Source organism: Motacilla alba, chromosome 19, assembly GCF_015832195.1.
Source record: "Motacilla alba alba isolate MOTALB_02 chromosome 19, Motacilla_alba_V1.0_pri, whole genome shotgun sequence".
Taxonomy (NCBI): domain Eukaryota; kingdom Metazoa; phylum Chordata; class Aves; order Passeriformes; family Motacillidae; genus Motacilla; species Motacilla alba.
Window position 1 is genome coordinate 5,561,895 of NC_052034.1, and position 143,233 is coordinate 5,705,127.

The 143,233-nt window shown below is 49.0% G+C and overlaps 1 long non-coding RNA gene across 1 annotated transcript; it reads right to left on the reverse strand.

The window, feature by feature from the left end:
- Window positions 1-1,857: 1,857 nt before the first annotated feature.
- LOC119709905 lies at window positions 1,858-4,762 on the reverse strand. Its single transcript, XR_005259442.1, has 3 exons — window positions 4,693-4,762; window positions 4,407-4,545; window positions 1,858-2,834 (listed from the first exon to the last, which is right to left on the reverse strand). It is a non-coding gene; the product is annotated as an uncharacterized LOC119709905 (long non-coding RNA).
- Between the last annotated feature and the right edge of the window lie 138,471 nt (window positions 4,763-143,233).

A 143,233-nucleotide genomic window follows, 5' to 3' on the forward strand; every position in this document is an offset into this window, starting at 1 on the left:
GCGCCTCACCCAGAGATCCCCCTCAAAATAAATGTAAAGGGAAGGGAATGAGGAAAGAAAGGCTGAAAAATTATTGAGCTGCCAGGAGTATGGAAAAGGGGATCAAAAATCAGGAATGTCTCAGGGGAGAGCAGATTCACTGGGAGAGGGGCTGCTGACTTGAACAGGAAAGAGATGAAAGCAGAAAGCAACAGCAGAGAAAAATAAATAGTGATTTCCAGAAAAACAATGAAATTCTGGGCCAGGAGGAAAAAAAGGAGCCCACCAAGAGTTTAGAGTTCTGGTTGTTGAAGCTGCTTAAGTGAAGCAAACAGAAAAGGGAAGTACAAAGGCCAGAAATGAGGAGCTGAGGGATGCAGGGAGCTCTTCTTTCAGCAAGAGTTTCTTCTCTGGGCTGTTCCCCACCAGGCTGGTGTGGGATGGGGGCATCAAACCACAGCTCTGCATCTCTGAACAAGAATCACTCCAAGTCCAGCAAATTGCCTCCAGGCCACAGATCCACTTGGCCAGAAACACTGGAGAGTGTTTCAGTCCTAGCTAAACTCAAAACCACTCTGCTGCTGCAAAATAAACCTGAATTTGAAAACACTTGTGTGGAATTCTGTCAGCCTGGGGAAGGAGGAAGTCTCTGAAGAGAAGGAGCAAAAGGTTTTCTCTGTCCTGCATCACTCTGCTGGTTTTTCCTCTTGCACTTTTATCCTCCCCACTGTCCTGGCAGGCAGCAAGGCAGGGACACCCAGGGGTGTGAGCTGCCAGCAGGATTTGCCAGGCTCCAAGCAATTCCAGGTTCTCCTGGAGAAGGAGCACCAGGAACACGCCCTGCTCACGTCCAGATGAGGCAGGAGAGGGGCAGGAAGGGGTGAAACCACCCATGGGAGTCACCAGGCTGGGAGCTGCCTGACCCTGCAGCCTCCAGCACCTCAAGGTATTCACTGGAGCCATGTCCATCCTCAATCCATCCCAAATCCATCCTAAATCCAGCCCTGCAGCTGCAAAAGCCACATCCCCCAGGTGGGATGCCAGCTCTCCTTGCTGACAGCTGCAGCAGACAGGCATCAGTGGAGGCTGAGTGAGGTGCTATTGTGTGAGGTAAAGGTTAGTAGAGGAAATGGTCTTTTAATTTGTCCTGTCTCAGGGTTTCTGATCAAAACTGGAGGACTTTCTTTCCATTTTGCTCATGTGTCATTTGAAAAGCGCCTAAAAATTGGAGGATTAGGGTCTGTAAATGAGCTATTCAAAAAATTAAAGACATACAAAGCTCCTCATCTGGGCAGGAAAGCCTCCTTTGGTGCCTGGTGTTGAACAGGGTGGGAGCTCTGCTCCTGGGCTGCTCAGCCTGGCACTGAGCCTTGGTGTTGTCCCAGCTAAGCTGGGCTTTGCAGGGCACAGATCCACCAGCCCAGGCTTTGCTGCCACCAGTGGTGTCCCCTCACAAAACACTTGGTGTGGACATCTCTGGAAATTTCTGCCCTGCCTCCACCCACTGTGGGACACAGGGTGAGAAATCCAGCTCAGGCTGAGCTGAGCAGGGCTGTGGGGTGGTGGGGGTGGCACAGACCGTGCAGGAACAGCTTCAGAGCTCAGCCTGACAGCTGACTTGCAGAAAATCTTTTTTTTTTTTTTTTTTTTTTTTTTTTTTTTCTGGCAGCACTTGTGAGAAGGAGCCACCTTGGCCAAAGCAGGCAGGACAAGCACTCAATCCCTGACAAGGATTTGAGGCTCCACAGGGTATCCCACTGCTGCTGGCCCGGAGCCATCCCTCCCTGGAGCTCAGGGGTGGGAAAACTCTGCTCTGCAGCGGCAGAGGAGCAGCTGAGGGTCAGCTCTTCCTCCTCTGCCTCCCAGCTTCTCACCGAGCTCCTTTCCCCCCAGTGTGGGGAGGCACAGAGAGCTCTGCTGTGGTGAGGAGGATTTGGCTGCAGGAGAAGAGCCGCAGCAGCTGCAAACAGGGCTTTTAGCCCTTCCCTTCCCCTCAGCCCGGAGTTAACCCCACAGCCTGGAATCAAGGGCTTGTCCCGCTCCCAGCAGAGCTCCCATTACACCATTAACTCCGAGCTGAGTGCCCGGCAGCCGGGCAGTAATGGCCTGGAAAGCGCATTCCCAGCAATTACTGGGCAGCACTGGCTGCAGGACCGGGCATCTCCATCCCAGGAGCTCTGGGAAAAGCGGGGACCTGCTGACAGCAGCACGAGATGGGGGTTCCTCACTCTCTGCCGCTGGATTTAAACTCCACTTCCCCTCCTGACTTGGGGTGAGTGGCAGCTCCGATGAAGGGAATGCATCCAGGGAGGGAGTGCTCAGGGAAATCCCACCAGCCACGGGCAGATGAGTCAGGAGCGGCACACCCTGCACGATCTGCACCAAGGAACTCGGCCAGGAGCAGGGACCAGCATTATTCTGGAGACCTCACACACTTCCCCTTCTGCTTTAAGGACTTCAAGGGTTTGGGGGGAGAGATCCTTCGTCCCCGGACAGCCTGGTGGGTGCAGGGGGCCATGAGAGCCACAGGGAGAGGGAGCAAGCAGATCTGGTCTTGGTGATGAGAGGCAGAGCTGCAGGCTCGGAGACAGCCTCACTTCAAGGTGAATTGACAGCCGATAGAACATCTTCACCAGGAGGAACTGAAGGACTCTACCTGCAGCAGGGGCAGCTCTTCAGCCAGGTTTTCACCCAGCAGGAGGCAGGGGGTCAGATCTGGGCTGGGAGCGAGGGTGGGCAGCTACAGCCAGCTCTCCACGGTGCTGGGGCTCTGGATTCACTGGCTGCCCTGGGGCACAGGACTTTGCATTCCTTCTGGTCTGAGCCAGAAATGTCACCCCACATGGGATATGTGCCTGCAAAAAAAAAAAAACCAAAAAACAAAAAAACAAAAAAAAAAAACAACAACAACAAAAAACCAAAAAAAACCAAAAAAACTTAATTTTAGTAACTTTTAAAGGCTGGGGGAAAATAAAATAAAGACATGATCAGAAAATCACCAGCCAGCAGTGCCTCAGGGTGCTCACCTTCAGGCTGAGCAGGGCTGTGGGGTGGTAGGGGTGGCACAGACCGTGCAGGGACAGCTTCAGAGCTCAGCCTGACAGCTGACTTGCAGAAAATCTTTTTTTTTTTCTGGCAGCACTTGTGAGAAGGAGCCACCTTGGCCAAAGCAGGCAGGACAAGCACTCAATCCCTGACAAGGATTTGAGGCTCCACAGGGTATCCCACTGCTGCTGGCCTGGAGCCATCCCTCCCTGGAGCTCAGGGGTGGGAAAACCCAGCCAGCAACCAGCAGCACCAGGGATGGGGCCGGGGCCATCCTGCCCTGGCTGCAGGAGTTGCCTCTGAGGGTGGGAGCTGATCCCAGGGGGATGGAGCTGATCCTGGAGGGATGGAGCTGCTCCTGGAGGGATGGAGCTGCTCCTGGAGGGATGGAGCTGATCCTGGAGGGATGGAGCTGCTCCCCAGAGGGATGGAGCTGCTCCCCAGAGGGATGGAGCTGATCCCGGGGGGATGGAACTGCTCCTGGAGGGATGGAGCCGATCCCTGGGGGGATGGAACTGCTCCTGGAGGGATGGAGCGGCACCGCAGGGGGATAGAGCTGCACCCCAGGGGGATGGAGCTGCTGTCCATGGAGGAAAACTCATCCTCCCGACTCCACGGCAGGGAAGTGGGATGCTACTGACACCCAGTGGCTCCCAGCATCCTGCAGACGGGGACTGCGCCCTGGGCTGGGGCAGGGGACATGGTGTCCCTCCTTTGGGGACTCCTCTGTGCCCCGTGGGCACCCGGTGCTGGTGGCACGGCCAGCAGTGACACCCCTGGCAGCACCAGGGTGGGAAATGGGGCACGGGGGAGAAGCAGGGACATTCCAGAGGGTGCTGGGTCCATGGTCAGGTCAACAGGGCCTGCCTTGTGTGGGGAGACACGGTGGGAGGTGTTGTCACCCCCAGCACAGCCCAGTCTCCTCTGCAAACAGCATTTTTCTGTTCTAGCTAATCAATAAACGCCACAGCAGTGCAGGAGGAGGATGGAGGCTGGGCTCACTGTCCTCTCAGATGTTCTGGTGGATGCTCCCCAGATGCCCCCGGTCAGCTCTGGCCACAAGCACTGCAGGGATGGAGGCTGGAATTTTGGGATGGAGCTGCCCTGTGGTACCTCCCCTCCCAAACATTCTGACCCCAGGCCAGGCAGCAGGCCCGAGCTGGAAGTGGATTTAGCTAAATCTGGAAAGCCATTCACATTCCAGAAGAAGCCCATCTACACAGGGAATTATTTAAGAGAAGCAGCAGAGCTTTCCCATCCCCTCCACATGTCATTTCAGCTCCAAAATCAAGCAAAGCAAGCAAACAGCATGGAAAAACAACAACAAATTGTCTGCATTTGGCATCTCACAGTGCAGAGCCAGAGAAGATGCAGCCTCTGACCTGAGGAACAGCAGCAGATAAGATGGACACATAAAAAAAGATTCAGGAGCAACACTTCACAGATGAGAAAAACACATTTTCCTGTGGGCCTCCACACTGATGAGCTCTTGTTTTTGCTTCAGAGAGCACCCAGAGGCTGCTGAAACAGAAATGCATTTTTAATTATTTGTTGTTATCAATTGCTTTGCAGATAGAAGCTGCTGATAGCAGAAGCCCATTGCAGGGAGCTCAGAGGAGCTCTTTGTGCCACGCGTGAGCACCAGGACTGCAGGAAGGCAGAACTTACCTGAGAAAGGTCATCCTGGAGTCTCAGAGTGGAGCAGCCATCCCTGCAGGATCAGAGGGAGAAGAGCTGCTTCCCCAGCAAGTGTCTAAATCAAATTGTGGGTGGGGACAGAGAAGGAGAAGCACAGAATGGAAATCTGAGTGGCCAGAGCACAGATTTTGTTTGCATTCCTCCAGACAGGGCTGGGGGCTCTCTGCTTGCAGGATCAGGAAACACTGCTTGGAGATCAGGCTCCAAATCTGGGCTGCAAAGAAGGCACAGTCTGGGAGTTCACCCCTCCATCCCTTTTCCAGACCTTCACTGTCTCCTCTGACCAAGGGGCTTGGGGACAGGCGAGGCTCTGGGGCACCCAAAGAGTGCAAGGGAATGCAGAGGCTGAATTAAAACTCCATTTCTCAGCCCAAATGAGCCTCCTTGGCACCCCCCACACGCCCAGGCATCCAGCTCTGGATGCAAATGGGCTAATTAGCATCGACCCATGATCATTACCGTGGGCAGGGCCAGCTGATCCGTGGCTACTCAACAAGGACAGCCAGGTGCCACTGCGGGGGAGCCTCCTGTCCCCTCCCCAGGGACCCCTGTGTGCAGTGCCTCGCTCCTGGACCACAATGGAGAGCAAAAGGAAGGTTCTGGTTTTATCCCCCAAAATGTGGTGACTGCTGCTGTCACATTTATCCCCCAAAATGTGATGACTGCTGGTGTGGTAGCAGCAGGGACCTGACCAGAGCAGTTTCCTCCAGGGCAGGAGAGGAAACCGTCCCTTTTGCTGTCCCTTTTGGTGTCCCTTGGCAGCCAAGGAGGTGCCTGTGCCGCCCTCAGCAATGCCCTGTGAGAGGAGAAACCCTCTCTGCTCCCAGCTGCCATCCCATACACACTTCCCTCTCCTTCTCAAGGAACATCTTTCACCCACAGGGTTAAACCCAGCTCCTGAACCGACCTCCCAGCTGGGCCTGTCTCCCTTCTCCAGCTCTGTGCGTGAGCAGCTCTTCCCACTCTTCCCAACCTGACACTTCCTTTTTTTCCCCTGTGTGCTTTGTTCCCTGCCAGATCCTTGCTCCTGTTTCTTCTGCACAAATTGTTTCTCCCTTGCACATTGTCTGGAGAGCACCGAGGGAGGAGCAGGAGGCTCACAGCCCCCTTCTCATCCCACATCACACATTTTCTGCCTCTCTCCAGGCACACATTCAGAGCTGGCAACAGAACAGCCAGAGGTGGCTGCTCCCCAGCGTGCCTGAGGATCCTCTGGAGGCTGGACTGTGCAGGTGTGGCTGAGTTCGAGGGGACCCAGGACAAGGGAAGAGGTGAGAATCTTGACTCCATGTTTCAGAAGGCTGATTTATTATTTTAATATATATATATTCTATTAAAAATGCTATACTAAAAGAGTAGGAGAAATGATACAGACAGAAGGCTAGCAAATGGAATGAATAACAAAAACCCGTGACTCTCAGAGAGTCGAGGTTGGACCATGGTTGGTCATTAAGTAGAAACAATTTACATGGACCAATCAAAGATGTGTATATATATATATATATATATATATATATATATATATATATATAAAAGGAATTATAATACCAGGACTATGCTAAAAGTTATCAGAATAAGGACTATATATATATATATATATAAAATTATATACATAGGATTATATAAGGAATATATAAAACATATTAAGGAATTACAAGTATGCATGCTAAGGGCACTGAGAATACATAAAATGTATATAAAAGAAAAGGCAAAAATCATCATGGCATCACCTGCAGTGGCTCCAAAACAGAGGAAGAAGGCTTTGTTCATCCTCACGTGGGTCCTGAACTCTCCTGATGGGAAAACACAAGATCAGCGTCACAACCAAAACCTCCACACTGCTCTCAGGGATTCCAAACCCTTGATTTCCATCCTTTGGCCCCGCTGCCGTGCAGCACAGGGCTGTCCCCTGGCGGCACCCGCAGAGGTGGAGCTGGGCTGTGCTGGTGGCTGGGGACAGCTGAAGGCAGCTGGCACAGCACAGGCAGGGCTGCGGGCTGGCCAAGGGCTGATGAAGTCATCCATAACTCCAGCCAGGTCCTTGTCTGCCAGGATGAGGCAGAATCTCCTCGCCAGTCAGGGCTGACAGAAGACATCATTCAGGCCCTTCCCGTGTGAGAGGAATCAGAAGCACAGCACAAACCAGGCTGGCTTTTGGAGATGTGAACTTCTGACCCAGAGCAGGCTTGTCTGGGGGAAGCTGGAACTCTCCAAAATGCCCTTTTCCCTGCATTGTGCAGCTCCAGCTCCTCTGCTCCCTGCTTGGCTCCCTGGAGCTGTCCCCCTCCCAGGAGTGGGTGTTCCTGAGCACCCCATAACCTCGAGGCTGTGCTGCTGGAATGCTGGGCCTGGGGGCTCCAGGGAGCTGTGGGGGTGGCCTTGGGGACATTTGTGTCCCCTCAGAGAGCTGGCCCTGCCCAGTGTGTTGTCCTGGCCTCGCTCCCAGCAGAGGCACCACCACCCTGCCCACTCCAGGAGGATACAGGGAGTGCCTGTGGCCTCCGGACAGAGGGAAAGCATCTGTCCGTGGCACTCAGCTTCACTCATGCTGCCAAGAGGGCTGGGAGATTGGCTCCAGTCAGGTGAGGCTGTAGCTGGCCTTTGAATGACATTTGAGACCCTGGTTTCCAGGCCTCTGCACAATCCATGACCTCCCAAATAAACACAAGATGCATCACAGCCCAGCCCAAGCTGTTGCCTTGGTTTGGAAAGACAGGTGTCTGCTAAGGAAGGCAGGAACTTGCCTTGAAATGGAAAATGTAAACCTTTTTCCAAATTATTATAATTTTGAAATTTAGGGGCTCTCAGGCAAAGATCTGGGAGCAGGAATAACAGTTCTTACTAGGAAAAATAAAAATACAAACGCAATAGTACAAACAACAACAAAAAAACCCAGCCCACTGACAGAGTCAGAATCCAACCTGACCCCCTGTGTGTCAGGGTGGTGGCAGCAGTGCCATTCCATGGTGGCTCAGTCCTCCTGCAGTGCCAGCTGTGCTTCTGCTGGAGCAGGGATCCTGCACAAGGGGGGAGTTTTCCTCTGCAGCTCCAGGGCTGCTGGAGATGGGCCTGCTCTTCCTCTGGGAATGCAGTGAGAAGAAAGCTGTTCCTCTGGGAATGCAGGGGGCAAAGGCTGCTGTGCTGTTCCAGGCTCAGATTGTATCCAGGTAGGAATGCTTGGCTCCTCCCCTGGGCAGAGCATCTCCCCGTGGGATGATGGAATTTTATCAGCCATGCAGGGACACTCACTGGCCATGAACACAGGAGATAATTATTAATTAATAATTAATGGCCCATTAACAGAAAATATCTCCTGGAGGGGGGATTAGATGTGGAAGAGATAAAGAAAACTGCCCCATGGACAGAGGATAACTGCCCCAGCTCTGACAGGTGGGGATAGAACACCCACCCACATTTCCAACCTAGCACAGATGTGCGCCAGCAAATCCCCGTCACTGCCTCCAGAAAGCTGGAAAAGCCAGGAGGGTGTGAGGATGCACTCCTCAGCTGGGATTGCCATGATCTCAACTCAGGCACATGGGTGATGGGGATCTGCCTGTTCTGGGGCTGCAGGAGGGATGTGGAAGCCACCAGGGATTTCTAAGGGCAGAGGGGCTGTGCAGGGCACGGTGCCTGGTGCTCTCCTGGTGGGATGTGGCCTGTTCTGAGCTGACAGAACTCCTCACACAGGACAGTTTGCACCTCTGCTATCCCCAAAGCCCTGGGAAAGTTCTCTGCTGTTCGGGCACAAGGGGAAGAGCTCCCTTGAAGAGGGAATAACCCCCAGGAGCCGCCAGGCAGCACAGGGCACCGCCTCCCTCTGAGACTGAAAACAGGAGAGGAAAAGTGGGAGCCTCTACAGACATCCCAGGAGCCAAATATCTGAGGTACCACAAGCAGCCGTGCAGCAGAGGCAGAAAAAAACCTCTTGTGTAAACTTGATTGAGACAAAATTCCCCCTTGGGGCTCCTTGGCTGGGAGCATCTCCTGGCTGAGCTTCCAGCCACGCCAGGCTGTCCCAGCAGCAGAGCCTGCTCTGCTCCCTGTTGTGCCATCCGTGCCCTCAGCCTCCCCTGGTGAGGCAGCCCCACCCCCAGTCTGGCTCTGCCACTTCATCTGCCACGGCGAGTGCCTTTAATGAACGAATTAATTTGCTTCTCAACTGGCTGCGACATGCATTCAGAAGGCAGAAAATAAACGTTTCCCTTTCCTAATTTCTCGCGTCCCTTTTGATTTGTCGTACACACGGACAGGCTCTCCATAATTCCCCCACCAGCTGGGCCCTGGATATTCCAGCATCCCTGAGATGAACACGCTCCCAGCAGCAGCTCAGATTGTGCCCCGTGGTTGCTTCCGCCCGCACCCGCCGCCGCTGGCACCGCGTGGTGCCACACGCTGCTCGGGAGCCCAGGACAGATATTGCATCTCTCTCATGGGTCATCACGACCCCAGACAGCCCCCTCCCTTCCTCTGCCAGCAGAAGCTTTGCTAAATTGCCATCTGAAATGGATTCCTGCCTGTTTTCCCCATGCCGGTTTTCCTGTTGAAGCGTCTGCGTCCTTCTCTCCCCACGGAGCCGTGCGCTGCGATGGACGCAGGGGGAGTGATCCTGTGCCCACTCAACTTCTGTTTTGCTGAGCTTAATGAGCCAAGAGTCTCCACTGCAAAACAAGCTCCTCGCTCCTCAGACCAGCCCTTTTTTTTTTTTTTCCTCCCTGCTCTTTTGGTTTTGGGATGGATGCCACAAAAATAGCGATGGTGCTGTGAAAACCTTTAATGGACGGCTCTGAAGTGACCACAGCAGCACCAAAGCTCTTCTCCAGGAGTGAAGAGGAGCTCTAACTATACCCAAAATTTGGATAGAATTGGGGTGGGAGGTGTTTTCCTGAGATTTGGGGATCACTAGGATCAAATCTGAGATCTCAGCCATGTCACCACTGTTTCAAAAATCATGTGTAGCTGCAGGTATTTTCTTCAGAAAGCAGAGCAGCAGCCAAGTGGTTTAGTGTGAGAATTCATTTCCTCACACTGTATACAACTCTGGGAGGACTGAGCAGACTTTCAGCCCCAGAATTAGCATTTTCAATCCCCCTCATAATGAGGGGCCACAGGCAGCCAGGAACAATCTCTCACCAAACTGTCCCGAGCAAAAGCTGCTCTGGGAAGCCAGAAGCTCTTTAAGAAGGACTAATTGTTAAGATTTGCAAAATCCATTTTTTCCCATCATCCTTGAAAATCCATTTTAGAATTGGTAAATTTGTTCTAGGATTAGATTAATAGGTTTCATGATTTATAAACCTTTTCTTCTCTCTTGCCCTCCCCTTGACTTTTAAAAAGCAGTCGCAGACTTTGGCTCAGCCCAATTTTTAGCAGCAATTTCTCAACCACTGCTGTCAAGATATCCTGACAGGGTTTAGTGAATTAGAAGGAGGAATTTCCCACCTGGAATGCCATGATATCCCAGTGCCAAACCCTCCTTCCAAACAGGATACTTGAGGGCGGGATGTGTCAGCACCTGGGAAGCATTCTTGGAACCAAAAGCAAACAAAACCCAGCAAAATAATTTAAGGCCTTGCTTAGAATCACCTGAAAACACCACAACAGCACCACCTGCCCAGAGCAGCTGTGTTCAAATGTGGAAAACACAGCAGAAAAGCAGAAAATTGTGCTGCTATCCAGAATATCTCACAAACTCCAACAGTTTGCTGGGGAGAGTTTGCTCAGGGACTTTCCCTGTCAGTGATGGTGAGTTTATATTCATTGGCCCTTGAGGGATTTGTTCTCTGTGCCCTCCTTTCCTCTCACACACAGCCCAGGCTGCCCAAGCATCCCTCAGACATCCCAGTGGGATCAAACAAGCCACTGACACATGAGAGCCACAGCAAATGCCAGCTCCCCATGGGACCTGTACAGAGCAGTCTTGTGGAAGCAAATCATTTATCAGACTCAACAAAAGGTCCCACTGAGCAGCCCCAAAGCCACTGTCACAGCTCCACTTTGCTCCGTGGCCACATCATTCCCAGCTTGGGCTGATGGATTCTTAATTAGCATCTTAATGTGAGGAGCATATGCAATGAAGCATGAAAAGAAAATCCCCATCATTTAAATTCATTAACAGTCATCGAAAGTCTTCAGTGCAGAGGTGGAATTAGCTCTGAACTCCTTGGGAGAGCCCAGCTGTGCTCACTAAACTGTGCTGGATGTTGCTTATTTATTGAGCTCCAGGAGGGTTTGGCTCCCTGGATTTGCCCCCCTGGATTATCAGGGATTGCAATTCCCCCCAGTCCCCTGTGGATTCTTAGGGATGGCATCTGCTGGGTGGCTGTCACCATCGTATTTTCTGAAAAATCCTCTTTGCCCAGGATCCTTCTCCTGGGAAGCTGAGAAGCCTCAGAGGAAAAGGAAAACAATATTATCTCATTTGCTTCTCCTGTGTTTTGCTGCTTCACAACGTGGTTGGAGATTGTTTATCCAACATGTGAGTTGTTTTAACTTAATCACCAATCACAGTCAGGCTGTGTTTGGACTCTGGAAGAGAGTCATGAGTTATTTATTATTATCTTTTTAGCCTTCTGTCTGGATCCTTTCTCTATTCTTTAGTATAGTTCAGTACAGCATAATATCATATCATATCATATCATATCATATCATATCATATCATATCATATCATATCATATCATATCATATCATATCATGTCATAATAAATTAGCCTTCTAAGAACCTGGAGTCAGATTCATCATTTCCTCCCTTCGTCAGGGGACCCCAAAAATACCACAGGTGTCTGTGCAGGGGCACAAAGAGGGGGAACCACAGCCACCACCCCAAATGTGGGTGCAGAGCCCCAGGGACAGGTTGGTGATGGAAGTGCCAGTGCTCCCCTGCTGGTGTTTGGGGGTGTTTAGCCCGTGGATTTCTGTGTCTCCTCCTGATCCCTGCCGCAGGGAATTCCTGCAGCTCTCCGGGCTCTGTCCCCAGTGGCTGTGAGAAGGCACATCCCCTGTCCTGGCAGAGCTCTGCCTTTGGGAGGGGCTGGCAGCAGGGTGGGGCTGTGGCTGCCCAGATGTGCCCGTGCCCAGATGTGCCCAGGTGTTTTTGGGGGCACAGAGCCCCATTCACACCCTGTGCTCAGCACACAGAACAAGAATGTGCCTGAGAGATCCCGCAGGGCTGCTGGGGTGAGCTGTGAGAGCCCAGCCCCTGTAAATAAATACAAGGTGAATTTTAATAAGGCAGGACTTGCTAGAATTAAAAAAAAAAATCTCATTTTCCAACCCTGTTTTCCCAGCCTTCCCTCCCTCACCCATCTCCCATCATTCCACCACGGATGGTGCTCCTGGCACTGAAGTCACCAGGCTCCCTCAGAGTGTCCCCAAGAGCCAGCCCCTGCACTGGGGACTTGGGAAATGCTGGGCTGGGCTCAGAATTCCCACAGAATTCACCCTCCTGCCACGGGTGAGGAGCTGGGCAGATGGGAGGAGGGGAGGAACAGCCTGTGCCAGCAAGGCTGGTCCTCCTGAGCATCCCCTGCCTTCCCCTGGGCTTTGTCTGTCCTCAGTGTTTTGCTGAAGACAAATTACCAAAGCCAAAGAGGCGAAGAAATCAGAATAAGCTGCTCCAGAGCAATTACAGTGAAGGCCTCATTTACAGAGAAAACCTGATTTAATGCAAAACAGGCTTAGAGGCTGCTGCAAACTAGTCTGGTTTAGGGTGTTTGTAGCTTCTTGAATTTCTTACACTCAATTAGGGATTGGTTTTATATGCCAAGCCCAAATTTACCATTAAAAAAGAATAAGACGCCCTCCCAGAAGTTGGAGCAAGTGCAAATCAACAGGATCCAGCTCCTATTTGCATTCAGTGCTGCTTTCCAGGCTCCTGAGGTGGAAATATCTCTGGAAGGGGACAGCAACCAACCTGATAAATGCAGAAATCCCCTGGAAATGTCAAATTTGCCACAGGTGTAATATCCTTGGAGGTCTGTCTCCATCTTTGGGTCACAATCTCTGCTAGGTTTGAGTGGCAGGGTTTGACAGAGGGGGGACACAGGAGTGGCTGCCAGAAGCTTCCAGCTCATCCTTATCTCCATCCACAAGCTTTTCCTGATGTTTTCTCTGCTCTCCAGCTGAGGAAAGCAGGGATAGAGCAGCTTTGGGCCCAGCCAGGGTCAGCCCACCTCTCAATCCTATCATCTTCCCAGAGCCAGAGCTGCAGGGGGAGTGACTGCGGTGTTTGAAGAATGCAGTGATCTGAGATTCTTTCAGACATCTTTAATAAATGATAGAAAAGGAGCTTTTTTTTTCCCCCCCTCTATGCCAGGAGATTTTCACATTGAGTTTCAAAGAGATCTTTTATTCCCAGAATGGGGAAATAAAACCATTTCCATTCAAAACACTGCTCGAAGATTACATTTGCCTCAACCTAATTTTTAAAATACTTTCAAAAGAGAGGAAAATGAGTGTAAAGCAAACAGGAATCTGGTTTATTTTGGATTATATTGACTCCTCCATTTCATCTCAAAGGCTTTGAGAAGGTGGAGAGGGCTCACACACACAAATTCCTTTACAGCACGAAAAACGCTGGAAAACTTTCTATTTTGGGCTGCTCCGTGAAAGAAATCTCATTCTGGGGTGGCTTTATATATTTTCTCCTTTTTTTTCCTGGTTAGGCAGGAAAATGAAAAAGCAATTATTCATGCAGTTCTCATTAACCATGCATTTACAAGTTGTTTGGAGGTGATTAGTCAGTCTGAGACGCTGGCCCAGACAGCAGCAGCGTGTGTTTATTAACGCGGCGGGGGAAGGGGCTGGAGGTGCTGCGGAGCATCAGCCAAAGCCTCTCGCTATTGATTAGCGATTTAGGCAGCCCGCATTCATTACAATCGCTCTTCCCGCCGTGCTAATGAGCACTTTAAAACCAGACCTGGAATCTGAAGCTGGGTTTTGAACGGCAGGCTCAGGACCAGCCCGATGGGTTTTGGCTGGACCCTCCAGGGGATCTCTGGAGAGCAGGGAACTGGTCTCCAGGTGTCCTTGCAGAAAGCTGGGGAGTGGCTTTCATCCCAGACCTTGTCTTGAGGTCTCTTTGGAGAAAGCTGGGGGGTGGTTTTCATCCTGGACCTTGTCACCAGGTCTCCTTGGAGAAAGCTGGGGGGCATTTTTCATCCCAGACCTTGTCGCCAGGTCTCCTTGGAGAAAGGTGGGGGGCATTTTTCATCCCAGATCTTGTCTCGAGGTCTCCTTGGAGAAAGTTGAGAGGACACCTACTCCTGGGGAGTGGTTTTCATCCTGGACCTTGTCGCCAGGTCTCCTTGGAGAAAGCTGGGGGGTATTTTTAATCCCAAACCTTGTCTCCAGGTCTCCTTGCAGAAAGGAGGGAGGACACCCACTCCTGGGGAGTGGTTTTCATCCTGGACCTTGTCTCCAGGTCTCCTTGCAGAAAGGAGGGAGGACACCCACTCCTGGGGGGTGTTTTTCATCCCAGACCGTATCCAATTGCCATCCCAGGGCTGGAGCCATCAGCTATTTGCCATCGAGGTGACTTGGGGAAAATCACCTGGCAGCCTGATTGTGTGGCCTGACCTGGGAGTGAGTGTGGGAAAGGTCCAAATTCAGGGGCTGCTCGTAAAGCCAGGAGGATTTACTCTGGTAAACAATTCAGCCCAGCAATTGTGTTCTTCTTCCTCTGACTCTCCTGCTCTCCTTCTTTCCCTTTCCTAATAAAATGACAAGGACTGAATTCTGCAGTAGGCATTTTTTCAGCCTAGGCCTCCTCCCAGGATAATCTATTACCTTCACAAATTACTGCAGACAGTTCTTTATTGTTTAAAACCTTTTATCCAAATAAATGCATAAACCTTTGGGAAGGGAAAGAGAAGGGGGGGAGATGAAGGGAACAGGCATTTGAGATGAAACTCTCCTTCCCTCATTGACTATTGTATGCTAAAAAAAAAAAAAAAAAGGAAAATAAGACTGAAAAAAAGAAAAATGACTGAAAGAAGAGGAAAGGAATGAACCCAGGGGAACAGAAATTGGTGATGTGCAATGGATTTCATTAAAGTCTTCCCCCTTTAAATATTACAAGTGTTTGTTCTCTGCAGCCTGATAAATATCTGGCTGTGTTGAGATTGAGAATTGATAAGCCATGCAACATCAATCTCTTTCAGACCTGCAGCCTCCCTGCAGACTCATCACTTTGGGATATTCCCACTTTAATTAGCTGCTGGGGCAATGCCACCTTGGGCAGCCTGGAAGTATTTCCAGGGTTCTGCTCCATTAGACCCCTTTGGGAAGACATTTCCCACATACCCAAACACAAATGGGAATGGAGAGGCCAAATGAAGGAAGGAAGGAAGGGAGGAAGGATGAGGCTGGGAGACAGCAGGGATGCTCTGGGAGGGATTTGGGAAGGGGAAGGGCCAGGAAATGCATCTCAGTCTGGTTTGTGGCCACACAAACAGGATTGTGCTGTGGTTTTTGCTACACCCACAAACTTTCTGGCTCAGAGGGCACAGTGAGGAGCTGCCATCCCACCTGGCTGCCCTGCTCCTCCCTCAGAGGAGCATTTATGCCTTGACCAAGACTCAAACGTGAGCTTCAAGGTTCTCCTCTCCCACCAGGGAGCCTTAATGCCCCCATGTCCCCCCTGTGCCCAGCCCAGGCTGAGGGCTTGTGAGTGCAGGGAGATGTCTCAGCTCAGCACAGACCCAGCTGCTCCTTTTTGGGGAAGCTCTTTGAAGCCATCCAGCAGGAGCTGAACTTCCTGTGCCCCCATGGAGACTGTCCTGGAGACAATCATTGAGCAGTAACCTGAGGGCTGTTCACAAACCAGTGCTGGGTCCTTCACTGGACTGGTGGAGCCTCTGGGATCACCTTGGAGCACCAACTCTGCCAGTTTGGCCATCCCAGCTTTCACTGGGGCAGCTCAGGGCACCAAATTTCTCCTCTGCTTCTTCCTCCACCTCCTCCTCCTCTTCTCACAACCCTGTGACCTGTCCCAGAGTGTGGGTCAGCTCTTCCCCTGCCACAGCTGGGTGGCAATGGGGCCATCCCGGATTCACCCAGACTTAGGGAAGCTCTGGAGGGGCAGGAAATGGCTCGGAGCCGAACACAGTGAAGATGTTGCCCGGGAGAGCAACTCCTCTTGTCGGCCCTGGCGACTCTTTATCAGGAAAGCCTCGTTCACTCTAACAAAGCTCAACTAATGTGCTGTTTATTACCCTGGCTGCGGCATTTGGACTGTCAGGAGATGAAGAAATATCCCCGGAATTAACAGCGACATAACGGAGGAAGAAGAGCCAGGGGAGAGGTAAAGGCAAGTGCTGTTATCTAAGAAACAGGCTCGTAAAGCCTCTTCACTGAGAAGGGTTTGAGCTTTGTGCCTGAGAGGGGAACGGGGCAGCAGAGCCCGAGCACAGGGACAGGCTGGGCACGAGGCACCAGGGACAGCCAGACTTGTCCCCCAGTCCCCTGTGCCTTCGTGGGTGTCAGGGAAATGAACCCTCAAACACCAGAGGTTTATGTCCAAAGAGGAGACAGAGGAGGCCTGGAACTTGATTTGAATAAAGGGAGAGGCCATGGGGCATTCCCCTGGGGTGTCTCAAATTTTTGGAGGACGCAGCCTCCTTTTTATCCCAATTTCCCAGCCACATTTCCATTGGCTGAGGTACTTGAGAGGCACAGACTTGCCAGATTACCTTCTACAGACCCCCTTCTAATGCCTGCCTTCCTTCCCTCCATCCCTCAGTGGAATTCCTCTGGAATTTATGGTTCCCCCCATAGCCTCTTTCACCTCTCAGTATCTGGCTTTACCTACCAGCAGCCCCATAGTTTGTAAGGACACCTCCTCCTTTTCCTTCCTTCCGTGGAGGCTGCTGCTCAGCCCGTGGGAAGATGTCCAGTGCCAGGAAGAGCATTCCCAGAGGGAGTTACACCACTCCTCCAAGGCTCAGCAGTTCTTGTGTCTCTACAGTGCTCCAGGTGAATGCTGCCAGGTGGGCTGGGCACAGGGAGAACAGGGAATTCAGGAGAACCCCGAGCCAGGCTGGAAACTCAGCAGGAGAGGTTAGAGGCTGGGCAGGAAGGAGGGAGGGATGCTCCAGGCTGGATGTGTGAGCTGGAGGAGGTGTCACCCAGCCCAGAGGGCACTGAAATGCAGGGACACGCCGAGGGAAAGCAGGAGGGGCCCAAATAGAGACAGATTTTGGTGGCTGTTCCTTTGGGTCACCAGCAGTGGGATGCTGCCCACATCTCCTGACACAGCACATCCCTGTGGGCTGGATCCACGAGCAGGGATTCATCCTGGTGTTGGGATGAAACACCCTGGGAATGCCACCCTGCAGGGAGGGTGGGCTGCCCCGGCAGAACAATGCAATTAGCCACTTAATTCCTAATGTTAATTAACCTGTGCTTGCTCTGGCACCTTTGCCAGGCATCGCCCTGCTCTCCGGGGTGCTCTTGGGAAAGCAATTATATGCTACTTACTTGGTAATTAATTACAGCTTTAAGAAGGCCGGGGGAGGGCATCTCTTCTTGTTTGATCTTGTAAATGCTTCATTAAAGGCCCAAAGTATCCAACACAGGATATCCTATCCTAACAAAAATAGGATGTTTTGGTCGTTTTACTCACCAGGGCAGCCGTGGTGGGAATTCTGCCTTGTTTTAGGGAAGAAGAAAGACCAGACATGATGGAGTTAATTTGGCACAGACACCACTCAGCACCTCTGCTGCCGCTCCCAAATGAAGGCTCAGGGTCTCCTGCATTAACAGGGAAGGACAGGTGACACTTCCCTAATGAAACAGCTTTTCAGGAGGAAGGCTGCAAATGAAACCGAGCTTGGCACGGTGTCTGCAAACCTGGAGAATGCACATTTGTGGTCCAGAGCCTGGTGAGAATTTCGAGGGAGGTGTTTGAGGTCAAACACTGACCACATTCAGTCCCCATGATAAAAGCTCTACAGCCAAGAAATGGAAATTTTGGGGTTTACCACTGGTAAGAATTCAATGAAAGATGCCGAGGTTTGGGTTTGTTTTTTTTTCCTAATTAAGCCACCGGGAAAAATCATGCTGTTGGAATTTTCTCAGGGCAAGTGCCATTTTCAGAGCCTGTTCTGCTGAAGACACGCAGTTCAATTAGACAATAACTCCTTTGTTTTGTGCATTCTCACCCAGTTTCACAGTGAATTCAACAACATTGCTGAAAAATGTGTTAAATGAGTAATTGGGTGCAGCAAGGAGCAGAATCCAAGCTCTTCCACAGGGGATAACCCCGAGCAAGGCCACAAGATGGAACACAGCAGGTTGTTGCCTACAGACAAAAGGAAGAAATTTTGCAACAGTGTCAAAATGGGAAGATAAAAGCAGCTCTTTAATGAAAGCTTTCATGTGCATAAACATGGCTCTGTGCACATGAGAAAGGATTGCTGTACATTCTATAAAGTTAATTAATAATATCCAGCAGGTACATCCAATAGGAAATCAGTTACCCCAGGAACCCACACTTGGGTCAGCCCCTTGGGGTTGATCCAGGGGCTTCTTTGCCCTATTTCCTTAAGTTCTGGTGGAAAACAAGGTGTTCTCATTGAAAATTCACTTCTTAAGAATAAGACTGAACAGAATTCCGAGAATGTGTTAAAAGGAGTTGGGTTATTATGGGAAAGGGCAAGAAAAGTACTAGAAAGGACACAACTACATATTTAAAACCTACAAGGCTACAAATACATGAAAAATGCATAAAAAGCTGAAAGGGTGTTGAGGTGAAGAGGAGCTGCTGTGTGCAGGAATCAGCTTGGAGGTACCAGATTGTCACCATTGTATTTTCTGAAAAATCCCTTCGCCAGGATTTCTTCTCCTGGGAAGCTGAGAAGCCTCAGAGAAAAATGAAAACAATAATTATCTGATTCGCTTCTCCTGTGTTGTGCTGCATTGGAATGTGGTTTGGACATTGTTTACCAACAGGTGAGTCTTTCATTGGTTTCATGTGAATTGTTTTAACTTAACTTTCAATCACTGCCAGGCTGTGTCGAGGCTCTGGTGAGGGTCACGAGTTTTTCATTAGCATCTTGTTAAGCCTTCTGTCTGGATCCTTTCTCTATTCTTTAGTACAGTTCCAATTCTTTTATATAATATAAAATCATAAAATAATAAATTAGCCTTCTAAGAACATGGAGTCAGATTCATCATTCCTCCCTTTGTTGGGGGACTCCAAAAATACCACACCAGATACAGTCTGGAGCATCTCCATGGGGTGGTGACCCTTGCCTAAAACGCCGTGCTGGCAGCGTGTCCTGGTGCCACCACATCCTTGAGTGCCACCTCAAAGGCTGGGCCAGTTTGGCTAAATATTCAGTGTTGTCAACTATGTTACTTTGCTCTGGAATTAAGAAAGTTATAAGATGGCAGTAAGATGTAAACAAAAGTTGCCATCTATATAAATATATTCATAATCAGTGAATGAAGCCTCTAAAGGACTGTGAAAACTATCTGGGTGAAAAGAACCACTGGCACCAGTGCAGCTTTTGCCATGATGACATTAGTTTTAAAATAATACAAAATAATAAGGATGTGACTTAGTAAAGAATATGAAAGTGTGTATTATTTGTTCTGAAACTGTGACTCGCCAATGTTCCCCTCATCACCTGTACCAGTAGGACTTTGAGTGCCACCTCAAAGGCTGGGCCAGTTTGGCCAGCCCCCACGCCCAGGTGTCACCACCAGTGGCACACAAATACCGGAGTTTTGTGTCTGTGTCCCCTCCTGGCTGTCCCTGCTCGCTTTGGGACAGGGAGGGTCGCTGGCACCGCGGCTCCCAGCAGCTCTGCCTTTCCCCGAGCATCCTCCCAGGGGACCGGGAGCTCCATCGGCTGGGATTGTTCTGGATGCAGCTGGAGCGTGTCAGAGGTGCTGGGCAGCCCGGCCATGAGGCGAGGGGAAGAATGGATGAGGAGGGGAAGAAAAGACTCTGTTTACTGTGTTGATGCATCTCTTAGCTTATCTACCGGATGCTGCAAAATTCAGCCTTTGTTATGCTAATCCCGCAGCGCTATTCCCAGCCTGCCCGGGCGCCTTCTCGCTCCAGTGGAAGCACCAAGTCAGCAGAACACCGGGGCCACCGCCGGGCCTTTTGTCTGCTGCTTTCTTCTCCTGCCTTTGAGCCGCTGCGAGGAGAAATGAAAGGAGCGGAGGGGAAGGCTGGGAAGGAGCTCGGGAGCCGCGGGGATGCTCAGTCCCACCGGCAGCATGTGGCAGCAGCTCTCTAGCCGCAGAGAGAAGCTGACAGCTTTCCCTGGCGTCGTTCCGGGGAAAGGCTGTGAGAAGATCAGAGAAAAGAATGAGAAGCAATTCTTGTCTTAACTTGCTGCATCTGGTGCTGCGAACATGTGGAATGTGTTGTGGAGATTTGTTGATACCAAAGGGTGGTTTCTTAATTGGTGATGGTGTTTTTAGTAAAGGACCAATTAGGTCCATCTGTATCGAACTAGGGTACAAAAAGCATGGGTTTCTTAATGTTAGGAAAATTAATCCACAAACAGCAGAGGTTTCTGTCCAAAATGGAGACAGAGGAGTCCTTTTACTTCATTCCAATAAAGGGAGAGGCCGTGGGGCATTCCCCTGGGGTCTCTCAAATTTTTGGAGGATGCAACCTCCCTTTTTAATCCCAATTTCCCAGCCCCATTTCCCTCTCTCTTTCCCCATTGGCTGAGGTACTTGAGAGGCACAGAATTCCCAGAACACCTTATACCAAAGATTTCCCTCTAATGGATAACCCTCCCTTTTCATTTTTAATTCTTATGGAATTTCAGCGTTTTTCTTCCCCATTGTTTCTTTCATCTTTCAATGTCTAATTTCATTTATCAGCAAACCTAAAGTTTATTTGTAAAAACAAATATCTTTTTCCATTCATCAATCACTGTAATCCTTCCCATTGTTTCTTTTATCTCCCAGTGCTGGTTTTATCTACCAGCAGACCCACAGCTTGTTTGTAAAGATAAATCTGCTATTCCACTCACTTAATAAAGTAAATTATTAGCCTTCTGAAATACATGGAGTCTACGTCACTTAGACTGGGACCCGTTGTGCTGACAGCAGCATGGGCTGGAAAGGACCACACTGACCCCACCGCCCTGGAGTGCAGGGTCTGTCCAGGCTGGGAGCTGCACAGAGCTGTCCCAAAGGAATGAAATCCCGTTTGCACAGAAACCCTCCCCAAAATCACAACAAGCACCAGGCTGGGAGCTGCACAGGGCTGTCCCAGAGGAATGAAATCCAGCTTGCACAGAAACCCTCCCCAAAATCACAACAGACACCTGGCTGCCAGTGGGGCTGTCCGTGCAGCCATGCCCTGACCCTGAGCCCTGCTCTGCCGGCAGTGTGCTGCCTCCAGCCCTCATTAGCAGCCTCGTTAATTGGCACGGTGTCTCCAGCTCCATCCCGAGCCTGCTGCCGATTGCAGGAGGCAGATCCAAGGCTGGGCTGGATAATCCAGCCCGATGGCAAGCAGAAGGAGCACAGCAGCCCGGCGAGGCAGGCGGTGCCAGCGCTGACTGAGAGCCACCGCCACCTCCTTGGCACGCTGCCCCTTCCCAGTGCTCCTTCCCTGTCACTGTCACTGCTGTCTGTGCCGGGGAATCCTGCACGCTTGATGGGAGGATAAATGGGAGCCGTCAGTCAGCCGGCCTATCAATCTGCCAAGCTGCATCAAAGCTGCCATAAAAGATGTTTAAAAAGAAAATTGACATTTTGGTTTATAGCGCTGGGATTTAACGAAGGGGGAAGGAAGGAGGGCTGGAGGACTCGTGCTGCCTCACACGGCTGCTCTGATGGGCTCTGTGGGATCTGTGCTCCTCCCAGGTCCAAGTGATGTCCTCCAGGTTTGAGATTGCTGCCCAGCAGGACTCTGGGGATGAAGGCCATGCTTTGGGCATGAGCACAGCTCAGCTGCAGCTCAAAGCAGAGCTGAACCCCCCTCCCTGCTGATGAGCAGCAGCTCTGGGCTTCTCCCTACCCAGAAGCAGTGGGTAGGGCCTGTCCCTACCCAAAATCAGTGTCTGGTCCTCAGGATGGGACATCCCACAGTGACTCCTTGGTGAGCAGTGACACCGCTGGGGGATTTTCCCACTGTTCCACCACTTTGGGCAATCCAATGTCTTGCTCCTGGGTGGATTCTCCAGTGTCCAACAAAGGTTGAGCACACCTGTCCCTCAGGAGCACCTCCACCTCCTGCCATGGATTGTGCAGAGCCTGGAAATGCAGGTGACTGAGTGGGAGGTGCCTGCAGGTGAACAGATGCTCTTTGAAGAAACAGGAAACTTCTCCCTTCTTCCCCTCCTGCCTCCATCCTCCTCACCCTGGCCAGGTTCTTGTGCTCACCCTGCTGCATGACATCCATTTTAATCGAGGGGGAGTCCCTAAGTGGCGTGTCCCCATAAATAATAATCTGTCATAAAATCTGGGATTCATGGAGTGCCTTCCCCTGTGACACTGCCATGTATTTTATAGCCACTGGTGGGTGGAACTGGGCAGTGTCCCACAAAATGCAGGAAACAGGAAGAGAGGAAAGCAGCAACTCCATCCATGGAACAGCCAGGAGCACCCACACCCTCCTCTGAGCCCCTGTGCTGAGCTGCCACCAGCAGTGTGGGGATGACACATTTTATGGGCTAAATGTGCAGCTGCTTATCTCTGCCTTGTGCTGTTCGGTGCCCCCCAGCATTCCCAGTGCAGATATTTCCTCCTGGAGATCCTTTCACACCTCACCTCCAGCCTTAGCTTTCATTCCTGGTCCCCCGCCCTTCATTTCCCTCTCCTTTGTCCATTAATTAATTCTACAAAGCACCCTGGGATCCATTTATTATCAATGACACGGCAGCAAATAATCTCTCTGGTTTTATTGCTGTGTGACTGCAGCCAGTCCCTGCTGATTGATGGCTTCTTATCTGGGCAGGAGAGTGACCAGCAGCCAGCATCCCTTAACCCCTCTCTGACAGGGGTGTTGGGCACATCCAAGTGTCACAGAGCTCGGATGGAAATCTGGGAGCCATCCCGGAGAGCTGGAACGGCCAATGTGAAAAACACGTTCCCTCTCCTGGGAAAATGTAAAAAGTTAAATAAAGGGCAATAGGAGACATGGAGCATAGAGCAAAGGTGTGAAAAACACATTCACTCTCCTGTGCAAATGTAAAAAGTTAAAGAAAGGACAATAGGAGACAAGGCCACGCAGCCAAAAGCACCCTGTTATCCTGGGAATACCCTTAAACACCTTTAATTACATCAGCCTGTTGCATATTCATAGACCCTCATGCATAATAAACTTTTCCCTAAAGTAGTTTACATGTTCCAAGAACTATTTAGCATATCTTCTTCTTGGGTCCACCTTTTTAGAGCATGTGTTATCCTTGGTTGTGCTTTTAGTCCTCTTTTGTCATCACCTTCAGTTTTGGCCCCAGCCCACCTACAGACAGTGAGTGCTGATGGCTGGCAGGTCTGTACAGGTGTCCTCATCCTGTGTTCACGGGATGTTTTATCCCATCCCAGCAGGCATTTTAACACAAGCACGCTGATATCAGCTATTTCACTAAGCTTAATTAACAGCAGAAATAAAAATTATATCTTTATAACAAAGTTGCTTTAACGTCGCACATATAAAATCCATTTTAATATTTGCAAAAAGCCAATATTAGAATCCGTATCTCTAACAGCCAGTTTGCCTCTTTTCAGGCTCTGAAGACTCCTGGGAATGGAATTGTTGGAAAGAGGGTGCTGGACATGCAGGGCACTGCTGGCTTAACCCGCAGGGTTTGGGTTTCACCCCTCGTTTTGGGCAGGAAAAGCTGAAACCCTGCCCGGCTGAACCGGGAGGATTTCTGCTGTCAGGAGATGTTTGCAGGAATCAAATCCAACGTGGGATGAGCAGGAGCAGAAGAAGAGCGGGTGAGACAGCTCTGTCTGGGATTAAAATAGCAGAGCTGAGAAAGGTACGAACGCTCCCGTGGCTCCAGTTCCTCCCCAGTTTCCTCCCCTCAGCCTCCACACATTCTCACTGTTGAGCAGCTCCGAGACTGGCAGCAAAGTGACAGCAAACAAAGGCTTTGCCAAAAATTGCCAGGGGTTCAGACAGCACTCAGAGCTGCCAAGTCCTGCCAGGGCTGAACCCAGCCTTAGTGAGCTCAGAGGTGGAAATGTTGGTGCCTGAAACGCTTCAACGCTGAAAATCAGGTTTCAGGTGGCCCCAGGGTTAAACAAGAGGGATTTATGAGCGTTAAATTTGGTTTTTTGCTGTCTAAAATGGAAACTGAGCGGCTCTGCCTTCAGCAGATCCAACCCAGGGTCTCCTGCCCCTCAGTAAATGAATATTTCTTCCCACACACACAAAGAGGGCAGACGTGCTAATGAAGCTGAAGAGCTCCAACACAAACTTTCCAAGCCCTCGTGGGGATGAAGACACCACATCATGACAGATCAAGACAAGAAGCAAGAGAGGCCCCAAGACTCAAATAAAAAGTCCATCAGCATGGAAAAAGATGAAGCCAAATGCTCACGATCTTGATGGTAAATCTAATTAAACCTGTTGCTGCTGAGTTTCCCTTTCCTTCCTGCAGCACTTTTTCAGGCAGAAGGACAGATGTCAAGACTGGCCTCTTAAATATCATTCTGAAAGCAAGTGTGGATATCGGGGAGCAAAACTTGTTTATGTTCCCATGATTAAATGGCATAAAACAATTCTCTTTACAGCAACTATTAGCCAGCTAATGGCATCCCATCATTCCTCATATCACTTAAGTGACAGATGGAGCTGACGGCGTAATTAAGCCACTAAGAGTGTCATAAATTACAAAGCTACCGGGGAAGCAGCAGCCCCGGCAAGGAAAACCTTTGGAATGTGATGCGTGAGGAGTGCGAGGGAAGCGTCTTCATTAAGGGACTGAAAAGAAACCATTTAAGGGCTTCGGAAGGGACTGAAAGGAAAGGATTTAGGGGCTTTGGAAGGACCCTGGAAGTCGGTGACACCACAGATGTGCCGCTGCCATGCCAGGCAGGATGGGACCAGCCCTGCCTCTCCCAGGAATGCTGCAAATCCCATTCCTGGGTGCTGCAGGAAGGGAAAGGCTGCACCGGGGGGATGGTGTCTGGGGGGCAAAACTGGGTATTTTCTCCACCATCTCCCTGCCCAAAGGAGGTGGTTCCTGTGTGTCTCTCACTCGGGTTTATTTGGCAAAATTGGGTATTTTCTCCATCATCTCCTTGCCTAAAGGAGGTGGCTCCTGTGTGTCTCTCACTCGGGTTTATTAAACTGCTCATTGCTAAGGGTGGGGAGTCCAGAGATGCTTCATGGAAGCTGGAGCAGATTTTCCATCTCCATTTCCATATCTCTTTTTTTTTTTTCAGTATCCATGCCATATCTCTCATATCTTCCCCTCAAAGTTGTGTCTTCCTCCTTGATTTTTCCCCCTGCTTTTGCAGCATCTGTGAGGTTAGTTTTGGCATGTTTTGGCCCTTTGCACTGCACCTCATGTAATCCCGGTCCATTTTCTTGTAGTCACTAAATTTCCCAATTTTCTTTTTTTTTTTCCTTCCTCAATTGCATTTCCTTTGATCCTATCTCCACTCCAGAGTGTTTGTAAGTGGGTTTTTTTGGGCTCCTTTACTGGATGAACAGGTTTGGGAGGTTCAGAACCCTTTTTGACAGAGCTAACATTTCTCGCTCTTTACACACCTCAGCCTTCTCCTCAATCTCTCCTTTTCATTCTCTACATAACAGGTAAAATGAAATACTGAAGAAAATTATCTTGGAGAATCCTGCCAGAAGTTCATGCTGTTTTTAGGAGATGGGGAAATTTGAAACAAAAACTTCTCACCTCCTCTTCTGGAAAACACCAAGTTGTGCGTTCCTGAAATGTACTGAGGGGTAAATCCCTGCTTTGGAAATGGGATGTGGATCTTTTGTCTTTCCTCCTTTCACCTCTGCTCATGGCCACAGAGAAGGGAACTTGGAGCAAGGGATTCCCATTGCTGGATTTCCTTCAACTCCCCAAAACACCAGGCTAAGGAGCAAAGGGGGTGCTCAGACAACAGCACTGCATGGAACAAGTGCACTTAGGTCATCTTTTGGATGCCACATTCCCAGGATATGTGACCACCTCCCTCTGGTTTTATAGAGAATGGAGATTTTTCCAGCTCCTCAGGCAGCTCTCTCCATCACAGTGGTAGTTTCTGGGAGAAGAAAGCCTTGTAAATGATAAGTTATAAACAGGCTTTTATTTTACAGTTCAACACCATGACCTGCAATGATACAGCGGATCATTTTAGCAGGATATTACCCCTTTGAATTTGAAATTAATTTAATTTACAAGTCTAAGCATAGAGGAAGAGAACTATACATGGAGATATTATTTCATCAGAGAAAAAAAAAAGTCCCAGAGAAATGGGGAGCTCAGACAAATAGAGGCGCATTAAGGCCGACAGTGAATGATGTGAATTTACCAGGGAATTATAGAGAGAGGGTAAGGAAGTGGCAGAATTTACATTCCCTGCCTGTGTTTATTGCTTACAGCTGAGCATTATAAATAATAAACTGGGTTCTTACTGCTGTGTTTTTCCCCTTCCTCCCCCTCTTCAGATCTTGTGGATTCTGTGACATGCACGGAGAAGCTTGGAGAAGGAGCCAAAGGAAATGATTTGCTGGATGGCAGGAGAAAGGGGGGCACAGGGGAAGGTGACAGTCACAGAACAAGCAGGAGAGGAGGAAAATCTATATTTTTCCAAAGTGGAAAATGTGCCATGAGGGCTGTCCTGAACTTGGTTTTCAGGAGATATGTTGGAAAAGGGGGTCCTTTCAAAGCTTCCTGGGCCAGACCTGCAAAATATTCAGGTTTTTAGTGGCCTCAGGACATTCCAGCCTAAATATCTGCCTCAGGTGCCCATGGCCCAGCACTGCAGTACTGAGCCCTCCCAGTTATTTTCCCTCTTCCCTGTGGCAAGGAGGAAAAAGGAAATTTGATCCCGATTTATTTCCAGTTATTTTCTGCTCCTCCAACAGTGATTTGGGAAGTTTAATCACCAGGCAGCTCGTTCTGCTCCCTCCCAGAGCAGCTTTTGTGCTGCCAGACACGTCGGGCATTGTGCTCCTTCCCCATCACAGCCTTCACGGAGGGACCTTTGAAAATCATTTTCCTTGGCCACTTTTCTTCTTGAATGTTTAAAGCACTTTTCCTTTGTGAGTGCCTGGCTGTCCTCCTTCCCAACTCTGCATTTTTTGTGATCTGCCTTGACCCTGCGTGGTGCAGGCTAAAATTCAATGGAATTAGCTGACAGATCTTTTAGTCACAGCAAGTTCTGGGTCAGCCCCCCAGAGAAGGCAGGAGCTGAGAGCAGCTCAGTCCTGCCAGCACTGAATTCCTTCACCCCAGAATGGGTTTAGAAAAGGGAATAAATAAGGTAAAATTACAAAGCACTGCTTTGGTACTTAATAATCAGCACCACGGAGAGAAACTGCTCTGAAAGGGGCCAACAATCCCTGCTTGTGCTGCTGCACAGGTGATTCCTGCACAGCCCAAATGCATCCCAGCAAATGTGTGTCCACCTGGCACAGATCTGGTGATTCCTGGTTTGTTCCATGAGGAGAAGCTCCTCTCAGGGAACTCACAGGGAAGGCAGCCCAGCCTTGGGCTCTCCCAAACTCTCCTGCTTTGCAGGACTATAAATCCTGCTGGATTGGAGTGGCTGGGCCTGGCACACAGCCTGCACATGTGTGTGTGATGATGTATTCAGCCAGTGTACACCCAATTATGTCCTCTGCACGCTGCTGATCCTCCTGAGGTGCTGGAGATCATTTAATTAATTACACTGAACCATTTCATCTGCATTCATTTCAACAGCCCTGCCTATGAAAACACTGTCCTCTTTTTCACTCAGGCAGGAACAAAGGTGTCCAGGTGAGAAGCCTTTTTTAAAAAGCTTCCTTTTATTTATCTCTTTTTCTGGGGGCTCCAGCAGTATTGAGTGGATGCAACGTGGTTCATTTCAGGGACAAAACAGGAGGAGCTGTCAAGGATGGAGCTGTGCAAACACCAGGCGTGAGAAAAAACTGGAAGAGCTCAGGAGGGTGTCCTGCCTCCCAAAAGGAGATTTGGAGATGGTGCTAAGGCAGGGCAGAGCTGTCAGTGGGAGGAGTGAAAAAAAAAAACAACCCTTTGGGTACTAAATCTTGGGTCAAAGACCTTTGACTCAGGTCTTTGTCCCCACCTGAGCTGGGTGACACTGGCACAAAGGCTGGGCTCAAAAAAACCCCTCAGATTTATCTGCATTGGCAATATTCAGTTCAAAAAGCCAAAGCAGAGAGCAATATTCCCCTCCACCCCCAGTCTGAAACACTTCAGTGTGCCATTTTTCATAGGAAGCACTCCAGTTCCTCAGCTCACAGGGCTCATTCCAGTCTCACACTGACTCCCATTATACCTGGCCATACTCAAAAGGGTAAAACCCTCCCACTCCTCATTTGATAGCAAACAAAGCACTTCCTTCAGTCCCAAATGAAATCATTGCTGATTTCTCCAGCCACTAAAAATTCAAAACTACAAAAGAAAATCGCCCACTCTGGCTTGGGCTGAAATGAATTCATTTCCCAGCTTGTTTGGGAACGGCAGGTGTTGGAGTCAGATTGCAAAGCAGGTAGGAAATGAGCTCATCAAACTTTAGTTAGCAAAAATTCCACTCTGGACTGAATGAATCCAGCCTCGCCTCCTTCTGTAGGCAGCAAAGAGCAGGGGGAGCCTTGGCTGCTGCCTGGAACACTTGAAATTGAGATTTCTTGTCTCTCCAGAAACCCCCAGTGGCAGGAGATACTCCCACTCCAAGGTTTTTGGAGGAGGGGACAGAGCTCAACACATAGAAATGGCAAATCCTTTCAGTATGGCACTGATGCCCAGATTTCTGCTCAGTTCCTCATTAATGAGGGACACAAGTGGCATTTTCCAACTGCCTCGTGTCCTAAGCAGCTCCTCAGCTTCAGCCCTTCCAGCTTCCTGCAAAAGGAGGGGAATAAACAGAAGGCTCAGCTCACAGGTGCACCTCACCGACCTCAGCGAGTCAACAGGGCCTCAACTCTCTGTCTAATGAGGCAAATAATTAATTAGGGCTGGCTCAGTGCGGGGCTAGTAAGTGCCAGGTGTGTGAAGTGTCACCTGCCAGGGGAAGCCTCGGCCACAGGATGGGAGAGGCTGTGTCAGGGGATGAGTGATGCAGCTGGGGGGGACACAAGGCTGAATTTGGGCTGTTTCTGCCTCAGCAACTGCCCAGACAAATCCTGCCTCTGTCATTGAAGGCCAAAATCACCTCTCCACTCCAAATCCATGATTCTTGACCCCCTCTGCAGCTAAAGCAGAGGTGCTGGCAGTGGACACTTGCTGTAGTTGTGGGGAGGTGACAAAACCTCTGGAGAAGGTGATTGTGCCTATCCAAGGCCTGGAGAGAGAGCCCAGGGGCTGCCTTGGATTGGGATTTGCATGGTTAAAGGAAAGGCATTTCCAGCAGCCTCAAGTTGGAAAATCCTTTTTAAGGCCAGGTCCCTGTGTGCCCCTCTCTCCATCCTGTCCCTATGGCCCTGGGACAAACCCAACTGCAAAAAAAAAAAAGCCCAATAATTGAAAGGAGAAGGTTTCATGAAGGAGAAGGTTTTATCTGGGCCATGAGACATCTCCAGACAATCCCATCCTGCAGGGGATCACTTCCCCCATCCCAGCCACACACAAGCCCTGGGTTTGGGAAGCTCAGGCTGCCCTTCCCATTCAGAGTGGCAGGGAAATGTTTGTGAGTGCAGACCCCGTGGCCTCTGTGTCCCTCCACGATGCCACCAGCCAGATCTGCCCCTCGTGTCTTCGTTCCTTCTGATGAAAGGACCCCAGAATTTGAACAAGCTGCAATTTATTTGCCTTTTTCACAACTACCCCCCTTTCCTCCTCCCTCACTCTCTCTTTCCCTGAGATAATATTGACACCGATATCCATAAAAGAGAATATTAAAATAACCTTTTCCATTACATCCTAATTTAACTGCTTCCCTGCGTTCCACAACACACCTGGCTGTCTTTGTCTGTTTGTAATGTGCTCCTTCATTCCTTTCTTGAGAGCCCCTCTATTCCATCAAATTCCTCCTCCTTGCACACTAAGCTGCAGATTACTTTTTCATAAGATGCAATTTCACCCAGATCTCATTACTTACTCTCTTAATGTATTTTCTGTATTTGTTTCATCTACAATTTCTCCTGCGCTCTGTTCTGCTGATAAAATAGGCAGTGGAGGTGCTGTGGAAGCCACCTCTGGAGTGCATTAACTAAAACTCCTCTTATTCTTGATTTGAGATGCGCCCTCTGTGCCCTCAGCCTGCCAGGCACAGCTACACCCACATGGGCACAAGGCAGAGAGGACCCCAAAATATTCTCCTCTCGATTTATTACATCTCCCTGACAGGGCATTGAAGCTGGCCAGGAGCTGGAGAGAAGCTCTCAGAATTTGTGGGGTTTCAAGCCAATCTCAAGGTGCTGAAGTTCCCTGAGGACGCTGGAATGCTCCAGGAGAGGTGGAGCTCACTGTGGACATCCTCCCTTGGGGTGTACCACAGGTTCCTCCCTCCTCAGGAGCCAGGAGTAGCAGTGCAATGTCCTGGAGATGGGAATGGACTTGGGAGCCCCTGGAGCAAAGAGGACCTGGAGAATCTGCTGCTCCAAATTACAGGTCAGCCCACCTGGATAGGAACTGATCCACTTTGCTGGGTTACGGCAGCTGTGGACTGGACCCTTCCACTTTCCAGGTATTCTGGGAGAAAAGTGAACACAACTTTTCTGTGGAGAGATGGCAATGGTCAGGAAATTAACTATTTTCTAGGAAAAAACTGCCAGAAGTTTCAGAAGAACCATCCTCGTCCATTGGGAAGTGCAGAGGAGGAACAACCACATTGGCTGGAGTCACAGCTGTGGAGCACATCCTCATCCCACCCTCACACTGCCACAAACCTCTCCCTGCCCACCCCACTGGGGTGAGAACAGGTGATAAAGAGAGGAAAAGGGTAGAAGAAAAGAGGAATCAGGGAGACAGAAGCCGAGGAGATCCTTTGGAGCTGCAGGTGGGAGCCTGTGGCAGGGTGAGGGACCTGAGTGACCTCTGCTCCATGTGTGGATCCTTCCAGCAGTGCCCTGAAGGTCTTGGATTAGTCCAGCCTTGTTGGGGTTGTGTGGGAGTCACTGGTGAGCTCCAGATATTTACCCAGGCTGGTTTCCCTCTTCCCTGAATATTCCAGGCCCACAGGCAGCAGCGTGGCTGGGGACGGTGGACAGGACATGGTGGCTCTGGAGGAACACGAGAGCATGGCCTGCTCCCAGAAAAGAGGTATTTGCCAGAAGAGGCTTAAAGAGCAAGTTTGGGGTCTGGCCTGAACTCAAGCCAAAAAGAAAAAAAAAAAAAGAAAAAAGAAAAAAAAAAAAGAAGGAAACAAAAAAGAAAACCCTGTAATTACAGGCAATACTTTTACTCCCCAGCAGATTACCAGGTCAGGAGAAGAATTTAAGTCTCCTCCTTCCCTGAATTCCAATTTAATAGCAAATAATCCTGCCCCTGAATGCAAAGAAACTGTATTACCCTGGAGAATTCCAGTGAAGTTCAAAGGAGGTCAGACAATAAAAAGGTCAAAAATTAAACAGATGGCGTTTGCTGAGGGTGTACACAAAAAAAAAAAAAAAAAGTAATGGGATGTGCTGTCGTTCCTTTCCCTGCTCTCCTTTCCTCACAGATCCCACAGACATCCCCTCTGTGGCTGATCCCAGAGTCTGGAGTTGCCAGCACTCCCTATCCTGGAGCTCAGGCAAGAGCCCCATTTTTAATGTGTCTGGAGGGAGGAATTTATTAAAGAGGCACTGCATTAAAAATATGCAAATGTTCCCAGTAACTACACGGGCCCGTGAGGAAGCCAGATGAAATGTCATCCTTCCCTTCTCCCCTCCCTGTTTTTATGCACTGAGGTAGTTTATGGCTCCTCCTGTTTTATACTGGGACTGGGAGCGTGGCAGATATTTAATCTGTTTGGAAATAATTGCAGCAATAATGATTCTTTTATTGGGTTTAACTACGTGCTGAAAAAACGCTGCAGCAACGACACGCTGGGAGAGGGAGAAGGAGAGAAAATGTTCTGGGGGGAAAAGAGGGTTTAAAACCCTCAGTGGAAGGGAAAGTGGAAGATGTGCAGTCCACAGCTGCTGTAACCCAGCAAAGTGGATCAGTTCCCGTCCGGGTGGGCTGACCTGTAATTTGGAGCAGCAGATTCTCCAGGTCCTCTTTGCTCCAGGGGCTCCCAAGTCCATTCCCATCTCCAGGACATTCCCCCCCCCCTCTCTGGATGTGGACAGGAGGGAGCACCTGGACACAGGTAGAGCATAAAATGGACTTACATGTGCCCAGTTAGGAGCCAAGCTGCCTGTGACCTCCCGACTGGCCCACCTCTCCCCCATTAACTGCTCCTCCTGAGTTCTTGCCAGGTCAGGATGCAGCAGGGCAGGCAGGGCATGGGGAGAAGCTCCATTAATTCCCTGCTCCTCTGGCTCTCCTCTTTGAAGCTGCTGTGTTACACAGCCCCAGGCAGCTCTAAAAACCACACTGAGATGGGCTCTGGTCTTAATCCCACAGAAAATGCTTCTCTCAAGACCCTTTTGCACCTTCCCAACCTTCCCAAATCCCTGCCTAATACCAAGCTTCAGAGAGCTTTCCTATTCACATTCCCCCCATTTCTCCATGCTCCCCTTGCCCCCTCCCTCAGCTGCTGCAGCAGAGAAGTGAAAGCCAGCACAGCCCTGAAGGAGGGCAGGGGTTTCTGACCAGGATTCCAGCATAACTCTTGGAAAATGAGGGGAAGTTTTCCATCTCTTGGAAAAGGGAGTGAAGCTTTCTGTCATGCAGCACCCAGGACCTCTAAGCTTTCAGCAGGAGGGTGAAGGGGACGCCTGCCTCAGAGTGAGCCCTCCTAAACCAGGCTGCCATGGCTTTGGAAAGTGTCTTTTCTCAGCTCCAGTTCTCCTTGCTGAAAAAAAACATTCAGTTTTCAACAGGTCCCACCCAGCTGTTGGCCATGAAAGTGTCCTGAGCTCCAGGTCATGCCTCCCCCTGAAAGTGAAAAACCCCAGGCACTTCCACAGCCTCTATTTATCTCTCTCAGACTGCATGGTTAAACCTCCATAAATATGTTTTCTGCCAGCAACTGGTGCTTAATTATAATATAATAACTGCCTTAATAAATGGAAATGCCTTATCTGAGGCATTTCATTTAACAGATGAGGCATGATCTTCCCTCCCATAAATCCTGGAGCAGATCGAAATGTCACAGGGGCTGGGAGCTGCCGTGGGAGGTGAGGCCAAATCCTTGTTTACAGGGAATGGGAACATCTCCACAAAGGCTTCTCAGAGCAGACAGCACCCACGTGTTTGAGTTTATGACAGGGTGTGGAGCCCACCAAGCCAAAATCATTTGTCCAATTTACATTCACACTGTGTAGGTGAAGCCATGTCATTACCAACATGGGGAAAAGGAAATTTGGGAAGAAAAATGAGGTAATTCAATTCAAACAATCCCCTTCCCCAAAAGCAGAGCACAATATGACACGGGGTAATGAAGAAGATGTCAGAATTTTTCCATGCCCACTGCAAATACTGCAACACTTCCCTGGGCATCACCAGCACCAATTAAGCAGAACTCCTTGCTTGACGTTGTCTCCTTTCATCTCAATTAACTTCCCTTCTTTTTTTCTCCCTCCTGACTGCTCACTGAAAAGTGTGACCAAAAGTTAATTACTCTAATCCAATTTAACCACAATTCCAGTGAGGGGACAGAGGAGGGAGCGTGGGTGAAGGGCTGGAGAAGGGAGCAGAGGCAGAAAGTCTCAGCAGGACTTGTGAGCCCAGCTCTGAGCAGAGTTGAGTTAAGATGATGAGTGGGTGTTTGGGTGGCAGAGGAGGAAGTCATCCATAGAAGCAGAAGTCCAAACATTAAACGTACCACTGATTTTGGCTGCGAGGGCAGTTGAGAAGGGATGGAGGAGAAAAGGGCTAAGACTGATTCCCACTGCAGCTTTTCTAAAGTAGCAGAGCTGTTCTGTCAGCACTGCTGGCTCAGGCCTGGCCCACGGTATCAGAATCAGGGCAACCCCTAGGATGGGGAGAAAGTGATGCATCTGACTCCATGGACATCAGAAGGCTAATTAATTACTTTATGATACCATATTATTCTATATTACATTACACTACATCTAAACTGAATCTGCACAAGCACCCAGCTCCACTGCCCAGAATCTTGTGATTGTTTGCTGACCCACAGTCTGCACACACTCTTGGCCCTGACAGGCCAAGGAAACAAACCCCCCTCACTCTAGGTAAACGATCTCCACACTGCATTCTGCTTTGGCACAACACAGGAGCAGCGAATGAGATAAGAATTGTTTTGATCGTTCTTTTCTCTGCTTCTCTCACTGCTTCTCTCAGGTTCAGAGAATGTGAATCCCACACCATGGAGCCTGGGAAGCAGGAAAAGTGTGATCCCAAGCGTGCTGCCACGGCTGGAACAGCAGGAGCTAAGGACAAGACAGGAAGAGCAGGACAACGATGGCAGACACATACACAGGGATGGTGGGCAGGGGAAACAGAGAAAATCAGAGTAAAAGGTGTAGCCCTTCCCTGAAGAGGCGTCCAAGTGCATCCTGCTAATTAACTCCCTTCTCCCAACATCCTGACAGGCCTGCAGACTAATTAGAGCCCCCTCTCCTGTGCTGGGGAGCTCTCCTGACATGGGCATTGCTGGCCACAGCCCTGGACTGGGGACATATGGCAGCAGGATGTGCCAGCGAGGCAGCCCTGCGTGCTGGGGAATGTGGGCAGCTGGGAATGAGCATTCCAGAGCCCTCTCCAGTCTGCTTCCTTCTCTGCCTGGGAACAAAAGGGCCTGGAGTGCAAATCAGAGGCACTTCTTGGCAGCAGAGCTGGGCCAGCTTCAGTCAGAGGTGGAAAATCAGGACAGCGGGCAGCACTGGGGAAGAAAACAAACACCAAATGTGTCATCAGCACACTCACCTCTCTGCTCAGTGCTGGCCACAACCTGGGGGAAATAGACTGAGCAATATTCTCATGACACGTCCCCTTGACAATCACAATTTCTCCCACTGAGAAGTGCCCATTTCTTCCCATTCTCTCCACCAGCATTAATCTATCACAGGGATTTTAACTCACACCCCCTGGTCACCATTATGCCTTGATAGCTCTCTGTCAGGGTCTTTATCCAAAAAGGCTTTTGAAATTCAAAAGGAGTGTGTGTATATATACTCTCTCATTCCCTTTTATCCACTGGTCTCTTAACTCAGCCAAAGGATTTAAGCGGGTCAGAGAAACATAATTTCCTTCAGCAGAACCCATGCTGCCTGTCCCTTGTCCTATGGAAAAGCCTAAATATAGACTCTAAAAGTCCTCACAGTTGGGAATGTGAATGCAGCCATCCAGCTTTGAAGCTGCCTGAGACTCGTGCAGCTCCCAGATGAAGAGCTGGCTGCCTCTGTCAAAGGAAGGAAAAGTCTTTCAAAGATGCTTGGAGATAGCAGGAAAGATGTCAGTGGCCCAGAGATTCTCATTTTACTTCTATTTCACTCAGATTTGCTTTATGCTCTTCAGTTCCTTGTGCTGAGAAGTAGCCAGGCAGCTCTGCAGGCTACACCCACCTGGGAAAGAAATAGAGAAAGGGCCTGGTATCCAATGGGAACCAGCTAAAATATGGAAGTGACAGTCCTGGGGACACAGTCATGAGCACGGGGCTGTGCTGGGACCTGGAGGTCCAAAGGTGGAGTTTTTACCCAGTTTAGACTCGAAGAGAGAAAAAACCCGGAGTCAGTGCTGCTCTCTGGGATGGTTTGGAGGGATCAGGCACCCTCTCTGAGCACTATCCAGCAGCCCTGCAGCTCCCTGGCACCTCTCTGGAAGGATTCCAGATGTTCTGCTAATTCAGTTGTCCACAGCCTGCCTGTGCTGCCTGGCAGGGATCCCTCAGAGGTGCTGTGTGTGGCAGCCTGGCCTCAGCTGTTGTGGATTAACTCGTGGGCTCCTTCCTTGCTCCTGCCTGACTGTTCCAGCTTCCGCTGCTGATAAGGGCAGGTTATCAGGAGCTGCTGAGCCTCCAGGGCACAGCTAAGAGAGATAGTTATTATTGCATCCTCCGACCAGACAGTGACACATTGGCCAGGACAGTGGCCCTGGATTAAACCTTCTCCACCCAGAGCTCAGATGTCTCCAGGACCTGCCATCCATTTCCTTAATGCAGCTGCCTGGCAGTGAAGTCCATGCCCGTGTCTATTAGGGAAATGCATCTGTTCCTGCACCAGGAACTCAGGCAGCCCTGCTAAATCTGTTTGATGGATTCACTTCAACTCCAACCCCCCTTCCCCCAAAAGCTACCTTTAGTCAGCACTGGAGCTGTCAGGTGGTGAGGGATAACAACATTATGGGACTGAGGGAGAGCAAAACATGAGGGAAGAAGGCAGTGCTGGCTGCATTAGGCACAGGGCAGCCCTGGGAAAACAGCACTTGTGCATCAAGTGAGGGGAAGCTTCCAGCCAGCAGCTCCACACACTGCTCTGCAAGCACTTTGAAGACGCTCACTAATGGAGATGATCACCCTGAGGGGAAATGGGAAGGCAGGGAAGGTAACAGCTCCCATTTCCATCTGGCTGGAAGGCCTTGGAACCAGGGGAAGGTAACAGCTCCCATTTCCATCTGGCTGGAAGGCCTTGGAACCAGGGGAAGGTAACAGCTCCCATTTCCATCTGGCTGGAAGGCCTTGGAACCAGGCCCAGCTTGGCTCTGGGTGAGCTAGACCCGGAGGGCAGCGGCTGCTCGAGCTCCAGGGATGTGGTCAAACATCAGCCCCAGGGAATTCCAGCACTCCCAACTCAGTCCTTCAGCCCAGTCTCCGCATCCTGGTGCTCACTCCACCTCAGGCTGCAGATGGACCTTGGAAGGGCTCCAGGACAGGGATGGAGCTGGCCAGTCTCAGCTTGGAGCTGCTCTCCAGGGAAGTCTGTCGTGCTTCCTGCTGGCTGGGAGGTGTCAGATGTTGGCTGCTGCTGTTTCTTGCTGCAGGACAAGGTGAGAGGGAGAGAGGAGCCCTTCTCAGAGCTCTCCTGCATGCCACACACCCAGGAGGTCTGTACAGAGGGGCTGGGGAGCACCCAGGTTATACCTTCAAGAGAATGAATTCTAAGAACTATCTCTGGGCTCTGCCTTCAACAGATTCTCCTACTTTAGGCCATAAGTGAACATCCCAGTTCATCACCAAATTGTACCACTGTTGGTGGATGGGTGACATTCCCCTGGGCCCTGCCTGGAATGGGCCAAGATGCAGCAATTTCCACTCAAGTCACACAGCCTTGTTTTATGTGGCCTCCCTCCCACTCCAAGCTGCTACCAGGGCTGGGATTTTTGTTGTTCCTTCTTTTTTTTCCCCCACACTCCTCTTCTCTTAACCTTTCTTTGAGCTCTCACTTGCTTCCTCAGCACCTCAGTGTAATTGCTTGCAGTCTCTGAGGATCCTGGGGAGGATTTATGTAACACACCAGGCAGCAATTTGAAAGGCTGCTTTTGGATATAAGAACTTAATGCTACACCAGCCTTGGGGAAAATGAGCTGCGAGCCTTGGCAGGGCTGTGCTGTGCTTGCCAAAGGCTCTGGGACAGCACAGGCACCTCTCAGCCTCCCTGATCCCTGTGTGGAGAGGAGGAAGAGCTGGCTTTAGGCAAGTGGCTCGCTCCTTCTGCCTGGTTTTACCCAGAGGGGGAGTCAGAGGCAGGCAGCAGACGCTCAGCATTGTGAGTAGTTTGGGGAGAGCAGAGATGGGGTTATTTTTCTGGCAGACTCCTGGTTATTTTTCTGGCAGACTCCTGGTTATGTTTTTGGCAGGCAGCATGGTTTGGATTTCTGGGATTTCTTTCTCTCTGCTGCATTTCTGGGTGCAGGAGGGCAAAACAGGTTCTTGGGGTAACTCTGTTGCTTTCAACAGCATGAGGAAGGCATCAGGATTTTGGTGTTATTGAATATAAATCAGTCTGGGCAGGGATGGGAGCAGGGTCTGATGCTTCTAGGAGGAAAAGGGTTTCTTGTAAGGCTCTTAGAGCACAATGACCCCACAGCAGCCCTTGAGTGCCCTGGTTTGAGAGCTGTGTTCTGCTGGTTGAACAGCACAGGCTGTGCCTGGCAGGGGTGGAATGAACTGCTCTGTGCACCAGACAGCCACAAGGAGTCCCCCAAGCCAGACCTGCCCTGCACCTGCTCCTCCTGTGTAGTCTTTAACAGAGACACGTTCTGGCCCCTGGAAGAACAATGTGTTTTTAGGAGAGCTGAAATTTCTCCTGTTTTCCTTTAACTCGATTTTATCCTTCCCCCCTTCAAAAATCATATTGGCCTTGATTTTTTCCATTCAGGTTGCTGCTGGAAATAAAACTGGAGCAATCAAACTGAGTGTGGCACTCTGTCTGTCCGTCAGTCTGCCTGCCCTCGCTCCCTCTGAGCTTTCGAGCTGATTTCAAGTGCTTTCAACACAGAATTAGAGACCTTAAAGCTCAGAGGTGCCAGTGAGTGAGATGGAGAGATTCAGCTGAGCAGAGAAGAGCCATCACCCTGATCAAGTCATTAGGGAAGCAGCATGAGATGGAGGCACAGGAAACTGGGGACATCATTCAAGGCAACAGTTTCTTCACTTCAAACTCGATAGTGGCTTTTTTTCATGAGGAAAAGGAAGAGAAAATACTTAAAAAGTTGTGCAACCTTCAAACTAAAGCAAGCCTGGCAGTGCTGGACAATCAGCCCTGTCCTAGCTGGTTGGGAAGGCCCTCTCTGTCCTCACCATGCTCACTGCTGGTACCTGCAGGCTCTGCCCCACTTTTCCTGGAGGATTCCTTCTCCAAAAAGGTGGTCAGGCTCTGGCACAGCTGTCCAGAGCAGTGATGGAGTGTCCATCTCTGGAGGCATTGAACGTAGATGTGGCACTTGGGGATGTGGCTCAGTTGTGGCCTTGGCAGTGCTGGGGGAACACTTGGGCTGGATGATCTTGGAGTGCTTTTCCAACCTAAACAACTCAAAGATTCGGTGATTCTGTGGCTGGCTGCTCCTGGCTGACCAAGGTGGAGCCATAAAGCTGTGCCAGCAGTGAGAATGAGCCCAGGCTCTCCTGGCTTTAACATGAGAGCAGAACTCAACCTGCCTGGCCCTGTGAGGGTGATTTCCAGTGCTGCTTCCCACACCCTGACATTGTTCCAGCAACACCAAACCCTCCTAAACCATCCTGTCCTGTGTCATCCAACACCTCTAGGCCTCCATTTCTTCTTCCAAGCCACAGCCTTGAAATTCCCACCTCCCCTCCACCAACAGCCACATCCTGCCTGGAATTACCAGGGCTAATCCATCATTTCCAGCACCAAACCAGCATTTTGCTTTCTTGTCCTTTTTGTATCCATAAAGAATCAGGGCAGGGGAATGACTTACAACAACAACAACAACCCAAAAAATCCTCAAGTAAATTAACATTGCAGCTGAGGTTTTACACGCACGAAAGTCAGGAAGTTCCAAGTTATGGTTCCCCCTGCAGCTGTAATTCTGGCACACTGCACATATATATTAAGACATTAAAGTTAGCCCCATAAACAGTCCTACAAAATACTACAGGCTCGCAGGGGGGCCAATCTACGATGGCCAGGGGAGCCATAATTCCTGCTGCCCTGACTCCTGTGCGTGAGTTTCTCCCTCAAAAAAGGAATAAGTCAGCTCTCATTCACTTGTAATTCACAGCTCAAGATGCTGATAGGGGAGAGAAAAGAGGGATTGTTCCTTCTGCTTCTTCTTCATCTTTTTTTTTAATTTTTTTTTCTTTTTTTTTTATTTTTTTATTGCTCAGGCTGTTGTCTGGCTGCCTGCGATCAATGCTCTCCCTTTGTCTGACTCTTTGATATATCGGGAGGGATCTCAGATTTCTATTCCCAGCCTCTCTCTCTCCGTAGCTGATCCAGCTCCGCAGCAAGGCACAGGCAGGCAATAGATAAGGGATAGCCTTTGATTGAATTCACTTAATTTATACGGCCGATGGGACACAGGAGGAATATTAAAATACAAATTAGCAGCTTTATATTTCCCAGGCATTGAAATCTCCCCAGCAGATAATGAGCTGCTAGAAGCTTATCTGCCAAGGGTCTCTCCCCAGCCACACCTATTCCCTTTCTCCCAAGATCCTGGAGTAAACAGTGGGAAAGTTGATAACTGGAGAGTTACAGTTTGAGTCTTTAAAATGACAATAACTCAGGCCAGCAGTTTTAAGCAGCTCTGACACTCTGGGGAAGCTGTCTCTGCCCACTCAGCTGGCCCACGCCAGCATATTCATGGAAATGAAGCTCTATTATCCATAGGAGTATCTCTGGCAGTGCCAGCAACCCAGTGGCCTTCCTCTAACTGGATAAGATCCTCATTTTGTGTGGGATATTTCATTCTGCTCATCCCACAGACAAATCAGAGGTTTCTCTGATGCAGTGGTCATCTTTGGAAGTCAGATGGAAGGGTGGAGAAGCAGCAGAGGAAAAGGAGCAGTCATGGGGCAGTGGGATGGGACACGTTTTCCTGTGGAACACAGTTAGAGATGCAGGGATACCAGCAGAGGAACCTCAGAGAAGATCCTGCAATGTTATTTCTTCCAATGGAGATTGTTAATTGGATCTCAACAAGAAATGTGCCAGCAGGTGAAGTGCTCAGCAGGAAATGCCTCCAGGTAAAGTAAACCAACAAATAAACTCAGCCTGGAGGTCAAACTGACCGTGATGTTAAACTAAGTTTAAAAAACCCCTTCCCAACCAGGATCTTCAGCTCAAACAGAAGTAAAAAAACATTCTCTGATGGGATTCTCAGGAAGGAAGGTGGATTTTGAAGCTGGGGCAATGAGCACCTGAATTCTGAGCACCCAGAGCAGCTGTTCTCCTCCAGAGGCTCCTGGGACAATGCTCTGCATTAGGCAGAAGGCATCGGTTACAGGAGATCTGCTGCACAGAGATCAGACACAGCCGGGGCTGCTGAGGGGAGGGATGGTGACATTCCCCACAAGCAGTGGATGCAGGAGAGCAGGGACTATCCCTCCCTCCCTCCCCAGCTCCTCCCCATGCCGGGATCGGTGCTAGAGCAGAGGAGGAGGAGGAGAAGGAGGAGGAGGAGGAGCAGGCTTGGCACATTCCCAGCACATGGAGCAGCACAGAGCTGCTGACCAACAAAAGAGATGTAAGTGCTGCTGACTGACCCTGTCCTCTGCCAGCACACAAATATGGCTCAGGCTCCTTCCTGGATGAGAACCGAGGAACAGCTCTGCAGGAATATTCTGTTTTCTGTGGTTTCTCACTGGAAAGATGAAAAGCTGGGATGTGATTGAGACAAAGATTTCCCTTGCCTTCCAGGCAGGAATTTACCTGTTTCCCACTGCCACCAAATCCATCCCGGATGTTTCAGTGGAGACTTGATGTGGTTTCAGAGGGCACTGACACCTTAATCCTGGTTTGGAGCAGAAGGATCTGGCTTTACCCAATCCTGCTTGGCACAGGCGTGACTTTCAACCAACCTCCCAACTCTGACAAGTACCAGTGCCACAAAATAGCTGGATAACTCTTTCTCCATTAAAGATCAGTGTGTTCCTCTGACTTTTCTTCCCATTAGAAAGTAAAATGACCCAGGGAGTGACAAAATTATGCTGTCAAAAACAAGACAGTCGCTTTGAAAATCAATAATTCCCCAAGGTGTTATTGTGAGTTAACAGCTCTCTCAGGCCCAAAGCACAGAGCTGGGATTAATGCTGTTCTTGCCACCTTCCCCACCAACATCCCTGCCACTGCTGCTCCTCGAGAAACTCTCTGACATGGAATTCCACTTAAAGCAGTGCAAAGGATGAATTTTTCAGTTCGGTGACCAAATGAAAAATTGTCGAGAGAGATGAGAAAAAGAGAGAAAAGAAATGTGCTACAGGCCATCCTACATGCTTTATGCAAGGAGAACCCAAAATACAATCTTTTTCGTTTGGCATGATTTGACAGTTACTGACTCCCACTCCTTTATTTCCACCCTGCTCAGATCCCATTTCTCAGGTTCTTCACGCTCCTACCAGAGCATGTGCTGTGCCTGCTGCAGAAAATCAGCTCTTCCTGCTCTCTTGACTACATAAATCAGTGATAGGACAAGAGGACACAGCCTCCAGTTGTACCAGGGGAAATTTAGACTGGATGGTAAGAAAAATGTCCTCGCTCAATGGGTTCTCAAGCCCTGGCACAGCTGCCCAGGGCAGTGGTGGAGTTGTCATCCCTGGAGGGATTGAACAGATGTGTGGGTGTGGCACTTGAGGATGTGGTTCAGTGCTGGGGGAATGGTTGGGCTCAAAGATCCTAAAGGTCTTCTCCAACCTAGAGGATTCCATGATATGTTTGTCGAAAGCAGCACCGGAGGAAAGGTGTTAACCTCAGAACAAAAATCAGGTTTCTGCAATGCTAGCAGAAGCTGTTGAAGCCTCTGCTTCATTTCCCTTCACTGTCTGCCCCTCAGAAAAAAATATTGCACTCACTGAGCCGAACCCAAACTGGGCCAGTCCATCCCACAGCTCTGAAAATGCCCTTCCCAGCAGGTTTGAGAAAAAGACCCAGAAGCGATTAACACTCAGCAAATAAAAAGGGAAACAAAACATCTGGGAAGACTGGTGAACCTGCAGAGGTCTGGAGGTCCCCTCCAGATGTGTCCCTGTATTCTTCAGCAGTTACGGAAACGCAACAGCTGGAGAGGGCCGGTTGGGAATGAAACAGATCCGAGCTGTCTGGAATCCCCCTTGCATTTTTCCATGGTTCAAGCCCCACCACACACAGCTGGTGTCACTGCAGGGGACTGCAGGTGTCTCAGGAGGTGACAGTCAGCACTGGGAATATTAACCCCACTCCTGGGAATGGGCTTTTCCCTGCTGGGGACAGCAATGGGGTTTCTCCTGATGAGCCCTGAGCGGGGACAGAGAGGGCAGGACTGGCACAGGGCTCCTGTGTGGTTGTTTTTCGTGTGCAGCACAAACCCAAGGTCCCGAGCAGCTGTTGCCAGTGAAGCTCCTGATTTTTACAGAGTCTGAGTGTCAGAGCTGCCATCTTGTCCAAATCCTGGGCTGGGATAATTAGCTGCTGCCTAAATCCCTTGTCAGAGATGTATCAGACACGTTTTGCTCCAGGATATCCACACCAGCCCTCATCTTCCTGGCATGGGAAGCACAGTGGGAAAATGAGCAAGGTAAAAAATGCAGAGGATTGTATTTCCTCAGTCACCACCAGGCAGCTGGGCAGGCAAGCCCCAGAATTAATGTTCCCTGCCCTTATCCACAGCCCAACCTGGCCTCACCAGGAAAATACCCAGAGATGAGAGATGGGAAGCCAAAGTTTCTGCACCAGCTGCACAGATCTGTGATACCACAGCATCACAGACTGCGGGAAGGTCTGGGTGAAATTACACATTAGTCTCATTTTCTTCCCTGTCTTGAGCAAAAAAAATTGTCCAAAAGGGTCTTTCCTCCTCCCCCTGTGACCAAGGCAACAACCAGAGAACATCTCCTGCCTTGGACTCCTTATTAGTTTAATTAGACGATTTTCTGCATGATTTATCCTGAACGCTGCAATTGCACAATCAAATCACAGATCAGTTGACAACTTCATTTAAAAAATTAGTGTTTAGCAGCTTTGTGGGCTCTAAAAGCTCTGAGGACATCTGTCAGCAGTGACCCCTTCTGATAGTGACAAACAGTGCCAGGCTGTGTCCCCACCTCCTGTCCTGCCTGCAAGCTGGCATGCTGGAGAATCCCTGGAGAACAAATAAAACCAACCAGGCCTGGCTTTTTTTTTTGGCATCTGCCAAAGCTGCCCGTGCTTGGCCTCCCCCTGAGATGTCAGTCCCCACCTGTGAGTGTGTCAGCGAGGGAACAGATCTCGCTGCTCCGGGGGCTCCGTGTTCCCCACGGATTTGCAGCAGCCCCCTGCGCTGTTTGAATTGTGTGGGAGGTGATGCCGGCTGGGAAGATGCCACCTCTGCTCAGAGTGTCACTAAAAAGGGAGCCCCTGGGCTCCCCTTTGGAGCTGTGCCCATCCCAGGACACAGAGATCAGGATGGAGGGAGGGAAGGAGGATGATGGAGCGGCGGAAGAACCCAAAGCTGAGCACAGCAGCTCTCAGTGGTGATTTCCCAAATCCCAGGCCTCCTGCAGGATGTGTTGATCTGAGGGCAGGGTTTAGATCAGCTCAGCACAGCGAGTCTGGAGTTTCCTTGTGCTTGGCAGGCTGGCAGAAATCACTTCCAGAACAGACCAGGGCAGCAGTGCCTGCTGATGGGAATAGTGGTGCCAGCAGAGCTGCCTGGGCAGATCCTGCAGGGACTGGTGGGAGAAGATGAGAGATTTACCCTCCATTTCCTGCAGGTTTGGGGAAGAGGAAACATCCTGTGCCTCCTGAGGAGGGAATGCACAAACTGTGCCTTTACTCTAAAGAAACAGAATCCAGACCCAGCTTCTTCTCCTGGCTTCATCCCGTGGCTCTCCAGCGTGGAAGGTGTGAGGGGTGGACATCTGATCCTTAAGGTGACTCAAAGCCAAAGGGATTTCTCTGAATTCTCCATGTTCAGGCTGATACAGCAACACCCATCCTGAGGGAACCTGCCTTTCCAAGGGAACTGTCCAGCCCAGGTGACACCACGATGGAAACAAAGCATTTTTCCACTAAAGAAACAGAAGGCAGACCCAGCTTCTCCTCCTGGCTTCATCATGTGGTTACCCAGACTCTCCAGTGTGGAAGGTGTGTGGGGTGGACATGTGATCCTTAAGGTGACTCAAAGCCAAGGAGATTCCTCTGAATTCTCCATGTTCAGGCTGAGGCAGTGATACCCCTCCCTAGGGATCCTTTTTAAGGGGACTGTGCAGCCCAGGTGACACCACGATGACCACAAAGCATCCTTTGCCCACAGAAATCTCCAGAAATCCCACTGGCACCATCTGAGTCCAGACCTGTGAGGGCACTCAGGAATCAGCCTCCATTGCACATCTTCAGCAGCCTGAGACAACTGATTATAATGAGCTGCGCTAATTAGACTGTTTTAATTCAAAGGCCAGCAGGCTGGGAGAGATGTGAACCAAGGGAACCTTTGGGAGGCAGCAGCTGGGATTTCCAGCCGGTGCAATTCCTCCAAGTTGCCCACTGGTGAGTCCTTTAGCAAATGTCTCCTGTCCCCCCTCTCTCTCCAGAACGAGAGCTTGGCCAGCAAGGGCGAGGAAGGACAGAGCCCCCATTCCTGCATTCTCCAGCAGCCCCTCTGGGTCATGGAATGACAGCTGTTTCCAGTCAAATGAGCCTCCTCCTCTCCTTCTCTCTTCTGACTTTGCTTCAGCTGTTATTCAATTGCACAGATGAAAGAAACAACTCAGGAAGGAGCTAATTAGAGGAAGACAATGCAGCAGATGAACTGAGATGGAACTGGGGAAGGAGGTGGTGGATGGTAGAGAGGGGAATGGAAATCCTGAGAGGAGCAGCAAATACATGGAGCCAGTCCAAAGGGACCATTAAAAAAAAAACACTTAACTGTCAGGGGCACCTCCCAGAACTGCTAAAAACTGAAGGAACAGTGGGACTTGCCACCCATCTCCTGGTTGTGCCAGCCTTTCTAGCCCTGGGAGCTCCAGGAGAAACTGCTGATCCCCTCTGGGGCCAAGTTTCCCCTTTTTGTAAAAATCCAGGGCCATGCCTGGATGTGTTCAGGAATGATCAGTGAAGGACTCAGAAACATCTTGAGATGTGCAGACCAAAGGGACTTCAGAAGAGCACTTTAGACAGAAGCACTTCTGCACTTCAGCAGAACAAGTCTCCCTGGAAGGTTGCTCTTTGGAGCCTTGGGAAGGTGTGCAGGAGAACAGTGAGCTGGTAGAAGGATAAGAAGTCCAAGAGATCCTTTAGGTGACTGTTTGGCCAAACCACAGTCCATGGAACTCTGGTGACTGAATCCAGCCCTAACCCTAACCTGGCTCTCTGGCATGTCTAGAAATCCAAATCTAGAATTCCCAGCTGGGGGCAAGCAGGTACTGGCCTGTGACTCCAGCTCCTTCCCCTCAGTGGCACCATCTCCTGTGTCCCATACTTCTCTTTATTACCAAAATCCCCCGAAGACACCATTGATGATGGAAAACCGTCAGAGAGGCAATTAGAAAGAAGTTAAAGTGAATTACATATGCAGGGTTTATTTTCTGTTTTCTGCTAAGGCTGCTGCCAATTATTGTGCAATTAGGCTGCCTTCATTAGCAAATGAGATTAAAATTAACATCGTTAATTACTTGTTCTGTTAAACAGGGGGAAGCAGGCATTTAAGGGGAAGATACAGGAAGGTTGTGCTTGGAGCAGATGGAGCAATGTTCTCCAGCACCGTTCCTTCAAGGGCTGCTCTGGGTTATTCACTGTGGGCTAATACAGAGATTAAATTCACAGCACTCCTGCAGGGCCTTGCAGGAACATGGCACAGGTAGCTCAGGAAATCATCCGCACACGGTGTAAAAGAGAAGCTGATGGCCACAGGGAGTAGCCATGGGACTGCTCCCATATGAGACTGGAGGAAGCCTCTCACAGTTGCTGATTGGCACCAAGAATTTCTAACGGGGCTGGCACCACCAGGGATGGGGAAATGGAGCCAGAACAGCTGCTGCTATTTATGGCAATATTTTCTTGGCCTTTTTGGACATTTTGTGGACATGAAGAAGACTCTCCTGGGCTCACAGCCTGGGCAAGGAGGTCAAGGAGGAGCAACAGAGCTCCAAAGTGGAGGTGATGTCTTCACAACTCGACTCAGCTGCAAAACTGGGATGCTGAGTAAGTCCAAAGTGATGCCACTGAGCTGTGGGGCCACACTTTGAGGTTCCTGGATCCCAGGGCTGGAAGGACCTCAGGTAGTCACCCAGCCCAGCCTGCTGTCCCCATACAGAGCTGGTGTGGCTGGACCATTTTCAGCTGTTGTCTCTCTAGGCCACTCTTGCAGGCCCTGCCCCTTCTGACACTTTCTGTCCAACATTTTGCTTTTTTTCCTTTCAGAAGGCTCCTCTAAGTGTTTAATTAGAACTGCAGTTGCCCATTGCTAGCTGACTGCTCCATGGTCATGGAAAAGTGATTATTCCCATTCTGTTTGCATCAGCCTTTTTCGTATTTCAGAACTATTCCAGTTTTGCCTGAACTCCTCTTCTTTGGACTAAACCATCCCAGTTTACTCAATTTTCCTTTTCAGCCCATGCCTGCCAATCTTCAGTCAGTCCTCCTTGCTCTGGACTCTCTTCCAATGCTTTGTAACTTTCTGGATGAGTAGTGCCCAAAAATGCATCCAGCACTCAGCTGAGGTCTCGACAGCACTGGGAAAAGCAGGAATTCCATTTTATATGTCCTGCTGGGGCTACTTCTGTTTACACTCTCCTGTTTGTCATTTTTCAAAGCAATGTGGCATCTCTCATCCACTCCCTGATCAAAAAAAGAGCCCCAGACTTTCCTGCAGGATTGCCTTTCTGCATCCTGCATGAGAACAGTTCATCATGCCTGCCTAGATGGAAAGTCCTGTACTTATCTCTACTAAATTGCATCTAATTTCTTCCAAACCATTTCTCCAATTTGTCAAAATCATTTTGAAAGAAATAGACAGATTGAAAAGGTCTCTTGGAAAACATGGAGTGCAGTGAGACAGACCTGAGTTTCATCCTGAGCCTTGCCAGGCTGCGGTTTCCCTCGGATCTGTGTCTCTCTCACCTTGCTCTGCAACACCTGAAAGAAAAGTGTCCTGTGAGGGACATTGTCAACAAGCTGAGCCTCTTCAAAGCATGCAGATGTGCAGATAATGTCCAAACCTTCAGGAAAGGCACTGCTGTGGCTGCAGAACCCCTGCTTGCTCAGGCTCTCAGTCCGCGCTGGAGTCTTGCAGGGCACTGTAACATCACTCCCCAGCTCTAAGCAAACTCAAAGACTCCAAAAGTGGATCAAAGCCTTAGGAAATGGACTCAGCTGCAGTCCTGACCCTCTGCAGGGGTTACCTGGCAGCTTGTGTGCTGCTCCTCGTGCTAATGGACTCCCTTTTCTCTGTAGCCCAGGTAGCAGCTGGGGCTGAGAGCCTCTCTGGGTAAGGCTTAGACAAAGCAGGGTGAGTTTTTATTAGATCTGCTTTGGAGCACACAAACCTTTGCATTGAGAATAAGAGCATCAGGCTGCAAGTGAATGAAAGCTGAGGTCACTTATTGTCTGTCCCCTTTGCTTGCAGATTTCTCTGCTCTAAAAATACCAGGTGCCCTTTTGGACAGGTCAGAACTTCCATGAAAAGGAGGAGCCTGGCTAGAACAGACTCTGCTGATCCTGAGGGAGCACACAGGACTAAGCCTGTTGTGTTAGGATCTCACAGGAGCCATTTCCCCTCTCTCTGAGCTTCCCACCTGCACACAAGGTGCAGCAGTTGTGAGCAGCAGCACTGGCAGCAGTGACAGTGACAGCACAGCCCAAGTTCAGCACGCTCGGGCTGTGCCCCTTGCTGGATGCATCTGAATGCACCCCATTTTTGCTCTCCTGACACGCCTGTGAAGCTGGGAGGAGAAATCTTCCATCTCTCCAGCTGGAAGCCTCAGTCAGAAAGAGATTTAACAGTGTACCCATGGTTAGTCATGAGCAGGAGGCCACTTGGGGAACTAATACTATTTCTTACTCAGGGGAGATTTTCAGTGTTGATGATCTGTAAAATGTTTGCCTTGAATTTCCTTTAGACCCAGCACTGAGCAGTATCTTATTCCAAAGCTGTGTTTAAGAATGGCCATGAACTTTATTAGGTGTGAGCCCTTCAGTGAGGAAAGCAATCGGATTGTGAGCAATGCAATACCTCGTGCATAGCAAGCAGGCAGCTGGCTCTGAGGAGAGGTTCCTCGTGCAGACCTCATCAAAAAATGAAATGAGAAAAATAAGTAGACAGGACTAGGCAGGGAATTCTTCTGCCTTTGTGCCCCAGGGGGAGTATATCCAAATTAATAGGCCTTTTCCAGTGCTAATGGCTCAGTGAAGATGTGGGAGTCACAGGCCACATTCAGCTGGTGTGAATCAGTGTGTACCTGGAGAGAGAGCTGCAACATTCATTTACATTCCTCTTAACCAGCCCACCAGGAGCACCAGGATAAGCCACAACCAGCTCAGAGATCCCTGGATCCCACCTGGCTCCCTGTGGGAGGAGTGCACATGGACAGAGATGCTGTTCAAAAGCCACACAGTGAGGTAAAATCCTGACCAATGCCAAATCATCCAGCACTGGCACTTCCATGCTCCACTTTCAGGCTCAGTAATTCCCTGGAGAAGAGCTGAAAAGAGACTGGCAGAGTGAAAAAGAAGTGGTATGGTGGGATGAGCAGGCTGGAAGGGACTGGGAGAAGGTGCAAAAAGGACCCTGAAGTGTGCACAGGGCAGGAAAAGGTGGGTGGGAGAGGGAGAGACAAAGAGAGAGAACAAGTGAAATGGAGTTTTCCTGTCAGACTCCTCTGTGAGGGTAGATTTATCTGCCTCCTTCCTCTGGAAAATTCATTAGGCTTTTGTGCCTCCCTCCTCTCCCTGCCAACGTGCTCCAGCTTTGCCCAGGAACAAACCAGTAATTCACGTCCACGCATTCTCCTCTCCCAGCTCCTGTGAAACTACATGGAATCCTCCCAGCCCAGCTCTGCTCCTGCTGATGAGCACCAGCATCCTGGGATGATGCAGATATTCCTGCAGGAATTTGCAGACAAACAGCAGAAATCCTCTGGCGACGGCTCAGCTTGGTGTGAGAGCTGACCCATGGACAAGCAGCTGCCCTGGGAATGAGGGGGAAGAGGCTCCAGGAGCAGGGTGTGTTCTTTACTCAGCTTAATTTATCCATAACTCAGCCAAAGGAAATGGAAGTGGCCTGTTGCAGCATTCCCTAATTTGCCAATGAACTGGCTATGGCAGGAGATAAGAAATAAGGGCTGAAATCTTGAAAGAAGCCATTAGGCAAACACAGGAGCAAAGACCAGCTGAAATGCATGTTTGTGCACCGATAAGATTCTGAACATTCCTTTTAGCACCTGACAGCCAGAGGTATCAACAAGGCAGACAGATTAAATTCCTATAGGCATTAATTAAAAGGATTCTGATGAGGAGAGAAATTAAGGCCCAAACACTGAGCAGAAACAACTGTTATTTTTTCCTCAGAGAATTTTTAGCTCGAAACAAGTGCTAAGGGGAGGCGAAAATGGGTTTGTGTGAGATGCAGATGGGAGATGTAGAAACACATCTCCAAACAGTAAGGGCCACAAGCAAGCTGGGACAAAAATATTGGGATGGCTGCTGGTGGTGAAACAGTAATGAAGAGAGACAAGAAGCTGACCACTGTGGGCAGCCTGCAAAAATGAGGAGGTGGAAAAGGCAGTGAAATCCCAAAGGTTCCTGTGGTCAGTCTGAGATTCCCAAGACCAAAGAGAGTCGAGTAAAGCATCACCTGTATCCAGCTCCTGTGTGGGGAGAGCTGGAGGAAGGGCACAAGCACAGAGGGGATGCAGCTGAGACAGAGGAATGGGAACGGGCTGGGATCTCTCACAGCGCTGTGCGTGCAGAGCTGGGGAGAAAGGACAAAAACCTGTTCAGGAATCCTCATCTGCTGCTAAAATTGGCTGTGAGGAGCCAATTTTTGTGCATGGCTGACCAAGCAGGGATGTGTGGAGCAGGTGTCCCACGGACCTGAAGACACCTCCAGTTCTCCCTGACTGCATGTCCAGAGACCTGAGAGGAGCACCAGACAGAGGTCAGGGACAGGCAGAGCCTGAGCAGACTCCTGGTTGACCAGCAAGGGAGGGAGGATTTGGGGTGAGTTGTTTGCCACATCTTCCCTTCCTAATGAAATAAAAGCGCCCTTCTTCCCTGCACCCTAATCCTTTCCAATCTAATTTGGCTCTTTGCCTGCAGTGCCAGGAGCTCTCTGCACCCTGCATGGAAGCAAACAGGACTTCCCACGCCTGAAAGATTTGTGGCTGCCAGCTTCATCATTCCACCAGCTGCAGCGGCACAGGAGGGTGGCGATTTTGCCTCTGCATCCCTGTGACACCCGTGTGGGTGAGCGCTGTTCCAAGAGAAGCCCCAGCTCCCGTGGCAGTGTGTTGATCCGCGTTTAGCTACGCTCCTGCTTCCTCTGGAAGACACATCCAGCTGAAGCCAGACAGATTCCACCCACCACAAGGCAGCACAGCTGACGTCTTGTGGCAGTCCCTCGAGGACACGTCTCCAGAAAAAGAATCACACAGCTGCTCATCTCAGCTCCCAAAGTCACCACTTCTCTCCCTCTTTGGTTTTTTTTTTTCCCTCTTTTTCTCTCAGTTGCTTTATTTACATCGTTTTCCTCCCAACAGGTTGACAGAGCAGTGAATGCTTCGTGGCAGGGAGGGTTGGCTTGGCAAAATTCTCACTCAGGAAACACTGGAGTGGCTCAGGAACACGTTTGGAAAAGCCACGACCCTGTTGTAATGCAGCTGCCACGTGCAAGGGATTAAACACCAACTTGGAAGTTCATGGGAGTGAAATGTCAGCTCAGGGGTTGATTTCATTCACCTGACATTCCTGTTAATAACAATGCCTAATTAGAAAGGCTTTTAAGCATCCGTTACATTAATTTAACGTGAAAATCTCATGGAGCTTTATTGGAATTTTTTTCTCCTGTAAAATTAACCCTGCAGGCTTGTTACACATGTTTTCATTAGGGACTGTGAGCAGTGGGGATAGTCAATGAATTAGAATCAGCCCCTTAGTCTTTGAGTTTAACTTTGTATTTCAAGTTCTTTTATGCTGATAAGCCCTAATTTGATCCCCCCCACCCCTCCATTAATTTAAAACGTGCCACAGCCTCCTCACACTGCAGCTGAGGGCTGGAAACCCGAATTCACTGCTGCCAATTCCTATGCAAAGCAGATAAAAGCCTGGAGTTCAGAGCCTTTGGTAGCAGCTGGTGCTAATTCTGGTGTGCAGCCCTGCTCTGCTCCGTGGAGCACATGCCTCTCACATGGCTGTTTTCCACACAGCTGCCAAGCTGTCTTTAAGGGAGCTGGAAATCCACCACAGGGTTGTCCCTTTATTATTATTTTTTATTTTAATTTATTATTATTATTATTTTATATTTTAAAAATTTTAAAATTTTATAATTTTATTTTATTCTTTCTCTTTCTAAGTGTGACACATGCCCCCTTAGCCAGTGCTGAGGCTCCTATCTTTAAGGGTACAACGTGCTGCAGAAGGAGCTAAAATATCCCAGAGTTTTTTATGGGAATAACAGAGGCTGTTAAAGGATCACAGGGCTCAGCCTGGTCTGGCCTTCCTGATGGCCCTGCCTCACAATGCTCTGGCCATGCTCTCAAAGTGGCTGTAATTCCATGTGGCTGGGCCAGGGGCCTGTGGGGCAAGGGGAATGTGAGCCCCCTTTGAAGGTTTTTCCATGCCTTGGGAGCCCAGACCTTTGGAGAGCAGCCTGAGCTATTTCCAGCCCTGGGATTCATTAAACTGCGTCACGACGTCAAGGTTTGGGCCTCCATTGAACTTCACAGCTTGGGAGAGCACAGAGTGATTTTAATGATGGATCCACTTGGGGAGTGGAGGGAAAGTTGAAGGAACAGGAACAAATACTTGACTGGCATAAATCCATGGAATTGTTTGACATCTAGTGGAAATTTGACACAAAGCCAAGTCCCTTGTCACACGGTTGTGTAACTGAAATTGAACCTAAGTGGCAAAAGATTCACACTGACACATTAACGGAGAAGAACATGCACAGCCCTTGTTCTCCTGCAGCCCACCACAGGATGGTTTCCCTCATTAGATTTTGCACGGCTGCAGCTTCCCCAGATCTACAATTCCCAGCTGATTTCACCCCTCTCCATGGTAAACTACACTGCTGCCTAATGCACCAGATGTAAGAATATTTTCTGATAACCACAGAGACTTCTCCTCTTATTAGGACTTTCCCTTGAGTCACTGCACGTTAATATTACCCATCTGTGGTATTTATTCTCTCTCAATATGCCGACACTTATCCTGTCCCTCGTAGTTGTTACTTTGCCAAGCAGTACATAATTAGATGTTTCCAATCTCTCCTTGTTAATCAGACCCTTTGAACTCCCTGTAGCTCCAATAATGCTGTTGAACTTCCCAAGTTTGTCAGTACCCCTCTCCTGAGGAGGTGTGCAGCACTGAGGGCAGTGTCCCAGCTGTGTCCCAGAGGAAGGGAGCGTGACCCTGTGCCTGCAGTGCCCTCAGCCTGTCTCTGCAGCCACAGCACAGCTCAACTTTTCCCCTCTCTAATCCCCAGATCCCTTCTGATCATCTTCTGCCTCGTGAGTCCTCCAAGGCTCTGCTGAAGATGATGGAGATCTTTTCTGCCAGCTTGGTGCCCTGCTCCCTCCCTCCTACCACTCATCTCACAGATCAAGTTATTAACTGGGAGCGCGATTGGCAGGCGGGGGGAGAGACACGGATAGGGAATGAAAGGCACGCACAGAATTTGTATGCAAGTTTAGCTCCTCTGTTCACTCTGGCATTGGCAATGCCTCAGAAACTAGTTCAGTTTGCTCCCTGCTGAGGATTTGTTTCTGGAAACCTGTCCTGCCTAATTTCCTAGACTTCCCAAAGCTATATCCTTTGGAAAAAAAAGGCTCCTCAGCTTTCTTCTCTAACTGCCCTCTACCAAAGAGCTTTTCCTTGATCCTTCCCAGCTGCTCAGAACCTGCTGCCTGGGTTAACCTCTTTCTTGCTGGCAGAGGAAAAATCCACCCTCTGCTCTGCATGGGAGCAGACTTGGGCCAGGAACCATCACACCTGATGTGAAACCTCTGCTTGGATTAGTGGTATTTCAGTAGGATAAGATCTGGATGTGAATTTTTATTAGGAGGCTCTTGGCATCTGCTGATAAAATTTTGTTATCCTCTCCCAAAACTGGTCTGATAAAAGCCAGCAGGACTGGAGCTCTCTCTTTTACAGGGGCTGTAAAAGGATCAGGAGTAGTCTGGAAATTCTGCTGTTAGAATAGTTTTGGAGCCTGGAACTGGATAAAAAGCACTGCAGCTCGGGCTGCCAGGGTTTCCCTGTCATTTCCATCCTTCTCATGCTGCTGTCTCTCATCCCTGCTGTGGATGCTCTGTGCTGAGATTTCTTAGAGGCTGAATCTCACCACCTGAGCTGCCAACACCTTATCTCAGCAGCTCAGCCAAGCACGGGGACTTGGCACAGGTGACAAAGGCTGAGATGTGGCTGCTAATTGCGTTCCTGCTGCTTTTCCATAGGATGGCGGGGCATGAGAAGTGACAGACTAAAAAGAAGCTTAAAACCTAAAAAAAACCCTGACCCACAGATTGCCTAACAAGTCTTCAGTGATTTGGAAAGGGAAAGGAAACCTATTTGTGAGTATTTTCCCAAAGCCAAGGAAGAAAAGAAGTGTAAGAGCATGTCAGAAGCAAAAGATGCTGAGAGGTGAGGGAGCAACCATAATCCAGAGGCTGAGCTTCTCCTATGGGATAAAAACATCTGGGTTCAAGCCCTGCCTGCAGAGCAGGGCACAGCAGGACAAATTCCCCTTGGGTGGCAGGAGCTGGCTTAGCAGAACCTGTCCCTCACCAACAGCAGGGCTGGGAGGGCTTCCTTCCCTCACAGATCCCACATGGCTGAGCAGGGCTGGGAGGGCATCCTTCCCTCACAGATCCCACATGGCCGAGCAGGGCTGGGAAGATTTTCCCCTTAGAGATCCCACATGGCCAAGCAGGGCTGGGAGGATTCTCCCCTCAGAGATCCCACATGGCCGAGCAGGGCTGGGAGGATTCTCCCCTCACAGATCCCACATGGCCGAGCAGGGCTGGGAGGATTTTCCCCTCACAGATCCCACATGGCCGAGCAGGGCTGGGAGGATTCTCCCCTCACAGATCCCACATGGCCGAGCAGGGCTGGCTCTGAGGGAGACAAAGAGGCCTCTCGTGCCTGCCTGCCAGGGGGCTGGAGGTGCCTGGGTGAGGGATCAGTGCTGTGGGGAGGATGAGGAAGAGGATGAGGATGAGGATGAGGAGCAGTGAGGGGCTGCTCTGGGGACAGGGTGATGGCAGCACCTCGTGTTTGTCAGTGAGCACAGCGGCAGCCATGGCCTGGCCCAGCTCAGGCCTGTCTTCTCCCAGCAGGCCAGCAAGGGATTTACATAATAACGGGCCTATTTTAACTTTGCTTCATTGGCTCCTGACAAGATACAATATTTTTGATTAAACAGCTTCCCAGGAAGGAGCTGCTGCCTTAAACCACCCGCACTTTCTCTGACCCCATGTGATCTCATTAGCGGCCCCCTCAGACATGTCTGATGGCGGCTGAAATTCCTTTTTTCCTCCTTCCTCCAAACGAGCTCTTCAGGGTAGGGCAGGGCCCTCCTCACCCCCATGCTGTGTCCAGCTCTGCAGCTCCCAGCCCTGAGCAGGGCATTCCATCAGCTCTTCAGTCCTGAGAGGCTTTTCTCCAGCTGCTTCCCTCCCTCACTCCTCCTCCTTTCCTCCCCTATCAGTCCTCGAGCTGCCTTTTCAGTTTCTCTGGATCTCAAACCATCTGTCTCTCTCCTTGCTGCTGTCTTTTTCTTTTTCCCTCCTCTACTGACCAGCCCAACAGAGAGAGATAAATCTCCCAAGCCAAGGAGACCACGTCCTCCATATATATTTGTGAGACAGTCAGATGCTATGGTGACAAAGATCAAAGCCAGTAGCGAGCTCAACAGAGAGATTCAATAACAGCACGGAGTTAGGCTGATAGGAACAAGGCAAACGGATAGTTCTGATTTTAGTAGATTATTGACTGCACAACAGAGGCAAAAAAAAGGTTTCCCATCAGCATGGTTAGAGAGCAGCTCTTCCCAGCGCAGCCCCGGCAAACAAAAGGAGTGAAATATGAGAGAGGGAGCACTCGGTGGCACGGCTGACAGTGCCATCATCTGCGTGAGGAATGGGCCTCCCTGCTGGATGAACCACTTGGAATATGGATGGGAAAAGGTGAGATATGCTTTCAGCTGAGCCTGAAGCGAGCTGGGCTCTGCAGAGATTTGGGGCACACTGCCACATACCTCCCCTGTTACATTTGGGCACCAGAGGAAGATTCCTGTCTCTCAGAAGAGTTCTGCTGGCATGAGGACACCACAGAGCTGTGAAGGATGCTGGGTGATATTTCTCTCCAGTCTGACTCTAAACACAGGGCATGGCTGATCCTCTGCGGTGGACAGATCCTCACTGCTCTTCAGCCTGTTTAATTTTGGGAACTGAAAATCTATGGGGTGTGCACATGGTTCCCAGAGGAATCTGGGTCAGGACAAGAAATCATCTTTGTTTCTGGTTCTTTTCTGCCCTCAGTAAAGATCCCTCAGTGCAGCTAATGCTGCCTTCCCCCCCCAGTCTCATTTTGCACACAGATTATTTCCTTATAGCCCTTTTGGGGGAGAGGGAGAAATTGAGATGCAGCGCTCACTCAGCAAGAGTTCACCTGAAAAACATTCTGGAGAGGCTCACAGTGCAAGCTGGGGCGGTAAGGGCTGCAAAGGGAGATCAGGCATGAACCAAAGGGATGGCAACAAACCACACAATCCTTGCCAGGTTTGGAGAATCAAGAGCCAGGAAGATTGTTCTTCTTGCGATGTTCCCCCTGAGCTTTTCCAGCCACACAGGCCAGACCAGCAGCTCAGCTCCAGCCACACCTCTGGATGCCTCTGAAGCACCGGCAGGGCCTGCTAAGAACAGCCAGGAAATGACAGGAGAGGCTTCAAATTTGGACTGTGCTTCAGCCCAGGTTTCCTGACAGGGAATGTCCTGGGAACAGCAGCAGGATGGGGGCTGACCTCCAAAAAAAAATCACTAACCCCGCCCTGAAGAGGAGCATCCAGAACAGAGGAGCAGACCACTTCACCCCAAGACCTGCAAGAAGTGGCAGCATTTAGCAAATATTAAATAAACAAAACCCACAGGGAGCTGCTGAAGCATCTCTCTGAGAGCCTGGAAACCTGCAGAGGGGGTCAGGAGCGATGTGGAGCCATTTAGAGCGCTGAACTGGATTAATTGGAAAACCAGCAGGTTGAGAAGTCGGGATGGGGGCATGAATATGGGGTGTGAAGGATATCTCATCTCTCTGCTCTTAATTTCAGCCAATTAGCACCCATCCTGGGAAGGGGGGGAGCTGTTAAGTGCTGAATAACAAGAGTGTGAGCTCAAGTGTGAAGAGGTACAAGCAGGAACAGAGAGCCCCTTTCAGCAGCATCTCTGTCAATATTCAGAGACTGAAAAACACCGTGAAATTATTTCTCCTGCATTCTGGGAAAGGAAGGAAATCTTACAGTACAAACACACTAATGGGCTACGCAGGGATCTGAAGGAGGATTGGTGAGGTATTAGAGCAGGCTGCATTAGGGGGGGAAAAAAAGAGCAAGGAAAGAGACAGGATTTTCAGGGAGATTTCATCCAAATCGATGAAGTGCGAACTGTAAAGGGGCAGCATTCCATGGGGATGGAGCTGGTAATTGGCCCACGCAAGCCCAAACAGAGAAAAGCACTCAAAATGCAGGCTGGAAGGGGAGCACGTGGCCGCCAGGTTCCCTTCAGGCAGGGGCCAGGAGAAACCATGGGGAGAAAAGTTTCTCCTCTGCTAATCCTGTGCACAGATCTGTGAAGCCCACTCCACATCCCTCCTTAAAAATCCCTGTGGCTTGCAGCACCTGGAAAACACTGCCAGTGCCAAAGCAGGAGTAGGCTTATCCCAGAAAGCAGGTCCTGGGGTGGCTGTGTCCCCTGCAGGGCCCTGTGTCCCTTGTGTCCCCTTGCCTGTCAGCACAGAGGGATGGGAACAGTCTTTGTGTTCCAAATGTGCTTCAGGTGCAGGGTTCAGCCTCCGAGGGGAGGTGAGGGAAGGCAGCACACGAGGTCTCAGCAGTTAGAGAGGGGCACTGCCTCAACCAGAATGCAGAATGGAAAACAGGGACTGGGGTGAGAGCGGGTCCAGGGGGAACAGACCCCACACGAGGGCTGTGACAGCATCAGAGAGAGATTGTCACTCAAATCCTGCATGTTCCTGAGGTCCCTCAGGGACAGCAAAGAAACCACTTGTTTCTGGGTTTGTGTTTCCCTCTTTTTAGAAAAGAAATACAAACTCAGACCAAGAGAAGAAAAAAAAAAATCTCGAATGACCAAGTCCAGTTTTAAAAATGCACTGTTTAAAAGAAAAAAACAAACATGTGAGTTGTGGGGATTCATTAAAAGCAGCTCCTAACTGCTCTCAGATAACCCCAATGGACAAACTTGACACTAAGATGGGACAGGGATGAGGAAGCTGCTCCTGGAAAATGTTTCCTCTGTCTCTGAGGGTTCACAGGTAACATTGACTCGGCTCACAGCTCAAGAGCTGGACAAGATTAGAATCATAAGGGAAAAAAATCTTCTTTCTCACTTGTTTCTTGTCAATATAAAAATGCTCTGGGAAGTGCAAACCAGACTGAGAGTCACCTCCTGCTGTCCTGGTGGAACCAACAGCAGCTCCATGGGGATCCTGATTCTGCCCTGGTGTAACTTCCTGCTCTCTTGAAGGATCAGGGCTGAATTTTGGCACCTCTGGCTCCAAAATCTCCTAGGGCTGGCTGTGGAATAAAGCACTATTTTCACACATACCATTTCTGGTTTCATTTTCTGTCAAGTGTTCACAAAAATAGGCGATAGAATGTTTAGAAATTATTAATCGGCGTTTTAATGAATGACTAATCAATGCTTACAGATTACTGGAAAGCCCAAACAGTCAATAGGTTGCTCATAATATTCTGTAATACCTTCTCCTGACATGCTTATAATCACCTGCTAAATTATGCTCCTCGTGTCTTTAATGCCTATTAATCATTTATTAATCTTTTATAAGCCACTTGCAAATGAAAGCAGAATATAAACCATGAGATGCCTTCCGTGAGCACTGTGAGTTTTGGGGGTTTAGGGTAGGATTCATCAAGCAGAGACATGATTTGAACCCAGTCCTAAGTCTTAGTGGCTTTCTGGGCCATGGGTAATTCACTACCTTGGGCAGGATTTGAGGGAGAACGGGACTGGCAAGGGCAGCTGAGAGTTTTGTGGTTCAGGTGATGTCAAAGTGGTGCTCAGAAAAGATGAAATTGTCACGTCCACAAAAGCTTTATGGAGAAAATCCTCACAGGGAGAGAGAGGGAGGAATTAACTTCAAGGCTTAAAGCAAAGAAAGGGAAAAAATCTCCTCTGTGTAAGGACAGAGGATTGAAGCAAATGGACCACAGGTAGGGGAAAATAACTGAAAATTGGTTTGGGTAATCACAGGAAAATCGAAAGATGCTCCAACACAAAGTATGAGAAAAAGAGCTGGTAACACAACACATCTATTCCTCCTCTCAGATAGGACCCATTTTTATAAAAATATCTCTGTATTTGTGAGATCAGACCAGGGTTGCTGGAGCCAGGAGAAGCTCCATCAGCAGATCCCAGAGGCTGCCACGGAATTCTCTCCCCAATTCCTGACAACTGCAATTACTCACAACAACCCCTTTTAACCACTTCCAGGGAGGAGGTCTGCAGGATCAGTCACAGCAGGGCCATCACAACCATCTCAGGCACTCAGGACCACTCTGTGCAATCCCTCTCCCATTCCATGCCCTCGGAGCACACAAAGCCAGCAGCTGCAAGGTCAACCAGGTGATTTCTCCCAAGAGCCCGATGCTGAGGATTTAAGTTTCTGAGCTGTAAATCTGCCCAGCCCAGCCCCTCTTCCCTGTCTGCCCAGACACAGCTTTGCCTTCTGGCTGTTCCTTGTTCTGTCAGCACCCAGCACTGCCAGCCCACCATGTGGGACCACTCAAGGCAACTGGGAAGGGTGGAGGAGCCTCAGGAAAGGCAGGGACACAGAAAAATGACTTGAGGGGCAGGACAAGCAGTGACCCTGGGTTCATGTGGCTCCCCTGTGCAGATTTCCTGGGGTCTAACAATGGGGCTTCACTCCAAACACTCCTTTTCCTCAACCTTTTCCTTTCTCTGCTGCCCATTTTCACCAAACCCATGGGAATTTCACATCTCTGAGCTCTTCAGCCCTTTTTCAAATTTGCTTGAAAACAAGTAGGTTCTAAAAATTTATGCACGTGGGGTGTGCCCAAAAGGCAGACCCACGTGCACACAAAATAGATTGAAATCCCTCCTTTCCTTTGGGAAAAGCCTCCTGTCTGCCCTCAACCTTGTGGAACTGTCTCACTTTTCACCAATGCTCTCAAAACTGTGCAAGAAGCCACCAAATCCTCATATTTATTGCTGGGCACAAGAGGAGGTTCATGGGGAGGCCCTGGCATAGGGTGCCCAGAGAAGCTGTGGCTGCCCCATCCCTGGAAGTGTCCAAGGCCATGATGGAAGGGGTTTGGAACAACCTGGGATAGTGGAAAGTGTGGAAGGGGTTTGGAACAACCTGGGATAGTAGAAAGTGTGAGGCTTTAGGATTTAGCTTTTATATTTTTCAGACCCTGTACTGCTTTAGTGTATAACTCTAAAACTCCCTAACCTGTCAGCTGTTGTTCTCCCATTTTATTCAGACACAAATATTCCTCTCTAGGCCTGAAACTCAAAGACACCTTTCTGTCTCTGGCCCTGAAAATTACAAGCAACAGTGAATTTGGAGAAAAACTTGGAGGAAATTACTTCATTATCTGAAGCTGTAATTGGAGGATTAACCCCTGATATGTAAATTGACCAAATTTATAATTGTGGGAAAAACTCGTCTTGGGTGTAGCATCTCTCGGAGGCTTTTGACTGTCCAAGGTGCACCTATTGAAGGCCTTCAATAAATACCTACTTTTATTTTCTTAATCTTGTCCAGCCTCTGTTTCAGGTAGCCATTCCAAGGCATCAGTTTCTGGTGACAACAAAGGGACAAGAGGCTACTGGAGAGGGGATCCCCTCATGGAGAAGGGATGGAATGAGATGAGCTGCAAATTCCCTTCCATCCCAGCCCATCCTGTGTTTCCACGATTCTGAAATTAAGGAGGTGTGATCCCATGTCACTCCTCCCTGATCCAGCACATCCTCGTGCCCTAATTAAGTTGCATGAATTTCAGTCCCTCATTTCATGCCCTGCTCCCTTCTCTCCTCAGGGCTGCTTTTGGGTGCTGTGCTGTGTCACATCCTGAAGACGTGCGCTTGGAGGAGCAAACACTGCGAGGAGGAGAAGGAATCGAAGCCCAAATTAAAAAGAAAACATAAAAATAATAAAATACAATCCCCTTGATCAGCATGCCTGTCATTTTAGCGGCACTAAATACATTAAAATGGGATCTGCACACCAACTTAATTAAATGAGCCAATTGGAAGTTGCTGCCAAGTATTAGTTTAAGGTAGAAAATACACTTATTTTGGAGCTTATGCAGATTGAAATTGTAGGGCCTTGTGGGAAATGCTACGCTTTTTTTTTTGGGAAGACTCACAGTTTGGAAATTTATTGCAGTGATCTGAATTTTCTTTCATTATGAGTGTCAAGCACAATCACAGTTAGAAGAAGCCTCTTGGCTGCTTCCCAGGCTACAACATCCTTTGGAAACTGATCTTTTCTTCCAAAGTGCTGCGGAAACGGACCCGGCTCTGCGTGCCCAGGGGCAGGGGATGTGGTTTTGGCCACCAAATGTGGTTTTGGTCACCAAGGAGGCGTTCCAGGCTCTGGAAACACTAAATGGGAGCTGATATTTGGTGTCCAGTGTCACTGTGGGTGCTGCTGCCAGCTGCAATGTGATTACTGGAATTCATCACGCATTCCTGAGCCCAGCCACGCTCCCAATCAGGAATTAGCTGAGGAGCAGAACAATTGATTTGAAGCTATTTCCGTAAATCAAACCACCCATTTCAGCTCACTGACAGCCTCACCCGGGGCTGTGTCACCTCACTGGCACAGCATGAGCCAAGGATGCTCCAAGCTGAGGGAAAACAGGTGATTCCAGAGGCAAACCTGTGGAGCCAGACTCAGATTTTTCCCCCGATAAAATTAAACCTCTTTGCCTCTGTGTTTTCTGAGACATTTCTTTGACCCAGAATTAAATGAATTGTTATTTTTCACTTGTGTATTTCAAGATCTGAGTGTGTGGTTTTTTTTAATGGGAATCGAACAGGCTTTTAAATAAGTTGTTCCAAACTGATGAAAGGAAATGTTTCACTTCTCAAATATCAGAGGCTTTGGGGGTTTTTTTCCTGATGTTTCTTTTCTACCCCACTTTGAAAAGAATAATTTGGGGAAATCAGCATGGATTCAAAAAGTCCTCATCTGATGTAATTTTTCAATGTCACTGTTTTGATAACATTACAAAACTGGGTGGCTGCTAGGTCAAAATCAAGGGGGGAAAATCTCTGTAGTGCTTTTTTTCCCTCGTGTTCTTCATTATTTGGCTGTTAGCAATCTTCATTTGGGGGAAGTTTTAAATGAAAACCTCACTCTGAGCTGCCTGAGACAAGTGAGCAGTGATGCCCCTTTTAGACAAAGAGGAATTAGGGATGGCTCAGCTCCTTGGAGCAGTGCCCAGCCCCATGGGCAGCACGGAGCTGAGCAGTTTCTGACACCGATTTTGGCAGATCTGTGCTGTCTGCAGCAGTAGGAACCAGGGAGGCAACTCAGGAACAGCCTCCCCAGAGCTCCTGAGCACCTTGTCAGGCAGAGGAAATCACACTGATGCTTATTGGGGAGGAATAACTCTCACACTTGGGTCCTGCTGTGGCACTGTCGCTCCCAGCATAGCTCAGCTCTGCCCCACTCACATCAGACACCCAGAGGTTACAGAGCTCTGCTGCTCCTAAAGAATCCCGTCCTGAGCTTGTCCCTGCTGCCTTGCAGATGCTCTAATGAGCACAGATGGCTCGAGGTGAGCACAGCTCAGTGCCACAGCAGGGTCCCAGTGCCAGGGGGTGACAGGGTGGGCTGAGGGTGCTGCAGACACCAGCCTGGGTAGCACTGGTCACACTGGTCACACTGGTGAGGATGGGCTGAGGGTGCTGCAGACACCAGCCCAGGTAGCACTGGTCACACTGGTCACACTGGTGAGGATGGTCTGAGGGTGCTGCAGGTGCCAGCTCAGGTCACACTGGTCACACTGGTCACACTGGTGAGGATGGTCTGAGGGTGCTGCAGGTGCCAGCTCAGGTCACACTGGTCACACTGGTCACACTGGTGAGGATGGGCTGAGGGTGCTGCAGGTGCCAGCTCAGGTCACACTGGTCACACTGGTCACACTGGTGAGGATGGGCTGAGGGTGCTGCAGGTGCCAGCTCAGGTCACACTGGTCACACTGGTCACACTGGTGAGGATGGACTCTCAGGTCCTTGCTGGGGAGCTCAGGGGTGACCCTGCTGTTGGGGGCTTGGAGGGGGCTGTTGGGATGATGTTTCCAGCAGGCTCCAGGTGAATTTTAATGGGACTTGAAAGGTCAAAAGTGAGCTCCAGACACTCCATAGCTGTACAGAACATGGCAGGTGCTGGAGTTTAGCTCATTTTTCCATGAGGCAGCTGATTTACCCCACCGTGGCAAAGCCAGCTCCGAGACTTCTGCTGATCTCTGGCTCAGGCTGAGCCTGTTCCTCACCTCACTGACAGGAGCTCAAACCAGACTGACCCATCCTCCCCCTGCCTGCCAAAAAACCCACAGAACAAGGAAGTCTGGCCTCACAGGGATGTTGGGAAGGCCAGCAGCACAGCCAGGGAGAGTGGTGAGCAGCCAGGCTGGGCTGTTGGGCTGGATGTGCACCACACACAGAGCTGGCTCTGCTAGGGAAAAGCCATCCAGCACAGGGACACGGTGTCCAGCTGCCCTCCCACTGCTCACCACTGCCTGAGTGCTCTCCACCTCTCTCCCTTTTTGTCTCACAGTGCTCTGTCACACCATCTATTCGTGCTGCAGGACCCAGTTTATAAAGAAATTGAAGGAATTTCCATCTTCTTGTCCCTTTGCTCCAATCCATCTCTCCTCCGAGGTGGATGTGAGTTATCAGGCTAAACACAGATTTCATGTTTACCCTGCTCAAGTCACCTTGGGAGTCTCAAAAGCACTGCTGGCCCTGCTAGCAGACACAGGACAGTGATGTCTCTCTTCTAAAGTGGGCACCAGCAGCTGGGCACATGAATCAAAGTGCCCACTTTTCTCTCCAGAGCATCCAGGGAGTGTGACCAGATGGATCTCCTCTCCTCTCCTCTCCTCTCCTCTCCTCTCCTCTCCTCTCCTCTCCTCTCCTCTCCTCTCCTCTCCTCTCCTCTCCTCTCCTCTCCTCTCCTCTCCTCTCCTCTCCTCTCCTCTCCTCTCCTCTCCTCTCCTCTCCTCTCCTCTCCTCTCCTCTCCTCTCCTCTCTTTCCGTCTTTGCTCCTCTTTTCCCCTGCTGAGCCCCACTGGACACACACTCCCAGCACTCAGATGTTGTTATCTTTATTCCATCCCCTGCTGACCCCTCGAGGAAAAGCCAGCTTCAAACCAGAAGCAGCAGCTTTGAAGCCACCTCTGCTGTCTGGGTTTAGTCCAAGCAGCCCAGAGTATTTGTTTTAACTGCTTCTGCTGATGAATGGTTTCTCTGCTTGCCACGGGTGAGTGAGCACCACTGCTCACTCCAGGCCCACGGAAAATGTGTGGAGAAGCTCTGAGATTGTGTACTGACCTTTCAGCAAACACGTGTGCCAGGAAATACCAGCCAGGCTGCCAATGTTAAACAAGCCACAGCCAGCCCTGCATTTCCTATTACCCCAAAGTCCTTCAGACTGAATCCCAAGTCCAGCCCTGCATCTGCAATCATTCCTGGTACTTCTCTTCCATGCTGGACATCGGGGGCTTGTCCAGCCTGGACACGGTGACTTTCTGAGCTGACTGCTGTCACAGCTGCCACCAGCTCCACCACAGAGGTGACCAGTACAGAGCAGCACAAACCCCCAGGAAAGCCCATCCACACTGTCCAGTGTCACTCACATCCAAGTGTAGTTGTCCATGACCTGCTACAGCCAAGGACTCTGCTCCCTTTCCTGGACAACTTGCCCAAAATCTTCCTTGGATTTTCCCATCACTGCCTCAGAGAATTAGCTTGATATGGACCCACATGGAGTGCAGAGCATCCCACAGAGGAGAACTGCCCATGAGACGTTTTCCCAACACTTGGACAACTGGAAACATTCCCTCCATATGGGAGTCATTATGGGATGTACCTCACTGCAGAGTCCCAGTCCATCCCAGGACATGCAGGTCTCTCCCAGACCTGCCTGTTATCCCAGGTGTCATGTCATACTCATTCCATGCTATATTCTAGCGTCAGGAGTTCTGTCCATATGGACTTAATGTAGCCAAGGAATGGCTTGACATGCACAAAAGAAACAAACCCACTCAGAGTAGAGCTGGCAGTGAATTTTGATGCAGCTTTTTAAACCTCTAGTCAGTCTTGTTTCTCACCTTTCTACACTTTGGTGGATCAGGTTGGCTGGAAAAAAAAATCAGGACCAAAGCTGAGGGTGAGATTTTGGAGATGGTTCCCTCATTCGACCTCTTTGTGGCACCTGTTGTTGGTCCCTTTCATTTGTCACAGGGAATGTTTTATTGATGGCATCTCCCCCTTGCTGGCACTCGTTGGGATTCCAAACACTCCTTGGCCAAGCTGAGATCTCAGTCCCAGCCTCCCTCTCATGGCTGGGCCTGACCTCCTCCATGTGGGATGGAATAATAATCACAAAGGGGACGGGATCTGCTTTCCACAAAGGGTGAACCTGGGGAGTTCCCTGTCTCCCCTCTCTGCTCCATCCACCCATGCAGGGCTCCCAGGACATTCCCAGCAAGGACTGCAGAGCCAGGCCCAGCTCTGCTGACCACAGAACCTGCAGACAACCTCATGTCTGGGACACCCAACAACCTCCTGGGAAAACAGAAGCAAACAGCAGCTCCCAGCACAGCTCCCAGCCCTGGATCTCCACTCACCAGCTGGGAGATTTCCTCCCCAATTTGCAGAGAGAAAGGCAGAGAGGAAATGCCAGCTGCTGCTGGGCACCCAGAACAGACTCGGTGCGTGTGTTTGAAGCACTAATAACTCCCTTCCTGCTGAAGGAGGGAAAAGACTTTCTCTGTAATCCCTCCTTGCATCAATAATCAGAGAGAGGAGCAGATGGTGCCAGAAATGCAGGAATATGCCCATTAAAATAACTTCAGAGCTGAGGACTTAGCACCAGGAAACAAACACCTTCATGAGAGCCCTGCTCCAGCAGGGAACTGGGGCTCCTTCGAGGACATGAGAACTGCCTTGGAATGACCCAGCCCCAAGGAATGACCCAGCTCCAAGGAATGACCCAGCCACACAGAATGACCCAGCCACACGGAATGACCCAGCCCCAAGGAATGACCCAGCTCCAAGGAATGACCCAGCCACATGGAATGACCCAGCCCCAAGGAATGACCCAGCTCCAAGGAATGACCCAGCCACATGGAATGACCCAGCCACACGGAATGACCCAGCCCCAAGGAATGACCCAGCTCCAAGGAATGACCCAGCCACACGGAATGACCCAGCCCCAAGGAATGACCCAGCTCCAAGGAATGACCCAGCCACACGGAATGACCCAGCCCCAAGGAATGACCCAGCTCCAAGGAATGACCCAGCCACATGGAATGACCCAGCCCCAAGGAATGACCCAGCTCCAAGGAATGACCCAGACACACGGAATGACCCAGCTCCAAGGAATGACCCAGCTCCAAGGAATGACCCAGCCCCAAGGAATGACCCAGCTCCAAGGAATGACCCAGCCCCAAGGAATGACCCAGCTCCAAGGAATGACCCAGCCACATGGAATGACCCAGCCCCAAGGAATGACCCAGCCCCAAGGAATGACCCAGCTCCAAGGAATGACCCAGCCCCAAGGAATGACCCAGCCACATGGAATGACCCAGCCCCAAGGAATGACCCAGCCCCAAGGAATGACCCAGCTCCAAGGAATGACCCAGCCACACGAAATGACCCAGCTCCAAGGAATGACCCAGCTCCAAGGAACAACCCAGCCCCAGGAAAGACCCAGCTCCATCTCCCCATAGAGGCCAAAGCTGTCACTGAGAAACTCCTTGGCCAGCAGATGTGCCCAGCAAGATTTGCTCTCCTCTACACAGAGTCTGTTCTGCCCCTCACTGTCACCAGAAGCACTGGGTGTCTCCCAGGGGAGCAGTGCCCAGCTCCAGCACTGCTGCTGCCCCTCCCAGAGTCCATTCAGCCCTCAAGAGGAACAAGCAGAAAGACAAAAACTTCCCAATGATGGATTTCTCTCCTACAATTCTCATGGTGAGGTCTATACATCAGCAGTTTCTCTCTCTTCCAATCAGACACAAGTCATACACTCATTTCTCAGGGGATTTACAAGTTTTTGTCCTACTTCATTTGTCCAGGAATTACATTCTTCTGCACAGGCTGGCTGAGTAGCTTCCTGCAGGTTTTCCATGGCATTCATAATGCAAAACAGGAGAGTCAGCAGTCACCATATTGCCGACCTTGCAACCTTGCATGGCCAACCCATCTGTTCCTGGACACAGAACAATGATGTTTAAATCACATCCCCCTCCTGGCTGTAAAGGACAGAGGAACCAGCAGCTCCTGGGGTTAAAACAGTTTTGCTATTCAAGGTCTTAATTTACAGTGGGAGTGCTGCCATCTCCTAAAGCAGTGTTTGAAAAGCTGCATCCTGCAGCCCAGGTAACAGCCTTGCATTCTTCTTTCCCTTTCCCTGACCTCATAAATCTTCCAGGCAAAATTTCCATCCAAATAGCTGTGCTCCCACAAACATTTATGCCAAGTCACACTTGTGCCAAGCCGTGTTTCTCCACAGAAAAGAACTGCATCCCAAATATTGCATCAACTCCAGCTCTGGGCCTCCAGAAGGGTGAGCGTTTCTTTATTTTTAATTAACTCTTTATATGACATGGCATTTATTTCATTATCTCACTGAAAGTCCAATTAGCTTATCCCAAGGAACAGGACCTAATTAACCAAGACAAGTAAAGTGAACTTCCACAACCTCCCTCTCCTGTAAATAAGTTGCTAAGATGTAATTACTCAGCAATAACTACCTCGTTAAATCTTGGATAAATATTCCTTCTCTGTTCCTTGGATTTATTTTTAAAGAAATCTCCAATTAATCTCTGGATTTTGCTAGTTCCAATGTCTCAGAAATATGTAGGGTCAGACCATGTTGTTTTCCAGCATCCACAGGTTGGAAGTGGTTGTACATAACAGCAGCTCTCTCTCCATGGGTAACAGGCACTCCTGGGGTGCTGGAAGCTTTGCAGTGGCTGCAGAGAAGGAGTTCCAGCCCACATCTGTGGCTGTGACACCCTCTGGAGTGTCTCACAACTGCCTCCCTTCCCCAGGCAGCTGAACTCAACTTCCAGAGGCAGGAGCTGCACAGAAAGCAGGAGCTTTCTTCCTATTCACTTCCTGGCCCCTGAGGGCCTGATTTGGTTGAAATTTGAGAACATCCCTTCTTCCTTCCACTATGATTTCCCCAATTGCACGTTTTAGTTTTGTCAGCAGCCAAGGGATCCCCTTGGAAGCAGAGGAGAAGATGAGCGGAGCTGGATCTCTATCAGCTGGGCCATCCCTGCTCTGGGATGGAACTCCAGACCACCCTGGCCTGACCACCCAGACAGCTGCAGAGCACAGAAGGCACTGAGTGACTCTCCCTGGGCTGATGCTTGCAAACAGCTTCTTTTCTTTGACAGTTTTTCCACAGGTAGCGTGCTCAGAGCAATATTTTACGGTGCCTGATGTGAAACACTGAGCTGAAGGGCCGTGAGATGAAATGAGAGCATTAATCTCGCCTGTTGACTCAGCATCACAATAAACTCCATCCCTTGATTGCTTTTGCTCGTGGCTGGAGGTCAGCATTTTCAGGGAGGAATTCTCCAAAAGAAGACATTGTATGAGGGAGGGAGGGAGGGAGGGAGCCGCTGGGAGTGCCGGGATTTTTCCGTGCTGGTGCAGAGACACCTGGGAGACATTCCATAAATATTCCCCACTCGTGTCACTCTGAGCTCCTGGGTAATGGGACTGAAAAGAGATCATCAAAGGCCTTAAAGATCACTTCTCTCTGTGTACATAGGTCTTAAGGAGGCCAAAACCATGAGATCTAGGTTTCTCTGAGTGCTCAGGAAATGACTGGATGTGCACTCAATGCTGTGGTTTAATCCATGTGGTGGTGCTTGGTCAAAAGATGGACTTGATGATCTTGGAGGGCTTTTCCAAACTTAAGAATCCCATGGTTTTATGATTCTTAGTGGATGTCAAGAAGAAACAAGAGGAAGGTCTGTCTAAAACCCCTTTTGGAGTCATCTCACTCCTCAGGGATGTGCTGCTGATGTGTAGCTCCCATGAGCAGCCCCTAGGATCCAGCACTGCAGGCAGCAGGCCCAGCCCCTCTGGGCACAGCTGGAGATGGAGATCCCTGTTTTCCTGGAGCACAGGAATGTGATCTCAGAGCAGGATCCAGAAGACAGAAAGAAAAGGCCATTTAGATGATGCCCTTACCTAGCAATGACTGATAACCAAAAGCACTGGATGTGAGCTCAGGCCGAGGCGTGATGGGAGGAGCCACCAGCTCCCCTCACAAATCCATTTATTTAATATTATTTTGTTATCTATTTTCTCCTGGTGGGAAGTACAGCCACCCTTGGGGATGTAGAGCACGTGCCTGCCTGCTGCTGGCATCGCTGGGATGGCAGGGTCAGAGTGATCAGATCTCTACATATGTTATTTTCTTGTTCTTCAGCTTAATGGGGCGTTCCACTTTATTATTGTATTTTTTTTTTAATTTTATAAGACATGTTTCATTAAATCTGAATTATGGCAATTCAGGGAAAGAAATTAGCCCATTAAAATTATAATGAAAACATCTTATATAAAAAGGCTGTCAACTGCCATTTCTGCTCTGCTGGGTGAGGAAATAAGGAGGAGAGAGAAATGTGCTGCCTCCAAGCAGGGACAGCACCTGGGAAAGTGGGACCTGCTCTGGAGCAGAGTGTCAGGGAAAACCAAAAGGCTTCCAGGGGTTTTTCCATCCAAAAGGTCCATTTCAGGTCTTTCAGAAGGGCTGTGAGAAAAGAGGAGCATTGTCCCACATTCCTGGTTGGTCCCACTTCCTTCTGACCAGATGGACAGCAAAGCCAAGCAGGGAATTTCCACTTGGATTTCAGTCCTGTGAAGCCCCAGAGAGGCCTGGAGTGATGGTGATGGGCACAGGAACTGCAGCTTCCTGGGGTTTTCTGGAAGGGAGAACGTTTTGTGCTGGAGAGCAAACCCAGGTCCTCCAGGGAAGGGAAGAAGGAATCTCCCCAAAGCCTCATTTAGGAAGGTTTTGCACTTTCCTTGGAAACAAATTTCTCTTGCTGTTTTCAGAGACAGCTCACACCACCAGGGCCAGGCTCAGGTGTTCCCATACAGGGCTTTGTTCCTTCTGTGGCAATGACGTTCCCAGAGGAGGAAAGAGATTTTGTCAGAAATAAAACGGGAAGAAAAATTACCTCCCTGAAGCTGCCTCATTGATGATTAGGTGGGGGTGGCAAAAGAAAAGCCAGCTCTGTTCTCCATTGCTGGGTGATTCCTGCTGCTGTCCTAAACTCCCCACACCCTTGAGCAAAATTGTGCTGCATTTTTGTTTTCAGCGAGGTTGTGAAGGTATTAGCTGGAGAAAAAAACCCTCTGCCTGCAAGGGGATAAAGGTCAGCACTGCTGAAATGAAATAGAGTTTGAAACTGCATGTCAATTAGACACACACAAAAGAAACTAATAAAATTAATCCACTAAACTGCAAAGCTGAGGTAAAGCAACCCTGTAAGATATATAGAGAAGGAGGTGGGGAGGGGCTGGTAAACAGCAAGAGAAGTGAGGAATGGGATAAAAGAAGGTACAGAAAAAGAAATAATGAGTAAGAGAGGAGATGAAGATAAATGGGATATTCATTCCTGAAAAGGTAAAAGTGAATGAGATGAGATTGGGATGAAAGACAGAACCCAAACAGTCCAAAATACGCAGCCTATTGTGTCAAACATAAGAGGGGGAAGGTTTCTTCTTCCCAGACATGGTAATTGTGTTAAGAGCCCAGGAGAGCAGGCCTGAGTGTGTAGCAGAGCACAGAGGAGGGGCAGCAGCAGCAGCAGGAGGGACACCTGCATGGGGACAGTGCAGAGGGCTTAGCTCTGCTGGAGTCACACCTGAGGGCAGCTCGGCTGGATCTCAGCCCAGAACGAGCATGGATCCAGCACGGATCTGATTCCAGAACCTGAGGGAATGACTGAACAGTGTAGGACGAGGTTTCAGATGCCACAGAAAAGCTGCTGGGTGACACAGCCCTGCACAGCCCTCAGTCTGTATTATCCCAGAGTGAAACCATGGGGCTGCCTCCTAACTGGAGTCAACCCGATGCGGACCAAAGACCGCAGCCTAAGTAAATCCTTGGATCAACTTTAATTTATTCTGCCTGTTTTATCTTTCAAAAAAAGCTGTCTGGCCCTGAAAAGCTCTCCATCATTTCCTTTGGAGGAGTGTGGAGCAGGATTTGAAGAGGCAAACATTTCACCTATGGATTTTCCACCGCTTAAATCTTCCTTCATCCCAGATCCTCCTTTGTTTTGGCAGCACTTCTGGACACGGGCCAGGCTGTCTGGAAGTACCTTTGCCAATGCCTGGAGACCCCTCCTTGTGTTTCCACTTTAATTTTAGAGCTGGAATTGCTGCTGAGCTGCAGGGCATTCCCTGGGTTTAATGAACATCAGGGGCCTTCTGCCTGACGCTTCATTAGTGCTTCCCACAGAGCCAGCCCCACACCCGAGTCATTATGGATTTATTCCATGCCTCACTGAAGCATTTCCATATGGAGAGGCAGGCAGAGGAGCTGACCCTGAAAACCTGGAGCCTGACATCAAAAGCAGAACAGAAGATGGATGAGAGAGCAGCAGGGAATTCGGTGCCATCAGAGCATGGTGGCTCTGCTGGGGCTACAGGGATGGAGAGGAGGCCACGTGGCCCACGCTGCCCTGAGATTTCACATCCCTCACTGAGGCTGTTGCATGTTTCTCACAGAATTCCTACCCCTGGCACATCCTCTGTGGTCAGCAAAATCCTGCCTGCCCCAAGATTTCACATCCCTCACTGAGGCTGTTGCATGTTTCTCACAGAATTCCTACCCCTGGCACATCCTCTGTGCTCAGCAAAATCCTTCCTGGGTGCATCAGCCCAGCTGGGATTGAGGGATTCTCTCAGTGAGGTCCCAAATGTGGGGCTGCACAAAGAGAGACAGAGAGAACACAGCACTTCCCTGCAAGAGGCAAACACCTCGCTGAGCGGCTCGTTAGGAGCAAAGGAGGTTGATTAAAGCTGGAATCAAAGAACAGCAATATTAATGCTGTAAATACATGTGCAGGGTGTCCTGTGGCCTCGCTCTCACAGTCTGGTGCCCTGGGTTCCTGCTCTCCCTTGCCTCTTGGAACAGCAGAGACAGGAACAGGCTGATTAATAAGGCTGCAGGAAAACAGAGAAGCATCTCCAGAGAAAGACACACACATTCACTTTTAACTCATTTCCATATTTTTCTTCCCCCCCCCAATGAATTTTGACACTGATCTTTTTCCTGTTTATCATTTTGGAATAGAAAACTTCTGCTTTCAAAACAACTTCTCTCCACTTCCCCCCTTTCCTTCTTATTAATCTCCAAAAAAGGGAGCCAGCAGGTTCTCAGCTCCTCCAGTGGGGAACAGGTTCAGTTCACATTTTCTGATCAAAAGCTGGGAGGTGTTTATCTGATTTCTGTCACACACACACTACCCAGGCCAAGGCATGTCTGGGGAGGAGTATTCATGATGTGTATCAATGTGTGTTTATTGCAATGGCTTCTTCAACCTTTTTTTAATTTTGATTTTCTGTATGGAAGAATTTTATTCAGTTTTACTCATGGAACAAGCCCTGGATCAGCTCTAAATTCCATCAGAGCAGGATGGATTTGTGAAAGGAATTGGCTACAGCTGGGTGGGGTGTAGGGAAGCCCTGACACCCCTTTCCCAGGAAACCTGGCTGGTGGTGGATGCTCTGGCAAGGCAGCATCTCCCAGCATCACAAAATCTGCAGTTTAGCCTGAATCCATGATACTTAACACCCCAAATGCAAATGCATGACCCATTATTTACTAACTTGGGCTGTGTTAATAAAGATAATACATAATTATCCCTCAACTAGTTCAATGCAGAGGTTCTCTCAGCTATAAACATATCACATTTCTCCTCTGTTTGATGGCCTAATTACAAGTATCACCGTCCATCTGAGTTAGAACCAGATTAGGGCTCTGCTTGCATTTAAAGTAGCTGTTAGCATTGCTTAATAGTCAGAGATGACTAATTGGCCATCACACTGGTGATGAATGAAGCTGAGACACGAGGCAGTGCATGAAAATGACCCGTGATTATTGCCAAAAATCCCACTGAGGGATAAAACCCTGTGTGCACACCCACCCTGTTCTGTGGAAACCCCAAGGCTGAGCTGTAACCCCCCCAGCACTGGAAACCAGTGGAGATGGGTCCATTCTGCAGCCAAGGCTTGGATTTGTGCTCCTCCCTGCTGTTCCCACCTGCTGGGGTGGCACTGCAGGCGTGACAGGAGCTGCTGGGCACTCTGCAGCTGGTCCCTTCCTCACCAGCAGCACTCAGGGACAATCTTGGCACACGTCTCAAGTTAAATGTGGTTTATCCAACCCCATGTGGGGCCTGCTCCTCCTCCCTTCCAGGCCCTGGGGAAGCAGCTGTGTGTGCTTCCAGGTGCTTCCAGCTGCTTCCAGGTGCTGCTTTTCTGTAAAAACAAGACAAACAAGGCTCTGGCTGCATCAGCTCAGTGCTCAGGGTGTCCTGGTGTCACCCAGGGCAGAGTTAAATTCTCCCCAGCAGCTGTTGCTCTGGACTGGGAATGAGAATGGTGTTGAGAACACACTGAGGGTTTGGGTTTCTCCCAGGTTGTGTTTATCCTAAATCAAGGATTTTTTTTCAGGTTTGGAGGAAGAGACCTGGAGGAAACACAGGTGGGACAGGTGACCCAAAGTGGCCAAAGGGATATTCCACACCACAGAATGTCCTGCCCAGTATAAAAGCTGGGGAGAGTTACCCAGAAGGGCCTGTGTGGCATTGGGTGGTGAGTGGTTACATGGATTTTTTTCTTTATTTTTATAATTTACCATTATTACTGCATTTTTAGTTTATTTTTGATTATTAAACTGTTCTTACCTCAACCTACACATTCCACTTTGATTCTCCACCCCATCCCTCTGGGTTGCAGAGGGAGAGAGGGAGTGCTGCCTAATTTCTCCTGGCCTTAAACCCCAACAGGGCTCTAAGGGTACCAGTGAGGAGGGACTGGTGAGAGCAGGAGTCTCTTCCTTAACCCAGTGAGGAAGTTCATGGGATAAGAGGGGAAACCAGCCTGCTGCTCCTCACAGCTCTGGGAATCTCCTCTGGGGGAATCCAGGGTGCTGGAGGGGCTTCTGAGGTGGTTTTGTGTAGAAGATCCTTCCCCTCAGTCATCCCTGGTGTTTCTGAGGGTCAGGGCTCAGCCCACAAAGCCCCTTTGTGCTCAGCCCTTGAGGTGGCTCGGGCTGAGCTCCCTCCTGGGCAGCTCTGAAGGCTTTTTTACCATGACATGCTCACAAGTGCAAGGAGAGCTGAGCAAAGTGCTTCAACAAAGCTTCGCTTCTTTCCCGGAGCGCACGCCAGGAGTTGGGAACAATAAAACACTTTTCTGTCTGACCTACTTTCTCCCCCCCTCCCAAACAAGATTCTTCCCCATCTCTCTCCACTCCCTGATAGAAATCTTTCAGATTAAACTTAAAGAACGTGCTGGTGAGGCTAAGAAAAGACTTTGCTCTACCCTGGCCTCATTTTTAGGATGCTGATGATTGCAGAAATCCCCGATTAAGGTGGGAAATTGGGATTGGCCCACTCCATGTAAAATGTGAGATAAAGTTTGATATCTGTTCAGAACACGAACAAAACAAAATCTTCTCAGGAAATTTCTGAGCTGACTCAGTCTGGATGTTTGTCCGGGCAAATCTGGGATGTGTGATAAGGATCCATAGTCTGAGTTTTGCCTGCACCAAAATGCATCACAGGAGCTAAAGTTGGCGTTTCATTCAATATGACCAACCAGTGGACCCTGATTGATCCCAAACAAGATTATGGAAACTTAGGGGGTTTTAAAGTTAATTTTTTGGGGAAAAAAAAAGTCAGCTTTTGCTGAGGGATGTCCTCACTGTTGGGTTTTGTTTCCTCCTCACAGCAAAGGCCAGACTCATAAAGGGATGACAGAAGAGTTTATCCCTGTAAACATTTCCCAAGGAGAGTTGGGTTAAAGAGGATCCTGAGCCACATCCAAGCCCTCACAGCTCTGTGGAGAGCCCTGTGCTGGAGTGTGCCAGTGGGAAAAGAAAAGGGGCATGACCCCAGCATCCCTCAGGGCTGCCACAGCCCATGGGGGGTGCTAGCTCACAGGAGATGCTCCCAACAGTCCCCAATTGTCTGAAACTTCATAAATCTCGAAAATTACCCTAATGGCACATCTAAATTTTAAAAATCTCTGGCTTCTCACAGTCCTGTCATGCATTGCTTGGCAGTCAGCTTGTCCCCAGGATATGAAGAAGCATCTGTGTTTGTGGGGTGGATGTGGGAGGGAACTGGCTTACCCATGAAAATATTGCCCATTTCACCTTTTATTTCACACATTTAGCCACTGAGATGAAACAAAACTGTGTAGAAAAACTAATTTCATCTGCTGCACAATACCATTATTACCATAATCTGGTATAAAAGGGGGAACTTCACAGCACTGGTAAATAGATTATGAGAGTCATTTAAGATGCCAAGAGCCTCACAATTTGCAAACAAGGGATTACAAAACTAATGCCTCCTACCTGCTAAACCCAGCCACTCCAGCTCAGAGTCACCTGAGGAATAATGAAACACCTGAGTGTTCTGGTTTTTTTAATTCCCATTTCTATTTTTTTAAATATTTCTGTCTCTCCACCCCACCTACAGCCTGGAACTGCTTCTTCAATTCAGCAGCAGAACTGCAGGAGGGAACAGAGAAGACTTTGCCTGCTCTGCCTGTGCCACCAGTTGCCTTTGAGAAGAGCACTTTGCTGTCCCTGCGTGGCTGTGCAGCCCCTGGGGCTGTGCTCTGTGTTGGTGCAGCCCCAGAGCAGGCTGCAGCACTGGCAGGAGGTGCCTGCAGCCCAAAGCTGGCACTAATTAGCACCAGCCCTGGGCCCCAGCTCCAGGATCCTCACATCAGCTGTCAGCTCCACGGCCAGGATCCACTGCCCCGGCCACACAGCCCCTCCCAGGAGGGGAACCAGGGCTGCAGGACAGGGGGAGAGTTGTGACAACCAGATGGAGATGTGTAAACACAGAAACACCGCTTTATCCAGGGGCTACACTTTTCCTCATTCCCTCAAATGGAACAGTCCATTTTTAGCAAAAGCCTTGCTGCAGACACATTTCTCATTGCCCTTCCAGTATCAGGCTTTATTTTCCTGATTCCCTGTGCTGTGGCCAGGGGATATTTTCCACATGTCCTTCACTCCACACCCCACAGGCCGTGCGTGGCCGGTACCTCGGAGCTCACACCGAGCTCGTGCTTTCCCTACAGCTCTCTCCATCTTTTCCCCAGCTCCACAGGGAATTCCTATCAATCATATTTGGTGCGAGGGTCACTTCCTGACCCAGCTGCCCACAGCCACTCACTGTGTGATGAGGCATTAACACTTCTGTTCAGGGCTGGTGCCCCGAAGGTCTCTTGAGATGAAAGAAAACTCCTGTGCACGCCAGGGTAACTCTTGGATTAAAAGGAGAAAGCAGAATAGCCAGCCTTGGGCTTGTTTGTAGAAACTGCTGCCTCCTGCAGGGTGTAATGAAGGCATGACTGCCTGCTGAAGTTACAACCTTTTGCCTCCAACTCCAAATCCTCCAGGAGGAGCATGACCTCCTCTGGAAAATCCCACCTGGATGTTGCAGAGCAGCTTGGGTGAACTCCTGTTCTGAAGCACCTTTGATGCAGAGGGGCAGAGCCCTCCTGGAGACCTCAGCACAGGGAGCCACCAGGTTCCAGCCATTTGCCTTCCCTGAGTGCTGCTCTCAGTTCATCTTGTGCTGGAGATGAGCTCTGAAGTACCAATCATGCAAAAATCGACTTTATGTTTGAAGGACAAATGCAAAGTCTCTCTTAATGTCCTTTTATAACCCACACTCCATCACACCTGACACAACCACTCCTGTCAAATATTGTAGTTTAAATAGTGCTGTTGGTAAATGATAAATACATTTGGATAACCTTGCACCCTGGAGAGAAGAGGGTGCCCTGGATTTATTGCTACGGTGTTTAATATTGCTTTATTTTGACCAAAAAGAAATACTGGAGATGTTCATAAAGCTGAACCCTGTAAATCAATAAAGACATTCGTGGTGAATCTGATTTTTAGCTGGGAAGGATTTTAGCTGCATTGTTAAGAGGTGCAGGGGAGTGGAAATTGTTTTATCCAAAAATGAAAAAAGCGGGGCATGAAGTGATCCCTGCTCCAGGCACCCAGAGGTGGGAATGCTGCTGGCCTGGAATATCTCTCACAGGTTGTGAAACTCCCCTGGTGTTCAGAGGCAGCAGGGAAAAGCACCTGAAGCAGGAGAATCCTTCCAGACCACAGCTCTGAGCTGGCCTGAATTCCTGTGTAGGCAGCTCTGGGATTATCCCACCTCGCAGGGCAGGGTGGCCTTGGCTGTGCAGTTCAGAGGGTGAAACAAGATTGTAAATGTGATTGACCCAGAGCTGGGCATGTGATAACCCAGGGAGCAGAGGCTTTGGCAAATCTATCTCAGAAAGTAGCAGGAAAGTTCCTGACTGTGTTCTTACAGCTTGTTTATGTCAGACTCTGCTGCTTGCTTCTTTGAACTGCCTCGGTTGTGAAGGTTTTTGATGGGGTTTTTTTTGTTGTTTCTCTAATAAGCTGTGTGCTGCAATTTATTCAGTATCACAGAAACATCTCTGAGAGAAAGACAACTCATGCACAGAATTACTCAGACGTACATCCCATCCTGCAGAGAGGAACAATGATGGTGCCAGCACAGCAGAGCTGTAACCAGGCTGCTGGAAACAACAACAAGGAGGTTGGACGAGCTATAGAAACAAAAGCCAGAGCCTCTGATCAAAGAATCAAATTAGAGACAAGAAAGCAAGAGAGAGCTGGCTGACAATCAAGCAGCCACCCTGTGGGACTCACAGAACACAATTTAATCTGTCTTTGCTTCAGCTGTCCAGCCATAAAATGGTTGTTGGCCACCTTGCCCGAGTCCAAGGGGGGCTGGGGTCAGACAGCCTCTCGTGAGATGTCTGCACTCTTTCCAGCCAGCTGGATCCTGTATTGCTGTGGAGGTAAATAAAGATTAAATTCTTGAACACAGGCACAGTTCAAATTTCTAAAGTGTTTTGTATTTCACTCTTTGCCTGGGAGCTCTTGCTGAAGCTTTTTCAATTCTGGCGAGGTTCTGGACCTTTTCCTCCAGCTGAAGAAGTTGGAACTGGGGCCTTTGAGCCTTAGAAGGTCCCTTTCCTCTTCCTTGCTGCTACTTCTGTGAGATTTGTCTGGACATCATCCTGTTCATGGCCATTACTCATCCACCAAACAGGGCTGGAATTGGCTGAGATGTGCACAAGTTGGGGTGTCAAAGCACTTGCAGCTGCACGACCCATTTCCAGGGAAAACAAACCCAAAATCAAGCTGGCTGGAGCAAAGCCAAACCAACTGTGTCATCTCAATCAGCAGATCAGTTTATGTCTGAGCAGTCCTGTCTCCTTTCCCTCACAGTTTAAGTCCAAGGGAAATTATGTCAAATGAGAGACAATCTGATTTTGATTTTTCATTCTGTCTCTGTCACCTTTGCTGTCTTAATACCCCAAGGGCCCAGTGGCTGCAAGCTGAGACTGAAATATTTAAATGGCATCTGAAACTCAAATACTAACAGGGAGAGGAACTATTCCCTGCAAGAGCTGACCAAAGAGCAGGGCTAATTCTCCATCACTTAGATCCAAACCAGGAGAGCATGGCAGGAACCACAGCTTGTTAGACTCAGTGCAGAGGTCAGCCACTGCATTTTTCTGAGCTTGAGAAGTGCAAGAGGCCACAGCAAGGCAAACCCACAGGTTCTGTCTGACCAGAGAACCCCCAGGACAGACTCTGGCTCACACAAAGTCTCTGCTGTACCTGGCACCAGCCCTGCAGAGGAACCTGCATCACTCTTGGGGGTTATTTAAGAAATACACACTAGAAAAGCACGAGAGCCAAGATTAGAATTTCCAGCCAAAGCTGTATCATTTACAGCAACACCTCCAGTGTGACCACAGGGGTTTCTAGAGAACCAACCAGAAGCCTTTATCTCATCCCATGCTCTGAAAAAATTCTCCTGGAAGTGAATCCCTCCTGGCTGCCCAGGTTTCCAGGGACACAGAACCTTGTTCCCCTGTGATCTCAGGGTGATGGCTCTGCCTGTGACACAGGGACATTTGGCCAGGCACAGCTGCCATTGTCCAGATTTCCAGGGGTGCAGAACCTTGATCCCTCATGATCTCATGGTGATGGGCTCTGCCTGTGACACGGGGACATCTGGCTGGACACAGCTGCCATTGTCCCCCTTTTCAGGGCCACAGAACCTTGCTGCCCTGGCTGTGGACTCGTGGTGATGGCTCTGCCTGTGACATGGGGACATCTGGCTGGACACAGCTGCCATTGCCCAGCTTTCCAGGGACACGGAATCTTGCTCCCTGTGGTCTCAGGGTGATGGCTGTCCTTGTGACACAAGGACATTTGGCCAGACACAGCTGCCACTCGCACCCAGGGGCCTGGCACTCCAAGTGTTAATGCAGATCCTCTGGAGCCCATTCATCGATGCTGATGGGAGTCCACGAGCTCCTTAACCCCTGTCCAGAGCTGTCAGGCTGAATAGATGGTTTGGCCTCGTGTTCGCAGCTTTCACTGCCTTGTCACAGAATATCTCTGGGGGCAGAGGCCACAGCACAGCTCCCATCAATCCAGCCGCGTGCCCTGCCGGGCTGCATTAGCCCTGTGTGTCCCTGGCAGGCTGGCGAGGCAGCCAGGGATGTTTACTGATATCCCCCAGAGCCAGCTCGGCCCTGTGACCCCTCTCTGCACAAATCACATTGGTTGAAGGCTGTAATTATGGATTATAATTGGAAGTGGAGTTTCATTTAATGGAGGCAGCAATGTGGCAGGTGCCCCCAGAGTCCACCAAGCTGTGAGCTACGGTTCCCCCTCACTCCCCTCAGATGCTGCTGCTGGTTTGGAGCACATCAAGGGCCTGCTGAACTTGAGGGTGACCTAGAGGCTGATCTTGCTTCAGATGTTGTACCTCCAGCTAAGAAGTCCAACTCTGAACATGAATTTAGCCCATCATTGCACCTACCAGACCTTGGAAGACAACAACAGATCTTACAGGATGATGGATTGGATCCACTGGCTCTCAGTGATTCCCACAGGAGGATCCTTGCTTTTCCTAGCAAACCTGTCCAACTCCAAAGAGCACCCAGTGCATGCACTCTTATTCCCTTGCCAGGTCACAAATTCAAGCAGAAACGAACATGTTGCAGAGAAAAGTCCCATCTATGTGAAGGGATGAAAGATAATCCCATCTTTGTTAAATTTATTGTCCTGAGAGAGGTTTTTTCTACCTCTCAACAACCGTCCAGCAGCAAACAACTCTGGGGAAGATTCAGGGGACCTCTTGATCAACCTAAACCTTTTATGTCCTGGTAGATTCTAAAGCCAACCTGTTCTGGACTATCAGCACTGTGCAAAGAAGGTATTGCCGTGGAGCAGGATTAAAATCCAAACCAGAGGAGCCCAAAAAACACCTGTGAGAAAGAAGACAATGCACAATCCTAGTCAGGAGATGTTCCTGCTGCTCTGCACCGCCCAAGTGGCCAGCTCTGTGTCACCAGGGTGCAATGACAGGCAGCCTTTGGGTGCAGGAAATCCTTGGCCTTTCTGCAGAGCATGGAAAAAACCAGCAGGGTCTTTGTTGTGAGATGACTGCAGGACACGAGGAGTCAGGATCATTTCTCATCATGTCAAAGAAGTGAAGAGCACATTCCAAATTCAATTGGTGTCAACAAGAATTCAGCTCCCATTCAGGCACTCGAAGCAGTGAAACTGCACCAGAAATTGGCTCTGCAGCCTGGCCAAGGAGCCCAGATAAAGGTGACATATTCAATCTCGAGTGCAGCAACAAGGGCATGAGAATACCACTTCCTATTTGGAAATCTTTGCGGTGTCTTTGGAGAAACACAATGAGAGAAATTCAAAAGAGCACTAACTGCTCCTTGGAGTTGCTTTTGCTTTTTGTGCTTGTGAGAAGAAGCCACCAAGGGAAGAAACAGAGCCACGGCTGCCAGAGTGAGGTTGCCAAGGGCTCTCTTACAAGGCACTTGAGTGGTGCAACCTGAGAACGAGAAGAACATGCTGGGAGAACCAAACCCAGCAAAGGTGTTTCACGAGAGACCTGTCCTGCTCTGATGAAATCATTCCAGCCATTCTGGCCTGGTCTGGAATTTTGGAGGCAGCTTCCCAAGCATTTTGTGTGATAATCTGGCTCTCTTTCCCTCACCCTGACAGAGCAGAGACTGGAGAAAATGATGAGGATTTTATAGCTCTCTGTGGTAAGCAGTTAATAACTCTCTGAGGCGATAGATCTGGGCTCCACTGCAGGGCTGGAATAATTCACAATAAAATATGACTTTTCATTTATCACTTTGACACTTAATAAATACTTCCTGGTGAAGCCCAGGGAAGAGGGAGAGATGGGAGAGGGGAGCCCACACCTGTGGTCACCAGGTGCTCTCAGTGAACATGGCACATGGGGAAGGATGGTGAGAGACCAACCAGCAAACACAGGCCTGGGAGCTGGTGGGGGATTCAGCTTAAAGGGATTTTTCTTGTTCTTGACCATCGCTGTTGTTTTCTTGACTTGGAAATGAAATTTGAGATAATTTTAGTAAGGAGGTAATATGAAAGTGGATTTTTATTTGAAGGATTTCAGGGGCAGTTATGGAAAGATGTCTTCAAAAGCCCACACCCCTGGGGTGAGTACATTTTTATTGGTTTTAGGAAATTAGCATAATTGATAAAAAGCACTAATTAGGAGGACAATATGTGGTGATGGAATTTCTCTTCGGGTCAAGCCTTTTTCCTGGAGTTCCTCCCTCTGCACTAGCTGTACTTTGTCCATGAAATTTATCTGGAAAAGTTCTTCTGGGGCCTTATACCCCCCCGAACTCTGGAACTTGTTTGGTCTTTTTGCCTAGGGAAAGGCCAAGTTAAATTATTGGGAAAATTAGCCACTTGTACCATAGGCTACAGAGTTACAAATATATGTGTGAAGAATGCAGAGAACATAGTAAAAAACAAAACCCAAAATGGCATCACCACTGTAAGAGGCCCCTCCTGAACCAGGCTGGTTCCCTGTGGACACTGATGTTTCCTAGCACTGATAACAGTGGATGAAAGGTGCAAATCTGAGGTGAAATGGTGCATGGCCCCTTCTCCTCTCTTGTGCTGCCATCACCCCACTGTCCCCACACAGGGAGGGAGGGCTGGGGCATCCCAAAATCTCCCTGTGCTGCTGCCCCGTGTGCCGAGGTGGCTCTGCAGCTGCCTTTGCTTGGGAACGGAGGTGCCTCGTGGATCTACATCCTCCTGTCACTGCAGAGAGGCAGCAAAACATTGTCTGTGCACTTTGGGAAAAGGAATAAACCCGAGGCAGAAACTTGTCAGGAGAGAACCAACATCAGTTTGCCTGGGGCGGTCCCGGGGCTCTGCAGCAGGAGGGTGAGCCTGGCCAAGAACAAAGAGCACGCCTTTGCTTCCCCTGCAACAGAAGGGATTCCCATTGAGGGAGTCCCACCTGAGAGCTGGGATGGGGCCTCCAAATCCCCCCTGGCCCCTCAGGAAGTGTAAAATCAGTGAGCAGCTCTGGTAGGAGCTGCTGTTTGCCCCCAGCCCCTCAGAAATCACAGTAGCTCCCAGGTGAGCAGCAGGGCCCAGGTGTGGGAGAATCCTGCACCCCTTGGAGTTCCCTCTGCTGGATTCCCTCTGTTTGGGGCTGCCAGTGGAGGCTGCAGACACCATCCTTAGTGGAAACCCAGCTCCCTAGGGTGTACAGAACCAGGGGGATTGCTGGGAACCAGGTTTGCCCATGGCGCCTTTACAGTGTCTTTTCACTGCCTCCCATCTTCTTGAACACCTTTTTATCTCCACAGATGCCATTTCCTTCTCAGTCCTTTGCATCCACACACTCATCATGATCAACGGAAGAGGCTCTTGGCTTCCCCCACCCTGAACAGCCCTCACACAAACCCCTGATGGCCACAGAGCCCTGGAGGTGCCCAGTCCCAGGAGGTGCCCAGGTCCCTTTTCCCTCCGTGGCTGTTCCTCTCAGAGTGGGTTTGGCTGGAGAGCTCATCCCTCCAGCAGGGAGGTGACGATGTTGCTGTATTGCTCTGAACAGCCTGGAAGTGTTTTAGCAACACAGGCAAACAACAAACATTATCCTGTGCACAATATCGACTCACTTAATTGGCAAGTGAGGTGTTGGGCTGGCCTCCTGCTTGGCTTCAATTGTGGATGCACCGAGCTCTGTCCCTGCTCATCATGCTGTCAGTGGGAAAGGCTCCACACAGGGTAATCACAGCCTGCTGCACACTCCGTGCTCAGGAAAGCTCCAAATCAAAAGGAAATAGCAGACAACGCCGAGGGGAGATGGAAGGAGGGGTGGAGGGGGCCAGACTCGCAGCCTGCAATTGTAGCTGCTCCTTCTGGGGGCTGGGGGCTCTCAGAAACTTCTTTGGGTTGGTTCGAGGCTCGTGTTTGGTGGCTGCAGGCAGAGCCAGGTGAAATGCACAGGAAAGGGAGAGCTGAGAGCTGCAGGAGGGAGTTTCCTTGTTCAGCTAACAGGAGAGGGGACAGCTGGTGCTGGAGAGTAGCAAACTGCAAGAAAGGGGATGGTCTACCCCTGCCTTCTCACATCACCTCAGGCAAGTCACAGTACTCCCTTTGCCACGGCTCCCACATGGCAAATGAGCACTGTGGTCTCTCCTATGCCTCTCCTGCTGTTCCTGCCCCAGGACCAGGTTTTCTAAGGCAATTTGCACCCCTGAGGATGCACGTGTGTGCCCAGAAGTATTTAAAATTGTTCTAAGCAATTATGTGCCCAACTCACTTGGGTCTTGTCCCATTTCAGTGCAGCCTCAGGCATCCAAATGCCTCTGCAATTCTGGCCCTTGGACTCTTTGAAGCAGCAAATTGTCTCTTGCTATGAGTGTCTGTATAATTGTGTGTCTGTGGATGCACGTACACACATCTCTGTCTTGTGCTGTGGCCCAAGGAACCCAGGAGCCACAGAGGTGCAAAAGTAAAAGCTGTCCCCCAAGAGGTCTCACTTTGCAGGTTCTTATTGCAGGTGCAATATCAGCTCAGCTACAAAACTGTGCATCTGATTCTCTTCCCACTTTGCACCCAGGCCACGCGAGGCTGTGCCTGGTCCTGCCTCAGGAGCTGATGGATGGCCCTGGTGCTTGTTGGGCCATCCATCTCAGGGCTTCTCAGAGTCACACACAAGCACGAGGGGACGCAAATAAACTGGCAACCAGTTCCTGAGGTTACCATGAACCTGGAGAAACCACAAACAGTAAGAACTGTGGCTGGCAGAGGGGGTTAATGCAGCAGCTCCTCGCTTCCCCTGCAGACAGGCACTGAGCTTCCAGCAGCCAGGAAATGCCACACACTTGGAGATGACATCCTTGGTGGAAGTGGTGTCACACCAGAGGAGCACAGGGCAGTCTGGCCACTGGGGACAAGGCTGCTCTCCATCATATCAATTCCATTCAACAGCTCTTGCCCAGCTCCAGACGTGCCAGGGGGCGTGGGGGGCTCAGGCAGTGCAAACTCACCTCAAGCTGGGCTCTGACAGCTGCCTGGGCTGGGTCTGTCTGCTAGGCAGGCACTTGGACAGGAGTGTCAGCCCTTCTGTTAAAGCCTTGTTCAGAGAGGATGACAAGGAGGAGGGAAAGCACGTGGGTGAGAACAGTCCTTGGTGCTGGAGCCAGGCCACGGGGCTGGCAGGTGTATTTCACACACACATCACTTCTGCAAACTGAATTTGTTAGTACGGGGCTCACTCTGCCTTCGTGCACGCTGTGTGGAACCCCAGCTCCCAGCTTCCAAGCAGACATTTCCATTGGCAGTGCCTAAAACCCAGCTCTGTCAGCACTTGCACTGCACTCTGGAGGAGTTCACTGCCCATAAAGCACCCGCTCCCAGCTGGAACACTGCACACAACAGGGGGAGATGGATGTGCAGAAGTCCCATTAGCACTTAGTTCTTATCTCTGGGGCCCCATAGTTGGAAAACACCTCCCCCTGCTCGGTGCAAGAGCCAGCATCCTTCCCAGATTTATCCTGCAGACATTTGGCTGGGGATTTTACTTAAGGTTTAACTCGATTGGCAGACGTTGTTTTTCCGGGTGGCTTCTGTTCCACCTCTAGCTTTCTGTAAAGCAGCTCTGAGATGCATTGGCAGAGTGTGCTGAGTGTTAATTACCAGCTACAAGCACAGCCTCAAATGCAGAAGGATTTTTTCATTCACAATCTGGCACGGAATAACAAGAGGAGCAACAGGTTGTGGAGAAGAGAGTTATCTTCTTACCTGCCTCCAAATTGGATGAGATTTTGGGAGCCAGGTACGAAGAGCAGAGTCTGCTTAGTGCCAGGGAAGCAAGGAGGGATAGAATTAAGAGAACACTAAAGTTTAGTCAAACTGAACAGAATTTCCTGTGTGTGATCATCTGCTACAGGATGAGCTGCACACTGCAACACTATGAAAACCCATCCAGGGAATCGGGGATGCCACAAATCCATGCAGATGTTCCAAGCTCCTGAGTCCCTGACAGCCCTGCTGGTGCTCCCAGCCCTGTATTTATAGTGCATACACTCCCTAGATCCACCTCCTGCAGGCCAGGAAAATTTGGGAAGGCAGTACCTCAGATGAACTTCTGTCTGAAGGAACAGAGGATCCATCCACACAGGAGCTCGGCCTTGCAGCAGAGAGGGAGCTGCTCCAATTCCAGGCACAGAGAGGAAAGCCAGCAACAACCACAGCACTTTATCTACCAAATATTTCTGTGTCTCACATGAAATTGGATTTTCTCAGAGCCTGCCTCTCCCTCCCCAGGAGTCAAGGTTGGAAACATCCCTCTGAGAAACACCGATGAGGGCGCAGAGAAACGCAGAGATATTTCAGCATCACAGACGGAGGTTTCAAGGCTGCAGCAGAATTTCTCTCTCCTCTCACTCCTACCCTTATCTCTAAAGCTCTTCATGTTGTGCAGAGCCCAGCACCTTGTGAATCCTGGAGCAGAAAATAAACAGGGAGCAGCGCCAGCAACAAGATTTTTATTAGACATCCCTCATGTCCACGTCTTGGAGCAGGCAGAGACAAATCTGGGAGCCTGCCAGCACACAGGGAAGGCTTTCCTTGAGATTCCTGGCTGGATGTTGAACTTCCCCTCCCTTTTCTAGGTTGATTACTGCCTAGGAGCAGAGAACACACTATTTCTGCCTTGTTTTGGGAAGGTCTCTTCCCCAGGACAGCAGGGGGGAGAGGGAGAATTAGGTTTTTATGTTGGTTCATGGGAAGCCTCACAAAACCTTGGTTCAGGCTGTGGGGAATGAGCTTTCCATGGTCCTGCTGAGCACTCAGAGCTGTTTGAAATCTTGGCTCTTAGGACTGAGGTGAATAAAACAATGGGCAAAGAACAGGAACCCCAGAAGGAAATATGGTTTGTGCTTTAGAGCAGTGCCTTAGAAATAACCAGGCTGGAGGGAGCTCCCAGTGGGTGAGGAGCTGGGACAAGGAGCTCCAAGGAGCCTCCAATCCAAGCAGCTGAGACAGGGCAGGGGCCCAGGCAAAAGGAAACCCCAGAAATCCAGCAGTGCAAGGCTTATGGAGAGCCCTGAATGGTCCACTCCAACCTGCACACTCCAGCCCAAGCAGGATTCAATCCCAGACATTACCAGGAAGAGAAACCTTTAAAAATAAACTTATCAATTTCTATTAACCAATTAAATGATCCTCTCTGAGACACAGGTGTTAGAAGATGCAAAGTATCACTTTTTGAGAAAAAATACACTCAGTCCCTGTCTTCAGTGCCTGTTTCTGTGCTGGATTTTTCCTCCCTGAAGCTCCAGGTCTGCTGAACTTTGCTGGGGATGCTGCCTATTTTTAACCTGCCTTGGCACTTGTGTTATCGTTCATGTCAGAATGAGGCCAGGTAATAAATATATCTTCCCACCAAAACTTTCCAGATTTTGTTAATTTAGACGCTCCAGTGTGAAGCCTAGCACACTTAGGGAATGCTCCAGAAGGAATGTCTCAGTCCTGCTCTGAGAGCAGGCTCCTGGCCCCAACCACGGGGAAGTTTCTGAGGCACACGGCCACATCATGTGCCATGGCCAGGGAAGCTCCTGCTCCTGAGCAGGACTATTTTTGTCACCTGCACGGCTCTCACTCCAGAACTGTGCTCCAGGAGCCTCAATATTTATGTGTCACCAGTTTGTCATCTGCCTGGGAACATCTGCTACAGGTAGGAAATCAATCCATGGCGTCAGCACAGCCCAGCACCACAGCTTTCCGTGCTAAAACCTCTCTAGATTTTGGGGCTGAGAGAGCTCCCAAGGAAATTCCTGGGGTCGTGTATAACCCTTCCCAACCTGACAAACGAATTGCCCTGCAATTCAAACACAATTGCCATCTATACTGGAAGGGATTAGATGCAGATGGCAGGGGTGACTCTCATTTCCTCTCTTACTTATTCCAAGCCTTTTTTCTGGTATCAATTCCATTGAAAAGGAAATTATTAGCTCACAACCCCCTGTTTTATTCAACCTGATTTTAGGAGGTGAGCGTTAAACCCACATCCACACACAAAGGCTCCTGAGGAATCACTCCTCCTGCTGAAGTTCTCCTCACAAAAGCCTCCCTGGGAATCCCGCCAGCCCTGAGCCTAGGAGCTGGTGTAGTAATAAAAATGTACCACGATGTATTGTAAATTATACACGGGATGGGACAGGGCAGGGAATTGTCTTTCACCCCTCCCAAGCATCTCCAGCACTGTCTGAAGGTCTCTGGCTGCCCAGGACTTGGAGGAGTGTGGCAGGACTGTCCTCTCCTCTCCACCACAGGTGGTTGGTGCAGATATGAAGAGATAACCCAGGGCTGAAAGGGCCAAAGGAGTCATCTCTGCAGCCAAAAGGGCTCAGCCTCAGATAAGGATCAACATCTTAGTCTGGAGAGCAGATGTGGGAGAAATAAAAGAGATCAAAGAAATATTCTTGACTGAGAGCTACTATTTTACAGACTGTAAACGACACACAATTATCAGAGAGGCAGAAGCCTTCTACACACACACCCTGAAAGTGTTCAGACCTTTCCCCTGGAGTTCGGACACAAATCCATGGTTACTTCCCTGGGGACTGAGGGAAAGGATCTCAGTGTGTGCCCCACCAACAACTGGATGGTTAGATCCATTGGATCTTAAGTTATAGTATTTCTTCACTATCTGTAACATTAATAGGTACCTTTAACCCTGTGCTGTGTATATCTACTAGTAGTTTCTCTTTTTGTCTTTATTCCTATACATCTACTAGTATTTTATCTTTTTGTCTTTATACTCTATAGTTTATTTTAAGGCTTATGTCTGTTAGTTTTGTGTCTAATAAATTAATAAATCATTCTATAGTAGAGAGGATCAGCCACTATTAAAGAACTTTGAATGAGAGTGGGTTTTGGGGTGCTGGCCACCTCAATAAAGCTACAGAGCTCTGGGCAAAAGGCAGGGACTCATCCTAAAGCCCAGATCCATTCCTAACAAGGAGATGGCTTTGTGTGCTCTGCCCCTGCCAGGCTGAGCCTTCCCCACTCTGAGCGTGCAATCCCAGCAGAGCAGGGGCTGCCTCCTGCCTTCCATGGAAGAGTTCCCTTGGGAAGAGGGTGGCAGGAGCCCCTCCCTGCCCACCCCTCAGCTGGGAGCACCCAGCAGACAGTCAGCAGCGCCCAGCACAAAGGATGGGCTCTGAGTTGTTATTTCCCACAGTCAATCCCTCACAGCTTAATTTGCCTCTTCCATTCGTTCTCCAGGAAGAGGAGGCTCCAGCACAGTCAGCAATCCTGGAATGAGGACATTTGCCTGCTCCCAGACAGGCAGGAAAGGAGCTAAGGAGGGATTTCAGTCCCTTCCCTCTCCTCCACGCCACAGCTTCTCTCCCCCAGGCTCCCTCAGGCTGGCTGTCTCGCATTTTTACAAAAACTGTAACAATATCACACTTACAGCCATATGGAGAGCAAATTTTAAAAATTCCATAAAAATCTCAGCTGTTTCGTGGGATAGAAAAGAGAATGTCCCTCCTCCAGCCTTCCAGACCGTCCCACAGCCCAACTCGCTGTGCCAAACATCCCTTTTTTCTTCCCTTCTGACTCCAAGGACTCTTCCCTAGATTTCTATCCCACATTTCCTTGGCATTCCCCTCCTGTGGATACCTGGGAGCAGTTTGTGGCCAGCACTACCCCAGGTGCCTGGAGGTCCCAGCTGGCACACAGCAGGCAGGAGAAACAGGAACGAGCTCAGCAGGAAGGAGAGGAGAGATCCTGGTACCTGGAGGTTTGCAACAGGACATGAGCAGCTCATTCCAGCCTGGAATTGTGCATTTTAGTGACCTGGGGACAGCAGGATACACAAATTTCACAAAGCTCTGCCTGGTGCTGAAGGAGCACCAGGTCTCCGTGAGGGATGTGAATGGCCTTTAAGCAGATCCCAGCAAGCAAAAGCCAAAATGAGGTAAAATTCTGGGAAAAAAAAAAAAAAAAGACAGGGTTTTGGGGGTACTTTTTCTCTCTCAAATGCATGAAAGTTCTTTTCTTCTTGTTTCAAAAATGCCAAACCTTTTCATTGCCCCAATTCCTAAGAAAAATTCAGCATTTCATTTCAAGGCTGGTATTTTCAGTTTTCCTGAAAAGTCTGTGGGAAGCCACATGGAGTAAAATGTGCTTTTAATTCTCAATTTTGCCTCAAGGAATTTTTGCTTTGCACCTGAAAGAAAAAAGGAGGGAAGGGAAGGGAAGGGAAGGGAAGGGAAGGGAAGGGAAGGGAAGGGAAGGGAAGGGAAGGGAAGGGAAGGGAAGGGAAGGGAAGGATCAGCCCTGCCAGTTTGGATGGAGACTTCCCCTCCCAAGCAGGGGTCTGGCAATGCCAATTTTTGGCAATTCCTCTCTACAGGTGAGGTTTGGCCCCTGCCCAGGTGTGCCAGCATGGCAGGGCAGCACAGAGGCCCAGGAATTCCTGCAGCAGGCAGGAATCTGCTCCTGCTGCACTCTCTGAGAGGAAAATGTGCAGCTGCTCAAGGCAGAGCCAGCACATCCCAGCCCAGGCCAGACATGAGGAGAGGAACCATCTCCTGCTGCAGCAGCAGTAAAAATCCTTCACAACTGTTAAAGCCACAGGGAAATGAATGTTTTTCTTTTTTTTTCTTTTTCTTTTTTTTTTTTTTTTTTTTTTACAGCCTCTCATCCTCTCCCTTCCTTCCCTGGCTGGTACAAGGCTGAGGAAAGCCAATTGCAATTAAACATTTCGCTCCTCTGCTTTTGTAAACAACAATAAGCCACACAAAAAAATCCTGCAGCTCTCAGCAAAAGCAGCCCGAATTCCCTGACAAAATATCCCAGCTCTCCAGCAGGAAATGGCTCCTCTGCCATCATCCCGAGCTCTCCTGCAGGGCTCCCTCGCCCCTCCAACCCCTGCTTGCCCCAGATTTAGAGGCTGTCACAGCGAATCTGCAGCAGGGGATGCAGGCACGGTGACACCCTGGCCTGGCAGCCGTTCTGCTGGAAAAGCTCTGCAAAGCTGCTACTTTAGATAAATAAACAGCACATCCCCTGCGAGACATCCTCTGCGCAGCACCAGCGTGGGGAGCCTCTGCTGCCATAATTCCCCATGTCCTTAGTGCCCGACAGCCCCCATAAAGAGCTGGCAGCTTTATGTGCCACTTAAACCCAGCCTGTCACCACGGCAAAGTTCCCTCAGAAGGCTCCAAAGCAAAAGGATCAGGGTGTTATAGATACACATCCTAATATTGGCTTTTTGCAGGTATTAAAATGGATTTTATGTGTGTGATGTTAAAGGAACTTTGTTATAAAATAATGTATATATTATATATCTAATATAATATGTATGTTATAAAGATATAATTTTTATTTCTGCTGTTAATTAAGCTTAGTGAAATAGCTGATATCAGTGTGCTTGTGTTAAAATGCCTGCTGGGATGGGATAAAACATCCCGTGAACACAGGATGAGGACACCTGTACAGACCTGCCAGCCATCAGCACTCACTGTCTGTAGGTGGGCTGGGGCCAAAACTGAAGGTGATGACAAAAGAGGACTAAAAGCACAACCAAGGATAACACATGCTCTAAAAAGGTGGACCCAAGAAGAATATATGCTAAATAGTTCTTGGAACATGTAAACTAGTTTGGGGGAAAGTTTACTATGCATGAGGGTCTATGAATATGCAACAGGCTGATGTAATTAAAGGTGTTTAGGGGATCCCCGAGGATAACAGGGTGCTCTTGGCTGAGTAATAACCTTTGCTCTGGGATCCTTGTCTCCTATTGTCCTTTATTTAACTTTTTTAATTTTCACAGGAGAGTGAATGTGTTCTTCACACCTTTGCTCTATGCTCCATGTCTCCTGTTGTCCTTTATTAAACTTTTTACATTTTCCCAGGAGAGGGAACGTGTTTTTCACAAGGGTGAGCACCCAGTGCCTCCTCACACCCTGCCCACGGTGCCAGAGCAGATCCTGCTCCTCCCTGCTGGTTCTGGGGCTCCACGTGTGTGGCAATAAATCGCACAGAACTCCATTTCCTTCATGGTGGAAAAGCCCCTTCTTTATCCACATAACTCCTTTTTACAGATCTCATGTAGGACTCCAATTGGTCGGGAGTTTTCTTCCCAATTACTTTATTGGTTACTAACAAGTTGTTATTCTGTATTAATTGCTCACTCAGACTCCCAGTGTCTACATGCAGGGAAGCTGTTTGTGAGAGATAGTTTTCATTTTTCTGTCTAACAGTGCAAAAACACTTTATGCAGGTGCAAGTTGTTGTTTTTTTTTCACCCAGGAATATCTTGTTATGGTAACGAATTGCTCACACCAGGATTGCTTTCACTTGGGAACTTGCAAAATGCTGGCTTTGACAAGGCCAGCCACTGATTCCAAGAGAGCAGGCTTGATTTTATGAAGCTTTTCTCAATGATTTTTCTACCTTAGTGCACGTGAACCCCAGCAGTGCTGGGAGAGTGCCAAAGCAGCACAGTTTATAAACTCCAGACAGGAAGGATGCTCCCCGTGGGCTGAGCGTGAAGGGAAGCTGATTTTCCACAGACACCAGAGCAGAGAGTGAGTCTTGCCTCACTCCAGGGCTTGATTCAGCTCAGGCTGCTGTGCCTGGGGGACATGGAGGATGCAGCCCTAAAGATAAAGGATTTGACCTGCATTTATTTGGGGTAAAACTGCATGAGCTGCAGGCATTTACAGCTTGCAAACACAGGCAGGTCCTGCAACGTGCAGAGCAGCAAGAAATAAAGGTACCTCAAACCTCCCAAACCTTTCCAGCCTCCCTGTAGGTAGATCTGTGCTTAAACACAGTATTTTTAATTTTAGCATACTGAGAAGTGTTTGTTTTTTTTTTTTTCCCCAAGATTAAAACACGGGGCCAAGAAAATTGCCCCAAACTGTTGCATGGATCAGAGTTTCTGTGAGAAAGGCCAGAGTGTTTTATTTTCAAACAGCATATTAATTGATTTTTAAAAGCTCAGCCTCTCAGAAGCAGCCTTCCAGAAAAGCCTGGAGCCAGAGCAGCTCCTCTGGAACCACATGGAAGGCTCTGGAAGAGCCCAGCACCCCAGCATTTGAAGTCCCTGGAAAAGTTGCTCTTGTTTGGGAGAGAACAGCAGAAAAACACCTGCCTGGTGCTTGTCATCCACCTACCCCAAAAGCAAGGAGAGCTTTAAACCAGAGGGAAAAAACCCTCAGAAATATAATAAAACAGAGAGGGAAAAGAAAGGCAGGAAAGGGTTGAATAAATTCCACTTTTGGTTTTAGACTTGTAACACCATAAATGCTACTGAATAAATCACCAGCAGACCAGAGAGCTGAAATAATACAGGGGAAAACCTGAGTTGCCATCCATCACCCTCCCCCTGACACATAATAAATGCTTCTCCTCCAGCCAACACGCATTAGCATAGTGAGCACAGCACGCCCAGCACTCTGACACCCCCCTGCCCACGGATCATCCTGCTCCTGCCTCTCCAAAGCCTCTGCTCCTGCCACCTGCGGTCCCTGCTGCCACCCAGCACACCAGACTCTCTCTGCTGTCACCACAGCGAGTGTGAACTCCAGATTCTGCTGTGAAAATAAAGGCCAGGAGAGCTGCTAATCGCCACGTGTCCCTGAGGGAGGTTGCTGGCAGGTGAGCAGCAGAAGTGGAAATGGCATTTCTGGGTCCCTCTGCAGCCTTCCGGAGCCCACACGGCGATGTCTCACTTTGCAAGTTCCAAGAATGCAAGGATGAGGCTCCTGTTTGGCACCCAGAGAGGGGAGAAGGTGCAGCCAGGGAGCGAGGCCACCCTCACACAGCTCCACACCAGCCCCAGACAGCTGCAGTCCTGATGGGGACAGCTAGGTTGGAAATGGGAGTGTGTATTCCATCCCCACCTGTCAGAGCTGGGGCAGTTCTGTTCATGGGGCACTTTTCTTTATCTCTCCCACTACCAATCCTCCCTTCAGGAGATAATTTCTGTTCATGGGCCATTAATTACTAATTATCTCCTGTTCATGGCCAGTGAGTGTCCCTGCATGGCCGATCAAATTCCATCATCCCATGGGGAGATGCTCTGCCCAGGGCAGGAGCCAAGCATTCCTACCTGGATACAATCTGAGCCTGGAACAGCACAGCAGCCTTTGCCCACTGCATTCCCAGAGGAGCAGCTTTCTTCTCACTGCATTCCCAGAGGGAGAGCAGGCCCATCTCCAGCAGCCCTGGAGCTTCAGAGGAAAACTCCCCCCTTGTGCAGGATCCCTGCTCCAGCAGAAGCACAGCTGGCACTGCAGGAGGACTGAGCCACCATGGAATGGCCCTGCTGCCACCCCCCTGACCCACAGGCTGTCAGCTCCTGTTCTGACTCTGGCAGTGTCCTTTTGTATTACTGCATTATTTTTAATTTTTTAAAATTTTCTTCTCTAATAACTGTTATTCCTGCTCCCAGATCTTTGCCTGAGAGCCCCTTAATTTCAAAATTATAACAGTTTAGAGGGAGGGGTTTACATTTTTCACTCTAGGGGAGGCTCCTGCCTTCTTTAGCAGACAGCTGTCTTTTCAAACCAAGACAACATCCAAAGACTTGGGACGCAGCAGGAGCATGGGCAGCCAGGTTTATCCCAGGAAACCCAAGCCAGCAGCTGCCATGGGTGTTCTCATGCAAACCCTGGGATGGGAACTGGCCCCAGCCAACACAAACCCACCTGTGGCTGCAGTGGGACACTCGGGACACCTGGGCCAGGATGTGGCAGGACATGTTCATCAGCCAGGGCTCCATCCTGACAGCACCTTGTGCAGGCACGGGTGGTGCAGTGTATTTGCAAGGGTTAGGCCATGGTGTGCCCCAGCCAGCCTGCTCCTAAGTCTGTTATCAAAGCCTCAGGGATTCCTCAAGGCTATTAGAACATAAATTGTGCTAAATTAAGGAAGAAGAGGCTGAGAATCTAAATACAAATACCCAGAGCACAAGAATTAGATGACAGAGGACTGTGAAACACCTAACCTGTAACCAATCATCCACTCCAAGAAATGCAGGCAGAAAACGAGTGAGCAAGACAAAAACACCAATCAAGAAGTGTGTACTTAGTAGTTTGTATAATCTACAAATATGTGTGTAATGTAAACAATAAACAGCTTCTACTTAATCCTATTGGTCAGTTGTTCAGGATTGCCTGGATTTCCTAGATGTCCTGCAATACACAGGGGTGAGGGTGTGCTGGGAAGCATTTCCTGCAGGGCTGGAGCTGGGAATGAGCCCAGCCCGCAAGGGACAGGGAGTGACAGCTTGAGGGACATCTTAAATCCAGCTGGAGACAACCTTTAGAGATGCTCTAGAGGTTTGCAACCATCATTGGTGAATTAAACCCATTTCAGAAGGAAATACCTCGCCAGGCCTGAGTGATTGCCCAGAGTAAAGATGGAAAGATGTGAAAATGGGTGATAAATATGAAGAGAGGGAGATGAGAGACATATAATGGAACGTCTGACACTGCCTTAATTACAGCCTTGTATATACTCTGAGAAAATATATTTAGCTGATAGCAGCACTGGGGGTTTGAGGCTTTCTACAGTGAGGTTAGGTTAAAATAAACATTTATTTTAAGCATAAGCAAGTCATTCAACTAGTTAGTTTAAAGCTGAGCTAGGTGAATAGCTTATAGTAAATAATCTGCTACATGCATTTATTCAAGTTTCTTTTTAGCCTAAATTTCCTAGGAGAACAAAAAAAAACCCCAAAAACTTGTTATTGCTCTGCAGTAGCCATCTCCTCCTAAGAACTCTCAAATTTCCTGCCCATTTTTTTTTTTTTGAGATTTACTCATAAAGGGCTTGGAAGTGCTATGATCCTCCAAATTGCTGATGATCCTCACTCCTGGAACAGCTTCCAGGAAACCCAGATTGGATGGCTTGGAGTTTCTTAAAGCAATCTTTGCTTGTTTATAACTGTCCTGACTCCTAAGACAAATAACTGCTCCCTCAGATAGCCCAGCACCAATCTGAGGTGGATTTTGGTCAGGACATCATTTCTGTGATAGTGTCTCATGGCTCCTTTGCCCTCTTGTCCGTGGCTGTTTAAAGGCAGGAATTTTTGAGAGTGATCCTTCCCAAATACCCAAATACTTCTCCCCTGTTGTTAATTATCCCTACAGCCAGCTCTGCCCATCGCATCCCTGTGGAAAAAAAGGGGATCTCTGGATCAGGCACTTGCAAATAGCTCCCGGAGCAGCTCCTCACCCCCCTCTGCCTCGGGAAGAGCTGTGGAGCAAGCAGCTCACATCCCCTCAGAGGATGTGGGATCACCCTCAACAACAAAGATGGGTTCCACTCTCTGTGCAGACAAATTCCTGAATAATTCATGGCCAGAACACATCCAGGCAGGATGAGGAAGGGCCTCGCTGTGTAAGTGCCCACTCCAGCAGTGTCCAGCACAGGGAAGGGCTTGTGGACATCCTGCCCATTCCTCTTGCTCCAGGGAAGGGATCCAACTCCTCAGCTATTTGTCAGGGCTGTGGGATCTGCTCTGGAACACCTCAGTGACAGAGCTGCCCTTACGTGCCCTCCTCCTGTCCTCCCCGTGTCATCTGCTGCCCGAGTCCTGCAGGACTAATGGTGTTTGTCCTGGGGAATGACTCAATCCATGATGGGCTTTCAGTCCTCTGGTGTGGCAGGAAAGGTCATGCTCAATCCAGCTGCAAACACTCCTACCTCTGTCATCTCCTCCAGGCTGGGAGCTCCCACAGCCCCGTGCACACCAGCAGCTCAGACTGGGCCCCAAATACCCACTTTTTCCAGAATTTCAAGGCTTTTAGAGACCCTTTTACATCCTCTTCAGACCATCAGAGCAGCAAAGGCAGGGAATTTCCTTCCCAAGAGCTCACACCCAGCCCCTTGATGCAACAGGAATTACAAGAGGTTCATGTTTCATTGCAGGCTCGTTTTTACACCCACTTTTTGCAAGCCAAGGAGCTCAAGAGGATGGGATCCCAGTGGCAGATCCAGCTTCCAAGAGGAGCCCAGAGCCTGAGGAATCAGCTGATGTACTCAGCCCAGCCTTGGGCAGGGCCAGTGCCAGCCCAGGCAGCTCTGGAGCTCCCAGAGATGGATTGTGCTGTCGCCTGTGCCTCCCACTGCTGGGTGCCACCCAGCAGGTCCCATGTCCTGCTTTGCATAATGCTGGGCTGGGAATATTATTCACCTCCCAGATCAGTGGGAATGCACACAGCCCCCCTCCTCCAGGGCTGGCCCTGTTCAATCTGCTTCTCTGAACAGAACCAAGGGAATGAGCAGGAGGCAGCTGAGTGTCTCTGGAGGTCAGGGGTTTGTGTGGATGTTTTTCTCCTTTACAAGAGATAAATACATTCCATGTTATGCTATGGATTTTCATCTCGTCGACCTCTCATAAACTAAGCAGGGTCAGGCATTGGTCAGTGCTTGGGCTGGAGATCTCAAGGGAAACAAAATCCACAGTAGAGGAGGAAGAGAAATATTTGTGACTTGGCTGTTTAGGGAGTAATGCTCCTCTCTCTGAGCCAGCCCTGAATCCCCATTGCAGGCAGGGTTAATCAGGAAATCACAGCTGCAGAACTTCCCTGCTCCCTGTGGAATGTGAAACCAAGGTGAGTTGATTCATAGGAATCAAAGGGAGTTAGGAACAAGAATTAAATGGCAGTCAAGCATTTGAGCTCCTTTAAGGAAATACCAGCCTTGATCATAAAATCTGATACCTGTCTCACTCCAACAGGTATTAGCCGAGGGGCAGCTGTTTAATGCTCCACATAAAAGGCATTCTAGCCTACTTCTTCCCCTAAATTTAAGCAGCAATTTTGTTTGAATCCAGTATGTTTGCTCCCCCTACTGAACCGTCCCACGTGCTCAGTGTGTGTTTTCCAACAGCTCCCCACACGGTGCTCCTGAGCTGGCTGAATTTCCCCAGTGAGCAAAATGATTTCTATGCTCAGTAGCCTGCAAAGCACCTCAGAATCTTTCAGATGAAAGGCCCGCATCAAAAAGTGCATAATAAGATTCCATTCTTGTATCATTTATTCTCATTATGGCTAATAGCAGTGCTTGTGTAAAATGTTCTCCCCGTGAGCAGAACGGACTCTCCGGCGAACAGCCCGGGCCGTGGAAGCTGAGGACAAAGGAGGCATCAGGGAATAGGTGCCCAGAGTTCACTCAGCTCTCCTCAGCTTCCTGCTTTGAAGATTTTAATTAGAACAGCATTCCTGGAGCAGCTCCAGAGGGATAAAGGACAACAGAGCAGCTGGGACCCTCCGCTCGTGGTGGGCACGAGGTGTCACTGTGATATTTTATGGAAATCCTGTCACTAGGATTTTCTCCTGAGAAGCTGAGAGGCCTCAGGAAAGAAATGTAAACAATAACTATCTGATGGCTGTGGAATGGCTCTGGAGATGTTTTACCAACAGGTGCATCTTTGATTGGTCCATGTGAATCGTTTTTACCTAATGACCAATGACAGCCAGCTCTGTCGAGGCTGTGAGAGTCATGGGCTTTTGTTCTTCATTCCATTCTATTCCTTTCTAACTCCCTGATGAATCCTTTCTCTCTGTTCTTTAGTACCGGTTTAGTATAGCATTTTTAATATAATATATATCATAATATAATAAATCAGCCTTCTGAACCCTGGAGTCAAGGTTCTCATCTCTTCCCTCGTCCTGGGGACCCTCGAACACCGCCACAACAAGGCTTGGCAGAAGGGAAATGAAGAAGGAACTCAAAGGAGGCAGGAGAGGAGTCAGAGTGGAGGTGTGGGCACAAACAGCACAGCCAGCAAGGAAAGGGGCTGGTTGGGATCCCTCAGGCTCTGGGTTTGGGGTTACCCACCAGCAAACAGGGTAGGGAACATCCAGGGAGTGCTGGGGGAGGGAGGCAGCCCTGCCGTGAGAAATGGGGAGGAAAAAGAGGAGTGTGAATTCAGCAGCAGCAAAATAGGGCAGAGAAAATTGGGCAAAATAGCGTGGAGAGGGAATGCCAGAAGAAAAGAAGGGGGGAAAAGGATGAAAAGCACTGCTAACTCCCACTGACCTCTGGGCAGAGCTGCAGAACTAATTGCCCCAAACAAGAGCAAGAACTAAAGTTGGGGAGATTTATAAGCAGGAGAGCTCCAAGAGGCAGCTGGTGCAGTGGGGTTTGGATGGGTAATGGGAAGTATTTACAGCATTGGCAAAGCAGGTTGACAGGCAGGAGAGGCCTGGGCAACATTTAAGGCCAGAAATAAAAGAAATGACAGCTGGAAGATCTCTCACCACCGAGAGAGCCCCGGAGAGAGGGATTTCTGTGCTGCTCCTGCTCTTCCCTGTGTGTCCCAGATGCTGTAACTCCAGTGATTTGTGCTCCATCAAGGCACTTGTGGCCCCACAAATGTCAAACAGTGCAGGGACAAAGAAGAGAACTTCACCCAGGAGCTGGAGAAAACAGATGGGCAGGAAGGCATTTCTGACCTCTGTCATTCCAGGCTGATGAAGAGCAGGGAAAAGATTCACTCTGTGATTCCGTGAGAGCAATTAGAGCTGGATTTGATGCTGGAGCCTGGGGACTCTTCAGGCAGTAGCAAGGTTTGGAGATAGTCCAGGATGAACAGAAGTCATTTTTCAGATGGAAGGGGATGAAAGATATGGGACAGCTGAGATTTGGCTGCAGATGCAAGGGAATAGAGAAGATACAGAGAACAGAGTGGTTCTCTGGTGCCCTGCACTCAGTCAGAACAAGAAAACCAATATCCAGTTTCACTGCTGGAAGTTCATTTTCTTTGAGCACTAAGTGATAGTTGTGTTCTCATTCTAGATCATGGCTTGTCTCCAAATAAAAGAGGGAACCATCAGGTTTATCCTTCGGGGGTGCAGGAATTCCTTGCCGATTCCTCTTCACCAGCATCATTCAAGGGTGACCCAGTTTCCAAGGCTTTGCTCCAGTTCCAGCAGCCAGCAAAAGGCCCAATTTTTGTGGCATCCCCCCTGCCAGGCCAGGTGAGCTCTGGTCTCTGGGGACTGCCAGAGAGAGGAGGATGCTCTGCTCAGCTGACAGGGTGACACATCTGAGCACCTCCATGGAAATTAAAATAATCCTTTCAGGATCTTGTCAGAGCTGCTCACCAGAGCTGCTCTGATTAACAAGCAGCACTGAACAGCAGCTCCTTTGTCCATTTGATCATGGCTAGTCCTCAAGTGATGGATAAATTAAATATTTAATAGCCTGGGTGACAGCTCAGGACAGCTCAGCTGCTCTGTCAAAATGCCCCTGGAAGGTCCCACCTACCCTGGAGCAGTCACAGGCACAGGAGGGAGCAGTGGGAGGGTTGGCAGCACCCCTGGCTGCTCTCCAGGCTCTCTGGCTGGAGGACCCATGACCTGCCAGCCAAAAGGATGGATCTGAGCAGGGTGGGAGGATTTGAACCAGGATTTATGCTTGTCTAGAATGGATGTTATTTCCTGGGCTGACACCAAACTGACAAAGGGTTGGTTTTTTTTTTGCAGCCTACCCAGTATTTATTCCACTCCATATAATCCTGGACCAGGAGAGACAATTCAGAGGCCACCAGGCACACAGATGAGCTGGGATGGTAATTCCCAACTCCCACACGGAGAAATGCAGCATTGCCCAAGCAGGAAAACACCCTCTGGAATGGTCTGAACCCCACAGAACCCCACTCCACACCGTGGTTGTGTCTGGGGGTGAACTTCAGACACCGAACATGAGAGAAACCCAAGGAAAGGCCTTGCACAGGGGGAGCTGGGGCTGTGCAGATTCCTGAAATCCCTGTGGTCCCTGCTGCTGTTGGACAGTGGGGATCCTGGATAGGGTCTTCTAGCTCTCCCCCAAAAATCAAACGAGCCCTGGTGACTGTGGTTACAAGCAGGAGCACTTTAATTGCAACCAGGGCCCCTGCAAATTTAGCAGAAGCCCTTTGAGCTCAGATAACTGCTCTGCTAATGAAAGCAGAGCCATCCCCACTCCTGGCTCCCCATGGTAAACCTCTGTCCTTTCCAGGGAGTGAAGCTCACCATAGCTTCCCACAGAAGCTTTAATGGCTTTAGCAGCCTTCAAGAGAAAGTGCTCAAAGGACAAAATAAATCATCTCTTGCTGCGTTGTCATAAAATCCCCCTGCCCCTTAATGTTCTTCTTGCATCACATTCTAGTTCTGCCACTTCCCTCTTTCAGGGCTCAGATTTAAACTTGAAAGAGCAGATCAACCCAAGGGGGATAAAAAAAGACCCCCAAAGTTCCCATTCCTCAGGCCTAGGATTTGGGAGAGCAGAATTTCAACACGGCTCTAAAGAACAAACTCCCCTTTCCTGATGCAACGGGGAAACCACTGGCACAGCTCTCCATGGGGAGCACTTAGGGAAAACACAACTTGCTCCTCCTTTCTGCTCTCTGCTGCCCTGGTGGGACTCTGGCAGTTGTTTTTAATTGGCTTTGGCAAAGGTTTTAGTCTTGTAGGGGCAGCAGAGATGGCTCCATAACTCTGCTCTGCAGGCTTCATCTCCAGGACAAATCCCTGCAAGGACCTGGCTGGGCTGTTCTCACACCTCAAGTATGCCAGGCATAGGAAAAGCTGTAGATATCCAGAGCAGCCTATGCCAGGCTGTAAAAAAGACAAAAATAAGGCAGCAAAGCTGCGTCTGCATCCCAGCTTTTCTTAGAGCAATAACAACAGAGCTCAACTGGGTCCCAAGTGTTGGCTCATATTTCCAAACACTTACTAACTATTGCAAGGAACAAGTGCCTCAGGGCTTGGCTGTATTTATGCTTTTGGTTTTCTTTAATAAAAGCTGCATTTATAATGCATGATTAATTGTTTTGCACAAGCCTCCCTTTTATGGGAACCTGTGAAATGTAAGTGATTTTTAATACCACCTCACAGACATCACTCCTTCTTCCCACCCCCATTACCATTAATCCACGCTGGAGAGAGATGTAACATTTGTCACTGCTTTATTATGAAGTGTAATGTTGCAAGTTATTTATGAGCTTGCTATTTATTGAAGTATTTGCTGGTGGTTTTAGCACTTCAACTTAGGGTGAGAATCAGCCACGTTTTCCCCGCTGCCTGGCAGAACCTTCTGCTGTTTAACCACTTCACGCCCTGGCTCTGGCTCTGCCCCCACAGCAGGCACCCAGGGAGGTGTTTTAGGGCAGATTCTCCTCCCTGGCACCTCCAAGGGGCTGGACAAGGGAGTTCATTCCCCTCTTGTTCTCTGTTGTTGGAAGGTGATGTTTGGAAAGGACCCAGAGGCGACGGGCAGGAAAAATACTCTTGGTGAGAGGAATAGTGGATTTGTGTCTACAAACAAGCTGTGGGTCTGCTGGTAGATAAAACCAGCACTGGGAGAGAAAAGAAACAATGGGAAGGATTACAGTGATTGATGAATGGGAAAAGATATTTGCTTTTACAAATAAACTTTAGGTTTGCTGATAAATGAAATTGGATATTGAAGGATGAAAGAAGCAATGGGGAAGAAAAACCCCTAAATTCCGTAAGAATTAACAATGAAAAGGGAGGGTTATATATTAGAGGGAAATCTTCAGTATCAGGTGTTTTGGGAAGTCTGAACCTCTCAAGTACCTCAGCCATGGGGAAAGAGAGAAGGGAAATGTGGCTGGGAAATTGGGATTAAAAGGGAGGCTGTGTCCTCCAAAAATTTGAGAGATCCCAGGGGAATGCCCCATGGCCTCTCCCTTTATTGGAATGAAGTAAAAGGACTCCTCTGTCTCCTTTTTGGACAGAAACCTCTGCTGTTTGTGGATTAATTTTCCTACCATTGGGATAAGAGCAAAGAGAGAAGAGGAGGCAGTGCTGCAGCTGTCCAGGCAGGAACAGAAATCACCTCCATTAAAGGTGTGGAATGATGGGACCCACTGAAGGTTTAGACATGCAGGATGTGGAGACTGAACACTCTGTCACCCTGCTTCAGCCAAGCCACACAAACTCCACGTGGTCCGTGGGAAGCACGGGGTGAACTCATCTTATTCCAAAGGAACAGAAGAAATTCATCAAGCTTCAGGCTGATGAGAGACCCCAAGCCTAGGACTGAGCTCAGAGAGGGCTCCTAACTCAGAGACAAACTCCCAGCAGCTCCTGAGCTGCAGCCACCCCTCCCTCAGTGTCCGTGGGCAGCCGGAGGGATCCGAGCCCCAAACTCCACAGAAAGCACAATCTTGCCTTGGCTGAGCTCAGCTGCTTTTCCATTTGCTTTTTATCAACTGCAGCCACCTAAGCAGTCAGTTTGCAGCTCCTGAAACGTCTTGCTGCAAAGTGTTTACAGCACTTAGCACTTTGTGCTGTGATCCCTTGCTGGAATGAAATGAAGGCACATATTTTATTGAGAGGAGCAGCCACTTTGCAGGCACAGCTTTGCTCCAGCCTAACACAGCTCCCTGGCACAGGCAGCACTCAGGGCTGATGCTCTCCTGCTCTGGGCTTTGCTGCAGCTACGGGTTTTGAAGGGTGTCAATTAGAAGGACACAAATTCCGTTCAAAAGTTTTAACAGCCCTGGGTAGAAATATTTGAATGTGTTTCCTCTCTTTCTGTACATTTTTGTTCTAATCCTGCTGTGCCCGTGAGTTCTCCCGTTGTACTTCCTGCAACACCTTTGCTGACAGAAAATACCATTCTTTCTGAACAAGACAACTTGATTTTCATGAAAATTCCATGTTTTAAGGGAAACCTGCTGATTGGAGGCATTTTGTAAAAAAATCAAAACAAACCCGGGAACTTTCAGGTTTGGCTTCAAACTACCTTTGGGTGTGAATAATTCAGGAGGGGAGGACCCACACTCCCACTGCATTTGTCAGAGCAAAGCAGAGTCGCCTGTAATTTCTGAGCACTAAACACTCTGAAATGCTGTTAATAGAGCATTTGGATGTTTCCAGGGATTGTTCCAAAGAGAAAGCAAGACAGAAAACCACTCAAAGTCTTTTAACTCCCTTTTAGCAGACTGATCCAGCTGACTCCTGGACCCCCTCCAGAGGGTAAAATGATATAAATCCTCCACTCAGCAGCATTTTATCCTGCACCTCACACTAGGCTGGTGGGAAGTTGAAATAACTTGAAAATTCTTAGAACTGGTACAGATCTACTGAGGCCTGAGTGAAGAAAGGGGGTGTTTGATTGAGCCTCAGTGGCTGCCTGGCCTCCAGCTGGAGCTCAGGAGAGGGAGAACTCCACACTGAAAGCAAGGAGCAGCTTCTGTGCTGGCAGTGGGTGTCAGCTCTGCCAACACAGCACCTTTTCCTTCACTCTGCCTCAGTTTCCCTCTCTGCAAACCCTCCTGGTGGAGCATCACGAGTGTGATTCCACGCCCAGGTGTGGCTGAGCTCCAGAAGCTGCAGGGGCTCTCTCCCCATCCCTCCTGAGAGCCCAGGAGGAGAGGCAGGGCAGGTGCTGCACCTTGGAGCTTCTCCCCAAGTCCTTGCTGAGGTGGTCACAACAAACAGAAGAACACCATGGATTTGAGAAGGCTTCTCTCTTTTTTTTTTTGTTTTCATTTTAGCAGCACGCCATCTTTTTATACCCTCTCACAAAGTTTATGCCTATTCACTGCCCACAATAAATCAACACAGTGTTCACTGGAGCAAGGTGGTCTCCACCACTGTTTTCTGCCAAAATTCAGCTGCAGGCCCCTGGTTTATCTTTTCTTCTCCTCGGTTTTCATGTCCACGGCCTTGGTGGGACTCCTTTCAGGTACAAAGGCAAATCTTAGCAGCTTTTCTTCTTCAGCTCATTCTTTCTGCCTCCCAGACCAGCTGTGAGCCCTTCCACACCTCCACACAGACCGGGCTGGCAGCAGCTGTGGAGCAGAGATGGGGTGAGCAGCTTTTTGAGAACGAACAGGATAATAAGCCCACCTTAATGACTGCAGAGGAACCCAATCTGACCTCATTTATATGCAAATTGTGGCGCCTTCCTCCTCCTCTTTGGGGGCAGGTGAGCTGAGTACAAAGTGGGGATAACAGCATTTGCATTCCACCAGAGCTGCTAGGAACTTTGTTCAGGGACTTGGGCTGTGTTTAAAACACAAGATCCCTCCTGAACAGAAAGCGGCTCCATTTGGCTGCCACCTGGAACGGCATCACCAGAGCCTCGGGAAATTTTGAGCCAGCAGCTCCCGCATCCTTTGTCAGCAGAGTTTGACTCCTTGTTCTCTGTCAGCAGGCTCGATTGGCATGGAAACCAGGCTCTGGTGCTGAGGAATCCATCTGTTCCTGCTGTTCCCTCCTCACCTGAAGCCAGGCAGTCCTACTTTCCATGTTTTGGGTGCCTGGGAGTTGAAAGGACCTAAGAAGTGAAGAGATTGGGAGAATAAAGATAAAATAAAAGTGAACAGCAGATGTTCTTCCATCTCAGGATGGTTTTCCCTGCAGAAGCAGACCTCAAGTATCCCAAAAGTTGGGTGCCAGGCTATTTTTCTTTCCAAAGTTAGAGGTGAAATAACTCGAATTCAGCAGGAGCTTAGCTGGATCTGCCCACACAAATAAGTGTGTTCTCCAAGGGTTTGCAGATCTGTGTTCCCATAGGCATTTTCTTACCAACCACAGCAAAACCCACACTCTCCACAAAGACACACAGCTCCCTTGTCCATCATCTTTTGGCAGCTACTCCAACTCCTTCAGAGCACCAGTTGCCTTGTCCCAAATTCCCCCAGCTTGCTCCTGTCTCAGCCACTCTGCAGCTGGAGGAAGTTTGGATGAACTTCCAAATCTGAGGCATTCTGCTGCTCCACAGTCTGGCATTAATCTTGCACAGTGACCCTCAGCTTTCAGGGGAAGAGAGTAAAGAGGAAGTGAGTTGTGTTTCTGAAGGAAAAAAATGAACATCATATTTTCATGCAAATGGCTTTCAACTCTGAGTAGGGGCAAGAGAGAAAATGGGGGAAGAAATCCATTAAAAAAAATCTTTCTGCTTCTATTATTTTCTCCTTTATGTTTTCACTGTGGCTTTAGTGGCTCTTTAAAGATGTACTACAAAGCTTTTAATAAAAGCCAGAATGAAAGGCAGAATCCTCTTTAAGATCCTAAATCAGTCTTGCAATACGTGTCTAGACTCACACTTCCCTAATACATTAACTTTTTAAAAGTGAGATATTGTAACACCCCTAATCCCTTCAGCTCTGCTAAACTCCCTGTCAAGGAGGGCTCTGTGTTCCTGTTTGGATGGGAAGCAGCAACATTAATAATGACCCCTTCCAGAGAACATTTAATGGGCAAGTAGATCACTGCGAGTACTTTTTATTTGTGCCTCTCACTCATCTGGAGTCCTTTCCACCACTCCATGAGCACTGAAGAAAGGATTGCTTTGAACTCAGTGAGCAAACCCTGCAGGAGTTTGGTCCTGGTGCTGACGTTGGGGCTGATGCCACCAAATTCAGGTTACAGCAAGAGCCTTTCCATCCAGTGAGCAGCAGCAATTTCCTCTGGTCGCAGTTTCTCTTCCCCAGGAATTCAATTTTCAGTACTGCTGGCTTTCCAAAGTGAGAGTCCTTGGCAGCTTTTATCAGTCCCAGGAAGGTGTTTGGCTGTAATTTCCAGTTTGGAGACTTAGCAAGGTTTCCAGTTTGCTTCCAGGCCTAAGTGTAGCATCTACAAATCGTCTCTTGAGAAAAAGCAATGAGCAGTGTCTAAAGGAAGCGTGGATTTGATTTTTTTCTTAAAAAGACTCAACATTCTCAGTGGCAAGCAGGAGCTGTACTGATTTGTTTCCAGTGGAGATGCCAACCTGCTGATTCTTCTGCTGGGGAACGCCCAGGGCAAAACAACAGGTCACTGAGAAATCACGGGGCTCGTCTGGAGCTGCAGAGAGAAACTGGCTGTGAACTCGGATCCCTCGAGATCCCAGCTCCATTCCTGGCCTCCCCACTTGCCACACAACCACAGGCAAATCACTTCATCTCACAGAACTCAGTCACCCAGCTGTGAAGGGAGGATAAGAAGAGCTTTGTTCCTCCAGGCCCTTGTTTGACGTTGCTGTGCAGACTGCAGCCCCTGTGAGGCACAAACCCTTGCTCTTCCCTTGTATGTACAACTGGATTTGGGTTTTTTTTTTAACAACTACCAGATGAATCCATGATCCCAAAGACTCAGGAGAGGTACCTGGAAGTACAGCAGAGTGTGTTGCTCTCCTGCATTGCCTGCAGCCTTTAGATGCAAGCTCAACTTCTGAGCAACTGCCCCAGCAGCCACAAAGCTCAGGAGCCCCAGGCAGGCTGCACTAAATTTAGAACCTCTCTTCCATGCTTCAGCTGGGATTTCCAGAGATTGATTTCTCTCCCCAGGCTGGTCAGAAGGATCCCATGTTAGTTATTAGCCTGCTGCAAGGGAGAAAGGGCCCTGTTTGTGCTGCCAACACCAGCCAAGCTGCTCTGAGCAGAGCAGAGAGTGCCAAGCCCTCCATCAAAGCATCAAGGCCAGAACCCCTCCTGTGTGTGCCAGGAGCCACAGGAAACCATCCCTGGTGCTGCTGAACCTCTGTGCAGAGCCAGGGGAGGGCCAGGAAGAGCAGAATTCCTGACCCAGCTCCTCTGGGGTGCTTGGTGCCAAGGGCAGCTTGGCACAAGGCCATGGGAGCTCTCTCAGGGGTGCAACCCCATCCCCTGCAGCATCACCTTCTGGAGGACTCAGGTTATCAAAACCCAAAACCTGGCCCTTGCCAGATCAAGAAAACCTCAATGAAACTGAAACATCTTTGCCCTGGGGCCACTTGATGCTTGCTTAACTGCATCACTCCATTAAGGATGATGCAATTTAAGGCTGAATGTCTGGTTTGCATGAAGATTGATGGCAGCTGGTTAGCCATATTCCTTGGATACTAACAGCACAGCTTTATCCTGGTGATTTCTCATTGCCCCTAACAAGATGAAGGACTTCAGACTCAGCCAGCAGGAAACCCAGTTTGGCTATTACCAGCGATTAAAGAGTCAAAAAGAAGCAAAGATAACTGCAGCAGGAGCCAGACACTCATTAGATGCAGTGATTTCCAGGATCCCGTGCACACTTTGCCCAGGTTCCAGCCTAAGCTGTGAAACAGCAATTCAAGGACAATTAAAACATCATAAGCAATCATGTGTGAATATTCCTGAATGCAGCTACTAAATAAGAAACAATAAATAGGATCAGCAAAGGAAGGAATCATAGTTTAATCTAATCTTTAATGGGTGCTTATTTATGATTATCCCAATTTAGAATGAGCCACTTGTTACAGACGGAGCTGTATCACAGCTTTTGCCACACTGGATCCAAGGCTCAGCATTCTACAGGTTCACAGGCAGTGAAAATGAGATTTGTGTACAGAGTGAACATGCCTGATGCTGCTGGAACATCCTGTGTGGGCTAAATTATCTGGGCAGAGGCCACTGGCACAGACTGGGAAATGGGGCAGCAGACCAAGGAGTCACAGTTAAAAATGGGGGGACTGGAAGAGCACAGAAGTGAAAAAACAAAATTCATCCAGCCCCATGATTGCTGCAGAACAGACAGAAACGTTTAGAAAAGCACTCCCTGGAGGGAGAGGAATGGTTGTGTCTCAGAGAGGACCAAGGGAACCAAGGTCTGGTGGGCTGCCAGTGAGAGGTTTGAGCTGCTCAGGCTGAGGAGGCAGAGTGGGGCAGGAACTTGTGGGTGGAATTTGGGCATAGTCACTGTGAGAAATGGTGGGAAATGTTCCCTGTCAAGCAGCGATGCTGTTCCCTACAGCCTTTAAACCAAGGCTGAACACCCTGGGGGAAGAGAGACCAGCTCAGCAGCCCCCTAGGGGGACACAGCACCAGGGAAGCCCCTCCTGCCCACCAAATTCCCAGCTGGAAGAGCTACAAGCCCACATTAAACAGCAGCAGACAAACACCTCTGACCACATTTTTACAGCCCATGAGACAAACAGGTTGGCCTGTGCCCTCAGAACTACAGGCCCAAGCTCCTGCTCAGTGATTCAGCTGCTCAGCTCCAGTTTATCTGCAAAAAGCCCCAGCAGAGGAGCTCAGGGGCTGGGGCAGGGCTGTGAGCTCTGTGTCCTGCTCTCAAATCCTGGCAGAGGATAGATGGCAGTGCTTAACTTTGCATTAGAGAGGGTAAGTGCTGAATAGAAAAAGGGTCTGATCTTACAGCCGAAGCCTGCAGGGATAGGGCAGGAATTTAACTGAAGAGAAAGAGCAGTGTTCACCCACCTTTCATCCTCCTCTAATATGCTCTGTCTTTCCAGACAACTAATTCTGTTCTCTCAGGGATAAGCCAACATCTTGCTGGGCTATTTTTAATCCTCCTCAGCTACCCAGGTGGACAACTGTATTTGTGGAGAGCTCCCCAGGCGGGCTCAAACACTCTCAATTACTGAATCCTCAGGTCTTGGGCTCCAGCTCCTGCTTCTCCAGAGGTAAATGTGTCACTGCCTCCTCGGGGCCTCTGGCCTGACATACATTCCTCCTCACTGGAGCTCACTTCATTAACCACCTGTGCCTACCTCTCACTTTATTGCTTCTTTGGCTTTCAGGGTGTCTGAGTTAAGGGTTTATCAAAGCAGATCACCCACAGCTGGCTCAGTGCTGCAGCAAAACGCTCACTAATGGCCCAGCTGGAATTCAGCTTTTGCTCTCGCACCTGCCCAGGTGTCTGTGCACTGAGTCAGTGCCTTTGTGTCATTGCATTGACATTGGCCCCAGGTCTGGAGCTCAGATCTCTCCTCTGTGGATGGAACAAAGGTACTCATTTGCATGAATAACCACCCACCATGCCAGGCCAAATATTGTCCTTGTTTTCATCAGAAGATTAATTAGTGCTTGGAAAGAAAAGATTAAAGCGAGTTGTCTTCGCTGCCCAGATGGAGCAGGAAGAAAATTGCTTTTGCTGTGTCTTCAGCAGTGGATTCACCCCCTCCACAGCCAGTGCTGTACCAGTAACTCATGGAGCTTGGACACAAACAGGACACCCTGGGATAACAAACAGTCCCAGATGGTTTGTGTCTGCAATATAGCTCGTGTCACACCTCGATGGATTGTCTTCCACGCAGATTTATCTCCCCAAAGCAAAATGGCTAAAAGGTAATATTCTGGGGCTTTTTTTTCATTAAAAAAAAAAAAAAAAGAAAAAAAAAAAAAAAGAAAAGGTGATTGATATTAGGGGGGAAAGCCTGTAAGGGCACCGGTCTCTTTTTGCTGTTGTACATTCAAAGATCTGATCCAGAGCTGGTGTTGCTTAAGGCATTGTGGTGTCTCATCCAGCACTACAAAAATTGCTAAGCCTCTACATCTTTTCCTAATGGGAAAAAAAAAAACCAGGTGATCTGTGCATTTATTTTAAGTCAAAGATATTTTTTGGTAGGCATAAGTGCTGAGATCCAAGAGACACTCCCACCATCAGCCAAGGCAGAGAGGTTTGCATTAATCTTTTGCTCATAGGGGAGTTCATCATAAATCCCAACTTCTGGCATGAGCTACAAGAAGTTTCACCCCTAGGCCAGCACTGTGTGTGATACTGTGACCCTTGGCTTTAATGTGCATATTAACACATCCCACATGTCTTTGGAAAAAGCTGCTGAGAGCAGCAAAGGACATTTGGAGCTGCTGTACAGCAAGACTCAGGCATTTGCTGCTGTGACTTGCAGCGCATTCTAATAATCACACAATCAGAGCTGCAACCCGCCCACCCTGCCCAGACGAAGAGGTGAAATTACTGGAGAGTTCTCTCTGATGATGCTCACAGATCCCATAAGGTGACTCCACAACAAAAGCCAGCAAAGGAGTGGGGGGTACCCAGGAATGGCTGTTTCTGTTTGCTAATAAACAAGGGACCAGCACGGCACAGGTATCCAGGGATGGGACCTCTCCAGTGGCCCTCTGCTGCCAGGGAATGACACTCTGAACTCAGTCCTCAGCATAGACACCTCCTAGGAGAAGAGAAAGGAAATAAGAGCTTCATGTGAGCTTCTAGGAAATAGATTTGCTACCAGTAGCTTTTGTGAGTGTTTTCCTTCTTGCGGCAGTCCCAGTGTGGCAGAGAGGAACAGAACCCTTTTCTTCAGCTGTCCCTTCCCAGAGAGCACAGCGGGCACAAGGAACTGCAGATTCCAAACAAACCAAGTGTGGCAGAGAGGAACAGAACCCTTTTCTTCAGCTGGCCTTTCCCAGAGAGCACAGCAGGCACAAGGAACTGCAGATTCCAAACAAACCTGCCGGGCAGCCTCAGCCCAGGCAAGGTCGGACCCCTCCTGGAGCTGCTGGCTGCCAAACACAGATTTAGGGCTTCCAGTGGGAAATTTGACATTGGCCAGCCTTTCCCAGGCTCGGTTGGGATTGATGCTACCAATCCCAGATCCCACTCCACCCCACAGCAAGGAGCACCCAGCACAAAGGCCCTGCCAGCCACTGTGGCACTCACATTCTCTGAAAAAATCCCTTCACCCAGGGTTTTTCTCCTGGGAAGCTGAGAGGCATCAGAGAAAAGGAAAACAATTCTGATCTCATTTGCTTCTCCCTGTGTTGTGCTCGTGTGGAATGTGTTTGGAGGTTGTTCACCCACAGGTGATTGTTCCATTGGATTCTGCTGTGAGTTGTTTTCACTCTTTGGCCAGTCAGGGCCAAGTTGTGTCAGAACTCTGGAAAGAGTCAGGAGTTTTCTTTATTGTCTTTTAGCATTCTGTAAGTATCCTTCCTGTATTCTTTAGTCTAGTATTCTTTAATATAATATAGTATCATAAAGTAATAAATTAGCCTTCTGAGAACATGGAGTCAGGTGCATCATTCCTGCCTTCGTCAGGCATTCCCTGCAAATACAATAAGCCACAGGGCACAAGGACTCCAGTGCCACCAGTCCTGTCCTCTCCCGTGTGCCCCACAACCACTGACACACAGGCAAAAGAACTCAGCAAACCCTCGAGCCACAGGGGGCTGCAAAGTGCTCTGCAAATTTCCAGCTGCTGGGGCAGGGTGTTCCCTGTAAATGTCTTTTCAAAAATTGGTTTAACGAGGGAAAGCGCACTCAGCATTCACAAACTCTGGCGGTTTTCTGTTATTGGTTCCTATTTCATCTATTATTTACAGAAAAAAATCTATCTGGGAAAAAAAGAAGAGTTCTCTTCTGAACTCTTTCCAGGACTGACTCAGCAACTTAATTTTTATGCTGGCTACTTTCTTGCTTCTCTTCTCTTTCTTGGTAATATTTTTTTTAATTTTCCACTTAAAATCCTTATTTGCATGATAGGTCTGTCCAGCCTTGAGGAGATTTTTCTTGTCTTTTACTTTTATCTCATTTTCTCTTCACTTTTTTTTTTTTTTTAATTAAAAACCAGCTTTGAATTAGTTCACTGAAGCATTGCCTTCCCCATCTTCCTCTTGCCCCAGAGAGCTCCTCCCACTCTGCTCCTGCTGGATCCTTGTGTGATCTCAGCACTTTGGCACCACAGGAGAAAACCTCAGATGGGAAGAGTGCAGATTCACCCCTGGAAGTCAAGAGCTGATTAATTCCCAAGCACAGGTACCCTGGAAAAGCCCAGCTTTGGCTCTGGATCTGACCCAGGGCTGGCACAGGGGAATTGTGCAGCTCAGTAAATCCCTCCAGGATGCAATAAACCATAAAATCCTAACCCTAAATCAACCTTAATGCAACCCTAAACCTAACCCCAAGCCTAAACCCAAGCCTAACCCTGATTCCAAACCTAACCCCAATCCTAACCCTAAAAAAACCCTACAGTTCAGCATGAAACAAACCCTAAAACCTAAACCTAAATAAACCAAAACCCAACCCTTACATAACCCAGCCTAAACACAACTCTAACCCTAATCCCAAGGCCAGACCTAAACCCAACCCCAACCCTAATACTAATGAAACCCAACCCAACCCAACCCTAAGCCTAAACCTAACCACTACCCCAAACTTAAGTACTGAAAACAAAAATATAAATTTATTGTTTAAAACAAAACACCTTAAACTAAATTTTAAAAGGTTTAAAGTTTTAAAGTTTAAAATATAAAAAAATTAAGTAGTTACAAAACAAATTTAAATACCTTACTTTACGTTTATATATCATAACATAATTAACTAAAGAAAACTTACACTATAACATAAGGCCATAAAACAAAATATTTAAAAAATAAGTCACAAATATAAATATTCTTATTAACAGTGCTTTATTAATCAATAACTCCTTAAAAATCTCCTAACTAAAGGCCTAGTGACCTTCTAAACCATACTATAACAATGTAAACCAAATTTGCCCTTCCTACCTATATAAAATTTTTTTAAAATAAACTACATCATCAAAAATCAACTCAAAAATCCCATCTCAAATTCCTTCCAAAACTCCCCATGAATAAATTATCACAGGCACTGATCTGGGTGATGCTGCTGATCTCGAGTGAGTGCCTCCCTGCTCACATTAGAGTGAGGCAGATCACAAAATGACTTTGAATTTGCCAGGGAGTCACAAAAAATACAGAGAGCTGATTGCTGCTTTTTTTGCTAATTGTGGAATTGTGGACCTGCCAGGCTTTGGGGAAGGAGGGGATGAAGGGTTACATGGCTCATGTGCCAGCTGAAGCACCAGTGGTGTTCCTTCCCCCCTTGTTCCCACTCTGGAAATAGCTGCTGCTGAGCAGAAATACAGATATTTTTCAGCTCCATTTAATGCTAGCAGGATCATGCCTGCATCGAGGTCACCCAAATGACTGCAGTGTTTTGGAGAGGGAGATCTGTGTTGGCTTTCATTGTCTGTCAGGAGTGCCTGGGTCATCCCAGCTGCCTCAGCAGGGAAAGCCACATAGGCTGAAATTCAGCTGGTTTTCCCAAAAGAGCTCTGGAACCCCGCCTCTACCCCAGGGAGACTCTTACCACCAGAACACAGCACCAGGAAAACACACAAGGATAAGGAGCAGCCCACATATCTGGGTATTTCTCCCTGACAGCAGCCAAAAAGAGATATCTGGGAACAGCACGAGAATTAATAGCAAACATACCATTTCTCCCCAAACAGCCTCTCAGATTCCAACTCCTGTGTCTCATTCAGAGTTAGGCAGTGCTTTCATGTCTTTAGTATCTCTAAGCAGATTTCTCTGCCATTAATCAGTGTGACATTCCCTGATATTGTATAAACCATCCTGCAGCGAGGAGTTCCTCAGCTGAACTATCAGCGCCGGCACCAACCTTCTTTCATTTCTTTTGATGCTGTCACCTACAAGGGGAAGCTTCCCCTGGTGCTTTCTAGTTCTTGTGCTGGAAGTGCACATCCAATGCCTGCCCACCCTCCACAGGCTTCTCCTGCCTGCACAGCCCTTCCTCACACACCCCTGCCATCAGCACTGCTCAGGTGCAGCAGTCAGAGCTACCTGCTCGCCCCTGGCACAGGGAATGTCACAGAATTCTGCATTTCTCCCAGTTATCCTGGTTCTTTTTGGGCTGGGAAGCCCAGAACTGCACAGGGCAGGTGGTCTGGCAGAATGAACATGAACTGACCTGGCAGCAGCTCCCACATCCCTGCTCCTCACTGGGATCCCTCCTGACACACCTTTGCTAGGAAGAGAAGGGATCCAAGCGGGAGATGGAGCTGAGCTCTGCCAGTTGCTGCCATTCAGAAAAAGGGGCTGGACAAGATCTTCCTAAACAAAGGCTAAAAAAATCAGTGGCCCAGACACAAAACAAGTCCCCACAATCCTGGGCCCAGCCCCAGCTTCCATTATTTTGGGGCAGGAGAGGAGGAGAGAGACAGAAAAGGATTAGCTACGCTCGGCTGAATAACTGGCGTGATCCAATTAGAGGCCTGTTCTAGGAACATGGACACAGCAAAGGGGAGGTGAAGCCAGCTAAATCCTGTCCCTGCCCTCATGGATGCCAAGTCTGGACTCCTCAGCACAGCTGCCCATCACTCAGCTCCCCACCAGGCACAACCAGGCGTGGAATCCTGGCTGGCAGAACAGGCAGCACAATCACCCACCGCGGACCACCAGCGGCAAGAAGCAGATGGAGGAGCCAAACCTTTCCCCCAGCCCCTTTTCCACAGGAAGCAGTGGCACACAGACAGCCTGGCAGTGCCAGCACAGAGCTGGCACTTCCTTCCCCATCTCCTGCCCAGCTCTGTGCTCCATTCCCTGCTCCTGCCGTGTCTCTCCCTGGAAGCTGCTGCTTGGCCAAGCACAAGAGGCTCTCTGAAGAGGAGCAGCCACGTGCCATTATCAGCTGGCATCTGCAGCCTTATCTGGTGTCTTTGGGAAGCTCCTCAGCTCAGGGCAGCCTCCACCTTTTTAATTTCTAAAAGGCTGATGCTAAGTAATTGTTTAATATCTCCCCAGCATTTGCTCCCCTTTATCTCGGGATCCCTGCTGCAATTCATTGACGGAGCTGTCTTTTTTCTTTCTCTATTCCACCGTGGATGTATTAGAAAAAGCTTTCATTGTAGGCAGAGATACTTGCTGCTAATTGATGCTTATTATTCCTTTTAAGCCTGTAATTGCTTTCTCTTGTCTAAATTTTCTCCTTTCTCCTCCCCACCCCCCGACTCTTCCTCAAATTGCTTTGGTTTTCTCTTCTAATCAGCTCAAATCCTGGTGTTCCAAAGATTATCTGAACGGGTGCCAAAGGTTTTGCTGTTGCTTTGACACGCTGGCTTTTCACATCTGTGGAGTTTACCTCAGCTCCTTGAATATTTACAGGCAAATTGGGTGGCCTGCAACTGGTAATCTCTCCACTGCCTTAATGAGGGCAGATTTTAGGTGTCAGCTTCCATGCAGACTTTTGATTAAAAGGCTACAAAGGGTCCTCGGAATTATCTCTTACACAACACAGGATTTCTGAGTCAATTCTCTCAGTGGATAATGAAACAAATGGAACAAGCGGAAGGAAATGCAATTTTGTTTGGAACTGAGAGAGAACCTGTTTTTTTCTGATAAGCTCTGTTATTTTTTCCCCAGACTTTTACTGGATTGACCCAAAGGAGTTTCCAGCCCATCACTCCCTGGAAGACCAGACTGCCCCTCACTGAAGCCTTCCCAGCCATACTTATCCTGATTTGCTTCTTTAAAGTTTTCCAAAGCCTGTGGAGGTCTCTAACTCTGTTCCTTATCTTCATTTTCACGCTGTATCCACCTGATCCTTAGGGCTGAGCTCAGCAGCTGCTTTGAGCCACGCAAGTCCTTCCCAGGCTGTTCCATTCCAGCAGCCAGCACAGGAGCTGTCCAGGCTGCCTGGCAGGACACAAAGCAGAGCTTTCCCTGCAGAGTCTCTGCTCTTCATCCAGGATTATCTCCAGGAAATGAAATGAGGGGAGGGGATGCAGAAGGAACAGTGAGGACGATGAGCACAGGAAATCTTCCCCCTGGGTGGACAGGAATGAGTGTGTGATAGATGAGTAGCGTGATGGTTGACTCTCACAATTAAAAAGTAAACATCATGTATATATGTTGAGAAGTTTTATGGATTTATAGTTATATTTTATAGATTTATAGTTATGTTTTGCCCCCTCATGTTGTTATCAGGGGGTCGCCTGGGTTTGGGACATTTGGGAGGGTCACTCGTGCCTGTGGCAGCACCTGACCTCCAGTCAGGATTTAAGGAATGATCTCCACCCCTGGACAGCTCAGAAGGAGTCAATGGACAAAACTTTGGGAGGGGCTAAAGGGTTAAAAGGTGAGACCTCCATCGTGTGGGTGAGCACATGGTGGGAAAAATCCTCTCCAACTGGCACTGTAATATTTTCTCTATTCAGTTTTCTGTTGTATTTTTGATAAAGTTTTAATAAACTTTTTAAATTCTTGGAAGTGAGCGTCGTTTCTCACAAGTGAGCCCCAGACATCCCTCACTGGGAGGTGACGACATGGCTGAGCTCAGACCCATCCAGCAGCACTCCCAGCTGCACCAGGTTTGCTCCCAGAATGGCTTCTGGGAGTGCTTTAAATCCTTCCATCCTCACCCATCATGCAGCTACACTGCAGTCTGAGGGCCAGGGCAGCCCAGCACAGCCCACCCAGCTCTCCATGGGGGAGAAGCCACAGGCTCCTGAAGTGCCTGGTGAGCAGCTGAGCCTGAGCCAGGAGCAGACACCACATAAATATCCCCTGCATCCCAAAGCGCCGCGCTGGAACACGGAGGAACAAGAACAATTACTATCACGCAGCCACATTTACTGTTGGGAGTTTGCTGCATTTCATTTTAAACAAGTTGCTTTTACAGCTCTAGTGACCTGAGGAGCCAGAAATATGAACATTAACAAAGGAAACAAATAAATAACGTATTCCAATTACAGCTTTAATAAGATGCAATGTGCTAGAAGTCCATGAGGATGCAACAGTAATTTCTAATTAAAAACACGCAATTAATTATTAACCTAAAAAAGTTCTAGTATTATTCCAGCGTGCTCAAATCAGAGTGCGCTCTCTGAGTGAATTCAGGATTATGCTTGTTAATGCTGGGGGTGTTCTTCTGTTGGCTTGTTTCTCATCTTATCAAGGGAAAAGGTAATTTTCAGCCAGCAGAACTGCACAGCTGATTGGAGACCATTAGGAGCTGCTGAGCTCCATCCCCCTCACCCTGCTTTAAAGAACAACACCTTCTCTAATCCCACTCAGGCACCTTTGGGAGCTGCCCAACAGACCCAAATGCTGCTGCTGGAGGGAGCCCCCTCGGTCTGAAGCATCCATTGAGCATTTCAGGACACAAGGTGCTGCTCGAGCTCTTCCATGCAGCAAAGTGGAACTGGAGAGATTACCCAGCCTGCAACTCCACAAGACTGGGAGTCCGTGAGAAGGGAGATTGCTCAGGGCACCAGGGATCTCTAAGAGGTTCTTTTCTTCAGGAATCAGTAAGGAAATTTGTGGGCATTCCCCACTGGGCCCATGCCCAGTGTGGTTGCTGCCAAGTGAGAGCTTGCCTTTCCATGGAACAGAATGATGCCAACAAATTCCAACCAACCCCAACCCAGTGAGACACAAACAGTTCAGATAAGGAAGATGATTTGGCATGTAATTGGCAAATAGATCTGTGATTGAGGCACTTCCATGAAGCCCTATCCTTCCATGGAGCCCAAAAGTAATTAGGATGTTTGCCCTTGAAGCATGAAGCTGATAGCAGAGTGCATTCCTCTGACTGGTAATAAATGTGTGCAAAAAAAATTACAAACCAGTGGCTCTGGGCTGCTGGAATAGAGGCACCCTCAGGAGAGGCCTGAGGCACTGAAAGTTTGGAGTCAGACATCAATAGCCTCACATTTTAGAGCAGGGGGCAGATTGAGCCCTGGTGGAAGTGAGCAATTTCAAACTACCAGGCAGCACAGCCTGATGGATCAAAGATTGGATTGAGGCTTAGGAAAGCAAAGCTGATTTTTCAGCTGTCCCAAGTAATCTGGCTTCTCTCTGTGCCTTTGCTTCAAGCTCAGTGGAACAAGAGAGTCCCTCCCTGAGCACAAAGCAGAGCACCTGGCAGCCTGGTCCTACCACGGCACAGAGATATTAATAGAGGAGCTGCACTTCTGCATTTAGTTCCCTGTTTTGGATGGGGATGAAAACGAGCAGAACTGTGGATCCAGCTAACAACGGCCAAAAGCTGCCTGGCTGGAACACAGAGTGATGACAATCCTCAGAATGCCTGGAGAGATCTCCTGCCAGCTGAAGGGCTTTTCTAGCAAGACAAAGGACAGCTTTAGGGGGGGGAAAGGGGAGCCTGAACAGGATGGGTGGATGTAAAAAAGCTGGAGAAGCAGCTGAGGGGCTCTGGCCTCCCCTGTGGAGCCTGCTAAAGGCAAGCACACAGCCATTCAACAGCCACAAACCTCTGGAACCCTGGCTGCTCAGAATTTTAGACTTTCTGTGCTGGCAGGCACTGACCCCAGGAGAACTCTGCATTTGACCTGAGGCCGTGGAGAAAGCTTCCAAAATTAAATGATAAAACTGGGATTATAAGTGTGTAGCTTGAATAAAAGTGTGTAATATCACATGGTAGAAAAACTTAAGAGTTTTAAGTTTTAAAATATAATAATATATATAAAACAAGATTAAAGTTTTAGAGCAGTTTTGCTTTGGGATGGAAACTTTTTATGGGTTTGGGATGGAAATTTTTTATGGGTTTGGGATGGAAAGTTGTTTTGGATTCAGGAAGGTGAGTTAGAGTCCTGCTACCAACAATGGCTTTTGTACACCTGCCCACCTGGGGACTTCCCTGAGTGCTCCTGTGCAGGACACAAGAGATTCCTTCCACACTCAATGGAAACAGACACACTTCTGGAGGTAAAGTTACACAAGCTGCATTTTTAGTATTTAAGAGTATGCAAAAACTTCCCACAGGCCAACACAATAACCAGCAGAGCAGCACAAAACTTTGCAGCATCTCTAAAGCATTCTCCCTCTCCACCCAGTGCTTTCCATTATGACCCATTTTCTGGCTTTTTTTTTTTCCCCTTTCTCTTATTTCAAGCCAAAGCATTTTGACACCCTGCCCTTTGTGAACATCGTGTGTCAGAAGATCTACAGGGATGGCAAATCTTGTTTGCTTCTGTCTAATCTGTGCAGGCAGCTGGGCCACTTCCATCTATAATTGGGTGCCTCTGGGGCAGTGTCACTGTCACAGCTGCAGTGGTGGGCACCCCTGGACTGCAGCAAAGCCACCCCAATGGAAGGCTAAGGCAGAGGAGCTGACCTGGACCTCAGTGTTCTTGCACCTAAAAATTGGAAAATATCAACCTGCAGCTGAGTTTAGGAGGAGGAGAGTGAAAAAAGTCACTTTTTTTTTTTTTGGAAGGCAGTGAGTAAAACTCAGAGTGTGTCACAAAGCCAGGCTTACTCCAGGAGACAGCTGGTGACAGTGTCTGCACCACAGTAATCTGTGTTTACAGCAGGGCCACCTTTGGCTTGGAAATGGCACTTAAATAGCAACTGGTTTGTTCTCCTTGTTTGCTTTAAACCTGTGTGTAATCACCTCCACGGCTGCTGCCTGCCATTCTCAGCTGGTAAATGAGACAAATCCAGATGTCTCAGCTTGTAAAAAAAGGGAACACATAAAGCAAACCACGTGCCAGCTTCAGTAAATACCTCCCTTAGATGTTTCAGATTTGCTCATTTTTTGGGTTTTTGTTTTTCTTCTTCAAAAAACAAGGTTCCTCCTCCCTATTCTCTCAAAAACATGAGGGGAAAGAAGGCAGCTTTGTTTAACACAAAACAAACAAGCATTTGCATTTGGCAGCTCCCTTTGTAGGAAGCAGGGCCTGTGTGGGATTTGAGAGGCAAGGGGGGATTTGTCAGGTAGGCAGGAGCTCCGAGCAGCACTAACGTGTTCTGACACCCTCGCTTCTGTTTCCCATTCCGCAGCCTTGTTGTACACTGATTTTGGAATTCAGCAGCATGAAGGGACAGAAGGATCCGTGGCTGCAGGGGCTTTTCAGGCAGAGCTGGGGGGAGGCAGCTCAGCACAGCCAGGACATTTGGGATCGCCCTCCTCGGCCCGGGAACGCAGCCCACGTGGGGTGTGAGGGGTGCAAACCAGGAGAGGTGGGCCAAGGAGAAAAGGAGGGGAAGAAAGGCAGGAAGGGCAGATTTCCACTTTGCTTTAGCCCCCAGTACCTGCTCATCCTCCTTGGATTTGCTCCTAAGGCTGCACACCTTTGAAGGAAGAAGAAAGTGACCAAGCCCAGAGGCATTAGAGTGAGAGCAATTCCTAAGTCCAGGATAACTTCTTTACAATAACCCATCTCACACACCAGAGCTCTTTATTACAAGTGCTACAAATACATGAAATAAAACCTTTCTTCGTACCTGCAGGCTTCCCCCTGCCAACAATCCCTCTTTTTCTGAGCACAGTGTTCTTAAGACACTTTAAACCCTTGTTATTTGTTATGCACCATTCTAATCCTCTCCCATCTCTGCGTTATTGGCAGGGATTTGGAGTCTGAACACGCAGCACAGACTTTGATGCCTTGCTGAGACATCTTGTTACTCACTGTGTAAAGACAGAGGAGCAGCCCTGGCTGTGAGGAGAGGCAGGACAGGACATGGCAGAGCTGGGATCACACCTGGATCACCAAGCAGCTCCAGGTAGATGGAGCCAGCTTGGAAGACAGTGTGGGCTCACCTCTTAAAAAAAAAAAAATCCTGTTTAGTTACATCTAAAGATGATAAATATTTTCTGAGGAAAGAAGGAAAAGTCTCAGGAAGAAAGCTGTTCTTCTTTACCAAAAAAACCCAAATAAAATAACAACAACTTAGTTAAACCCAAGAAAAATGTAGCAATAAAAAGAAAAAGAAGTGCAGCTTGTGAAATCCTAAAAATGCAGAGACAGATGTGAAAGGACAGAAATTCTTCAACAAGGGTTTTTTTCCAGAAATCTCTGAAGCTCCTAAACATGAGAGCCTGTTTCATTTCAGTCACCCAATTTGAACAAAAACCACTGAAGGGCTGAAACCCCACTGAAGGGCCAAAGAGGGCCAATTTCTTGCTGCAGGGAGGAATGCAGGGAAAGAGGAGGAAAGGAGGGATCTGGTCTGTGCTCAGCAGCCCCACAGCCTTGATCATTTGAAACACCCGAGATGGCCACTAAACAAAAACCAAAACAAACAAACAAAAAACAACAAACAAACAAACAAAAACAACAAAGAAACAAACAAAAAACCCAACAAAACAAAAAAAAAAGGAAAAAAAAAGGAAGGTGAAAGCTCTCAGAGGAGAGAAACTGCAGCCCTGCTTCAACCCTTCCAGCTGCTGGGCAAATCTGGGGTAAAGTGGGGCTCATTGCATGGAGAATGCTGCTGCAGCCCAGGAAGGGGAGGCAGGGATCAGCCCTAAGGCTGCTGAGGAGCCTGGCTGGGCAGGCTGAGCCCCTGGACACTGCTCCAGCCAGGGGCTGCTGCCCAGGGCTCTCAGCTGCTGGGGTTTTGTTTTGCTGAGAAAGGAGCAGGTGTTGAGGAAGGTTTTTAATGCTTGGAGTCCAAGCTCCTTCCCTGCCCACACAAGTGTTCACTTCTTTCTATTTCTTGAAGAGGGCAGGCAGAGCCCCAGCTGTGGACCATGACCAGGGGAACTGTGCAGAGCTGGGGCCACCCCAAACTTCTGAGAGAAATGCCCCACAGCAGCCTCAGGGGACAAGAGAGGGGCTGGAGGCACCTCCAAGGGGCTTTCTTGGGCCTCCCTCCAGATGACCTGGGGCAAGATCCTTCTGTGGCCAATGAATTGCAGGCTCTGATTGTAGAGATGGTCAGAGAGTGGAGAGTGTGGCAGAAAGGGCTGCAGGTTCCTTGTCCCCCCTGTCACTGCAGCACTGCTTGGGTCCTCAAGGGGGTCTGAACTGTCAAAATGAAGCAGCAAAGGGTCAGTCAGCTCCCCTGAGCCAGCAGCTGCACCAGGGTTTGGCTGCCAGCATTTAGAAACACTCAGGTTCCTGGGGGTCTCAGCAGGGAAAAGACACTGGTGGTGGATGGGCAGTGAGGTCCCCCAATCATCCCATCCCATCCCATCCCAAAGAAATCCACAACCACACCCACCCAGTGGGTGCTTTAGCCTGAAGATGGGCTCCAAACCACCAATCTCAGGGCAAGGTGCAGATCCCAACAAGGAATTTGCAAAAGGCATCTCTGTGGGTTCCTGCCCGTCCTGATTTGATTTGGAAACTCATCAAAGCCATGAAGGGACAAAGAGCAGCCCTGAGCCTAGCTGTGCAGTCAGATAGCACCTGCCAGAGTTGAGAAAACAACGCGTGGCTTCATTTAATTGCCTGCATTTACTCTTTTAATGGAAGCAAATTGGCAGCACACACGAGGCAGTTCCCTCTGCAAACAGCTGAGCTGCTGGGCTCTGTGAGCCCTCAGAACTCCTGTGAACAGTGAGACTCACATGTTGACAAAGATGTTGGAGAAGAAGTTTCCCCAAGAAGCTGGGTTTGATTTTGCATGCATGAGCTGTTCTCAGATTGTCTCCGTGCTTTGTTAGGAAGGAGGAATTTGACCAACATGGCACTGATCTCTCCTCGTTATCCCAGCCCTGTGATATGAATGGATCTGACTTTGTAATCTCAGCACTGTTAATACTGATTAAAACCAAATTATTGCATATTTGTATCAAGCCTGGCAGCAGAGTCTCCCCTGTCCTTCAGCATTAGCAAGTGGAGCTCTGAAGCAGCTGATGCCCAGGAGAGCAGATGATGTCCCTGGAGAAGGGGAAGGGAAGCAGCCCCCTGAGAAGGGGGGTGACAACAGCTCCTGCAGCCCGTGGTGCTCCAGGGTGGCAGTGCCAGCACTTGAGCAGAGCTTTGCTGTGCCTGTTGCTCGCTGCTCTGTGGATGTTCTCCCCATTTGGACACAGGATCCAGCACACACAGAATCACTGGGTTGGAAGAAACCTTAAAGATCATTGAGTCCAACCCGTTCCCTGACACCTCAGCTAAACCCTGGCACCCAGTGCCACATCCAGGCTTTGTTAAACACACCCAGGGATGGGGACTCCACCACCTCCCCAGGCAGGCCATTCCGTTATCACTCTTTCCATGAAAAACTTTTTCCTAATATCCAACCTCTGTTTCCCTTGATGCTGCCTGAGTCTGTGTGCTCTGGTTCTGTCAGTGCTGCCTGGTGGAAGAGACCAACCCCAGCTGAGCACAGGCACCTTTCAGGAAGCTGTAGAGCAATAAGGTCACCTCTGAGTCTCCTTTTCTCCAGGCTGAGCACCCCAAGCTCCCTCAGTGGTTCCTCACAGGGTTTGTGTTCCCAGCCCCTCTCCAGCCTCGTTGCCTCCTCTGGACACGCTCGAGTGTCTCAACTTCATCATCCTTCCCAAACTGAGGGCCCAGAGCTGGGCACAGCACTCGAGCTGTGCCCTCACCAGTGCCCAGTGCAGGGGCAGAATGCCCTCCCTGCTCCTGCTGCCCACACCATTCCTGACCCAGGCCAGGAGCCATTGGCCTTCTTGGCCACCAGGGCACAGTGCTGGCTCATGTTCAGCCACTGTTGAGCAGCACCCCCAGGTCCCTTTCTGCTCGGGTACTGTCCAGCCACACCGTCCCCAGCCCAGAGCACTGCAGGGATTGTTGTGGCCAAAATGCAGGCTGGGAACTTAGACTCAGCCCACCCATCCAACCGTTCCAGGTCTCTCTGCAGAGCCCTCCTACCTTCCAGCAGATGGACACAGCTCCCAGCTCAGTGTCCGTACCATTCACATTCTCTGAAAAAATTCCTTCGCCCAGGGGTTTTTCTCCTGGGAAGCTGAGAGGCAGCGAGAGGCCTCAGAGAAAAGGAAAACAATTCTGATCTCATTTGCTTCTCCTGTGTTGTGCTCGTGTGGAATGTGTTTGGAGGTTGTTTACCCACAGGTGATTGTTTCATTGGATTCTCGTGTGAGTTGTTTCTTTGGCCAGTCAGGGCCAAGCTGTGTCAGAACTCTGGAGAGAGTCATGAGTTTTCATTATTATCTTTTAGCATTGAGTATCTTTTCTGTATTCTTTACTATAGCATAGTATTCTTTAATATAATGTACTATAATAAAGTCATAAATTAGCCTCCTGACAACGCGGAGTCAGATTCATCATTCCTGCCTTAGTTGGGGGTGCTGTGATTTACAGAAAGTGTCACCTGCAGTGATGACATACCCAGAGCATTGCACTGTGAGACCCCTGGCACGCTCCTTGCTGGGCAGGTGGCAATGCCCGGGGTGCTCCAGCCAGCTCAGTGTGCAGTGCAGTGCTTGCTGTCTGCAGAGCTCACACCACCAGTAAAGGTGTTCTGCAGGCTGGGGATTATCTCCTGCCACCCAAACCCAGCACAATTTGTTCAAATCCCTGCACCTTCTCTTCTTAGAAGGTCCTGGGCTGTTTACATTGTATTCAGGAGAAGAAAGTGTTCCAGGGAAAGCCAAATAAAATCCAGACTCTGCTGTAATTCCCATCTAGGTTAAATAAGGAGTTTTCCAGTGGTGTCAGAGTGCCCTGGCTTTGATCACAGCCCTGTTGGTGCTGTGAAAATGTGGAGTGAGACACTCCTTGCCTCAGTGACATAGATGTCTCTCAGGCCTTCTAATCCCCCTTTGATGAGACACCACACAGCTCAACAGGAATTCCTACAAAGTATTTTATTTCTGAGGGAGCACTGCTAAATTGTTTTGCTGAACTGATGTAAGATATTTCAAGTTTACAAAAGAAACCCAATTTTCAAAGGGTGAAACTGTTGGGAAGAGATTTAATTATTATTTTTCCAACACAAAAGAGCCGAGGAAGACCTCTGGTGAAATGGATTCCTACAGTAAAGGGTCATTTTTGATGAACTGTCATTTTTCTCCATTGTGAAATTCAACATTCCTTGAGAATCACTATCTCCATTCTTCACGATTGAGATAAGAAGACTCAGAGTTAACTGAAAAGTAAGAACTGTGTTTTCAAAAGAGTTCACCTTTCTTCCACTGAAATTTTCGATTTTAAAAGATTTCACACTTATCAAAGGTGGGAACAGCTCTAATAACTTTTCCCCTACTTTTTTTTTTAAGTAGATAAATCTTCAGGCCAGTGACTCTTATAGTCTCTGTATGGACTTCAACTCAACAGAATCCCAATTTCCAGGAGTGAATTAATGTTCTGGGAGTAATTAGAAAAAGCCTTGTTTTTTTTAAAATCTCTGATTTAAGACCGGATGGTGCTAGAGATGTTTGAACTCCATCCACCAAGAAGAAACTCTGGGTGTTATTCTTCAAAAAAAAAAAAAAAAATCCACTTTTTTTTTTCCAGCAGGCAGCACTCAGAGCCAGTCACAGCCTCAGAAGCCAGAAGAAAGTGGAATTGAAAGCAAGGGAAAGGACAGGGAAATGGAGTAGAAATGAAGAGGTCTGAGGAGGGGCACCACTATTAACTCCCCTTGCTCCCTCTGCAGTCAGAGCAGCCTTTGCCATCTGATCTTTGGGCACCTGGCTCAGCTGACAAATGATTCTCCCTGATTCTTGGAAGGGAAGAAAAATAACAACCCCCCCCCTCCATCCCCTGTGGGTCATGCTACCCCATCCAACTTGGAGAAATCGTTTATCATTGATCTGATGGCTTAAGCACATCTGCATAATAAGTGGCACACACCCAGAGAAGCTCTCTGCATTTCACAAATCCTTAGCAGTGCATTTTTTAATAGAAAACATCAATCCCGAGTAGCCTGAAGGAATGAACCCTCTTTAATCATCCACCGCTGCTGAGGACTAATTTCAGACAAAGGCTCGATGCTCCCAGTCACCTAGAGCATGGAATAACTCAGATGATTCCTAAATTCACAGGGAAAGGTTCCGTCGCCTTTTCAAAGCTGGATTGCAGATCCTGTGTTAATTACTACGGGAAATTACATCTCCAGTAATACTCAGCAAGGCTTTACAATAAATGCTGTCTGATCTATTCCTGCTCAGCCTTGAACTCTTTGTGGAATATTTGTAAATGTAATGGGTGCTTCATTTCCACCACTGCTGCTGAATAATTCATACAGTGGAAGATCCTTGCATGGTTCCTTGAATTGAGAGACTTGGGGTATTTTGTTCTCTATAGTTAATGGATTAAAACAGGTATTTTTCAGCTATGAAACCAGGTAATTTATCACCACAAACCTGAGTATGGTTCATATATCATTGGCTCAACTGAGAAACACATCTGTGAGTCTGGATATCAGTACAGAACAACCAACAATTTTAAATCATCCAGTGTTGTCCGAAAAGCCAACGGAGTTGCAAAATAAAATGCTGAGAAACTGCCTCGGATCAGTCAAAATATTTTATTTCCCCTTTTTTTTTCAGGCCTTCAATTCAACCATTTTGTTCCCCCACAAAACAGCACAGTTTGAAGCATCACTTTGAAAAGAGAAGAAGAAATAAATCAAAACTCCTTTCCATTCATAAAATGTCATAACTGGGAACTCCAGCACTTTCAAGATATTCCTCCCCAGCTCCCTTCCAAGCAGAATTGTCAAAATTGGTAAGATTTCTTCAGCAATTTGTGTTGCATCAAAATGACATTTTTCCAGACAAAACGGTTGTGACAAAAAAAAAAAAAAAAAAAAAAAAAAAAAAAAAAAAAAAGAAAAGTCAAAACCAAAACTCAACAAAACTGAACATCTCTGATCCAATTGTCTTTGACAAAAAGAAAATGTCTCAAAGATGCAAAACCTCTCCCTGAGTGAGCCCCAGAACATCGGTCTGACACATCCAGGTTGAACATGCAAGTTCCTCTTAGGTAACAACAAAAGAAAAATGAATCGACCTGAACCTCAGGTGCCAGAGGTACTTTAAATATGTTCAGAGCCAAGTGGAGACTTCCTGAACTGCAATTCTTACAGCATTTTCACCATTTTAAAGAGGAAATTCCACCTTCCAGCCTTAAAATGTGAGGACAGGAACTTGGCCAGCATCCATCTCTGGGGGTGAGTACCGACCTCTGGGCTCTGCAGCAATGCAGGATTCGGTGTTGGAGCTTCTTCCATGGGTTTTGGTGCAATTTGCACTTCAATCTGTGTCCTCCTGTCTGCCCCCACCAGGCACCAGCTCTCAGCTCCCGCCTGACCTCTTCAGCTGGAGGTGAGATGTGCCCAGCCAGCAGCCAACAGCTGCCTTGTCTCTATCAAAGTCAGTTCATCACAGGAAAATTCCAGCTGTCACACAGTGCTGCAGTTCCCAAAAGCTGTTTACAGAGCTCTGCTGTGGGGCACCACCTCCATTTTCTCACTGTCAGCAACAAATCTGCTCAATTCACCTGTCAAAATGACTCCTCCAGCCCCTCTGCCAGGAGAAAATGCCCAGGAACCAGCTCAGGGAGAACAAATCCTTTTGGCTTTGGCTCAGTCATCAGCAGCAGCTGTAATAAGATTCCCAGGACCTCATGCTGCTCCTGTCAGACATTTCCACAACCCCTTTCCTGTGGAAGGATTGCACAGCTGGAGCTCAAGGCACAGACAGAAGGTGGAGCAGAGGGAAGTTCATCATCCCATTGCTTTGCCAGGCAGAGGAGGTGGAATTGCTCTCCAGAGCTGAGCTGATCCTGCAGAGTGCTGGTGAAAACACTAAAAATCACTAAAAATCACCTCTGTTTTTTTTCTCTTCCAACAGAGCAAATATAATTCAGGTGGTCACTGTTTGCTGTCAGGGAAGAAAGGGTCACTGCACACAGTCACCCTGCTGACCTTCAGCTCTGCTCTGGTGAGCAGGGTTTGGGGTTTAAAGCTCTGCAGTGTGTGGGGCAGGAGGAGCCTGAGCACTGACCCCAAGCAGGGATGGAGATGTGAAAAGGCACAGCACAGCTCAGGGCTGTCAAGCCAAAAGGTGCAGTGGATTTTCACAGGACAACAATTTTTCCATGTTGAGCAGAAGAGGTGACTGGTACTGCAGGTGCCTGTGATGGAGCAGGACAGATGCCTCCTCTTTCCTGAATTCACAGGCCTGGGATTTCCCTTCTAGCCAAATTCCAAGCCCTTATCTTGACCAGGAAAAAAATATCCTGCACAGATTTGCAGAATTCAGGGGCAGAGAAGGCCTAATGTCGTGTCAAACCTCATTTCTTTCCATCACAGACACCACATTGTTCTCCCTAAGCCCTGCAAAAACCCTCCCTGGGTGGATGCAGCACATCCTCAGCCCACAGCAGCCAGCCTGAGCAACCTTGGTGTGAGCACCCAAGGAAAATTTCCCTGCAAATCACAAAGACCAAGGAAGAGTCACCAAATCACAATGCCTGAGGAAGAGTCACCAAATTTTGCCAGTGATTATTAAGATAATGCCTGCCCAGCAGAAGTAAGGAACTTGCTGAGATGGACAGCTCAACAAAGTGGAGTGTTCTGCTCCAATTTAATTAAAAAGGTATTTGGGGAAATGACAAATACACCACGGAGCTCAGCACTGTCTGGGATGGACCTGGAGCTCTGAAGCTTTAAAAAGCAATTAAGGCAAGACAAGAACCACCATTAGCCTTGGGGAAAGAAAACCCACAAGGCATTTTTAGCCCAAGGCAAGGAAAACAGAGGGGAAATGCTCCCTCCAGCCCCGAGCAGCCCCTCTGAAGCCCAGGCTGAGCCCTCCAGAGCACACGAACAAGGTTTGGCTCTGTCTGACCAAGCTCAGATCAGAGACAGGACCATGATTTATTCACACAGTTTTGAAGTTCTGGGGCCTCAAATGACTGAATGCAGAGAACAGGTTGCAAGAAACAAGTAAGCAAGCAGCAGGGCATCCTTCCTCTGCCAGCCTCATTGGATGGCTCCAGTTCCTGATTCTTCTACCTGAAGATGTGTTCTGCCCTGGCCCTGTTGGTAGTTCTGGCTGAACATCCACATCTTAAGAAATCAACAAGAAATTGAAAATCTCTGAATAGGAGTGCCAAGAATTCACTTTGGAAGCTTGTGGTTGGTTCCTCATTTCTGACAATTATCAAAAAAAAAAAAAAAAAAAAAAGCAAGGATCTAAATAAAAATATGGGAAATGTGTTGTTTCCTTATTTCAAGATAAAGTAAAAATTATAAATGTCTCACTCAAATCAAAATGAAAGCATTTGTTTTGACACATTCCAGTTTAAAATGATGCTGGAAGAGACATGTTTCCATTCAATGTTTTGATTTTGACAAAAAAATGTTTCCAAAAAAAAATTTTTAAAAAAGGAAAAAAGTTTTGCTGCATTTTTTTCTGCCAGCTCCCCGAGGGATCAGTCAAAGCTTGCTGAAGCTCAGAGTCATTAGCAAGCTGTCACAAAACTGAGACCCTAAAATGCGTTTGACACATCGGATCGCAGTTCCATCAGACCTGGAAAGCGTGCCAGTGCTGGAGTTTCACATCTAACTCTTGGATCTGACTCCTTTAGGATTCACCCTCTTCTCTGATAGAGCAAGAGAAAAGAAATCAGCCTTGGGAATGAATCCCCCCTAGTCACACCGCCAGGTTCAGCTGCTGTGCAGAAAGAGGAGCAGAAAGAGGAGCTCATGGGTGACCTGCTGACATTGCCACTGCCCAAAAAGACAAAGAGCCACAGGCAGACATTCACTCCTTCCAGGGGAGGGGAGGGCAGCAGCACCAGGACTTCAAGAAAAGTCTCAAGCTGCACCAAGGGAAATACAGGTTGGATATTTGGATAAAGTTTTTCACAGAAAGGGTGATAAAGTTCTGGAATGGCTGCCCGGGGAGGTGGTGGAGTCCCCATCCTGGGAGTGTTTGGCAAAGCCTGGATGTGGCACTGGGTGCCAGGGTTTAGCTGAGGTGTTGGGGCTGGGTTGGACTCGATGATCTTGAAGGTCTCTTCCAACCCAGTGATTCTGTGAATTCTGTGAAAAGAGCAGTAGAAAGCACATCCTGTGTAACTCTCAGCAGGAAGCTCCTGAGGAGACAGTCCCTGGGGATGGGGTGGGCACACACCTAAAGGGGCTCTGCCACAGCCTGAAGACCCCCTGGAAAAGCTGCAAAGTGCAAAGCGTGCTGGTCTTGGCAGAGCAAAAGGTTGGAGTTGCCCCATCTGGCAGCTGAGCTGGCTTTTCCTGCAGAGCTGAGCTCTTCTGGCTGCTCAGACCACAAAGCTCCCCGGCTGCTCCCTCTCTCTGAGCACGGAGATAATGATTTCCCGGGAAAGAGATTGTTCCTGCTCCAGTGAGCACACCCAGGGCCTCCACAACACCGCCCCACACTCAGATTCCTTGTTGCAGTTGGAACAAACATATGTTCAAGCAGCCCTGACTCGAGTCCCTGTCCAGGTGGCCACACAGAGCTGTTGGTGCAGGCAGATGTCCCCACTCAGATGCTGGCAGTTCTAGGGCACAGCTCCTTCCCCTTTTCCAGGCAGCCAATCCCACCCGAGCTGTAGGATTGTGCTCTTTGTTGATGGAGTGACGAAACTATCTTTTGTTCCCTTAAAAAATAAAGAAGCCTAGAAGTTTTCTTTCCTCCATTCGGTGAAAAAGGCATCTCATAAGCTTAGGGGACTTCACCTCAAATTTAAGGATTGCTAATTGGACAGAAGCCAGAAAGTTTCGCTCGGGCAATTTACTGGAAAAAGAAGAGAACAAAGAAACTAATGGCTTTTGTGGGGTGTTTTACTAAGGGCAAGGACCTCTTTTACCTAGATCGGTTTTTCTCTGTAAGGAGTTTGGTATTTTGCCTTTTATTGGAACCTTTTTGTTTCCAACGCTGCAATAGAAGCCATCCTGCTGATTTTATGCCTCCAAAGGTAGCTGAGCTATCTTAGGTGTGAAATAGACCTCCAAGAGCTTATGAGACCTCGCTCAAAGAAGCTCCTATTTCACAGAGCTTTGTGGGGATTTCTGGCAGGCCAGTGGCACAAGTCCTGTGGAACATTTCCATGCTCAGGAGCCTTCAGAGTGCAGTTGAATCCCAAGTGAAATCTTGTATTGTCACCACTGTGTCCCTCGCAGAAAAGAGATCCTGGGGCAGGAGGGACAGAGCATCCTGTCTCTGGGACATCAGACTGAGAGATCAGAGCTCCAGCTGGCCCTGCCCTCTGGGAACTGCAGGAATCTCAGCGTTTAGGGTGGGGATTTCTGCATCTTCTTGGGAGCGTCCCACCTTCTTGCATCCCACACTCAACTGAGATATTATATTGATAAACGACATTATCTCCCCTCAAATCTGGCTAAAGCTCTCTTTTGTCATACAAGGATACTGAGTGCTTCTCTTTCCCCAGCAGAAACTTGTTCTCTGAGGAAGGAGAAGATGGAGTGAAACAGCAATGAGGAATTGACATTCAGCAGCTTCTGCAGCAATGCTAAACCATCCCCTTGGATCACCCAGGCCCCCGGGATGATCATTAGCTCTCAGGGTGTTTCAGTCAAGTTTGCAAGATGCTTCATATCAGTCAGGAGAGACTTTCTAATCAGCTGACACAGTTTAAAGCATTTTGGATGGGGAGGCACGTACGTAAGAACGTGAGCCTGAGCACAGATGTATAAAATTGTAGGTGATCAAAGGTAGTGTATCCAAGGCAGGATTAAAAGACGTTTAATACAGCTTTTTCCAATAAGCCTGAGAGATGAAAGAACTGCCACAAGGCCTTGCTGGAGGCTTAGAAATTGCTCTGTGAAATCAGCTGCAATTGGTAATTAAATGGAAACCTTGGGGGTGTTCTGAAGACTTTTTTTCATGGCCTGGCATAAGGGAACTCATCTTTAAATTACGTAGAGTTTTACCTTTCACGGAGGTGAAGGTAAAACACCATCCTGCTGCTCCTGCGTGTCCTGCCTCAGAGCAGCTGAGAGGTGGTTCCTCAGCCTCTGTGCCAGGATCAGGGCACACAATCCTGAATGTGAGCCTCTCAGAACATTTCTGTTTTCCCAGTTCCTGCCCTCAGCTGCAAACCAGGGAACTCACCAGGGAATTGTGCCCCTGCCTCGTGCAACACAAAACCAGCCGTGCTCTGAAGTCTCCCAGCAGCTCCCAGAGCATCTTCTCCTTCTTGGAAGTGCACACAGCTCCTCCAAACTGCTTCCAGCCTCAGCCTTTGATCTGCTCTAGACACAGCCCGAGGCAGGCAGGAGATCTCTTGGTTGACTGGGATGTGGGGGGAAAAAGGAAAATGCTGGTCCTGATAAAAGACAGCAGAGTGACAGTGGGTTTTTTAACTGATTGTGATGGGCTGGAAATTCGGAGTGTGCACTTTTGGAAGGGAAAGCAGAGCAGAGCAGAAAGCTCAGCCTGTGGGTAGAGCATCCAAACGGGAGATTTTGGTTGGACTCTCAGCTCTGCCACCACTTTGCTCAGTGCAGCTGAGGCTGAGCCCTTCTCATGGCCCGTTTCCTTTCTCTTTACAATAAAAGGGGTCTGTCCTTTTTGATCTGCTTGCAAGAATGGGTTTCTCATTGTTTGCTTGAAGAGTTCCTAGGGTAACAAGGGCTATAAACAAAGCAGACCCTGGATTGCAGTTCAACAGCGTTTAGAATCCTGTTTGATGCAAAATGCCTTGGTTCCTGTTGTAGCCTTTCATTTCTAGATGGCATCACACTCTCACTCTGAGGCAAAGTACTCCTTCAGACAAAGCTGAATCTGCTGAAAGTAGCACTGGAAATCCTTTTTTTTTTTTTTCAGCAGAACAACAGCAGGTGAGGGCAGCTCAGCTGCAGACAGCTCACCAGCTGCTGAAAAACAAACTGTGACAAAAAACGTTTGAAAAAGAATTAAAAGCAGGTTCAGTAAAAGAAATAAAAATTTTAAAAAAAAGGTGCTAAATCTCCCCTGAATACAATGCAGGTAGCCAGAAATAGCTGCCAGAGAGAGAGATCGACAGCTGATATAAATAGTAGTGACTCATGGTGTAATGGGGATCCAGTTCAGGGGAACAAATCTCTATCAGCAGCTCAGACAAAGCCTCCTACAGCAAACACCTCCAAGGAGCAGGCCTGAATACCTCCAGGGATTTGGAAACACAGAGCTTGGGATAATTCCTCTCAGGCAGGAAGCCCTTTGTGCCAGTGCCCTGTCCAGGAAGCATCCAGCGCTGTGGTGGCTCTGCTTCGTGGCCCAGGAGAGATGGATTTATGCAGAGCATAAGGAGACTCTCTCAGACAGATGTCAGAAAAAATCTCCATGCATCAACTGTGCTGCTGCTGCTGCTGCTGCAACCTGTCTGCCAAGAGTTGCTCCTCGAGGGCCTGGAAAACAAAAAAATGTGCTTTCATTTCCTCAGGACTCTGTGCTTCCCTCGCAGAGCCCTGGGCCTTTCCACCCTTGGTTTGCAGAAGGTGCCTGTCCTACACCTGCTGGCAGTGGCACAGAACCAGCTCTCCTCTGGCACAAAGCCTCCACAGGATTTTTGCCAGTTCTCTTTGGCTCTGCAATCCCATGTAAAGTTCTCCAAACCCATGTAAAGTTCTCCAGCACGTCCTACAGAGCCACCAGAGCCCAAACCAAACCCTCCCAGAGGACACAGCCCCTCAGACTCATGAAGGGCAGAGCCCGTGGGCAAAGCCATGAAGCCAGAGTGAGATTTTGGAGAGCTGGAGTTGTTCCCCCTGAGCAGGAGCCTGGTCACACCCCGGGGATGCCAGGTGCAGTGGTGCCTCTCCTTCACCTCCCTTTTTCCCTCAGGGTCCCTGGAGCTGTCACTGGAGGAGATGCTCTTTGCATCCAGCATTTCCAGCCTCTGAAATTGCTTCCTGCCCTGTGCTGATGAGGAAGGCAATCCCAGAGGCAGAGCAAGCCTGAGAAATAAAGAAGTCTGACCCAGAACAGGCAGGTCAGCAGCTGGATATTGCACAGAAATGGCAGGCTCTCCAACACAGGGATGCTGTTCTTTCAACTGCTTCTAATTTTTTTTTTTGCCCCTCCATATAATTCTCTAATAATCACCCTATTAACAATGTTCCATTTGCCACACAACTTGGGATATTAATCCTATTAGTTGGTACTAATCCTCTGCAAAACAAAATGGAAATATTCACTCTGTCATTTTCTCAGGGTAAAAAGAAAAGGAGAGAAAGAGGTGGGGAGAAGAGAAGACAAAGATGCTTTCAGTGGTTTGCTGTTTTGTGAGTTAATTGAATGGAACTGGGTCTCCTGTGGTCTCCATATAGAATTCCATTATCATGGAATGGGGAGTCACATCCAGCCTGTTGATAAGAGACAGCCTGTCAGATTAAGCATTAACTATCGTATTTGGAAATCATGCAGTTTTCTACCCATTGGGGCATCCAAACACAATATCCCATTTCCCTTTCCTTCCCCCAACACCTTCTCCTTTACTGCACACTAATTAAAGAACAAGGGGAGGGCGAGACTGGTCCGTGCTGCTGAGCCCAAGATAAACTTTGCTGAGTAGGGAGGAAGAAATGAAGTGAGCATCCCAGAGAGCAGAGCTCTTTCCTATAGGCTTTCATTTCTCCACCCACCTCCTCTTGTGCTGCATTTTTTCATATTTCTGTGAAGAATTACTGGCAGTTTCCATCCTGCCCTGCTCCACAAGGTGAGACTGGCACCTACTGGAATGATCCTGGAAAGGCTGAGACTGAGAAGGAAAAATTAAACCTTTTCTCAGCTCAGTTTCATCTCCAGCTTCACATTATTTTTCCCCTTCATCAGGCAAACAAACAGCTCTGCAGACACAGCGACAGCACACGCTGGATTTGACACAGCTCCATTTTTAAGCTGTTCTGTGGTAACAGGGGGAACCATCACAAGTCACTTCATTTCTGTCAGCCCACGTGAAGGGAACCACAGGCACAGGTCCTGACAGAGCTGCCAAGGCTCCTGTGGGTCTGTGAGGCTGCTGCCTCTCCTCTCATGGCTCAGCACCCAATGGAAGCAGGAGCAAACATCCCTGCAGGTGCAACATCCATCTCCAGTAGTTTCATCCCACCTTCCCTCAGATGATTTTTCCAAAGGAGGATTTCCTTACAGGATCTGTCCACCCTCTTGGATTTAGATCTAGACCCCCAAATGCTGTTCTCCCATGATTATCCCCTAGTCCTAAACTTACTCTTTGATGTCCCCCTCCAAAGCCCCACTGGCCAAACCCAACCAAGCAGCAATTTGGCTTCCCCCTGCCCCTGCTCCATCTGTCCTTACTGGCCCCACTCTCCAGCCTTGTTCCCACTCCAGACCTCCAAGCTGGCACATCCAGACCTCCAGTCACCCCTGCTGGTCTCTGTGAGCCCTGGAGAACACATTTGAATCATTCACAAATCAACCAACGAGAGCTGCTCTTGCTCAGTGGTTCCCTCTTTGTTTTGCTCTGTGTATTTTATCATTAACTTCCCTACCTGGGGCCAAGAGCCTCCCAGCTCAGAGACTGTCACACCAGAAGTCCCAAAATAGGCACCACAGGTTAAGCCAAGGCACATAAAACAGGGAAGTGAGATGTCTGCATGGCACAGCATGCTTTGGAGAGAACGAGGGAGAATCAGAGGAGAAAACAGAGGAGGACAGAGCCAGTCCTGCAGACTTGTAGCTGAACAAAGTGCAGCTGGAGGCTGGGAACATCTCATGGACTGGAGCTGCCTCCATGAGAGGGATGAAGCGTTGTTAGGAGCGAGTCCTGTGTGTTTGCACTGCCTGCCCCAAGGCTGCTCACCTGAGCAGGAATGACTCACAGAGCACTGAGCCACCCCAACACGGGCAGCAGACACCTCCTGATCAGCAAGTCTAATCCTCCCTCTCCAAACCTCTCCATCAGGGAGCTCTGGGCTTGAGAAGCAGCATCTTTGAGCACCAAGAGCCAGGGCTGCCAGACCCAGCTGCCTCTGGCTGGGGAGGATTCAAGCAGGGCTCTGTCCTGGGGAGCTGCCTGACAAACACAGAGTTCAGCACGTCCTAATTGCTCCGGGCTGCACAAACAAACAAACAGCCCTTTGTTTGCACACCAGCTCTCAGGAGAGGCCTCACAGAGCGGTGTTCCTCTCCAGCTGCCCGACTGAAGGGCTCCCAGCTGGAGGAACAAGGGGAAGGTGGTGCGGAGATGCTCAGCAGGCTGCCTGCGGCGTGCGTGTCTGGGGCTGCCTGAAGGACATCCACATTCCTCCTTCCAGCAGAGCTCCAAGATGCCCTGCTGCTCTCAGGAACATTCTGAATAATGACCAGGAGTGGCAGAGAAAAAGGAGCTCCCGAGGCAAGCTTGGAAGGGTTGTTAGAGTGAAATTCCTCTGGATTTACACGGGGGTGAAACAGTCGATTCCGCACTCAGCTGGAGTGACTGACAGCCTCTGATGGGAACTGGGACAATGACAGGGATCAGGTCCAGGGGAGGATGTAAGGGTTCAGCCACCAGCCAGCTCATTGCCTGGCAGCAATTCATAGCCTGGTTCTGAAATCAATGCAGGCTGGGAGCACTCGGCAGCCAGGCTAAGCCAGGTCTGTCATTTACTGTAATTCTGAGCTGCTAGATTACTTTCTCTGGGTTTTCCAAGAGGAACAGTTAGTCACAGTGATGAGTTACTCCCCTTTGTAGGCTCTGTTTTCTGTTTTTCCCCTTCCTAATTGTCACCCCAACTTCCTTTCCACTCCTGGGGAGCAGAGAGTGCTGTTCCAGCCTCCCATCAGAGCCTCTGCTGCCTCAGTGCTGTCAGTCTGTGAGAAGAGAGAAGGTTTTGCTGGGTTTTAGGGTATAACTTGCTCTCCAGCTTCATGGATATCCTTCCCCTTTCTGAAGAGGAGGCAGCCCTACTGATGCTCCCAGGAACAGCTATATCCCAACCACCACCAGGCTTTTTGCAGGATCCACAGCCCATGGATCCAGCCAAAGAGGATCAAATGCTTTGAGCATTCAGAGTCTTGGATTAGCTCCTCCCTGTGTTGGACAGCACACACAGGAGACACCTGTGGGCAGCACATCAAAAAACTGCTCTGGAGTGAGCTGAGATAGCCTGGATGGCACAGTGACATTCCCTTTCTGGGACAGTGACACTCCCTGTCATGGGACAGTGACATTTTCTGTCATGGGACAGTGACACCCCCCCTTCATGGTCCACATTAGGGATTTATGGCTCCAAATGCCAACACAAGGCAGAAGATGATGTTTAATTCTCCCCAGAATAGAAAACCTTTCAGCCAACTCCTGGTGCTGAGTTGTGGCTCTCGTTGCTCTGAAGACACCACTTTGTGCAGCTGGTTCTTTCAGGAGGGAGAATCACCCTGCCAGAAAACTCTCACTGGGTTTCTCACTCCTACAAGTGGCTTGGGAAAGAAAAATGTTGACCTCTTTCATCTTGACTGGGTCAAGGGAGCCGTGGCTCTGCTGATGGATGGTTGACTGTAATTCCTGCCTGCTCATTTAATCAGTGAGAACAGGCGTGAGCATGCTCAAAGAGAGAGCAGGGCTGGAAATCCCTGCAGAGCGGGGAGCTGTGGAGGGGACAGGGCACTGAGAGTTCCCATCCCAGCCAAGGAACCTTTTCCTTGGGTGAAAAGCTAAAATCCATCCTGCTGGCTGTGCCATTGCAGAGAGTGCAGCCCCCGGAGCCACATCAAGCCCAGCATGTGCTGCATCCTGCCTGCTGCAAATGGAGAGGGGCACTCAGGCATGGAGGGGAAAGGAGGGGTCCAGCCCTGCCCAAAGCTGCTTTTGCAGTCTCACGACATGAAAGCCAAATAAATCTGCTCTTAAGGGAGCCTCCCATCCATCAACAGCCACACACAGACAGAGTTCAAGGCCAGAATAGAGCACAGGGTCTGATACAGAGCACAGGGTCTGATCTCCTGCCTAAAAGAGGGTGGCCAGGAAAATGTCTCTGTTTCCTCACCCCAACAGCAAGCCCTAAAAAACAAGAGCACCCAAACTCTATCCCTCAGCTCAGCACCTCGTAGCCATGGCAGCATTTCCAAATCAAAATATTGTGGTGTGGGGGGGTCTCCACAACATCCCTGGAGCTGGCACCAACCTCAGCCCCCCAGTGGGCTCAAATTCCCCAAATTACACATTACAGAGGGTTGTGTAGCCATGGAGGTGAAAACAGGAGAGGCCCTCCAGCATTTTTGGGGCCCCACACAGCCAAAAGCAGGGCAGATGTGGGGCTGCTGGAGCAGGGGAGCAGCAGGAGCGGGCAGGGGCAGGCTGTGCTGCCAGGGAGCAGAGAGGGGAAGGACGCATTGCGAACCGGTCCAGCCCGGCACGGCCATGGTTGGTGTAGCAGGAGTACCCTCTAGTGGGAGAACAGCCTGCAGAACCCTCCCAAACCATCACACACACACACAAATGCAGGGGTTTTAGAGCAAAAGAAAAACTGCATTGAGAGGAACCATAAAAATGGGCTTGAAAACAGAGGGAAACGGAATATCTTGGGGAAATAAAGTCATAAAGCCTGATTATCACTTGCAGTGCTATTTTTTACGTTTCCAAGAAAGCCATTTAAGACCTGCTTTTTCAAGTATATCCGTGCAGGGCTGGAAAGCAGACAGGAGTCTGCTCATATTCACGAAGCCAGGCCAAGACTGTTTAAATACCCAAAGGTCACAGCAAAGCCTAGGGCTGAGTGTCTTAATCCTGCTCACTGCCTGAAAGCTTCTGGGTGTGGAAGGAGTCTGTGTACTCATGGCAGAGGCCCAACACATTTCCCCAGGACATCAGAGCTGGTGAAGTCGTTTTGCTTTGGCTCATGGATGAAAGATTTTGCTGTTAGAGGAGGGGGGGAGGCTGGGCAAGGACTGCTGTGTTGGACATAAAGGATGCAGAGAATGCTGTGCTCGGTATCCAGATGGGATCAATATTCTCTCCCCAGTGCCCTGCTCTGAGATCACACTGACACTGCCTTGACAGGTGCAGCATTAGAACCTCAATAGAGTGGAATTATGTGGTTCCTTCGGGGCTCTTCCCATGCAGAAGCCTATCTAACCTGAATGTTTTATATATATATACATCCCTTCATCCACTATTGAAATGCACCTACCCCTAGAGAGACCTTTGAGGTGTCTAAGGCTCCAACCCTTCTGATTTGGGCAGAGATAAATACAGTAGGAGAGCCTAAGCCCTTTCTTTTTTTCCTTTCTTTCTTTTTTTTTTCTTTTTTTTTTCTTTTTTTTTTCCAGATTACAGATCTGAGCATTGTTTCCTGCAAAGCAGCAGTTGTAAAGGAGTGAGTGGATTTAAAGAAACACAGTCCACTTTTACAGCCAGGGGTAGGAAGGGAAGTAAAAACATCCATGCCAGACTCAAGGTGGTTGTTCCTGCAGAGATGATCCAAAATTCAGCATCTCGCAGGAATCTGGGCTGGTGTTCACACAATGAGGGTGAAGCAGGAGGGAGAGCTGGCATGGGAATGTGTCACAGATCAGGCTGGAAATGGTGGGAGGGGTGACAGGCGCAGGGAAGGGGTGGGTTAAGCCCAGCACCCCTCCTGGGAGATGGCACAGCCATCCCTCTGCATGATGTGTCATGCACAACCCACAGGTTGCCTCCTTTCTTCAAGCTCCAGTTACTGCCAGCAGATTTGGCTGGGGACTGAGTCCTGATTTCTGGCTGTAAGTGACCAAATTCCCCTTTGATCCCACCTTCCTCTCACAGGGTCTCCACAAAGAGGGAAAGCAGAGCTCAGCACCACCTTCCTGGGCCAGACTCAGCACCCACTGGGCTGCTCCAGCCTGCCCAGCAAGGCACAGCACAAAAATCAGAGACCACAGCAAGATTCCAGGCACTGATCCCAGCCTGGATCCTGTCATTTCTCTGGGAAGCCTCCTGGCAAAGATATTTATTCACCCTAGAGAAGGGAGGAGCCTGGCCCAAGGTGACTGGGCTGCAGGGCTGGAGCAGAGCCCAGAGCTGTCCCAGAGGTTTTCTGGGAGGCAGAGGGAGGAGGGAGGCTTTGGCTCTTTGGAGGGTTACTCTGCCTTCCAGAGCAGAAGGCAGTGAATTCCCATTCCCACAGTGCACGCTCAGTTAAAGTGACAGATGACTGGATGTGTGCACCAGCCTCCATCACTGGAGGAAGGGTAGAGCAGATGATTTCTTGGAAAGAAAGGATTAAAAAAGAGAGAGTACTTTGGAGTAAATGAGGAAAAAAAAGGGGAAGAGATTCTCTAGATATGGAATGTGCCACTGCAGAACCAGGAACATGCCTAGGGAAATTTTTTAAAAGTTTTTAGAAAAAGCAAAGCTAAAAAAGAAAAAGTATCCTATTAAGATTAATGCTTTCTGGCTTTCCATCTCCCTCCAGCATGGCTCTTCCATTTCCATAAACCCATTATCCTCACTGCTGTTTCACTTAATTGGAAAATGTCTATTGCAACCTAGCATGTTCCAAGACAAACCTTGGATGTATATATAACAGGCACTTAAAAGCTTTCAAATATTTCAAATTTGCTCAACACAATTATGTGAACAAAAACCCTGTGGGACTTTTTTCTTTCTAGAAAACAAAAACCACCAAAAAAAAAAAAACCCCAAACCCCACAATAGTCATAAAGCATGTGTTCACAGGGCTAGAAACACCATTACATTTATCCTGATTAGCATTCCCTAAGCTTTTATGTGCACACAGTTATTGCCAGAGTAGGGAAGAGGGAGAGTAGAAAATGCCAGTCAATGATTTGGCTGCTGAAGGTCAGGGAACCAAAACAAGGAGATTTGTTTCACTGCAGTGACAGCCGTCAAACAGGGACAGCCTGTGCCAGGTGCCCTTGGAGCTGCATCCTCCTGGGAAACACCTGGGAGGGAACAGGGCAGTGAGCAGTGCTCCCAGGTGGATTTGGGATTTCCTAGGGGTTTCTGGCAGTTCACAGAATTCACAGAATCACTTGGTTGGAAGAGACATCCAAGATCAACGAGTCCAACCCACCCCAACACCTCAGCTAAACCCTGGCACCAAGTGCCACATCCAGGCTGTGTTAAACACACCCAGGGGTGGGGACTCCACCACTATTGTATTTGTGGGGACCCTCGTGGCAGGAAGGAATGGTGAATCTGACTCCATATTCTCAGAAGGCTAATTAATTATTTTATTATACTATATTATATTAAAAGACTACTATACTAATTAAAGGATACAGAAAGGATACTTACAGAAGGCTAAAAAGATAATAATGAAAAGTCGTGACACTCTCCAGAGTCCTGGAACAGCTTGACCCTGATTGGCCAAAGAGTGAAAACAACTCACACCAGAACGCAATGAAACAATCACCTGTGGGTAAACAATCTCACATTCCACATGAGCAAAACACAGGAGAAGCAAATCAGATAATTATTGTTTTCCTTTTTCTCTGAGGCTTCTCAGCTTCCCAGGAGAAAAATCCTGGGCGAAGGGATTTTTTCAGAAAATGTGAAGGCCACACACCACCTCCCCAGACAGGCCATTCCAGAACTTCATCACTCTTTCCATTCTACAACTGTTAAGGAGCAGGTGAGCTCCTTCCTTCCACTCCTCCTGTGTCCTTTCCCTGTCCCCACTGACCTCTCCCAGAGCATAGGGACACAAGATGTGGATTCAGATGGGGGAGCTGGCACACCAGGACCTGGAATTTATCACCAGCTGGCCACAGGACAGCAGCTGTGGAAAGCGGGGCAGGAATAAAAGAAAGTTTTCTCCCCTTATGAGTGGTGGTTCTACTGATTTTCAGCTGGAAAGGATCTGAGCCTTTGTGTGCACCCAAGCATGTAACAAGTTTACAGGCTCCTTTAGAAAAGAATGGCTGATTTTTTCATTTTCACATATCCCAGCTCTTCTCCTCTTGGCTGGATTAGGTTGACAATGAATAAACTTGAACCCCGCAGTACTCAAGGTAAGTGCCAGCCCTGGCCCTGAGAGGCTGTGTTAGAGAACAACTCTCTCAAATATTTGCTCTGCTCTCCTTCCCAGCACATCTCAGCTGCTGTCCACACACATTATTGTCCCTCTGACCTGCCCATTGTGTAATGACATCACACCACTCCAAAACAGGAGATTTCCTCTGGCTGGCTGTGCAGCAGGCTCTGCCCTGCCATGCCTGTGAAGAGAATGCCAGAAACACGGCTCATCTGCAAGAAATGCAGGAAATCCCTTGATGGTGCCTCTGAATGCATCAAGAGACCTGCCAGGGGTACTCCTGGCCCTGCACCTTCATCCTGCCTCTTCTGGAAAGAGCTGAACATGCCAGGATTTTATCAAACCCAGCTTTCTCCTGCCTCATCCTCATCACCAACAGCTTTCCTTGGAGCTGCCTTTGCCTTTCTGGGGCAGTCCTGTGAGCCCAGGATCCTCAGCATGGGCTGAAGGCAGAGCTGAACCTTCACCACAGCAGGAACTGAGCTGTGCCCTGCTGGGCTGGGCTCTGTGTCCTCACAGGGACATTCCCTGGTGTGGGTGGCTGAGGCTGCTCCTCTCCCAGCACTAATCCTTCCTGGAGAAAGTGCCCAGAATGAGCTTTGAAATCCATGAGGAAGCTGCACTGGTGGAAGTGGAGGTGGATTACACAGAAGCCTCAAACAGCTCCTGGCCTTGGGAAGGGGCTGCTGTTGGGTTTGGGAGAGGAACAGCCACACACCCCAGGCTGGTGCCATTGCAGTTGTGTGACAGCTCTGAGGTGGGGAGGTGGCACCCACACCTGGCTGACCTGAGAATCACCCTGCTGCAAGGGAGCAAGAATGGCAGGGCTCCCTGAGGTAACCCTTGGACACAGCAGCAGCTCAAGTCCAGCTTTGTGTGGCACATCTGGCTGCTAGAGCTTAAAAAAATCTGCTGAAGTCCAGGTGGGAGGGGATGTGCAGCCCTGAAGCAGCTGTGGAGCATTAGCAAGGGCTGAGCACCAAAAGGGAGAGCCAGTGAAATAAAGATTCCTGCCAGCCAGGCAAGGGAGAGCCAACTCAGAGAGCTCCTCATAAACCAAGGAACGATGACACAGTGGGAGAGAAATTTAGCTTGTTTTCCTGACAAGCACAATTTGACTCCAATGGCTCCTGACCAGTTCTGTCTCTGTTGCCTCCTCCACAAAGACATTAAATCACCTGGAGAAGCTGCTTTTGGAACCACCAGTATGAGTCCATTGTCCTTGCTGCTGAGG